A 113,164-nucleotide genomic window follows, 5' to 3' on the forward strand; every position below is an offset into this window, starting at 1 on the left:
AACGTTATCCACAAAAACCACAGTGGACTGTCCTAAAGACCCTTCTAATATCGGTAGGGTAGGTCACCTGCCACCCCCGCCCGGTCTACGTGCGAAGCCAGACGCCCAGCAACGTCTGCTGCACTGATCGGCCTGGCAAGTTATTCAGTTGTCATTAACCACCAGAACAGACGCTCAAACAGGCAGCTCCACGGCCACCTTCGAGGGGGACATTAAACGCCGGTTCAACTAGCAAAGCCCAGGTACCTTGACTTGGCTCTTAAAAATGCCACTGTCCCTTTGCCTTTTCTGAGTGTCCGTCAGCCACCGCTTTCCTACTCGACCTACCACGTTCTTGACTCAGCACGTCAACCGTCCCAATTCCTACCACGGACACCGCTCGACCTGCTAAGTCCCCAAAGTCCACATGGAGGGCTTGACCCAAAACGTTGGGTGTCCATTTCTCTCCGTGGACGCTGCCCGACCCGGCGAATCCTTCTGGAAGTTTCGCCTGCGCTCCAGATCTCAACGTCCGGGGCCCCTGCCCGAAGGCAGTGTCCTTGGCAATTCCCCTTTGGCATCAATTCTTGCTCTTGGAGCCAAACCTGCCCACCCTCCCGTGTAGCTTCCTGGACCAGCAGCTGTTGGCGTGGGCAACCATGTCCTTCTTGAGCCGGAACTTCTGGCCACAGACGCCGCAGGAGTACAGGTGGCTTTCCAGGTGTTGCTGCAGGTCGCCCTTGCTGCCCACGATCTCGAAGCAGACCTGGCAGACGGCCTGGCCCGGCAACAGGTGCGAGGCCAGGTGCCGCAGGTGTGCGTGCTTGCGTCGGCTGCGGTACCCGCATATGGTGCACCCGAAGCGGGCGCCCCCCACCACGCCCTCCGCACGGCCGGCCAGCTGCATCCGCAGCTCCCAGGGGAAGGCCCGCGCGTAGGCCGGGCAGGCCAGCCGCTCGCTCAGGCCGCGAGCCGCCGCCAGCTCCCCCGGGCCCTGCACCAGCTTGGGCGCCGGCTGTGGCCTCTCGGCCTCCTGCAGCAGGGCGGAAGGGGCGGCCGCTGGCTCCTCGCCTTCCTTGCTCCTCCTCTTAAGCCGTTTCTTCTTGCAGCTCCGACCCCAGCTCCGCTCCTCGGCCAGGCAGCACCCCTCACAGGCCTGGCACGACCAGGCCTTGCCCCTGCGCCGGGCCGCTTGACAGGGGCTGCGGCCGAGCCCCAGGGACGAGAGGGAGGCCTCGCTAGGCCCGCCGCCTCCTGCTTCTTCCTCGCTTGGTTCTGACCGGCCTGAGCCCTCGCCGTCACCCTCTAGGCTGCTCTCAGTGCTGCTGAAGGAGTCGTCGGTGGCATTCTCCAGGACCAGGTCATCATCGCCAGGGAAGCGCACCTCACCCTCCTCCAGTTCATAGTCCTCACCCTCGGGGGCCCAGGGCCTGCAGCCTCCCTCCTCGGCCTCCGCGTGCCCTCCCTCACGAGGCCTGCCATCCAGGCTGGGCCTCTCGGCCTCCTCCTCCTCCCGCTTGATGGCAGGCTCGTGCTGGAATGGGCCACTGCAGCAGCTGCTGAGATGATCCTGCAGCCTCTGGGCCCGCTCGAAGGCCAGGCCGCAGAGCGGGCAGAAGAAAGGACACTCGGCCTGCGGCCGCGGGTGTTCCTTGTCAGCGTGCGGCTGCTCCTCCTCCACAGATCCCAGGCCGGCCCGTTGGTCCGACGCCTCTTCGGGGTTTTCCGCCTTGACCGCCACCGGGACCTGGGAGCACGTGGCTGTCCCCAAGCTCACGCTGGCAGGCCCCAGGCTCTCGTTGGTAGGCCCCAGGCTCTCGTTGGCAGGCCCCAGGCTCTCGTTGGCAGGCCCCAGGCTCTCGCTGGCTGCCCGCTCCGGGTATAGCTGCACACCAAAGACCAGCGGCTTGGTCGAGGCCAGGAGCGAGGCCTCCTCAGCATTCCGATCCCCTGGCGGCAGGAAGCGGCCCGCGTTGTAGAGCTTGAGGAACCTGAGGGAGGCGTGGAAGCGCTCGGGGTCGGCCGGCGGCGACCCCAGGCGGCCGGTGTACATCAGCTGCAGGATCAGGTCGAAGTGGTCGGGGCTGACGGCCTGAGGGCTGAGGGCCACCAGCGAAGACTCCGCCGGCTGGTTGACGAAGAGCTTGTGGAAGTACGAGCTGCAGGCCGCCAGCACCACCCGGTGAGCCCGGAACCGCACGTCACCCACCGCGATGGAGCAGTCACAGAGGAAGCCGTACTCGAGCTGTGAGCAGAGCTGCTGGAGGACGTGCTCACTGTGGCTGCTCATTCCCTGCAACAGAGCAGAGGGCCGGGGTTAGTGAGGGGGCGGGTGGCCTGGCCTGGCCCCGGCCGGAGGGGTCCCAGGCCTTGTGGGCCTTTCACTCCCAACCCTTCAACCCCTCCTACTTCATCAACCTCAAACACTCCTCCCACACTGCCACCACTCCCTCAATACTCCAACTCCCACCCCTCAAACGCTCCCCAATCCACCCACCCCTCACCCTATCCCTCCCTCGACAACTCCCACCCCTCAAACCCTCCCCAATCCACCCACCCCTCACCCTATCCCTCCCTCGACAACTCCCACCCCTCAAACCCTCCCCAATCCACCCACCCCTCACCCTATCCCTCCCTCGACAACTCCCACCCCTCAAACCCTCCCCAATCCACCCACCCCTCACCCTATCCCTCCCTCGACAACTCCCACCCCTCACCCTCCCTATGAACCGCACCATCCAGCAACCCACTATTTAAACCTAGTCCAGTCACAGGGCAATTTACAATGACCAATTAACCTCCAACCGGTACGTCTTCAGACTGTGGGAGGAAACCAGAGCACCCGGAGGAAACCCACGCGGTCACAGGGAGAACGTACAAACTCTTCACAGAGGACGCTGGAATTGAGCTGCCAGACTCCAAAATGCCCCTCACGTAAACCGCAACGCCGCTAATAGTGAGCAGAATTCTATTTATTTACTGAGATACAGGCCCGATGGGCCTCACTGCCCAGCAACCTACCGATTTAACCCTAGCCTGCCCACGGGACAATTTACAATGACCACTTAACTGAGCACCGGTACATCTTCGGCCTGTGGGAGGAAACCCATGTGGTCACCGGGAGAACACACAAACTCCTTATGGAGGATGCTGGAATTCAACTTCCAAACTCCAATGCCCCTTACATGAACCACTATGCTACACTGGCACTCAGCTTTATTGGTGTACCTGCATATCCCAACAGCCCTGGGCCCTGGTGTCTTCAATAGGATCCCAGTATCCATGGGCCCCTGGTGTCTTCAATAGGATCCCAACAGCCCTGGGCCCTGGTGTCTTCAATAGGATCCCAGTATCCATGGGCCCCTGGTGTCTTCAATAGGATCCCAACAGCCCTGGGCCCTGGTGTCTTCAATAGGATCCCAGTATCCATGGGCCCCTGGTGTCGTCAATAGGATCCCAACAGCCCAGGGCCCCTCGTGTCTTCAATAGGATCCCAACACCCCTGGGCCCTGGTGTCTTCAATAGGATCCCAACACCCCTGGGCCCTGGTGTCTTCAATAGGATCCCAACACCCCTGGGCCCTGGTGTCTTCAATAGCATCCCAACACCCCTGGGCCCTGGTGTCTTCAATAGGATCCCAACACCCCTGGGCCCTACTGTCTTCAACAGGATCCCACCTCCCCAAGCCCCTAGTGTCTTCAATAGGATCCCAGTATCCATGGGCCCCTGGTGTCTTCAATAGGATCCCAACACCCCTGGGCCCTACTGTCTTCAACAGGATCCCACCTCCCCAAGCCCCTAGTGTCTTCAATAGGATCCCAGTATCCATGGGCCCCTGGTGTCTTCAATAGGATCCCAACAGCCCGGGGCCCCTAATATCTTCAATAAAATCTCAACATCCCCCGGCCCCTACTGTTTTCAATAGGATCCCGACATTCCCAATCCCCTAATGTCTTAAATAGGATCCCAACATCTTCGGGCCCCTAATATCTTCAATAGGATCCCAACATCCCCAGGCCCCTCGTGTCTTCAATAGGATCCCAACATGCCTGGGCCCTACTGTCTTCAACAGGATCCCACCTCCCCAAGCCCCTAGTGTCTTCAATAAGATCCCAGCATCCATGGGCCCCTGGTGTCTTCAATAGGATCCCAACACCCCCCGGCCCTGGTGACTTCAAAAGGTTCCTAACTCACCCATATTGATGACATTAACAAACAAAAGGCTTTGGTGGTTACGGCCGCACAGTGGCGTAGCCGTACGTGTGACGATCTGCAGAGACAACCGTTAGGCTTTATTTCTGCTGGAGGGTCTCAGCCAGTCAGGCAGCAGTTATGGGACTGAACAAACCATCAACGTTTCGGGACCCGACCATTCCTTGAACTAGTAAACGTACTTTGAACTTCGTCAGGACTGGAAAGGAAGGGGGAAGACAACAGAATAAACCGCCGCACTCTGTAAGGAGTTCGTACATTGTCCCCGTGACTGTGCTGGTTTCCTCCGGGTGCTCTGGTTTCCTCCCACAGTCCAGAAAGCTGCCGGTTAAGGTTAGCGAGTTGTGGTGACACATGCCGGCTGCCCTCCCAGCACCTCCTCGGATTGTGTTGGTTGTTGACACAAGCGACTCATTTCTCTGTGTGTTTCGATGGGCGTGATAAAGCAAATCTGTTTTTAAAAATGCTGAATGCACAGCAGGTCAGATAAGACTGTGCAAAGTGAAACAGAGTAAACTTCGATTCAGTTCACTTTGTTTCAACGTGCACTCGAAAGATAAATTTCAGCCTTGAAACATTGACTCTGCTTCTCTGTGCCCACAGGATTCTAACCTGCCGGGTGTTTCTCCCACTTTCCGTTTTTCATTTCAGAGCTCCAGCGCCCAGATTTAATTTCTCTTCTGATCAAAATTCACCACATTAAGCAGCCCCAGTTGCAGATCTCCTCCAAGGGGAGCACAACCTTGTCGTAGGGTTTGGAAGCTTGTGTGCCTCAGTGACCCGGAGAGCTGTGTTGGCTGGGGTCAGGACTTCATGCTTTGGCTCTTGGTGGGGTCTCCCATGACAAACAGGTCAAAGGGTAGAGGCCAGACTGAGAGTGTCCACCGGTCCTCCAGGTTCGGGGGTTCAGCGCAAGACTAACTACACTGACTGGTCAAACAAAACTGTTTTTGGAAACAGCAATGAAGAATCTTTCTACATCTGAGTGTGACGGTATTCCTGAGTCTCCACCCGGGACTTGCACGTCTGACAGGAGTGAAAACTGAGAGGTGCTACTGACACGATGAAGGAAGCCCCGAACACCGCCAGAGATGGAGGACATTCATTTCTGCCCGAAACGCCAGCGGTGTAACGGGCAGGTTGCAATTCTGAGAGGAAAGACAGAGGATAACTAACTGCGATCTGGAATCTACTCTTAATTGAGTGCAGGAATCAGACTCACAAAAGCAAGAGTCAGATCAAAACGCTGGGCTGGGAACTTGGAACTTGCACAGGAAAACTGCACGTCTTGGAACTAACTGGACCACATTCTTGATACAATAAACTGAAAGGCCAATTACTGATCTGCATCACACTGCAACTCTTTGCAAGTGGTGACACAGAGTCATACAGCCAGAAACTGGCCCTTCGGCCCATCAGATCGGTGTGGGCCATCGCCGACCCGGGTTCAATTCCTGCCGCTGTCTGTAAGGAGTATGTCTGTTCTCTCGGTAGTTTCATTCCACAGCCCAAAGGCGTACCGGTTGGTAGGTTAATTGGTCACTGTAAGTTGTCCCGTGGTTAGGCTGGGATTAAATCGGGGGGGGGGGGGAGTTGCTGGGTGGTGTGGTTCAAAGGGCTGGAAGGGCTTGTTCTGTGCTGTATTGCAATAAAAAATAAAAGACGTAGGTGAAATGGTCAATATAAATTGCCCGGTGATTAGGCTAGGGTGAAATCAGGGTCAGTGCAGCTCATTAATTCCAGATTTACAATTCCTCTCGCATCACACTCTGATCAATTCCACCAACAACCCCACCCGCCCCCCACATTCTACGCTTCACCCAGGGACAATTTACAACAGTTAACTAGCCCGCCTCTGGGACGAGCAAGAAAAAGCAGAGAACCCGCTGGAAACCACACAGTCAAAGGGGGGGAACGTGCAAACTCTGCACAGACAGCATGAGGTGAGCAGGGAAGCCGGGTCCCTGACGCTGCCGAGGGGACAGACGATGTTCATAGCAGGAAACAGGCCCTTCGGCCCCACTGGACCATCCTAACCAAAATGTTTATCTCCCACGTCCTCCCACGATTTCCCATCCACTTTCTAAATGACTTTTGAACAGTGTAATCGCACACACCCTCTACCCCTTCCTCTGGCAGTCCAATCAAAATGGCCACCACCCTCAGTGTGGAAAAAGCTGCCTCTCATGCCCAATTTAAATCCTTCCCCTCTAATCTTCAACCTCAGGTTGAATTATCATTCATGAATGCAGCCAAATGGGACAGTGTTACCCCGGGGCCAAGGTGCAAAACACAGTACCGACAGTCGCACACAGCACAAGGCGCACGTACGAAGGCAGTAAACATACTGACCGACAGGAAAAAGATGTCAGTCCAAGTCCCTGAGTTCATGAAGGTTGCAGCAGTCTGCCATCACAGTACAGCTTGCCTTCTGCCGAGCGAACACTGGGGGGCAGCACCAGCTCCAACGCCTGTCCCCTGGACAGGCGACACCACAGCCCAAGGCCCAGCCATGGAGGCCACACAACTCCCCCGCTGTCCGCACAGCGCGGGCAAGACAGCGGTTAAAATCGTCACACGGGAAAAGAACACAGTCTGAGTCCCTCACCACCCCCCCCCCCTGGACGGCTGCAAACAGGCAACATCATGGCTCAAGGCCTTGTTCTCACTACGACCAACGCCTCCCAGCCCCTCCGCAGTCCGCCGATCAGCCAGGTGACCGGACTTGCAGCACCGCACATTGCCAGCGCCCAACCCTGGGACAGTGACTACGACAATCACTTGCTTAAACCTTTGCCTTCCAGTTTCGGGGTGGGGGGGGGAATACCTCGACTATCTACCCTGTCTATGCCACAAGCGTTCTGCAGATGCTGGAAATTTTGAGCAGCACACAGACAAAAATGCTGGAGGAACTCAACAGGTCAGGCAGCATCCGAGGAGGGGAATAAACCGTCAACATTTTGGGCATCGGCCTGAAACGCTGCCTGTTCATTTCCCTCCGCGGACGCTGCCTGACCTGCTGAGCTCCTCCGGGATAGGGGAGGGGGCGGGGGAGAAGGGTGGGTGGGGGTGTGTGTGTGTGTGTGTGTGTGTGTGTGTGTGTGTGTGTGTGTGTGTTGCGCGATCTATGCCCCACGTGGTTTTATAAACCTCACAGGGGTTCCGAGCTTGGGGTCCACAGACCCCTCAAATAACGGTGGACGGTGGGGTCTTCAGCATAAAAAAGGTCGGGAACCCCTGCAGGTCACCCCTCAGCCTCCTTCACTCCAGGGAAATAAAAGTTCCAGCCTACCCTACCTTTCCTCATAACCAGAATCCTCAGATCCCACCAAGGTGCCCGCAGATCCTGTCTGCACTCTCTCCAGCGTAATCGCATCCTTCCTATCGCCCGGCGGCAGGAACCGCACTCGGTATTCCAAATACTTCCGAAGTATTTCTTCGGGTATATGGCAATACACAGCAGGATCCCATGAAGCCAGTTACCGCGGGAGGGAGGCAAGCAGCCGTTCAAGACGCAGACCGTTTTCGCAATCGGGCGTGGGCTCCGAGCAGGCCTTGGCTGGAGGGCACGGCTCAAAGCAGATTTATTATCCACATACACTCGGGCGGCTCGGCAGCACAGCGGTTCAATTCCCACCTCTGTCTGTCAGGAGTCTGTACGTTCTCCCCGTGACCGCGTGGGTTTCCTCCCACAGTCCAAAGACACACCAGCTGGTAGGTTAATTGCCCTGTGATTAGGCTAGGATTCAATCAGGGGTTGCTTGGCTCAAAAGCTATACTCTGTGCTGTATCTCAGAAACTAAGTTAAATAATTATGTCAACCCCGAGATTTATTTTCTTGCGGGCATACTCAACAAGTCCAATGGAGTATGATTGAGTATTATTATTATGATTGCTACTGTGTGGTAACCGGAATCTCTGGAGCAGAAGGCCCCGAAATCCTCGGCTTTGCGTGTTTCAGCGGCCGGGGAGAGGTCGATGGCTCTCGGAAGTCTGTATCGGAGAGGCTGGTCGGAAGCTCGGAGTTTTCGGACGGATGGACTCAGGGTCAGCTGTGGTCGGCTGCTTCCAAGGTATCGGCAAGTTGACGGTGCCTGGAGGTTTATGGCAGGGAGTTTCTCCCTTTTGCTGCCTGCTATCGGGGACTCGGGAGTCAATCGACTCGGGGACTTTTGAGACTTTTTTTACTGTGCCCATGGTTTGTTCTTCATCAAATTATGGTATTGCTTTGCACTGTTGTAACTATATGTTATAATTATGTGGTTCTGTCAGTGTTAGTCTTTGGTCTGTCCTGTTTTCTGTGATATCACTCTGGAGAAACATTGTATCATTTCTTAATGCATGTATGCATTTCTAAATGACAATAAAAGAGGACTGAGTGTTCTCATAATCTAAATAATACAATCAATGAGAGACCGCACCAACAGGGCAGACAACCGGTGTGCAAATACAAAAAGAAAAAAACAGAAATAATAATAAATAAATTAGCAATAAATATCGAGAACATGAGACAAAGAGATCTTACATTGTGGGAACAATTCGATGATGAAGTTATCCCCTCTGGTTCAAAATGCTGGTGGGAAAAGGACGAGGGAGTGGGCAGACACTCTGGAACTTGCATTGTTAGGGTGGGGGGGGGTGAGAATAAAGGGAAAGGAGGAAACGAGAGGATTGAATAAAGGAGCAGATTAGGTTACCACCCCTGATGGCATAGAGTCACAGAAAAGTACAGTGTAGAAAGGGGCCCTTCAGCCCATCTAGTCTGTGCCAAACCACTTAAGCTGCCTATTCCCGTCAACCTGCACAGGGCCCATACCCTCCATAACCCTCCCATCCATCCACACAGCAGTGCTAGAAAATTTGTGAACCCAGTAGAACTTCCTCTACTTCTGCATAAATATTACTTAAAATGTGATCGGATCTTCACGTAAAATTCCTCCAAGCCCATGTGCAGGACTGATCAACAGTTACCGGAAATGTCTCGCTGCTGTACAAGGGGGTCACGCCAGTTACTGAAAGCAAAGGTTCACAGACTTTTTCCAACAAATACATGTAATATTGGATCATTTTTCTCAATAAATAAATGAACAAGTATAATGTTTTTGTGTTACTTATTTAATTGTGTTCTCTTTATTTAGTTTTAGGACATATGTGAAGATCTGATCACATTTTAGGTCATATTTATACAGAAAAAAAGAGAAAATTCTACAGGGTTCACAAACTTTCTTGCGCCACTGTCCCTGTCCAAACTTCTCTTAAACGGTGAAATCGACCCCGAAACCACCACTCGTGCTGGCAGCTCGTTCCACACTCTTCACCACCCTCAGAGTGAAGAAGTTTCCCCTCATCTTCCCCTTGAACATTTCACCTTTCACCACTAAACCACAACCTCTGGTTGTAGTTCCACCCAACCTCAGTGTTAAAAGCCTGCTTGCATTTACCCTGTCTATACCCCACATAATTTTGTACACCTCTATCAAACCTCCCCTCAATCTTCTATATTCTGAGCAATAAAGTCCTAACCTATCCAGTCTTTCCTTATAACTCAGGTCCTGCAGTTCCAGCAACATCCTTGTAAATTTTCTCTGCACTCTTTCAATCTTATTTACACTGTCCCTGTAGGTAGGTAACCAAAACTGCACACAGTACTCCAAATTAGGCCTCACCAACATGTTATACAACTTCAACATAACATCCCATCTCCTGTACTCAATACTTTGATTTATGCAGGCCAATGTGCCAAAAGCTTTCTTTACAACCCTATCTACCTGTGATGCGATTTTCAAAAAATGATGTACTTGTGTTCCCAGATCCCTTTGTTCTACCACATTCCTCAGTGTCTCGCTGTTCACTGTGTAAGACCCACCCTGGCTGGTCCCTCCAAAGTTCAACACCTCGCACTTGCCTGCATTAAATTCCACCTGCCAGTTTTCAGCCCATTTTTCCAGCTGGTCCAGATCTCTCCGCAAGCCATGACAGCCTTCTACACCCAGAAACTTGGTGTCATCTAGTTAACCACGTTATCAACCAGATCACTGATATAGATGACAAACAACAACAGGCCCAGCACCGATCCCCGTGGCACCCCACTAGTCAGAGAGGCTTCTCCCACAAAGCCAATCTCTAATCCAATTTACTACTTCACCCCGAAGGCTCAGCCTCCCATGTGTCACCTTGTGAAATGCCTTGCTAAAGTCCATGTAGACAACATCCACTGCCTGGCCTCCATCCACCTCCCCGAGAAAGCTCGCCAAGACGAGCCGAAGCATTCAACCACATCACCCAACTTCCGCATAACATCCCACCTCCCTGTATTCGGTACCTTTAATCCAGGAAGAGCATTGGGCCAGAAGCCTCCCGTCGACCCGGTCTCAACCCACCCAACCTCACGGTCAACCTACGCGCGGGTCGTCCACCCCCTCCGGCCTACAGGCCCATGTCGTGGGTCCGGCTGCTGCATTGGGAGAGGAGCATTCGCGGAGTTCAGCTCAGTCCCAACACGGGGCAGGACTCGGGACTCGGGACTCGGGACACGGGACACGGGACTCGGGACCCTTCGCAGACGGGGCGGCAACGCTGCCCACCGTGCACAGGGGGGTCTAACCCCCGGGCGGTTCGGCCCATCCACCCGATGCCCTCCCCCACCCCCAAACCCTCTGCAGCCTGCAGGCTGGCCCTCCCGACACCAATCTCCCCCCGCCCCGGCTCACCTCTCTCGGTATAAAGTCTCCCCCCTGTTGCAAACGGGGCGCAGCGACTTGCGACACTTTGAGTGACAGCCGCGGCGGCGCGTGCACCCGTTGCCAGGGCCTCGGGCTCCTCGCGGCTCCCCGCCGGCCGGGGGGGGGCGGGGATTCCCCCGTCCACATCCGGTCCGCAGCCGCCGCGGCGCACTCTGGTCATTGTAGTTTCACCGGTGCTCTCCTAGTGCAATCCAGAGTAAATTTCAGAATCTGAACAGGGTCTCATATCAACGGCGTGTGTCGTGGAATTTATTGACGCTGGATCAGCAGTACAATACGATACCTAATAACAGAGAGAAGAAGAAAACTGTGAATTACAGCGTGTGTGTATGTATATATATATAAAATGATGTAGCCAGTTACAATGCTCTCCACGGTAGAAATTTGTGTGTTTTTCGTGACATACCAAATCTCCTCATGTGCTAATGATATATAATTAAAATTAATTATCAAAATACATATATAGATAGATAGATATACTTTATTAATCCCGAGGGAAATTTGGTTTCGTTACAGCCGCACCAACCAAGAATAGAGCGTAAATATAGCAATACAAAAACCACAAACAATCAAATAACAAAATGCAAACTACACCAGATGGAAAATGTCCAGGACCAGTCTATTGGCTCAGGGTGTCTGACCCTCCACGGGAGGAGCTGCACGTTCGATGGCCACAGGCAGGAACGACCTCCCTTGCCACCCAGTGTTGTATCTCGGTGGAATGTGGCCGAAGTCCAACAGTAAAAAGTTCAATATCCAGTCTACAAACACGTTCCTCAGTCGTAATATGACCCGGATTGCACCATCTGTTGTTAACCAGATCAGTAAGCACCCAACTCCTTTACGCTTACCACTCTCAGTGCACTTCCGGTCAGCAGGAACGGTATTACCCACTGAACTCCTCTTCTCCAAAAGTCTCTGTTGTCTCGACCCGGTCCTCTTTCCTCGGCTTTGTGATTCCCCCTCTGCATCCTGTGTGTGTTTTCCTCCGGATTTCAGCAGGGGTGTCCGCCGCTCTGTTAGCTAAGCCGGCCGGGATTTGCTGGTCCCTGGAATACACAATGCGACCTTGCTTCTGTCCCGCGTGTCGGGATGTAACCATTTCCAGTGCTAAAAAAAACCAAATAAAACTCTCTCTACCAGCATGTTAGAGAGGGTGCAGCTTCGACGTGTTACCGCGAGAAAAAAAATACAAAAAATAACGTAAATTAAAAAGTAAGAATAGATCGGAACGGCTGTACCAGGCTGCATGCACGACCGGCGCATGCGCACTAATTTGTCACCATATACAACCATAAGATACATTTTCTAGTGGGCATACTCAGCAAATCTATAGAACAGTAACTATAAAAGCCTTAACAACAGGAATTCTGCAGATGCTGGAAATTCAAGCAACACACATCAAAGTTGCTGGTGAACGCAGCAGGCCAGGCAGCATCTGTAGGAAGAGGTGCAGTCGATGTTTCAGGCCGAGACCCTTCGTCAGGACTAAATCCTTCGTTAGTCCTGACGAAGGGTCTCGGCCTGAAACATCAACTGCACCTCTTCCTACAGATGCTGCCTGGCCTGCTGCGTTCACCAGCAACTTTGATGTGTGTTACTATAAAAGCCTTGCCTGCTTTTGGCGACTGAGAAGGAGGTCAAATCGTTTGGACAGAGATGGCGCTCAGTACTCGGTGTCGGAGAGCTGATCAGAGTTCAAAGTTTTCGGATGACTCAGAGTCGGATTGTGGTCGGCATGGCAGGGAGAGTTTTTCTTCCTTCTTCCGTCTGTGTGAGATGTGGGACATTTGAGAAACTTTGAACTTTACTGTGCTCATAGACTTCTTCATCAAGTTAGGGTGTTGTGCACTATTGTAACTATATGTCATAATTATGTGGTTTTGTCAGTTTTTTTCAGTCTTGGTCTGTCCTGTGTTTTTGTGATATCACACCGGAAGAAATATTGTATCATTTCTTAATGCATGCATTACTAAATGACAATAAAAGAGGACTGCGTGTTTTCATAATCATAACAGGATCAATGAAAGATCAACCAGAGTGCAGAAGATAACAAACTGTGCAAATGCAAATGTAAATAAATAGCAATAAATAATGAGAACATGAGATAAAGAGTCCTTAAAGTGGGATCATTGGTTGTGGGAACGTCTCAATGGATGGGATTTACCCGTGATGTACTGGGCTGAATCCACCACCTTTTGTAGGACTTTCCGTTCAAAGGCATTGGTGTTTCCATACCAGGCTCTGATGCAGCCAGTCAACACACTCTCCACTACACGTCCGCAGAAGTTTGTCGAAGTTTGTGACATTGTGCTGAATCTTTGCAAACTCCTAAGGGAGTAGAAGCGACAGAACATGCTGTGAACACTCAGCAAGTGAGACAGCGTCTGTGGAGAGAGAAGCAGTTAATATTTTAGACTCTTTCATTTCCACAACCTCTGCCTTGGGTCCACTCACTTTTTTTGTCAACCTTCAGGCAAGGCCACGCACGGACTGGTGCTGATATTATTTTGTGACTGTACGTGTTGGATTGCAGTGACTAGTGGGGTACCGCAAGGCTCAGTGCTGGGACCCCAGTTGTTTACAATATATATTAATGACTTGGATGCGGGAATTAAATGCAGCATCTCCAAGTTTGCGGATGACACGAAGCTGGGCGGCAGTGTTAGCTGTGAGGAGGATGCTAAGAGGATGCAGGGTGACTTGGATAAGTTAGGTGAGTGGGCAAATTCATGGCAGATGCAATTTAATGTGGATAAATGTGAGGTGATCCACTTTGGTGGCAAAAACAGGAAAACAGATTATTATCTGAATGGTGGCCGATTAGGAAAAGGGGAGGTGCAACGAGACCTGGGTGTCATTATACACCAGTCATTGAAAGTGGGCATGCAGGTACAGCAGGCGGTGAAAAAGGTGAATGGTATGCTGGCATTCATAGCAAGAGGATTCGAGTACAGGAGCAGGGAGGTTCTTCTGCAGTTGTACAAAGCCTTGGTGAGACCACACCTGGAGTATGCAGTTTTGTGTGCAGTTTTGGTCCCCTAATCTGAGGAAAGACATTCTTGCCATAGAGGGAGTACAAAGAAGGTTCACCAGATTGATTCCTGGAATGGCAGGACTTTCATATGATGAAAGACTGGATCGACTAGGCTTATACTCTCTGGAATTTAGAAGATTGAGGGGGATCTTATTGAAACGTATAAAATTCTAAAGGGATTGGACAGGCTAGATGCAGGAGGATTGTTCCCAATGTTGGGGAAGTCCAGAACGAGGGGTCACAGTTTAAGGATAAAGGGGAAGCCTTTTAGGACCGAGATGAGGAAAAACTTCTTCACACAGAGAGTGGTGAATCTGTGGAATTCTCTGCCTCAGGAAACAGTTGAGGCCAGTTCATTGGCTATATTTAAGAGGGAGTTAGATACGGCCCTTGTGGCTAAAGGGATCAGGGGGTATGGAGAGAAGGCAGGTAGAGGGTTCTGAGTTGGAAGATCAGCCATGATCATACTGAATGGTGGTGCAGGTTCAAAGGGCCAAATGGCCTACTCCTGCACCTATTTTCTATGTTTCTATGTAACTATTGTACATGTGCGTGTGTGACCATATGTACTGTGTTCTGTAATTGGCCCCAAAGGAACGATCTTCGTTTGGCTGCATACATGAGAACGGTCGAAAGACAATTGAACTTGAATCAGAATCGGGTTTGTTTTCACGGACGTATGTGAAGTTTGTGAGATCGTGGTAGCAGTACAGTTCAAGACATAGAAATTACTTGAGGCCCGCTGCCGGTCGGCGTCAATCATGGATCTTGTCGTCCAGCTGTCGATGTGATATTCAAGCCAGGTCAGTACGGTGTGGAGAGCAAGCTGTTTCCCATGGAAAAATTGCTATAAATTACAGTAAGAATGTGGAATGAATAGATGTATAGATAGATGGGGGGTGTGTGAGGTGTCCAGGGAGGGGTAGCACCTCTGGTGAAGGGGCTTAGATTAGATTATGAGGACATGTAGTCCCCTTTTTTTGTCATTTAGTAGTGCATGCATTAAGAAGTGATACGTTGTTGCCTCCAGTGTGATATCACAAAACACAGGACAAACCAAGACTGAAAAAACTGACAAAACCACATAATTATAACATATAGTTACAACACTGCACAATACCATAACTTGATGAAGAAGTCCGTGAGCACAGTAAAGTTCAAAGTTTCTCAAATGTCCCACATCTCACGCAGACGGGAGAGGGAAGAAAAACTCTCCCTGCCATGCCGACCACAATCTGACTCTGAGTCATCGGAAAACTTTGAGCTCTGATCAGCTCTCCGACACCGAGTACAGAGCGCCATCTCTGTCCGAGCGATTCCACCTCCTTCTCGGCTGCCAAAAGCAGGCAAGGCCGGGGATTTGAGGCCTACCCTCCGAAAGATTCCCCACCACACAGTAACGACAGCAGCGGACAGGCGTTTCAGAAATTTCTCCAGATGTTCCTTGTCCATTCTCCATCAAATCAGAATTGTCCTCCGTTCTTGTCGTGTCCATTCTGGGGCAGCTCACTCACCTTTGGTCCCCACCGGACCCTCAGCTCTCACCTGTGGCTCTAAGTAGCTGTTTGCGTGCAACAGCGGCCACAACCCGGTACACCACTCCTTCAGGTGGGCTAAGCCAGGTGAGAGTAGCCAGCAGCCTCGTACCCCGGTGAGGTAGGGACATGCCTGTCCTGACGTGTGAAGTCATCTCCGGAGGACTGGGCAAATGAGATCTACAGTGAGATTCAAGAAAATCTGCAGATTTTGCTATATTTACGCTCTATTCTTGGTTGGTGCGGCTGTAACGAAACCAAATTTCCCCCGGGATTAATAAAGTATATCTATCTATCTATCTAGATGCTGGAAATCCAGAGCAACACACACACAAAATGCTGGGCGGAACTCAGCAGGCCGGGCAGCATGGATGGAAATGGACAGACACTCCATGTTTCAGCCGAAACCCTCCTTCAGGACAGTACTGCGACGCCCTGTGGAGAGCGAAGGGCGTGACAAGACACAGAAGACGTCACGGTCCTCCGCTGTAACCAGGGAAAAACCCCAGTTTGTGACGCTTACTCGTACCACTGGACCTGGACTTCTGAGGTCAGAAGAGTGGAACTGCGCCAGGGCAATGACTTTCCACTTTAAAAACTCTCCCGCGCAGGTATCCTGTCATCGTCGGACACGATGGACAACCGCCATAGAGAGATGCATTGATCTACAGACAGATAATGCAAAAAGAGAACTAAATACTGAGGAAGCATTCACAAACCGCTCAGAAATCCGATGGTGGAGGGGAAGAGGCTGTTCCTAAAGTGCTGAGAGTGTGTGTTCAGGCTCCTGTACCTCCTCCCTGATGGTATCTCTGAGAAGAGGGCATGTCCCAGATGCTGACAGCCTTTAATGACTCCTCAGATTCCTTTCATTCCCTACCCTCTCACCTTAAACTTACACCCTCTAACTCTATGACTTGACCTCACATCCCTGTGCTCTCTGCCCCATTTTACACACGTCTATGAATTCACCCCTCGTTCTTCTACGCTCCAGTTAAGAGAATTCCCAACCTGCTCAACCTCTCTCCACAACTCAGGCCGCCAAGTCCTGGGAACAAGTCCGGCGTAGCGACATCTTCCCGACAGCAAGGTTCCCGGAACACAATCTTCCAAACGTGGCCTCACCAATATCGTATTCAAGCGCAACGTAACATCCCTTCGTCTGAGCTCCGTGCCCTGACTGATGACGGCCGGGGGGTGGGGAGGTAGCGTGGTGGTGAGCACAGTACCGGGGACCCCGGGTTCAACTCCCGCCACTGCTTGTAAGGAGTTTGTACGTTCTCCTCATGACCGCATGGGTTTCCCCCGAGTGCTCCAGTTTCCTCCCACAGACTTACCAGTCGGTAGATTAACTGGTTGTTGTAAATTGTCCCGTGATTAGCCTCGGGTTCAATTGAGGGATTTGTGGGAGACATAGCTCGTAGGGCAGGAAGGGCCAACTCCATGAACAAAACTAAATCAAAAGTAAATAAATAAAAAACCTTCTTCACCACCGCGTCTACACCCACAACCCCACTTGTGCTCGTATTCCCAGGTCCCTCCATTCTGCCTGACTCCTCGGAGCCCTACCATTTACTGTGAAAACCCTACCTTGATGTGACCTTCCAAAAGGCAACACCTTGCACGAGGCTGCATTAAACTGCATTTGCCATTCCCTGGCCCACTTACCCAGCGGATAAAGATGCCTCTGTAACTCCTGATAGCCTTGTCCACTGTCAATGGTGCGACCTAGTTTACTTACCAGCCATCCTTGTGCATTCTCATCCAAATCAGTGACATACAGCACTGTGCAACTTAGGCACAGATATATAGAATATATAAAACTATATATACATATAGCTAGAGTGCCTAAGGCTTTTGCATAGGACTGTATTTGTCAACGTGGAGCGGAGAGCAAGTTTGTAAGTCTGGCGGGAGTAAAGGATGTTGGGGATAGCGAGGGTGGGGCGCCGTGGGAGGGGTGCAGGACAGGTGGCAGAGAAGGAGTGCCAGGGGGCAGGGGGTGACGTGGGTGCAGACACACCCAGCACTGAGGCACCAGGCAATTGATTCCAAACAATTGGTTTATTGATCATTGCAGAATGTATCTCTGGTGCTTCCTGCTCCCTCCCCTCTCCCTTCCCCTTTTCCCAACCATGATTCCCCTCTCCCTGCCCCCTTCCCACTCTCAGTCCACAATAGAGACCCAGATCAGAATCAGGTTTATCATCACTCACACGTCATGAAATTTGTTTCTTTTGTGGCAGCAGTACAGTGTAATACATAAAACTACTACAGTACTGAGCAAAAGTCTTAGGCACCCCAGCTATACACTGTATATAGATGTGCCTAAGAACGTTTCACAGTACCATATGTCTACAATGTGTCCGCTCATTCTCCTACGCTCCAGGAAATAAAATCCTAAACTATTCAGCCTTTCCGTATAACTCAGATCCTGCAACCCCGGCAACATCTTTGTGAAGTTTCTCTGAGCTGCTTTGTGTATTGAGTGTTTGATACTCCTTGCATTGAAATATCTGCCTCTCAGAAACATCCGCCCCACCGTGTTCATCAACCATTCATCCTCCGCCTTAGCTTATGGGCTGAACATTTACTCTTCCCCCGAGTCCCGCTGGCCTCTACCCCTCTGCAACTCTAGGTTAAACCCCCTGGAGCAGCTCTAGCAAACCTTCCCAACGGATATCGGTCACCCACCCGTTCGGGTGCAAGCCGTCCCACTTGTACAAGGTCCCCCAATGATCCAAAAATCCGAAGCCCTTCCTCCTGCACCATCTCCTTAGCCTCGTATTAAACTGTGTGATCTCCCTGCTTCTGGCCTTGCTAGCAAGTGACGTGGGTAGCGTTCCTGAGATCACAACCCTGAAGGTCCTGTCTTTCAACTTGGGACCAAACTCCATGAACTCACTTTGTGGAACCTCACACCTTTCCTGCTTGTGTCATTGGTACCGACGTGGGCTCTGACTTGCTACTGCTCACCCTTAAAAACTTCTGCGAACTTGACCCGAGGCATCTCTGATCCTGGCACCTGGGAGTCAACGTACCATCAGAGACTCACGCTCTCATCTGCAGAATCTCCTGTCTGTTCCCCTAGCCAATGAACTCCCCTCATCCCCGATTTCTTTTCCCCTCTTCCCTTTGGAACTGCGGAGCCAGGGTCAGACCAAGGGGTGTGATCCTTGCAGCTTTCCCCTTGCCGACTTCTTACCCACCAAAGCTATCCAGTCTGGTATTGAGTTCAATTGACTTTATTTCTTACATCCTTCACATACATGAGGAGTAAAAATCATTACGTTATGTCTCCGTCTAAATGTGCAATGTGCAATTTATAGTAATTTGTAATAAATAGTATGTACAACAGAACAGTCAATATAACATAGAAATACAATTGTATCAGCGTGAGTTAATCAGTCTGATGGTCTGGTGGAAGAAGCTGTCCCGGAGCCTGTTGGTCCTGGCTTTTATGCTGCGGTACCGTTTCCTGGATGGTAGCAGCTGGAACCGTTTGTGGTTGGGGTGACTCAGGTCCCCAATGATCCTTCGGGCCCTTTTCACACACCTGTCCTTGTAAATGTCCTGAATCGTGGGAAGTTCACAACTACAGATGTGCTGGGCTGTCCGCACCACTCTCTGCAGTGTCCTGCGATTAAGGGAGGTACAGTTCCCATACCAGGCAGTGATGCAGCCAGTCAGGATGCTCTCAATTGTGCCCCTGTAGAAAGTTCTTAGGATTTGGGGACCCATACCAAACTTCCTCAACCGCCTGAGGTGAAAGAGGCATTGTTGTGCTTTTTCACCACACCGCTGGTACGTACAGACCACATGAGGTCCTCGATGATGTTTATGTCGACGAAGTTAAAGCTGTTCACCCTCTCAACCCCAGATCCATTGATGTCAATAAGGGCTAGCCTGTCTCCATTCCTCCTGTAGTCCACAAACAACTCCTTTGTTTTTGTAACATTGAGAGAGACACACCACAGCGTAAGGGTGATGACTTCCCTGTCGGCTGCCTCATTATTATTTGACATTAGGCCAATCAGTGTAGTGTCATCAGCAAATTTAATTAGCAGATTGGAGCTGTGGGTGGCGACACAGTCGTGGGTGTACAGAGAGTAAAGCGGGGGGTGCTTAGTACGCAGCCCTGAGGGGCTCCTGTGTTGAGGGTCAGAGGGGCAGAGGTGAGGGAGCCCACTCTTGCAACCTGCCAGCAAATTGACATGAAGTCTAGGATCCAGCTACACAAGGCAGGGTCAAGGCCAAGGTCTCTGAGCTTCTTGTTGAGCCAGCAGGGAATTATGGCGTTGAATGCTGAACTGTAGTCCAAGGGCAGCATTGTAAGCTTGTTACGGAGGGAAACATCAAAAGGAATGTGGAAAATTCGAACAACAGGTTTTCCATTCCTCTCGCCACCAATGCTGCCCTTCCCTACATCTCGTCCATTTCCTACATGTTCGCGCTCCCCCATCGTCACAGGGATAGGGCTCCCCTTCTCCTGATGTCACCACTGTCTCAGGCCAGCTCAAAGGTGGTGCCAGGAGGGAAACGGAAAATCTGACGGCAACATCCTACTCAGAGTCAGCAAAACCAAGGAGCTGATTATAGACTTCGGGAGAGGTCCATGAGCCAGTCCTCATTGGGGGACCAGAGGTGGAGAGAGTCAGCAGCTTCACATTCCTGGGCGTTATCATTTCAGAGGACGTGCCCTGTACGTGCCACTGTGAAGAAAACACGGCAACACCTCCACTCCTCAGGAGATTGCGGACACTCGGCGTGACATCGAAAACTTTGACAAAATTCTGTAAATGAGTGAGTGAGGCCTCCGTTGGTCAGGGTCGACCATGGATGTTGTGTCCTGGCAGTTCGATATGGAGAGCAAGCTGTTGCCCATGTAGCAAGCTCCCCCTCTCCAAACGCATCTGATGAAACCAAAGTAACGGTAGGGACCAATAGTTTGGTCCCAGAACTATCACAGGAGTTGCCAGTCAGTGTTGAACTCAACGTAGGACTGCCTTAGGGACTCCAGCTCCAGATTTTTCCCTCAGGGTTTACTCCCAAAGCCTTCCCCGTGAGTGGGTCCAGCCGCAAGACACTGGAGATTTGAGATCAGAGTTTTCCTTCTCCTAGAGGAGCTGCCAACCACGGCTGACAAACTCCATCTTCCTGAAGCGACTGGTTTTAAGGCACCAGTAACCCACCTTTGCCCCTTCTCCTGTCAGTAGAAACTGTTCCGCGGGGCTTCGTAGCTAAGCTACACATGAAGGCCAGGAGCTGGACTTGGTTGTCAGAGGCTATTTGAGACGCACGCCATTAGGAGCATTTAATAGGTACTGGGAGTATGTCCCCATTACCAGCCCCGGCTATGACAACTTTATGGAATCTATAGATGTGTAGTAGAGAGTGTATTGACCAGCTGCATCACAGCCTGGTATGGAAACACCAACACCCCTGAATGGAAAACCCTGCAAAAGGTCTTGGGTACAGCCCAGTCCATAACCGTTCCCACCGCTGAGCACATCTACATGAAACGCTGTCGCAGGAAAGCAGCATCCATCGTCAGGGTCCCTCACCCAGGACATGCTCCCGTCTTGCTGCTGCCATCCGGCAGGAGGTACAGGAGCATAAACACGAGAGATTTGGCAGATGCTGGAAATGCAGAGCAAAGCACACACAACGCTGGAGGAACTCGGCAGGTCAGGCAGCGTCGATGGAAATGAATAAACAGTCGATGGTTCAGGCTGACACTCTCCTTCAGGACTGGAAAGGAAGGGGGGAAGATGCCAGAATTAAAAAGGAGGGGCGAGGGGAAGCGGGAGAGCTGGAAGGTGATGGGTAGGAAAGTTTCAGGGCTGGAGAGGAAGGAATCTGATAGGGGAGGAGTGTGGACCAGAGCGGAAAGGGAGGGAGGAGGGGACCTGGAGGGAGGTGATAGGCAGGTGAGAAGAGGTAAGAGGCCCGAGTGGGGAATTGAAGAGGGGAGGGGGAGGGGGAGGGAAATATTTTGACCCAAAGGAGAAATCAATATTCGTGCAATCAGGTTGGAGGCCACTCAGATGGAATATGAGGTGTTGGTCCTGCACCCTGAAGGTAGCCTCGTCTTAGCACAAGAGGAGGCCGTGAACCGACATATTGGAACGAGAATGGGAATTGGGATTAAAATGTCTGGCCATCCAGAAGGGTATGGAGCGGGTGGGCTGGATGAAGGGGTCCAACTTACGGCATGTCTCACCAAAGTAAAGGAGGCCGCAGGGGGAGCACCAGACACAATAGACGACCCCAGCAGACACTCAGGTGAAGTGTTGCCTCACCTGGAGGGACTGTTCAGGGCTCTGAATGGGGGTGAATGGGCAGGTGTGGCACTTACAGAGATTAATCACGGGACGGACGTCGGGGGGGGGGAGGGGAGGAAATAAGGATATGTTTGGTGGTACGATCCCAGAAGCTGAGGGGAACGATGTGTCGGATGCATAGGCTCATGGGGTGGGAGGTGAAGACAAGGAGAACTTTACTACTGTTGGAGTGAGCTTGGATGTTCGGGAAATGGAGGAGATGCGGGAGAGAACAGCATCAACAGTGCGGGAGGAGGGAAACCCCGTTCTCCTGGAATGGAACGCTGCATGTTGGGAACAGATCCAGCAGAGGAGAAGAAACTGAAAACTGGGGGGGGGGGAGCATTTTTACAGGAGTGAGGGCGGGAAGAGGATACAGGACCTGCACCACCAGGTTCAGGAACAGTTATCACCCCTCAGCCATCAGGCTTTCAACCAGAGGGGACAACTTCACTGAACTGTTCCCGTAACCTATGGACTCACTTTCGAAGACTCTTCATCTCATGTTCTCAGTTTTTATTGCTTATTTATTTATTTATTATTATTCTTTCTCTCCATTTGGAAATGCAGGGTTTGTTTTCCTCTGCACGCGGGTCATTCTGCTGCTCTTACTGAGGATGGACCCTGCGTCTCAGGGCTGTGGAGGGTGACATGTATGTTGTTCAATAAAATTTACTTTGAACATTGAACCAATCACTCCATAAACCTCCACATCCAGCCCACTCCCCCACTGACACAGCCCCCCCCACTCCCCCACTGACACAAACCCCCACTCCCCCACTCACAGCCCCCCCACTCCCCCACTGACACAGCCCCCACTCCCCCACTGACACAGCCCCCCACTCCCCCACTCACAGCCCCCCCACTCCCTCACTGACACAGCCCCCACTCCCCCACTGACACAGCCCCCACTCCCCCACTGACACAAACCCCCACTCCCCCACTGACACAGCCCCCACTCCCCCACTGACACAAACCCCCACTCCCCCACTCACAGCCCCCCACTCCCCCACTGACACAAACCCCCACTCCCCCACTCACACAAACCCCCACTCACACAGACCCCCACTCCCCCACTGACACAGACCCCCACTCCCCCACTCACACAAACCCCCACTCCCCCACTCACACAGACCCCCACTCCCCCACTGACACAGCCTCCCCACTCCCTCACTCACACAGACCCCCACTCCCCCACTGACACAAACCCCCATCCCCCACTCACAGCCCACTCCCCCCACTCACACAAACCCCCACTCCCCCACTGACACAAACCCCCACTGCCCCACTCACAGCCCACTCCCCCACTGACACAAACCCCCACTCCCCCACTCACACAGCCTCCCCACTCCCCCACTGACAGAGCCACCCCACTCCCCCACTGACACAAACCCCCACTCCCCCACTCACACAGCCTCCCCACTCCCCCACTGACACAGCCCCCCCCACTCCCCCAGTGACACAAACCCCCACTCCCCCACTGACACAGACCCGCCACTCCCCCACTGACACAAACCCCCACTCCCCCACTGACACAGCCCTCCCTCACTCCCCCAGTGACACAAACCCCCACTCCCCCACTCACACAGACCCCCCACTCCCTCACTCACAGCCCACTCCCCCACTCACACAGACCCCCAGTCCCCCACTGACACAGCCCCCCCACTCCCCCAGTGACACAAACCCCCACTCCCCCACTGACACAAACCCCCCCTCCCCCACTCACAGCCCACTCCCCCACTGACACAGCCCCCCCACTCCCCCAGCTGCCCACTCACACAGCCCCCCACTCCACTCACAGACCCCCACTCCCCCACTCACACAGCCGCCCACTCACACAGACCCCCTCCCACTGACACAGCCCCCCCACTGTTCCCATCGGCCCCTCCCCACCTTCCTCTCCCCTTGGATTCCATCATTTGCGGCTCCACCCATCACTCCCATCATCTGTCACAATCCTCACTGCCCCCTACCTCCACATCTGTCACCGCCCTCACCTGGACCCACCCATCACCCCCAGTCTCTGTCACTATTCCCTCACTCCCCTCCTCCGTCTGCCCATCACTCTCCCTCACCTGGATCCACCCCTCACCTCCCAGTCTCTGTAGCTCTTTCCACACTCCCTCCTCCATCTGCCTATGCACCCGCTCATCCAAACCAGCCATCACCTCCCAGACACTGTCACATTTCCCACTTCCCCTCCTCCATCTGCCTATCATCCCCTCACCTGGATCCGCCCATCACCTCCCAGACCCTCCTTCCCTCCAACTTCCTATCACCCCCCCACCTGGATCCACCCATCACCTCCCAGACCCTCCTTCCCTCCAACTTCCTATCACCCCCCCACCTGGATCCACCCATCACCTCCCAGACCCTCCTCCCCTCTGACTGGTTATCACCCCCCTCACCTGGATCTACCCCTCACCTCCCAGACCCTCCTTCCCTCCAACTGCCCATCATCCCCCTCACCTGGATCCGCCCATCACCTCCCAGACCCTCCTCCCCTCTGACTGCTTATCACCCCCCTCACCTGGATCTACCCCTCACCTCCCAGACCCTCCTTCCCTCCAACTGCCCATCATCCCCCTCACCTGGATCCGCCCATCACCTCCCAGACCCTCCTTCCCTCCAACTCCCTATCACCCCCTCATCGGGATCCACCCATCACCTCCCAGACCCTCCTTCCCTCCAACTCCCTATTACCCCCTCACCTGGATCCACCCATCACCTCCCAGACCCTCCTCCCCTCCAACTCCCTATCACCCCCTCACCTGGATCCGCCCATCACCTCCCAGAACCTCCTCCCCTCCAACTCCCTATCACCCCCTCATCTGGATCTGCCCATCACCTCCCAGACCCTCCTTCCCTCCAACTCCCTATCACCCCCTCACCTGGATCCGCACATCACCTCCCAGACCCTCCTTCCCTCCAACTCCCTATCACCCCCTCACCTGGATCCGCACATCACCTCCCAGACCTTCCTTCCCTCCAACTCCCTATCACCCCCTCACCTGGATCCGCACATCACCTCCCAGACCTTCCTTCCCTCCAACTCCCTATCACCCCCTCACCTGGATCCGCACATCACCTCCCAGACCTTCCTTCCCTCCAACTCCCTATCACCCCCTCACCTGGATCCGCACATCACCTCCCAGACCTTCCTTCCCTCTGACTGCTTATCACCCCCCTCACCTGGATCTACCCCTCACCTCCCAGACCCTCCTCCCCTCTGACTGGTTATCACCCCCCTCACCTGGATCTACCCCTCACCTCCCAGACCCTCCTTCCCTCCAACTGCCCATCATCCCCCTCATCTGGATCCGCCCATCACCTCCCAGACCCTCCTTCCCTCCAACTCCCTATCATCCCCTCACCTGGATTCGCCCCTCACCTCCCAGTCTCTGTAGCTCTTTCCACACTCCCTCCTCCATCTGCCTATGCGCCCGCTCATCCAAACCAGCCATCACCTCCCAGACACTGTCATATTTCCCACTTCCCCTCCTCCATCTGCCTATCATCCCCTCACCTGGATCCGCCCATCACCTCCCAGACCCTCCTCCCCTCCAACTCCCTATTACCCCCTCACCTGGATCCGCCCATCACCTCCCAGACCCTCCTCCCCTCCAACTATCACCCCGTCACCTGGATCCGCCCATCACCTCCCAGACCCTCCTTCCCTCCAACTCCCTATCACCCCCTCACCTGGATCCGCCCCTCACCTCCCAGACCCTCCTCCCCTCCAACTCCCTATCACCCCCCCCACCTGGATCCACCCATCACCTCCCAGACCCTCCTTCCCTCCAACTCCCTATCACCCCCCCACCTGGATCCACCCATCACCTCCCAGACCCTCCTCCCCTCCAACTCCCTATCACCCCCTCACCTGGATCCGCCCCTCACCTCCCAGACCCTCCTTCCCTCCAACTCCCTATCACCCCCTCACCTGGATCCGCCCATCACCTCCCAGACTCTCCTTCCCTCTGACTGCTTATCATCCCCTCACCTGGATCCACCCATCACCTCCCAGACCTTCCTTCCCTCCAACTCCCTATCACCCCCCCACCTGGATCCACCCATCACCTCCCAGACTCTCCTTCCCTCCAACTCCCTATCACCCCCCCCCACCTGGATCCACCCATCACCTCCCAGACTCTCCTTCCCTCTGACTGCTTATCACCCCCTCACCTGCCTCATTCCCTCCCCTCACTTCTTTCAGCTGGCCGCTTCCCCTCTGTACCTCCCAGCCCGGCTGAAATAAACAGCGGTGACCCGTTTTCCGGACCCGAAACACGAACCGTCCATTTCCCTGCTGATCTCCCGCGGCAAGCCGCTTGCGATACCTCGGGACCCCGGGACGGACACCCCACCGCCCGCAGAGATTTCCGCCCAGCTCCGAACAAGCGGAGGAGACAGCGTTCAAATAAAAAACGAAACGCGCTTTATTGTACAGTGTCTCCAGACGAAATATAAAGATTTCTCACAACTTCTATAAAGTTTAAAACAAAGACTTTAGCAGTCCGGCATCATAAATATAAATGAACCTTAAAAACAACTTTTTTCTGATAGAACTTTTGAAAGGGGGTGTCTGTTTCGCTCGGCGCTAGCGGCCGGGTCAGCGCCTGGACCTCTTGCCCACCGAGTTGCGACCGCTGTTGCGGTATAGCGAACGCCGGTCGGGGTTCAAGACGCAGTACTTGAGGGTGTGCGCCGAGTCGCCGGTGGCGCGGCAGAGCGGGCACACATAGTTCCGCAGGATGGGGCACAGCACCCGCCCCCCGTCCGCCTTCAGCACATGCGAGGAGTAGACCTTGCGCGACTCGCCGTTGTGCCGACAGAAGGCGCAGATGCCGTCGCCGTCCTTCCTCGCCGCCTCCGGGGAGAGCGGCCGCTCGCCCACCGCCAGCGGCCGGAAGGCGCCCCGCGGCGGCGGGCTGGGCGCGGCGGGCGCGGCTCCGTCTCCGACGCCGGACCGCCGGATCCCCTCGACCTCAGTGGCCAGGTTCAGGTAATCCTTCCACATGTCGAACTCCGGGGTTCCTGGGGCGCTCCTGTCCATTACTCTCTCCGCTTCAATGCCGGCCGCTGCTGTGTAGCACATCTACTGTCTCCAGCGCGCTGAAGGGAGAAGGCGGGTGGGCGCCCTCCTGGAGTTGCAAAGGCATTTAAAATTTTAAAAGTCCGGCGTGTGATCTTCTCCGCTCCTGGGTTGACAGACAGATTTACAAGCTGGACGGGCCTGACCCCATCCCGCCGCTAATGCATTCAGACAACTACCCAACTCTTCAAAGAGCTGGCCGTGTGTGCTTTTTTCTCTCCTGCGTCTCCTGCATGCAGGCTCCAGGAAAAGTTGCATTTGTCCGCTTTCACCTGTGCATGCACGCTGGCCTCGTGTGCAGACTCGACTCCCGACCTCAATCGAGGCGAGGGAGGGATAGAGAGCGAACCTGTGCCGTTCGTTATGTATCCATCGCTAGCGCTCTCCATAGGAGGTTACTGACACACTCACACAGACACACTCACAGGCATCCATTAGTTTTATGAGACCATGGATTTGCACCTTGGAAGGTTTCCAGGGCGCAGGCCTGGGCAAGGTTGTATGGAAGACCAGCAGTTGCCCATGCTACAAGTCTCCCCTCTCCACACCACCGATGTTGTCCAAGGGAAGGGCATTAGGACCCATACAGCTTGGCACCAGTGTCGTCGCAGAGCAATGTGTGGTTAAGTGCCTTGCTCAAGGACACAACACGTTGCCTCAGTTGAGGTTCGAATTAGCAACCTTCAGATCACTAGACGAACACCTTAACCACTTGGCAATGCACCAACACAACACACACATACACACACACACACACACACACACACACACACACTCACACTCACACACACACACACACACATACACACACACACACACTCACTCACTCACACACTCACTCACACACTCACTCTCACACACACAGACACACACTCACACTCTCTCACACACACAAACACACACAGATATACACACATATACACACACTCACATAGACTCACACACACTCACATAGACTCACACACACAGACACACACTCACATAGACTCACACACACACACACACACACAGACACACACTCACACTCACTCACACACACAAACGCACACAGATATACACACGCACACACAAAATACTGGAGGAACTCAGCAGGTCAGACAGCATCTGTGCAAATGAACTAACAGTTGATGTTTCAGGCCGAGACCCTTCTTTGGGACTGGAAAGTAAGGAGCAAGACATCGGAATAAGAAGGTGGGGAGGGGGGAGAAGCCAGGACAAAAAGGTGTGGGGGTGAAGGGATGAGGAATTTTTTTTAGCTAGAGAGTGAATCTGTGGAATTCGTTGCTGTCACGACCACGGATTCAGTAGATACTGGAATTGCGCTTGTGAATAAGCACGTGTCAGCGAATTATTATTTAATTGTGATAGTATTTAACTCCGTTCATTCCGTCATAGTGCTTGTCGAGACTTGGACACAGCAACGCTTCACTACCTGCTTGCATTCGGCGTTTCCTGAGAAATTGGACTGTCGAGTCAACTGCCTTTGAAGACTAGCGGTGTTCGTTTAATTTTTAGACGTTCTTTTCAGCCGCACTGTCGGCTTCGTTTTCCTTTTCAGAGTTTTAGTTAACGGCCCTGTCTGACCTAGCGTTTATTGTTTTCTTTTCCCTTTAACACTGTTCTCATTAAAGTCTGTGAGCTATCGACCTGCTTCAGTGTCTCTTACTCCGAACTTGGGCTATGTCCGAACTGGGTAACTGTTGCCGCAGGCGTCATTGGGATACTTAAAGCCGAGCTTGATAGGTTCTTGTTTAGTCAGGGCGTCAAAAGTTACGGGGAGAGGGCAGAGGAATGGGGTTGAGAGGGAAAATAAATCAGCCCTGATGGAATGGTGGAGCAGGCTCTGACGGGCTGAATGGCCTCATTCTGTGCCTATACCTTCAGGAAGGAGTACGAGCTGGCAGGTGATCACCTCCTCCTTCATCAGCTGCCCCAAAGTCTGCTCGTGACTTCAATTGGTAGGAATGAGGGAGAGACTCAGTGGTCAGCACTTGTACATAGCAATATTCACCCCTCTGGAGCACTGTCAAAATGAGCGGATTAACTGGATTTCCCTTAGTTAGAAAGCCCAAATCAAGTCCAAACTGCTGGAGGGATGCCTCCTGCCCAACTTCAGAGTGCGAACGGAGCCTGGTACACCCTCACCAGTTTTTTAGAAAACATCCTATCACAGGGGTTCCCAACCCTGGGGGCTCACTACTGACATCAGGGAGGAGGTACAAAAACCTGAAGACCGATGCTCCAAACTTTACAAACAGCTCCGTCTTCGCTGCCGTCGGGTTTCCCAGCAGTCCATAAACTCGACCTCACTATTCCTCTCTCGCACTTTCGTAACAAGAGCACGAAGAATCCTGCAGACGCTGGAAATCCAAAGCAGCACACACACAAAATGCTGGAGGAACTCGGCAGGTCAAGCAGCACCCGTGGAAAAAAGTGCAGTCAGCGTTTCGGGCCGAAACATGAAGAAGGGTCTCGGCCCGAAACATCGACTGTTTACTCTTTTCCATAGATGCTGCCTGGCCTGCTGAGTTCCTCCAGCACTTTGTGTGAGTTGCTTATTTTTTATTAATATTGTATCTTGCGGTAATTTGTACAGAGGCCGCAAAACAAATTTTACTACTTACAATATGTCAGTGATCATAGGCGTGATAATATACTGATTCTGAATGACATGGGAATGCTTTAATTTTTAATTCAGATACAGCAAAGAACAGGCCCTCCCGGCCTTCGAGCTGCACCACCCAGCAGCCCCAGATTTAATCCCAGCCTAATCACAGGACAATCTACAACGATCGATTAGCCTACCAAACGGTATGTTTTTGGACCGTGGGAGGAAACCAGAGCACCCGGCGGAAACCCACACAGTCACGGGGACAATGCACAGGCAGAAGCTGGAATTGAACCTGGGTCACCTGTGTTGAATTGAATTGACTTTATTACTTACATCCTTCACATACACAAGGAGTAAAAATCTTTACGTTACGTATCCATCTAGATGTGCAATGTGCAATTTATAGTCATTTGTAATAAGTAGTATATACAACAGGATAGTCAATATAACATAGAAATACAACTGTATCAGCATGAGTTAATCAGTCTGATGGCCTGGTGGAAGAAGCTGTCCCGGAGCCTGTTGGTCCTGGCTTTTATGCTGCGGTACCGTTTCCCGGATGGTAGCAGCTGGAACAGTTTGTGGTTGGGGTGACTCAGGTCTCCAAAGACCATGGTCACCCATGTCATATGATAATGGTGAGAGATATGACTCATGTTTAAATTGGTGCTTGATGGTCAGTATGGATTAGATGGGCTGAATCATCTGTGATAGAACATAGACAGTACAGCACAGGACAGGCCCTTCGGCCCGCAATGTGATGCTGAACCAGCTGTAAGTAAAAAAGCAAATCTAATCCCTCCTATCTACACCATGTCCATATCCCTCCATCTTCTTCACATCCATGTGCCTATCTTTTATATAGGCATCCGTTAGTCTCGTGAGACCATGGATTGGAAGGTTTCCAGGGCGCAGGCCTGGGCAAGGTGGCATGGAAGACCGGCAGTTGCCCATGCTGCAAGTCTCCCCTCTCCACGCCACCAATATCATCCAAGGGAAGGGCACTAGGGCCCATACAGCTTGGCACCGGTGTCGTCGCAGAGCAATGTGTGGTTAAGTGCCTTGCTCAAGGACACAACACGCTGCCTCAGCCAAGGCTCGAACTCGTGACCTTCAGATCACTAGACCGACGCCTCAACCACTTGGCCACATGCCAACAGTGCCTATCTAAATGTTTCTTAAAAGCCTCTAATGTATTTGCCTCTACCACCAAACCAGGCAGCATTCCGGGCACCTACCCCTCTCTGACTGTTGTATGACTATAATTGAAAGTAGATTTAAAAGATAAGATTTGTTTTATTTGCCAGATGTACATCGAAACAGTGAAATGCCTTATTTTGAGTCAACGACCGATACAGTGTGCAGATTGTGCTGGACGTAGCCAGCAAATATTGGCACACTTCCAGCAGCAACACCGCACACCCCCAACCCGTACATCATTTGACCCCAAATGATGCTTCAACATTGTGATGTGCATCTGACAAAGAAAGCTCGCCTTAACCTCCTTTAATATGGCAGCAGCGGGAATCAAACCCTGATCTGTGATTGTGTCACTGTTACACCGCTATATTGAGTTAACATTTAAATCAAAGGCCCTTCGATCTCCAATTTCAAACTCGCTCTGATGGGACTAAGCCCTGGATGAAAATGGTTAAACAAGTTAGATCTGTACACTATAGAGTTTAAATGCAGGATGATTTGCAAATCTTAAAATACTAAGAGGGCATAACAAAATGGGCATTCGGATGCTACCACTGGTGGGAGTTGGAAGTTCAAAGTAAATTTTATTATCAGAGTACATATATGTCAGCACATGCAACCCCGAGGTTAATTTTCCTGTGGGCATACAGAGCGAATCTATAGAATAGTAACTATAACAGGATCAATGAAAGATCAACCAGAGTGCAGAAGACAACAAACTGTGCAAATGCAAATATAAATAAATGGCAATAAATAACAAGAACATGAGATAAAGAGTCCTTAAAGTGAGATCATTGGTTGTGGGATCATTTCAATAGATGGGCAAGTGAGTGTAGTTTTCCCCTTTTGTTCAAGAGCCTGATGGTTGAGGGGTAGTAACTGTTCCTGAACCTGGTGGTGCGAGTCCTGAGGCTCCTGTACCTTCTTCCTGACGGCAGCAGCGAGAAAAGAGCACAGCTTCCGGGGTGGGGGTCCCTGATGGTGCATGCTGCTTTCCTAAGACAGCATTTCATGTAGATGTGCTCAATGGTTGGGAGTGCTTTACCTGTGATATTCTGGGACAAATCCACGGCCTTTAGTAGGATTATCCATTCAGGGGCATTGGTGTTTCCATACCAGCCAGTCAGCGCACTCTCCGTGGAAGTTTGTCAAAGTTTTTGGTGCCATGCCGTATCTCTGCAAACTCCCAAGGAAGAATCTCAAACGATGAAATTGGGTTACGTGTCTAAATGTAACCATCTCTAGAGGTCAGGCTAAAGAAATTTGGAATGACCACATTGAGCCTCACATTAATGCACCATAGAAAACATCCTGTCTGGACCCATCACAGCTCGGGACGGTAACTGCTCTGCCCGTGAACATGAGAAACCGCAGAGAGTTGTGGACACAGCTCAACCCACGACAGAAACCAGCCTCCCTGCACGGACTCGGTCCGCACGTCCTACTGCCACAAAAGAGCAGCCAGCATTAGCGAGGACATCACACACTCTGGACGTTCTCTCTTCTACCCCCTGCCGTCGGGCAGAAAGTGGGGAAAAAAACATTAAACACAAGAAATTCTGCAGATGCTGGAAACCTGAAGCAACACACACACACACACACACACACACACACACACACACAGACACACACACACACACAGACACACACACACACACACGCACACACACACACACACACACACACACACACACACACACACACAACGCTGGGGGAATTCAGCAGGCCAGGCAGCATCCGTGGAGATGAATAAACAGTCGACGTTTCAGGCCGAGACCCGGAACGGAAGGGGGAAGACGTCGGAATAAAAGGGTGGGGGGAGGGAAAGGAGGAGAGCTGGAAGGTGACAGGTAAAGCCAGGTGGGTGGGAAGGGTAACGGGCTGGAGAGGAAGGAATCTGAAGGGGGCGGAGAGTGGACCATAGGGGAACGGGAAGGAGTAGCAGGTACCCAGGGGAGGTGACAGGCAAGTGCAAAGAGGTAAGAGGTCAGAATGGGACACTGAAGAAGAGAGGAGGGGGAGGGAACATTTTTTTACTGGAAGGAAAAATCGATGTTAATGCCAACAGGTCGTAGGATACCGATACAGAATGTAAGGTGTTACTCGGCCACCCTGATTGACCACCAGGTTCCTATCCCGCTGTTAGAGGGTGATTGAACGTCCCTCTTGGTTATAAGGTTGACTATTGACCTCACAGTATAACTCATTATAGCTTTGCGCCTCGTTGTCTGCCTGAGCTCCACTTTTCCTGCAAGCCTAACACTATTCTGAATTCTGTCACCACTTTTTCTTTGTGCTACCTCAGTCTCCTGATATGACGAAATGATCTGTGCGGTCGGTGTGTGAAAAACAGAACATTAATAAACCAAAAAGGGATCCAGTGCTCTCCCAGCGTATACGGTGAGCAAACACTTCTCGGGCTTTGCGGCCAGATGGGACGCAGGGTGGAAACCCGCGTCAAGGTCCACAGGAGGTGTATCTGTTTGGGAAATCAGCGCCAGCAGAACACTGCGTTCACAATGGCCAGAGGATTGACTTTGATGGCACAGAACTAGTGCGCCGTGCCAGTGGCTTTTGGAATCGCCTGGTGAAGGAAGCCTTTGAAATAAAACTAGAGAAAAAGAATTTTAACAAAGACTGAGGTCTGGCTCGAAGTAAGAGCTGGAATTTGATTGTAAACAAGATGGAAGAGCAGAAATCTGATTGGATGAGGACTAACCAATCAGGAGGGACGGACGACAGGGGTTTAAGTACCACCGGACTAGTCATGCCAGGGCATCATCCCTGATGAAGATGGCAAAGTTGGTCACCGAAACGTCTGTTATAATTGATATCTGTACCCCGCTGGATGCCCAAGAAGAGTTTATTAATAATAAACCGATCTACCAATTTAAATAAACACAACAGTTTCTGCAGATGCTCGAAATTTTGAGCAACAAACACAAAGTGTTAGAAAAAGCACAAAAGCAGAACTTCCCAGTGGCCACCCATTTCAATTCTACTTCCTATTCCCATTCCGACACATCAGACCACGGCCTCCTCTACAGTTGTAATGAGTAACACCTTATATTCCGTCTGGGCAGCCTCCAACCTGATGGCATGAACATCGATTTCTGGATGTTCCCACCCCTCCTCTCCTTCAGCATTCTTCATTCCTGTTTCCCTCTCTCACATTATCTCCTTCCCATCACCTCCATCTGGTGTGCCTCCACCTTCCCTTTCTTCCATGGTCTTCCGTCCTCTCCTATCAGATTCCCCCTTCTCCAGCCTTTTATCTCTTTCACCAATCGTCCTCCCAGCTCTTTACTTCACCCCCCCCCACCCCACCCGGTTTCACCCGTCACCTGCCACCTCGTACGTCTTTCTCCCCTCCCCCCACCCCCTTACTCTGACCTCTCCTCTCTCTTTCCAGCCCTGATAAAGGGCCTCAGCCCGAGACGTTGACTGTCCAGTCTTTTCCGTCGATGCTGCCTGGCCTGCTGAGTTCCTCCAGTGTTTTGTGTGTGGGTTACAAAGTGTTGGAGCAGGCATTCTTAACCTGGGGCCCATGGATAGATTCCAAGGGGGTCCGTCCGTAAACTTGGATGGGAAAAAATTGACATCTTTTATTTCCACTGACCTCCGCCTGAAGTTTAGCGATCTGGCACATTGCTGTCTCTGAGAGTGTTCCACGGGGTGACAAACCACGGTAATATTAGCAGTAGCTGTGACTTTGTCACCAGTGGAAATCTCAGATATTTTCATATCACATTACAGTTGGTACAAGCACCTCAAAGTGTCCTTTGTCGTTCACCGCTACTTGGAATTCGCGGTAGTTACTGGACCCGCGGCTAGGTCAAACGCGGTCGCAGTCTTCCTGTCTGCAGACGGTCGTGCAACGTAGATGGCCAACTATCGAGCAGATTGGATATCCAACTTGACATGCGTCTGGCTTTGTCGAAGATTCCCCCCCCCCGCCCACAGCTTAATGTTCCTACTCAAGCGAAACAACAGCCTTCACACTGATATGTCTTGATAAAATAAAGTTTAATTTTAATTTGCCTGTATTTTAAACGTACAGTTGTTATTTAATCCATCAATAAAGTCAAGTTTATTGTGATTTAACTATATACGTGTATACTGTCAAACGAGACAATGTTTCCCCAGACCAGGGTGTAAAGCACAGTAGTATACATTAACAAACATATAACAGACAGCCACTTAGGAAAGTGAGAATTAAATCTAAAAATGAATTACTCATAGATAAAAAAAGGTAAAGTGCATAAGTTAAATATTGGAGGGTACAGTACAAATTATCTGGTGTGCATCCGCGAGTTCAGAAGCCTGATGGCCTGAGGGAAGAAACCATTTCCCATCCTGACTGTTCTTGTCTTTATGCATCGGAGTCTCCTGCCTGATGGTAGAAAGTCAAAGAGGATGCTGGATGGATGGGTGGGGTCCTTGATAATACTAAGGACCCTGCATACGCAGCGCTCCTGATAAATGTCCCCAGTGGGTGGTGGGGAGACCCCTATGATCCTCTCAGCCATTCTCACAGTCCCTGGTAGGGACTTCCGGTCCGATGCTCGACTGCTCCCAGACCAGATGGAGATGCAGCTCGTCAGGACGCTCTCAATAGTGCTCCGGTAAAACTCAGTGAAGATGGGGGGGAGGGTGAGCCCCACTTACCTCAGTCTCCTCAGGAAGTGGAGGGGCTGCTGGGCCTTTTTGTTCAGGGAGGAGATACTGAGGGACCAGGAAGCACATATATATCACTATATCTCAAATTTGTTTTTTTATATATTTTGATAACTGTATTTCAATATAACAGGTTTCTTTTGTAATCCTATGTATTTTAGTTTATGGTTTAAATACATTATTCTGAGAAGGGGTCCATAGACTTCAGCGGACTGCCAAGGGGGTCGCGGCATCGAAAGGGTTAAGAAGCGGCAGAGCGTATCGACGCATCTGAACATGATGTTCGGACAGTGGTTTACAGGCTGAACCGAGGCGGCGGAGTCCGGCGTGTCCAAGCAGCAGAACCCCTTGCTCGGACAGAGAGTTAAGCGCCGGGGCCAGATCGAAAAGGTCAGGGTGGGGGGAGGACGAGTCGGTTCAGATCGAAAAGCTCAGGGTGGGGAGGACAAGTCGGTTCAGATCGAAAAGCTCAGGGTGGGGAGGACAAGTCGGTTCAGATCGAAAAGCTCAGGGTGGGGGAAGGACGAGTCGGTTCAGATCGCTGCCCGAGCGGCAGAATCTGATGCTTGGAGAGTTGAGTGCTGGGCCAGATCGAAGAGGTCAGGGTGGGGAGGACAAGTCGGTTCAGATTGAAAAGGCCAGGGTGGGGCAAGGACCAATCGGTTCAGATCGAAGAGGTCAGGGTGGGGAGGACAAGTCGGTTCAGATCGAAGAGGTCAGGGTGGGGAGGACAAGTCGGTTCAGATTGAAAAGGCCAGGGTGGGGCAAGGACCAATCGGTTCAGATCGAAAAGCTCAGGGTGGGGGGAGGACAAGTCGGTTCAGATTGAAAAGCTCAGGTTGGGGGAAGAACGAGTCAGTTCAGATCGCTGCCCGAGCGGCAGAATCTGATGCTTGGAGAGTTGAGTGCTGGGCCAGATCGAAGAGGTCAGGGTGGGGAGGACAAGTCGGTTCAGATTGAAAAGGCCAGGGTGGGGCAAGGACCAATCGGTTCAGATCGAAAAGCTCAGGGTGGGGGGAGGACAAGTCGGTTCAGATTGAAAAGCTCAGGTTGGGGGAAGAACGAGTCAGTTCAGATCGCTGCCCGAGCAGCAGAATCTGATGCTTGGAGAGTTGAGCGCTGGGCCACATAATGTGGATTTTTATTCTCTGCACATTGGATGTTAGACAGTCTTTTTTCTCATAAACATGGGCTTGTTTTTTGGGGGTTTCTTTGTTTCATGGCTGCCTGTTAGGAGACAAATCTCAAGGTTGAAGAATGCATATATACTTTGATAATGAATGTACTTTGAACTTTGAACCTCTGAGTTAGAGGAACTCAGCAAGCTGGCAGTATTGGAAGGAGTTTGTACGTTCTTCCCGTGATTGTGTGGGTTTCCTCCTGGTGCTCTGGTTTCCTCCCACAGTCCAAAGACGTGCTGGTTGGTAGGTTAATGGTTCATTGTAAATTGTCCCCTGATTGGGCTGGGGTTAAATTGGGGGTTACTGGGTAGCACAGCTTGAAGGACCAGAACGCTGTAATTCAATAAATAAATCTGTGTAGAGGAATAAACAAATGAAGAAAGGATTCAGGTGGTAGGTATAAATCAACATTTTGGGCCGAGACCCTTCATCAAGACCAATTTACATGATAAAGGGACCATCGTTTAAAATTGGGGTGCATTGTTATTGTGTATTTAATATTTCAGTAATACCTGAGTAATATTGTAAATGTATTGTTTGATTTGACATTTTTTCTTGTTTAAATATTCATTACTTGTTAATGTAAAACTACGTAAATGGCATACGTCATCGCGTCATTCGTGCGCACCTTGTCTCAGGTAAAAACGAATGTGGACAAGTTATCTCCTGGTCCCATGTTTTTCTTTATTTCCATGTAGTTTTGGCGTTACAAAACTTAATAATTCTCACAGAACCTTAGGGATTCTCGATCCCGGAGTGCTGCGGAGGCTGGGTCAATGGGGCATTTACAGACGAGTATGATTATTTTTTTGACGGATTGGGAAATAGAGTACTTTGGGAAACTGGCACAGAGCTGGGCAGATCAACTGTAATGGGTTGGGATCAGAGTCAGAATCAGGTCTATTAGCAGTAGCATTGTTGTTCTGTGGCAAAAATGCAAATCAAGATTCCTTGATTTTTAATCTCTTACTAGCTCTTCTTTCAGTTAGTCCTGACGAAGGGTCTCAGCCTGAAACGTCGACTGTACCTCTTCCTAGAGATGTTGCCTGGCCTGCTGCGTTCACCAGCAACTTTGATGTGTGTTGTAAACGTGAGGAATTCTGCAGATGCTGAAAATTCAAGCAACGCACATCAAAGTTGCTGGTGAACGCAGCAGGGTCTCGGCCCGAAACGTGGACTGTACCTCTTCCTAGAGATGCTGCCTAGCCTGCTGCGTTCACCAGCAACTTTTATGTCTGTTGCTTGATGTGTGTTGCTTAAGATTCCTTGAGGTTGTTTTAGCGGGGGGTGGTAGTGGGGATAAGCTCCCACTACCTATTAGATGCCCCCAGTGGCGTGCGGAGAGAAGGGATGAGCAACAGACACAAAATGCTGGAGGAACTCAGCAGGTCAGGCAGCATCTATGGAGGGGAATAAACAGACAATGTTTCGGGCGGAGACCCCTCATAGTAACCCTCCAGTACTTTGTGGGTGTTGCTTTGGGTTTGCAGTACTGTATCTGCGGATTTTCTCGTGTTTGTGCCCTAGCCTTCCCGTCCTGACCCGTGGCGACGGCCAGTCCCCCCGGAGAGGACAGGGGATTGAGTGGGTGCGGGTGCAGGTCACTTTAAGGCTGCAAGAAGCGCATCAGCTCGGCGGAAGGTTCACTGCCTGCAGAGTGGGACCTCTGTCCTTCGGCTGGAAAAGATCAGTTAAAACTCGCAGACTTCGTGTCTCCACACCACCTGGCGCCCGGGGAGGCTTCTCAAACATTGTTTCCTTACGTTGACCACTCAAGTACTTTCACACTAACAATCTACAAGAGATCTCAACGATTAAAAGACGCAAACTTCTGCGCCATTTCATGCCAGTAGCTCTTCAGATTAGACGAATCACCAGAATTTATTATTAATTACCCGTTTAACGCCCTGCATTGGTTTTTTTTATATAATTTCACGTTTAAATTCAATATGGATTAGACAGGGTGGTCAGAGAGTTTGTGTTTCCCAGGGTTGAAATGTCTAACCGGGGGTAGGTTCAAAGGGCCTGGCCTGGTGGTAGAGGGAAATATATGAGAGGCTTTGAAGCGACGTTTGGACGGGCGCACGGAGGGATATTTACGTGGTGTGTGTAAGGGTTAGCGTTTGGCCGTTTCTGATTTTGCTTTTTGCTGGCTCAGCACAGCATTGTGGGCCGAACGGCCTGTGCTTGCGCTGTACAGGGTGTACGAGTAGCTGACATACCGTAGGCTGAGTGTACGCATGCAGAGTGACCGTACGCTAGGTGAAGCGTGTGTACTGGTGGTGGGTCGGTTCATGCGGGGGGAGGGGTGATCACACTGACAGCTCCCGGGGGGGGGGGGAAGTAACAATAACTATCCTTAACCAATTGTTAAATTGCAACAGTTATCTGTCTCACAGGCTTGAAAGTATTTCTTCGTCTTCTCAAAGACTGACTGACTTAAAGTAAACCGAATTATTTCTACAGTGGACTCTGCTTCCTGAGGGTTGTAATAGCGGGAGGGGGGGGTAATTGGATAAGCCCCCCCCAGTATCTATTACAGACATCCCACCCCGCAAAAACTCATGTCAGGGAGGTAGCACCCCCACAACCCCATATCACAACCCCCCCAACCTCCAAGGGATGTATGTAATACATTGTTTAGTGATTTTGTCTAATCTGTAAACCAAGCTGAGTATATGCAGCAAATGTGACATTAAAATATGTGCTTGTATTATATTATATTATCATGGAGTCTTTTATTATTCTATTACAACTTTAAGCAAGTCTACAGGGAGTTTGGCCTCATCACATAGGACATCAATAGAGTAGCTCCTTAGCAGCCAGCCAGCTAGTTTAAATCAGGGTCCCCAACCTTTTTCGCACTGTGGACTGGTTTAATATTGACAATATTCTTGCGGACCGGCCGACCCCGGGGGGGTGGGGGGTTGGGTGTTAAATGCGACCGGAATATAGGTGATAAGTCACTATAAGTCACTTGTAAGTGGCTAATACACTCAATTTCGTTTCTAAAGGGGTTTATTTAATGAATTTAATATTAAACACACAGCGCATATTTTCCTGGCATGAATGTAGTGATAAGTCAATTGTAACCGTGGTCCCAAACCTCCAGGCCGCGAAGAATGCAGCGGTACAGCGGTGGCCGGAACGCACCCAGCACATCTTTAAGCCCTGGGCTTGTTTTCCTGCAGCAACATGATCCCATCGAGGGGTGATGGGAGACAGCGATACTCGAAGGGGGTTCCTTATGTCCAGTCTATTCCGCAATTTATTAATTGCAGAAAATCCTGCTTCGCAGCGATATGATGTTGGAAATGGAAGCAACGTTTTCAGTGCCTCCATGGCTATCTCAGGATATTCAGCCTTGACTTTGATCCAGAATGCCGGCAGAGATGTTATGTCAAACATACTTTTCAGTCCACTGTCATTTGCAAGCTCGAGGAGTTGATCTTTTTCCTGCGCTGACATGAATGATTCACCAGGGACATTGACAGACGGGTCACGGACCCATTCCTTTGCACGTCTTGGGTCACTGATAACCTCGCGTGTGTTAAAATTCAGCAGTGCATGACAGGGAATGAGGAAAGGTGCAGCTGACCCATATCGTTTCATATCGCCAAATCATACTGTTTCCTCGCGGCCCGGTGGTTGGGGACCACTCTTAGCACGAAGAGAGACCAATCAGGATGCTTGCTCTCCCTCTCAAAAAAATCTGTTTCCGGGATATTGTATATAATTTCCAGGCGTCAGGGAGCCACTATCGATATGCAGGAGACTCCCGGAACTTCCGGGAGAGGTGGGATGTCTGCTATGAAATGCTCCCAATGACGTGCATCTCATATAGCCTCTGATAACCAAGTCTTTCACGGGTGGCTTCGCTACTAAGCCCAGTAGAACCATTTGAAGGGGCAAAGACGGGTTATTGGTCCCTTAAAACCAGTCGCTTCAGGCAGTTGGGGCTTGTCAGCCGTGGTTGGCATCTCATTTAGGAGAAGGAAAACTGTGATCTCACACCTCTGTTGTCTTGTGGCTCTACCCACTCACAGGGAAGGCTTTGGGAGTAAACCCCGAGGGAAAAATCTGGAACTGGAGTCCCTAACTGGATTCTAAATCCTAGCTGGATTCAGAATTGGCTTGCCTGCAGAAGGCAGAGGGTGGTGGTGGAGGGAGTACATTCAGATTGGAGGATTGTGACTAGTGGTGTCCCACAAGGATCTGTTCTGGGACCTCTACTTTTCGTGATTTTTATTAACAACCTGGATGTGGGGGTAGAAGGGTGGGTTGGCAAGTTTGCAGACGACACAAAGGTTGGTGGTGTTGTAGATAGTGTGGAGAATTGTCAAAGATTGCAGAGAGACATTGATAGGATGCAGAAGTGGGCTGAGAAGTGGCAGATGGAGTTCAACCCGGAGAAGTGTGAGGTGGTTCATTTTGGAAGGACAAACTCCAAGGCAGAGTACAAAGTAAATGGCAGGATACTTGGTAGTGTGGAGGAGCAGGGGGATCTGGGGGTACATCTCCGCAGATCCCTGAAAGTTGCCTCACAGGTGGATAGGTTAGTTAAGAAAGCTTATGGGGTGTTAGCTTTCATAAGTCGAGGGACAGAGTTTAAGAGTCGCAATGTAATGATGCAGCTCTATAAAACTCTGGTTAGGCCACACTTGGAGTATTGTGCCCAGTTCTGGTCGCCTCACTATAGGAAGGATGTGGAAGCATTGGAAAGGGTACAGAGGAGATTTACCAGGATGCTGCCTGGTTTAGAAAGTATGCATTATGATCAGAGATTAAGGGAGCTAGGGCTTTACTCTTTGGAGAGAAGGAGGATGAGAGGAGACATGATAGAGGTGTACAAGATAATAAGAGGAATAGATAGAGTGGATAGCCAGCGCCTCTTCCCCAGGGCACCACTGCTCAATACAAGAGGACATGGCTTTAAGGTAAGGGTTGGGAAGTTCAAGGGGGATATTAGAGGAAGGTTTTTTTACTCAGAGACTGGTTGGTGTGTTGAATGCACTGCCTGAGTCAGTGGAGGAGGCAGATACACTAGTGAAGTTTAAGAGACTACTAGACAGGTATATGGAGGAATCTAAGGTGGGGGGTTATATGGGAGGCAGGGTTTGAGGGTCGGCACAACATTGTGGGCCGAAGGGCCTGTACTGTGCTGTACTATTCTATGTTCTATGTTCTAATGTTGAATTCAACGCTGACTGGCAACTCCTGTAACGCCACTGGTGCCAAATTGTATCGGTCTCTGCCGTTCCTTTGGGTTCATCAGAAGTCGGGTTGCCAACTTTCTCACTCCCAAATAAGGGACAAAAGTAGCAATCAAGTACGGGACACTTGTGTTTACCCCGAGAAAGACTACCATGACCATGAAGCCTTGCGTGGGCACCTGTGTGCGCATACGTGTACGTGACGATTTTTTTCTACAAATTGGTTTTGTATCTTCCCGATTCCGTTGTGAAACTACACCATACATACATTATTTCTACCTTGTATAGGCTGTGTATTTATCATATCATTCCTGCTTTTACTATATGTTAGTGTTATTTTAGGTTTTATGTGTTATTTGGTATGATTTGGTAGGTTATTTTTTTGGGTCTGGGAACGCTCTACCTTAGCGGGGAAAATACGGGACAACGGAGGTCCCGTATGGGACAAACCAATTTAGCCCAATATACAGGATGTCCCGGCTAATACGGGACAGTTGGCAACCCTAACCTGAAGTGTGGAGAGTGGGGAGCTTGCTACATGGGCAACAGCTCACTCTCCATATTGTACTGCCCAGGCATATCATGTAGACAGCTGGGATGTCTACATGTAGACATCAGCTGTGTGGAGAGGGGGAGTCTACTACATGGGCAACAGCTCACTCTCCGTATCGTACTGCCCCCGACCTGTGTATCATGTATACTAGCTGGGATACAACATCAGTGGATGACCCTGGCTGACGGAGGCCCCAGGGTTCCGGTTAATCGGGGGCAGTCACTTATTTGGGAAAACAGTTAAAGAACAAAACCTAATCGAGAAAAAGAGCCAGGATTTCTGTCATTTATTCAGGATACCGTGCTGCTCAGTTGGGACAGCAGACTTGCCGGAAGTTTCTAACCAGCTTCAGTCGCATACCCCTGTGTGGCTGTTAAGACACCACATCGTGCTTAGGGGGAACAGTTTTTAAAAAGCAACACACACAAAATGCTGGAGGAACTCAACAGGTCAGGCAGCGTCTATAGAGATGTTTAAACAGTTGACGCTTTGGTCAGAGACCCGTCGTCAGGACTGAGGAGAAAGGGGAAGGTAGGAGAATAAAAGGATTGGGAGAGTGAGGAATGAGGCTGGCTAGAAGGTGATGGGAGAAGCCAGATGGGTGGGAAAAGTCGAGGGCTGGAGAGGAGGGAATCCGATAGGAGAGGAGAGTGGACCAGAGGAGAAAGGGAAGGAGGAGGGACACCAGGGGGAGGTGACAGGCAGGTGAGAAGAGGTAAGGGACCAGAGTGGGGAATAGAAAGAAAAGGAAGGGGAAGAACTTTTTTTACTAGAAGGAGGAATCGATGTTCATGCCATCCGGTTGGAGGCTACCCAGATGGAATATCAGGTGTTGTTCCTCCACCCTGTGAATGGCTTCATTGTGGCTAAAGCGGAGGCCTTGCACGGACGTGTCAGATCAAAGACAGATGGAGCACCATGATCGCCCATGTCATGGACTGACATCATAAAAGGTCCCCACCATCTGGGCCATGTCACCTCCTCACAGCTCCCGTTGGGCAGGAGGTGCAGAAATCTGAAGTCCCCCACCACCAGGTTCAGGAACAGCTATTTCCCCTCAACCATTTGGTTCTCAAACCGACCAGCACAAACCGAATCACTAGCTCAGTTTAACAACACCATCACCACTTCGATCACTTTGCACTGAACTGGACTTTGCTTATTCTTGATATAATTGTGTTCTTTCGTCTAAAAAAATTGTTTAATTTCTGTTTTTCTTGTGAATGCTGCTTATATCATGCCTGTGATGCTGCTGTGAGTAAGATTTTCATTGTGCCTGTGCACACATGGACCTGTGCAGGTGACAATAAACTTCAAAGTTCAAAGTAAATTTATTATCAAAGTACATACAGTATATGTCACTGTATACGACCCTGAGATTCGTTTTCTTGCGGGCATACTCAGTAAATCCAAGAACCATAACAGAATCAATGAAAGACCACAACAACAGGACAGACAAACAACCAGCGTTCAAGACAACAAACTGAGCAAATGCAAAAGAGAAAAAAAAATTTAGGGAACATCGACTCAGACCATGAGAGGCCTGCGTCGGGCATTTTCATGCCTCACAAGGCGCAGATTGGAAGTCTGTGTAGGGCACCACTCCTCGCACAGACTAGAGCAATGTGTGGTTAAGTGCCTTGCTCAAGGGCACAAACCTGCTGCCACAGCTGAGGCTCGAACTAGCGACCTTGAGGTAACTAGACAAACGCCTTAACCACTTGGCCATGTGCCCAACACGCGGGAAAAAAATTAATAAGCATTAAATACCGAGAACATGAGATGAAGAATTCTTGAAAGTGAGAGCATAGGTTGTGGAGACAGTTTAGTGATGGGGCGAGTGAAGTTGAGTGAAGTTATCCCAACTGCTTCATGAGCCTGATGGTTGAGGGGTAGTAATTGTTCCTGAACCTGGTGGTGTGGCTCCTGAGGTTCCTGTACTGTCTTCCTGAAGGCAACATAGAGAAGACAGCTTGTCCTGGGTGGTGAGAATCTTTGATGATGGATGTTGCCTTCCTGCTCCAAGACAGGTAAGTCACATCGAGCTCCAGAAAATGAGCCGTGGTCAGATGGTCATCATTACCAAGTAAACAGATGTCCCAGTTGAGACTATCTCTTTTCTAGAAGGTCCCAGGAAAGGTAGCTAGAAGGGTGGATGGATTTCAGATCCAGGGTTAGACTGGAGGAGCTAGGCCAGTTCTCCTTGGGGCAAAAAAAGTTGAGAGGACATTTGATGGTGATGGACAGAATGATGATGGGTTTAGAGAGGATTTATTGCAACTCCTTCCCAGTCGGTATTGTTTGTGTACCCAAACCTCAAGGACTTCAGTATTTCAAGATGGCATCTCAGGAGGACAACTACGGGTGGGTTTATTAGCATTGGTATTGGTATTGATAGTGGTATTAATATTGCTGGCAGTATTTGTGTTGATATTGGTATTGACATTAGTATTGATATTGGCATTCATGTTCATAGTGGTATTGGTATTGGTATTGATAATGGTGTTAATATTTGTGTCATTATTGGTATTGATATTGGTATTGGTACTGATAGTGGTATTGGAATTGGAATTGGAATTGATATTGGTATTGGTATTGATACTGATACTGATATTGGTTTATTATCATCACATGTACTAAGATGCAGTGAAAAACATGTCTCTCACACTGTTCTTGGTGGCTGTCCATCATTTCCGCCGATGTCAGGAAACCTGTGCAGTAGAGTTAACCCCAGCCTAATCACAGGACAATTTAGATAGATAGATAGATAGACATACTTTATTGATCCCGAGGGAAATTAGGTTTCATTACAGTTGCACCAACCAAGAACAGAGTACAAACATAGCAATACAAAACCACAAACAATCAAATAAAAATATGTAAACTATGCCAGACGGAAATAAGTCCAGGACCAGCCCATTGTCCCAGGGTGTCTGACCCTCCAAGGGAGGAGTTGTAAAGTTTGATGGCCACAGGCAGGAATGACTTCCTATGACGCTCTGTGTTGCATCTCGGTGGAATGAGTCTCTGGCTGAATGTACTCCTGTGCAAATGATGTTACACGCCGACGTCGGGTTGGCAGAGGGAGGGATGTACACAACAACCACAACTGCATGCGAGATTTCCCTTGGCAAATAATATGGCCGGAGTCCAACAGCAAAAAGTTCAATATCCGGGCTACAAACACGTTCCTTGATCGCAATATGACCAGGATTGCACCATCTGTTGTTAACCAGAACAGCAAGCCCCCCTCCTTTATGCTTACTGCTCTCAGTGCACTTCTGGTCTGCCCGAACGGTCTGGAACCACCTTCCTGATGGTTGAGGGGTAGTAACTGTTCCTGAACCCGGTGGTGCGAGTCCTGAGGCTCCTGTACCTTCTACCTGATGGCGACTCAGAGAAAGAGCGTCACACTGCAAAAGCACCAGCTTCCTCTGCAGGTCACAAAATTGTCACCTTTGTGCAGAATAGTCCAACTTGTGGCAGATATGGCAGCCGGTGCATCAGTGCAGTTGGAGATGTGAGCTTAATGACCAATGCATCTGCCCTCTCTGGAGGAGAGAACCAGCCTCCAAAGGAGAGGAACCGTTACCTCCATGGTGGTCTGCCATTATTTATCCATCAGCAACGCCGCTGACTGTAAATTATCAACACAAGAGATTCTGTAGGTGCTGGAAATCTTGAGGAACACTCACAGAGTTCTGGAGGGACTCAGAAGTTCAGGTCTCATCTCTGGAGAGAAAGGGGTGGCCTGGTAGCGTATGGTTAGCGCAATACTTCATTGTACCAGTGACCTGGGTTCAATTGGCGTCGCTGTCTGTAGGGACTTTGTACGTGACCGCGTGGGTTTCCTGCGGGTGCTCCAGTTTCCTCCCACAGTCCAACGTTGGGTCTCACCGATATATAGGAGGCCGCATCGGGAGCACCGGGCACAGCCTCACAGGTGAGGTGACATTTCACCTGTGAGTCTGCTGGGGTCATCGATTGTGTCTGGTGCTCCTGGTGTGGCCTCTTGTATATCAGTGAGACCGACGTAGATTGGGAAACCATTTTGCCGAGCACAGTCCACCTGAAGAAGTGGGTCACCCAGTGGCCATTTTAATTCCACTTCCCATTCTCATTCCGACATGTCAATCCACGGCCTCCTCTACTGTCACGATGAAGCTACACTCAGTTTGGGGGAACAACACCTTATATTCCATCTGGGTAGCCTCCAACCTGATGGTGTGAACATCGATTTCTGAACTTCCGGTAATGCCCCCCCTTTCACCATTCCCCATCCCCATTTCCTCTCTCACCGTATCTCCTTACCTGCCCATTGCCTCCCTCTGGTGCTCTTCCCCCCTTTTTCTTTCTTCCAGGGTCTTCTATCCTCTCCAAGTAGACTCCCCCTTCTCCTGCCCTGTATCTCCTCCATCAATCAACTTCCCAGCTCTTTACTTCACCCCTCCCCACTCCCGGTTTCACCTATCACCTTGTGTTTTTCTCTCTCCTCCTCTAGCTTTTAAATGTAACCCTTTGCATTTTTTCTCCGGCTCTGTTGAAGGGTTTTGGCCCCAAACGTCGACCGTTTATTCTTTTCCATACATGCCGCCTGACCTGCTGAGTTCCTCCAGCATTTTGTGTGTGTGTTGCTCTGGATTTCCAGCATCTGCAGATTTTCTCGTTTATGATTGCAGCCAAATAAGGCAGTGTTCCTCTGGGGCCAAGGAGCAAAAACATGCAGGCGCATTCAAAATAACAAGAAAGGTAAAAAAAAAGACCATAGTCACGTAAGAAAACAAATTTTTAGACGAAGTTCCTGAGTGACAAGTCCCGCAAATTGATGGTTCCCGACAGACCAGCCTGTAATTCTGCAGATCCACCACTGGAGGGCAGCAGCACCGGCAGGCGAGGACCCCCCTCCCACCCCCAGCCGAGCCAGGACGCCACGCGACAACACATGCCGGAAGACTGAGGTCTAGTCCTAGCTACAACCGAGGCGACACTGCTGCCTCACCGCCTGTCTCCCCACAAAACAAGGGCAGCAGACCTGGGGCAATCAATGTCCACCAGGGTCTTGCGATGGCAAAAGAAAGATCCAGGATGGCCGTGGTTTCACTGCTACCTTTGCGCCAACTCCAGTGCCTCCAAGTAGCGGGCAGCAGCATGGGCCGCACCCAGGTCAGATCTCCTCCAATGACGGCTCGACTCGAGTCCCCAGGCCTGACGGGCTGACTGGCCTTCTTTGAACTACCGGCCGACTACTCCAAACAATGAGCGGCTCACTGATGCGATGGACCTGCTGTATACGTACTCGTTGGAGTAACGAATAGTCTTACTAGGTAGAAAAGCACATTTAACAAGGAAAGTAGCACCTTCGGGTGGCCCCCTACAGGCCACTGCGTGTATACGCACCGCTATCTGACCAGAATTAACATAGAACATAGAATAGTACAGCACAGTACAGGCCCTTTGGCCCACAATGTGCCCACCCTCAGACCCTGCATCTCATATAACCACCCCCCCACCTTAAATTCCTCCATATATCTGTCTAGTAGTCTCTAGACCCGGCAACATCCTAGTAAATCTTCTCTGCACTCTTTCAATCTTACTGATATTCTTCCTATTGTTAGGTGACCAGAACTGTACACAATACCCCAAATGTGCCGTCACCAGTGTCTTATACAACCTCATTGTAACATCGCAACCCCTATACTCAATACTTTGATTTATGAATGCCAGGATGCCAAAAACCTCCTTTACAACCCTGTCTACCTGTGACGCCACTTTCAGGAATTATGTATCTGAACTCCCAGATCCCTTTGTTCCTCCACACTCCTCAGTGCCCTGCCATTTACTGTGTATGTCCTACCTTGATTTGTCCTTCCAAAATGCAACACCTCACACTTGTCTGCATTAAATTCCATCTGCCATTTTCTGGCCCATTTTTCCAGTTGGTCCAGATCCCTCTGCAAACTTTGAAAGCCCTCCTCGCTGTCCACAAAGCCTCCAATCTTAGTGTCATCAGCAAACTTGCTGATCCAATTTCCCACATTATCATCTAGATCATTGATTTAGACAACAAACAACAATGGTCCCAGCACAGATCCCAGAGGCACACCACTAATCACAGGCCTCCAGTCTGAGAAGCAATCATCCACTACCACTCTCTGTCTTCTCCCACACAGCCAATTTCGAATCCAGTTTACAATCTCTCCATGGATACCTAATGTCTGAACCTTCTGAACTAACCTCCCATGTGGGACCTTGTCAAAGGCCTTACTAAAGTCCATGTAGACAACATCCACAGTCTTTCCTTCATCTACTTTCTTGGTAACCTCCTCGAAAAACAAGATTTGTTAAACACGTTCTAGCATGCACAGAGCCATGCTGACTATCCTTAATCAGCCCTTGGCTGTCCAAATACTTGTATATCCGATCTCTCAGAACACTGTCCAATAATTTACCTACTACTGGTGTCAGGTTCACTGGTCTGTAATTACCTGGTTTACTTTTGGAGCCTTTTTTAAACAACAGAACAACATGAGCTACCCTCCGATGCTCTGGCACCACACCCCTGGCTAAGGACATTTTAAATATTTCTGCCAGGGCCCCTGCAATTTCTACACTAGTCTCCCTCAAGGTCCGAGGAAATATCCTGCCAGGCCCGGGGGATTTATCTACCTTTATTCGCTGTACGGCAGCAAGCACTTCCTCCTCTTTAATCTCCATATGTTCCATGACACTACTGCTCGTTTCCCTTCCTTCCATATACACTATGGCAGTTTCCTGAGTAAATGCTGATGCAAAAAAACTGTTTAAGATCTCCCCCATCTCGTGAGGCTCCACACATAGACGCCCACTCTGATCTTCTAGGGGACCAATTTTGTCCCTTACTATCCTTTTACTCTTAATATACTTGTAGAAACCCTTTGGGTTTACCTTCACATTATCTGCCAAAGCAACCTCATGTCTTCTTTTTGCCTTCCTGATTTCCTTCTTTAGTATTTTCTTACATTTTCTATACTCTTCAAGTACCTCATTTGTTCCTTGTTGCCTACACCTCTCTCTTTTTCTTAATCAGATTGCCAATATCGCTTGAAAACCAAGGTTCCCTATGCCTGCTAATTTTGCCTTTAATCCTGGCAGGAACATGCAAACTCTGCACTCTTAATATTTCACCTTTGAAGGCCTTCCACATACTGAACACATCCTTGCCAGAAAACAACTTATCCCAATCCACTCTTCCTAGATCCTTTCTCATTTCCACAAAATTGGCCCTTCTCCAATTTAGAACCTCAACTCGAGGACCAGACCTATCCTTATCCATAATTAACTTGAAACTACCTTAGCTTTTAGTCATAGTCATACTTTATTGATCCCGGGGGAAACTGGTTTTCATTACGGTTGCACCATAAATAATAAATAGTAATAAAACCATAAATAGTTAAACAGTAATATGTAAATTATGCCAGGAAATAAGTCCAGGACCAGCCTATTGGCTCAGGGTGTCTGACCCTCCAAGGGAGGAGTTGTAAAGTTTGATGGCCACAGGCAGGAATGACTTCCTATGACGCTCTGTGCTGCATCTCGGTGGAATGAGTCTCTGGCTGAATGTACTCCTGTGCCCAACCAGTACATTATGTAGTGGATGGGAGACATTGTCCAAGATGGCATGCAACTTGGACAGCATCCTCTTTTCAGACACCACCGTGAGAGAGTCCAGTTCCATCCCCACAACATCACTAGCCTTACGAATGAGTTTGTTGATTCTGTTGGTGTCTGCCACCCTCAGCCTGCTGCCCCAGCACACAACAGCAAACATGATAGCACTGGCCACCACAGACTCGTAGAACATCCTCTGCATTGTCTGGCAGATGTTAAAGGACCTCAGTCTCCTCAGGAAATAGAGACGGCTCTGACCCTTCTTGTAGACAGCCTCAGTGTTCTTTGACCAGTCCAGTTTATTGTCAATTCATATCCCCAGGTATTTGTAATTCTCCACCATGTCCACACTGACCCCCCTGGGTGGAAACAGGGGTCACCGGTACCTTAGCTCTCCTCAGGTCTACCACCAGCTCCTTAGTCTTTTTCACATTAAGCTGCAGATAATTCTGCTCACACTATGTGACAAAGTTTCCCACCGTAGCCCTGTACTCAGCCTCATCTCCCTTGCTGATGCATCCAACTATGGCAGAGTCATCAGAAAACTTCTGAAGATGACACGACTCTGTGCAGTACTTGAAATCTGAGGTGTAAATGGTGAAGAGAAAGGGAGACAGGACAGTCCCCTGTGGAGCCCCAGTGCTGCCTTAGTATTACCTTACCTTTTTAAAAAAAAACATTATCTTTGTATTTTCTTCAGAAGGACGTGAGTGAGAAATGTGTGAAGTTGGATTAAGCAGGGGAATGCGACCTAGGACTCAGATTTACGGACTGGGCTGCTGTACAGTACATTAACCAGAAGTTAAAAATTGGAACTACGTTTCCCAGAGGACATTGCAAGCTGAACGCCTGGGACCCGCCTCTCCCTTACGTCATGACGCATTAGCGTCTCCGTGCTACGTACGTCTCCCGGAAATGGGTTTAAAGGGCCGGAATGGAGTGAACAGGTAACAGATCACCTGTGCGCATGTGCAGTAGGTGACACAGTGCAAATGCTGAGAAATATTACATTTATTTCGATAGGCATTGAATGTAGACCACAAGGCAAATGAGGCCATTCAGCCTTTTGATGATGGCTTATTTATTATCCTCAACCCCATTCTCCTGCCTGTTTGTAATCTTTGATGCCCTGTCTAATCAGGACACTATCAACCTCAGCTGTAACTATACCCAAAGTCTTGGCCTCCAGATTCATTTGTGGTAATGAATTCCACAGATTCACCACACACTCTGGCCAAAGACATTCCTCCTCATCACCGTTCAAAAGGGACGTCCAGTCTGTGACTGTGTCCTCGGTTCCGAGACTCTCCCACTGAGAGAAACATCCACTCTATCAAGTCCTTTCAATATTTGACAGGTTTCAATGAGTTCCCCCACCCCCCAGCTCCTCTAAACTCCAGCAATTACAGGTCCAGAGCCGTCAAACGCTCCTCGGACGTTAACCCTTTCGTTCCCGGAATCATTCTCGTGAACAACTTCTGGACCCTCTCCAATATCAGCACATTTTTTTCTTAGAAAAGGGGCCCGAAACTGCTCACAATATTCCAAGTATCTTCCATGTACCAATGCCTTATAAAGGCTCAGCATTATATCCTTGCATTTGTATTCTCGTCCTCTCGAAATGACTGCATTGCATTCGCCTTCCTTGGCGTGTTATGCAAATAACGTCGGGACCTGTGTGATTTAGCATTTTAAAATGTTTGCTTCGGTTGACTCATGGCTGCTGAGATGAAGATGAGAGCCGAACGCAATCTGACGCGGGGATCGCCTTGCAGTGTAGGATCTGCTTTTGGGTAAAGCGTCAAGGTAACTCAGCTCCTCCAGCAAGATCTCATAGATGGTCGGGTCATTTTGCTTTGCCGGTGTTTGGCTGTGTTTTAACTGAAAGGTGAGTTGACGAGCATGTTGCTGGGTCCAGAGGACCTGAGTTATAAGGAAAGATTGAATAGAAGTTCATTCCTTGGAATGTAGAAACATAGAAACATAGAAAATAGGTGCAGGAGTAGGCCATTCGGCCCTTCGAGCCTGCACCGCCATTTATTATGATCATGGCTGATCATCCAACTCAGAACCCCACCCCAGCCTTCCCTCCATACCCCCTGACCCCCGTAGCCACAAGGGCCATATCTAACTCCCTCTTAAATATAGCCAATGAACTGGCCTCAACTGTTTCCTGTGGCAGAGAATTCCACAGATTCACCACTCTCTGTGTGAAGAAGTTTTTCCTAATCTCGGTCCTAAAAGGCTTCCCCTCTATCCTCAAACTGTGGCCCCTCGTTCTGGACTTCCCCAACATCGGGAACAATCTTCCTGCATCTAGCCTGTCCAATCCCTTTAGGATCTTATACGTTTCAATCAGATCCCCCCTCAATCTTCTAAATTCCAACGAGTACAAGCCCAGTTCATCCAGTCTTTCTTCATATGAAAGTCCTGCCATCCCAGGAATCAATCTGGTGAACCTTCTTTGTACTCCCTCTATGGCAAGGATGTCTTTCCTCAGATTAGGGGACCAAAACTGCACACAATACTCCAGGTGTGGTCTCACCAAGGCCTTGTACAACTGCAGTAGTACCTCCCTGCTCCTGTACTCGAATCCTCTCGCTATAAATGCCAGCATACCATTCGCCTTTTTCACCGCCTGCTGTACCTGCATGCCCACTTTCAATGACTGGTGTATAATGACACCCAGGTCTCGTTGCACCTCCCCTTTTCCTAATCGGCCACCATTCAGATAATAATCTGTTTTCCTATTTTTGCCACCACAGTGGATAACTTCACATTTATCCACATTAAATTGCATCTGCCATGAATTTGCCCACTCACCCAACCTATCCAAGTCACCCTGCATCCTCTTAGCATCCTCTTCACAGCTAACACTGCCACCCAGCTTCGTGTCATCCGCAAACTTGGAGATGCTGCATTTAATTCCCTCATCCAAGTCATTAATATATATTGTAAACAACTGGGGTCCCAGCACTGAGCCTTGCGGTACCCCACTAGTCACTGCCTGCCATTCTGAAAAGGTCCTGTTTATTCCCACTCTTTGCTTCCTGTCTGCTAACCAATTCTCCATCCACACCAATACCTTACCCCCAATACCGTGTGCTTTAAGTTTGCACACTAATCTCCTGTGTGGGACCTTGTCAAAAGCCTTTCGAAAATCCAAATATACCACATCCACTGGTTCTCCCCTATCCACTCTACTATTTACACCCTCAAAAAATTCTATGAGATTCGTCAGACATGATTTTCCTTTCACAAATCCATGCTGACTTTGTCCGATCATTTCACCGCTTTCCAAATGTGCTGTTATCACATCCTTGATAACTGACTCCAGCAGTTTCCCCACCACCGACGTTAGGCTAACCGGTCTATAATTCCCCGGTTTCTCTCTCCCTCCTTTTTTAAAAAGTGGAGTTACATTAGCCACCCTCCAATCCTCAGGAACTAGTCCAGAATCTAACGAGTTTTGAAAAATTATCACTAATGCATCCACTATTTCTTGAAGCTTGAGGGGAGATTTGATAGAGATATCCAAAATTATGAGGGGGATAGATAGGGTAAATACAAGCAGGCTTTTTCCACAGCCTTCAACTAGAGGTCATGGGTTAAGGGTGAAAGGTGAAAGGTTTAAGGGGAGGATGAGGGGAAACTTCTTCTCTCAGAGGGTGGTGAGAGTGTGGAACGAGCTGCCAGCACAAGTGGTGCATGCGAGCTTGGTTTCGATGTTTAAGCGAAGCTTGGTTAAGTACCTGGATGGGAGGGGTATGGAGGGCTATGGTCCCGGTGCAGGTCGATGGGAGTAGGCGGTTTGGCATGGCCTAGATGGGCCAAAGGGCTTTACTTTTCTCTGACTCTATGGCCCATGGTTAAATAGCCAATAGTTCAGGCTAACACCCTTTGTCAGGTCTTGGCCCGAAATGTCGACTGTTCCATAGGTTCCTCTGCCCGACCTGCTGAGCTCCTCCAGCACTTTCTGTGTGTTACTCAAGTAGAAAGGGAAAATAATTCAGCTGTGATAGAATGATGGAGCAGACGTCATGGGCCGAATGGCCTAATTCTGCTCCATTAATGCTCACTCTGACTGACCGAACACGGACGCACTGTCACGGGCTCCCAGAGCCCCCGACGCTGTTGTGACGCCCTGAGGCCGACCTTCAGGAGGGGCAACCCACGGAAAGCATCTGGCCGAGTACTGACGACTCTGGCTGGAGTGTTCACTGAGATCCTTAACCTCTCCCTTCGGCAGTCTGAGGTCCCCACGGGCTTCAAGCAGCCTCCAATCATACCAGTGGCCACGAAGAGGGCAGTGACTATCGTTCAGTAACACTTACATCCGCAGCGATGAAAGGTACCAACTCCTGCCTCGGAGGTGAATTGGATCCACCCCATCACAGCAGGCCCCTGCACTACTCGCTTTACACGTATACTTTATACTTTATTGTCGCCAAACAATTGATACCAGAACGTACAATCATCACAGTGATATTTGATTCTGCGCTTCCCACTCCCTGGATTACAAATCGAGATTAAAAATTTAAATTATAAATCATAAATAGAAAATAGAAAAATGGAAAGTAAGGTAGTGCCTTACCTTACTTTAAAAAAACCGAGAGACAGGTCTGGATATTTGGAGGGTACGGCCCAGATCCGGGTCAGGATCCGTTCAGCAGTCTTATCACAGTTGGAAAGAAGCTGTTCCCAGATGACTGCCAGGCTAAGCACAGCTCCAATGCCATATTTAAATTTGCTGACCACACTACTGTCGTTGGCCGAATCAAAACGTATCAGAGGGAGATTGAAAATCTGGCCGAGTGGTGCCACAGCACCCTCTCACTTAGTGTCAGCAGGACCACGGAGCTGATTATTGACGTAAACACGAGGAAATCTGCAGATGCTGGAAATTCAAGCAACACACATCAAAGTTGCTGGTGAACGCAGCAGGCCAGGCAGCATTTCTAGGAAGAGGTACAGTCGACGTTTCGGGCCGAGACCCTTCGTCAGGACTAACTGAAAGAAGAGGTAGTAAGAGATTTGAAAGTGAGAGGGGGAGATCCAAAATGATAGGAGAAGACAGGAGGGGGAGGGATGGAGCCAAGAGCTGGACAGGTGATTGGCAAAAGGGATAGGAGAGGATCATGGATAATCAAGCTGATTATTGACTTCAGGAGGCGGGAACTGGAGCTGTATGAATCACACACAAAATGCTGGAGTTGCTCAGTAGGGCGGCCAGCATCGATGGGAAGGAGCACAGTCAGACTTCCAGGCCGAGGCCCTTCATCAGGTCTGGAGAGAAAAGGGTGAGGAGTCAGCATTAGAAGGTGGGGAGAGGGGAGGCAGAAGCACAAGGTGATCAGTGAAACTGGGAGGGGGAAGGGTGTAGTAAAGAGCTGGGAAGTTGGTTGGTGAAAGAGATACAGGGCTGGAGAAGGGGGAGTCTGATAGGAGAGGACAGAAGGCCTTGGGAGAAAGGAAAGGGGGGAGGTGCACCAGAGGGAGGTGTTGGGCGGGCAAAGAGATAAGGTGAGAGAGGGAAATGGGGATGGGGTGGTGAAGGGGGGGCATTATCAGAAGTTGGAGAAATTGATGTTCACGCTATCAGGTTCTACCCAGAAAGGATATAAGATGTACAGGAGCCAGTCCTCATCAGGGGAACAGAGGCGGAGAGGGTCAGAAACGTTAAATCTCTCGGTGTTATCATTTCAGATGACCTGTCGTGCGAACAGCATGTACGCACCATCACAAAGAAGGCGCATCTCTGCTTTCTTGGAAGCTTGCAAAGGTTTGGCATGACGTCCCAAACTTCGCCAAACTTCTGCAGGTGCACAGTGGAGCAGATACGGACCGGTTGCGTCTCGGCCCAGTACGGACCCACCAACGCCCTTGAATGGAAAAGCCAACGAAAAGTGGCCGCTACGGCTCAGTGCGCCACGGGTAAAGCCCTCCCCACCATTGAGCAGATCTACGTGGAGTGCAGTCGCAGGAAAGCGGCGTCCGTCATCAAAGTCACCCTCCATTTGGGTCACGCTCTCTTCTCACTGCTGCCATCAGGAAGGAGGTGCAGGAGCCTCAGGTCCCACATCACCAGGTTCAGGAACAGTTACTACCCCTAACCATCAGGCTCCTGAGCCAGAGGGGATAACTTCACTCAGCCCATTAAGGTCCCGACTAATTCCACAACCTATGACTCACTTTCAAGGGCTCTACAACTCCCGTTCTCAATATTATTTATTACTTAGTTATCTATTATTATTATTTTTCCATATTTGCACAAAATGTTGTCTTTGGCACATTGGTTGCTTGTCTGTCTTGTTTGTGTGTGTAGTTCTAGTATGTTTCTTGTATTTACTGTGAATCCCTACAAGCCTCAGTCTCAGGGTTGTATATGGTGGGAGGTACGTATCTACTTGCTGCCCGTTACGCCACCATCATTTAGGGCAGCAATGGCGGCCTTCACGGCTTCCTTCATCATTTCGGTAGCTTCCTCTCGGTTTTCACGACTGTCAGTCGTGCAAGTCCCGGGTGGAGACTCAGGAGTACCTCAGGTGTAGAAGGATTCTTCATTGCTGTGTCCATGAGCTGAATCCCCCCAACCTGGAGGACCCGTGACCACTCTTAGTCTGGCCTCTGCCCTTTGAACTGTTTGGAATGGGTGACCCCACCAGAAGCCAAAGCATGAAGCCCTGGACTCCAGCCAACATCAAGCCTCCAAACCCTGCGACAAGGTTGTTATTTTCTTGGAGGGCCATGTATGTACTTCGATAATAATTTACTTTGAACTTTGAACTTTGAACTATGTCTTCGCGGCGTCCCTGCCAGGACCACCAGACTCAAAGGCAGTAACTTTCCTCAAGCCGTCAGGCTGGTCAGCCCCACCACTGTGACTGTCAGAGTCACAGATCTTCCCGTCCCTAGTGTCGCTTTACAACCAGTCCATGTATATAGATTAATCTCTCGTATTTATATTTATTGTGTTTCTCATTGTGTTCTTTGTGCTTATCGTGATTTTTTTGTGCTGCGTCGGATCTGGAGTAACAATTGTCTCATTGACACTCGTGTACTGACCAATGAGAATTAACAGTCTTGGACCTTGAGTCTTATCTCCCAGCTCAGGGCACCGAATCAAGTCACACGTTTCTTACCGTGATGCTGACTGCGGAATCTTGCTGTGCACACGGACCGGCTACCGAAAGCGGAAGTTCCCGGTGGCCCAGCATTTTAATTCGGATTCCCAATCCCGTTCCGACATACTGGCCCATGAGGCACACCCTCAGAGCGACACTTTATGTTCAGTCTGGCATGAATATCAATTTCTCCTTCAGGTTAAAAGAAATCCCTCCCCTCCCCCTCTTATTCTTTCCTCCCCCACCCCCGGCCTCTTACCTGTCCTCACCTGCCTATCACCTCCCCCTGGTGACCCTCTTCCTTCCCTTTCTCCCGTGGTCCACTCTCCTTTTCAATCAGATCCCTTCCTCTCCAGCCCTTTGCCTGTCCCACCCACCTGGCTTCGCTCATCACCTTCCAGCTATCAGAGAGTCATAGAAAAGTACAGCAGAGAAATAGGCCCTTTGGTCCATCTAGTCTGTGCCAAACTATTTAAGCTGCCTACTCCCATCGCCCTCTGTACCCTTCAAATCCACGTACACGTCCGTACTTCTCTTAAGCACTGACATTAAGCTCCCAATAGAGTCATGGAAGGAGAAGTCTCCTTCTCCTTCCCCACCTTTTCATTATGGTGTCTTCCCTCTTCCTTCTCAGTCCTGAAGAAGGGTCTCAGCCCCTAAACATCGACTGTTTATTCATTTCCACGGATGCTGCCTGACCTGCTGAGTTCCCCCAGCATCTTGTGTGTGTTGCGCTGTATTTCCAGTTGGGATTGAAGCTGAATTATAAACCATAACACTACAGGAGTAGGATTAGGTTTTGTGGCCCATCAAGTCTGCTCCGCCATTTCACCATGGCTGATCCAATTCCCCCTCAACCCCAATCTCCTGCCTTCTCCCCATATCCCTTAATGGTCTGACCAATCAAGAATCTATCAACCTCTGCCTTAAATACACCCAATGACCTGGCCTCCACAGCCACCCGTGGCAATGAATTCCACAGATTCACACCCTCTAGTTAAGGAAATTCCTCCTCATCGCTGCTCTTGGGTCATTGGGCAGTAGCTCGGTGTAATTTCTGTGCATAAAACTACCCAGAGGGAGAAGATATGGCACGCAGTGGGTTAAACATTGCCTGGGCTCACCCCAGGATCAGAATCAGGTGTAATATCACTGGCATATGTGGTGAAACTTGATGACTTTGTGGCAGCAGGATAAAGCAATACATAATAATATAGAGAGAAACTGTTATTTCAGTATATATGTTAAATAGTTACATTAAATAAATAGTGCAAAAATAGGATAAAAAAGTGAGGTAGTGTTCATGGGTTCAACGTTCATTCAGAAATCAGATGGCAGAGGGGAAGAAGCTGTTCCTGAATAAAACTACCCAGAAGGAAATGTGGCATGCAGAGGGTTAACATTGCCTGTGCTCACCCCAGCAGAAAACTATCCAGAGGGAGAAGATGTGGTTTGCAGAGGGTTAACATTGGCAGGGCTCACTCCAGCATTAAACTACCCAGAGGGAGATATGGCATGCAGAGGGTTAAGTGCCTGCTCTCACTCCAGTAGAAAACTGCCCAGAGGGAGATGTGGCATGTGGAGGGTTAAGTACCCAGAGGAAGATGTGGCATGCGGAGGGTTAAGTACCCAAAGGGAGATGTGGTTTGGAGAGGGTTAAGTACCCAGAAGAAGATGTGGTTTAAATACCCAGAGGAAGATGTGGCTCATAGAGGGTTAAGCACCCAGCGGTGTTGCGGCACACAGCGGGTTAAGCGCCAGCGGGGTCGCGGCACACAGCGGGTTAAGCGCCCAGCGGGGGTGCGGCACCCAGCGGGTTAAGCGCCCAGCGGGTGTGCGGCACACAGCGGGTTAAGCGCCCAGCGGGGGTGCGGCACCCAGCGGGTTAAGCGCCCAGCGGGTGTGCGGCACACAGCGGGTTAAGCGCCCAGCGGGTGTGCGGCACACAGCGGGTTAAGCGCCCAGCGGGTGTGCGGCACACAGCGGGTTAAGCGCCCAGCGGGTGTGCGGCACCCAGCGGGTTAAGCGCCCAGCGGGTGTGCGGCACACAGCGGGTTAAGCGCCCAGCGGGGTCGCGGCACCCAGCGGGTTAAGCGCCCAGCGGGGTCGCGGCACACAGCGGGTTAAGCGCCCAGCGGGGGTGCGGCACACAGCGGGTTAAGCGCCCAGCGGGGGGCGCGGCACCCAGCGGGTTAAGCGCCCAGCGGGGGGCGCGGCACACAGCGGGTTAAGCGCCCAGCGGGGGGCGCGGCACACAGCGGGTTGAGCGCCCAGCGGGGGCGCGGCACACAGCGGGTTAAGCGCCCAGCGGGGGGCGCGGCACACAGCGGGTTGAGCGCCCAGCGGGGGCGCGGCACACAGCGGGTTAAGCGCCCAGCGGGGGGCGCGGCACACAGCGGGTTGAGCGCCCAGCGGGGGGCGCGGCACACAGCGGGTTAAGCGCCCAGCGGGGGGCGCGGCACACAGCGGGTTGAGCGCCCAGCGGGGTCGCGGCACACAGCGGGTTAAGCGCCCAGCGGGGGGCGCGGCACCCAGCGGGTTGAGCGCCCAGCGGGGTCGCGGCACACAGCGGGTTAAGCGCCCAGCGGGGGGCGCGGCACCCAGCGGGTTGAGCGCCCAGCGGGGTCGCGGCACACAGCGGGTTAAGCGCCCAGCGGGGGCGCGGCACCCAGCGGGTTGAGCGCCCAGCGGGGTCGCGGCACACAGCGGGTTAAGCGCCCAGCGGGGGCGCGGCACACAGCGGGTTAAGCGCCCAGCGGGGTCGCGGCACACAGCGGGTTAAGCGCCCAGCGGGGGTGCGGCACACAGCGGGTTAAGCGCTCCCGACCGGCGAGTCACTGGCGGATCGGAGTGATCCTCCGTCCATATATGGAGATGCCGTGAATTCTCCGCCCTGATAGGCTGGCGGCGCCTCGCAAGTGTCTGTCAACAAATGGCCTCCCTCCTCCGGCGCTGCAGATGCTAGCGACAGGCGGACTCCGGCCCTGCGAGACCCTCGACACGCAGCTTCACCGCGATCCGGACTCGGGGCCGCAGAGGACCGGAGCGGTTCGGGATGCATCACGCCGCAAGATCTGAACTCATCGCGTCTCTCCACACCAGCCCGCAGCTGATCGGTGTGTGCGAGTGAGCGAGACCGTGTGTCTGCGTGTGCGTGTGCGTGTATGTAGTACGCGTGTCTCTCCCGAAGACCATCCCACTCGAGGCCCGGATTGCATGGCAGAGCAGGGGACTCGATTGCTGTCAACACTGGCCAGAAGACGCCACGCTGGGGCATCTACTTCTTTGTGATGAAGGTGAGCTGTTAATCCGGGGAAGGGCTGCGGTGGTTTTTAGGATTAGCGGAGCGTCCGTTTCGGCCGCGATCCGTTCCGTTTCCTGCGCCCCGCGTTTGCACTTGTGGAGTTAAAATCCCCCTCCGGGTCGGTCCGGCTCGGGAAGGGAACGCCGCCGCTTTCGCTGCGTCTCCTTCGCCGGCCAGCCGTTGGCTCGCCTCGGCTCGGGTGACATTCTGCGATCCGCGAGTCCGGCGCGGCTCTTGTGTTGACATCTCCTGCCAGACACGCGTTCCCCCCCCCCCTCCTCCCCGTCACCCGTCACCCGTCACTGGGGCCTCCGTCCTGCCGGGGTGTGTGCTCGTGATTCACAGAAACCAGCTTCACGATCACCGGCGAGAGATCTGTTAACTTTGCGGCAGGGAACAATGCACTGCGTGATAGTGTAGAGACGAAACTGAATTACAGTGGATATTTAATTAAATCAGGAGTGCAGGAAACAGAAAATTTAAAAAAAAGTAGCGAGGCAGTGCCCATGGGTTCATTCAGAAATCGGATGGCAGAGGGGAAGAAGTTGTTCCTGAATCATTGAGTGTTTGTCTTCAGGCTCCTGTACCTCCTCCCTGATGGTACCGATGAGAAGAGGGCATGTCCTGGGTGGTGGGGGTCCTTAATAATGGATGCTGCCCTTTTTCTTTTGACGCATCGCTCCTTGAAGATGTCCTGGATGCTGGTGATGATGTTTAAACTCTGCAGCTTATTTCGATCCTGTGCAGTAGCCTGCCCACCAAACCGGCCGGTGATGCAGCCAGCTAGAATGCTCTCCACGGTATAGCTGTAGGAATTTGCAGGGGGCCCGTGATTTTCCAGAGCTTTTCCCCCAAAACACACACACACACACACACACACACACACACACACACACACACACACACACACACACACACACACACACACACACACACACACACACACACACACACACACACACACACACACACACACACACAGAGTCTAGGGATAAACACCCCAACACCTAAGAAACTGGGTTAAACTGATCACTTTTCTAAAAAAAAAACTCCCGCTGTTATTGTGGAACTCAACAGTGGGAAGTCCGAAGTTTAATTCAGCCCCGCGCGTCGGCCCGGTGAGGAATTGACCGGGCTGGGGACGGGCTGATGCCGAGATTGGGCCGCTGGTTGAGAGAGCTGCGGACTTGGCCGCGGTTCAGCGCCGGGGACTTGCGGCACTGAGCGACTGGTATCGATCGCCTCCGGGGCTGTGCTGCGGGCTGCCCTTTCCAATCCGGGCCAGCCTGTGGATCAATAACTGATACCGAAAACATCGCGTGGTGGAGTGGGGGGGGGTAGTTTTATTTAAAAGGCGCTTGCAGGAAATTAACTTGTACTGACGCCTCTCTCACCGAGGTAGGCAGTGTTGTTGATGTGTCTGGTCAGAGGTTGCAGGTGAAGGCTGAGGGAGATTCCATCACCACTCACTGTCTCTTCACCCTCCCCATTGTAGAGGGCACAAGGCTCAGCAAGGTAACTAGCCCAACTCTCAGATTCCCATTCCCCCCCCCAGTCTAAGTTGGGGTGCTGTGGGGCTTCTTACTGACCCATACAGATTCCTGCCCCCTCCTAGAAGGTCAGTTTGCCCCATTCCCTAACTCTTTGTGGGGGTCATTTCCCCAAGTCCCTGACTGCTGGGGCAGGGGGCAAGGAGGCATTTGCCTGATGGCCAACTCTGTGTGGGTGTTTGTGTTTGTGTTTGGAGGGCGTCACTTGCCCAATTCCTTGACTCTTACGGGTCCATTCCCTAAATCACTGACTCTTTTCGGGGAGGAAATGGGAGGGGTCAGTTTCTTGAACCCTAACCCCTCAGGGAAGTCCGTTGCCCAATTCCCTGACTCATCCTGGGGTGGGGGAGGTAGGGTGTTTTGTTATCTTGAGCATCAGGAGACCAGACAAAGCTGATCTATTTGAGTTTGTATTAGATTCAGTTTTTACTGAGATTACCGGTAAAACTGCATTTTGATGACACAATGGTGGCCACAGAAAGGCTTAATTAAGTAAATAGACCAGGTACTGATTTACAGAATAACCTGATTATGCACAGGTCTAACAGTAAATCCAATTTTCTGTTACAATGGGTACACACCATAGCCTAATCAGTGAAGTTCCTGAAACATGGGCATTGTTGCTGCCATATTCTGTGCCTCTGTGGTTCACCTGTTAGCACGTCAGCACAACCCTGCTCGATGAAGTCCTGCTGAAGGGTTTCGGCCCGAAATGTCCACTGTTTATTCCCCCTCCATGGATGCTGCCCAACCTGCTGAGTTCCTCTAGCATTTTCTGTGTGTGTTGGTCTGGGTTTCCAGCATCTGCAGAATCTCGTGTCCACATCCACATTTACTACTGTGTGCCGTGTCGTATGACGTGGGAGATCACGGTCTTCCTTGGCGAATTTTTCTACGGAAGCGATTAGCCATTGCCGTCTTCTGAGCAGTGCCTTTACAAGACGGGTGACCCCAGCCATTAAAGTCAAAGCCGATTTTATTATCAGAGTATACGTATGTCACCATCCAGATGGCCTACTCCTGCTCCTATTTCTTATGTATGTACACCTGTGAGACTCTTTGTCCTGTGGGCATACTCAGCAAATCTATAGAATAGTAACTATAACAGGATCAATGAAAGATCAACCAGAGCGCAGAAAACAACAAACTGTGCAAATGCAAATATAGATAATGAGAACATGAGATAAAGAGTCCTTAAAGTGAGATCATTGGTTGTGGGAACATCTCAATGGATGGGCAAGTGAGTGTAGTTATCCCCTTTTGCTCAAGAGCCTGATGGTTGAGGGGTAATAACTGTTCCTGAACCTGGTGGTGCGAGTCCTGAGGCTCCTGTAATTTCTACATGATGGCAACAGCGAGAAAAGCGCGTGTCCTGGGTGGTGGGGATCTCTGATGATGGATGCTGCTTTCCTATGACGACGTTTCATGTAGATATGCTCAGTGGTTGGGAGGGCTTTACCCGTGATAGACTACTTTTTGTAGGATTTTCCATTATCAATACTTGTTATCAATACTCTACAGAGATTGTCTGCCTGGTGTCAGTGGTCACATAACCAGGACTTGTGATCTGCACCGGCTGCTCGTACGACCGTCCACCACCTGCTCCCATGGCTTCACCTGACCCTGATCGGGGGCTAAAGGCTGATTTATACTTGTACGTCAAATCGACACTGTAGGTAGGGCGTTGCCACGCACCCTACACAGAGCCTACGCGGATCCCTACGCCGTAGCCTGACGCGCACCTCTCCCAAAATGTAACTACGCATCGCGGCAACGCAGACTGCAACAGCTGTGATTGGTCCGCTTGGTAGCATCGCATTTCCTCCTACGCTGCAATAGCTTCCCATTGGGTGACTGAAGGGCAGGGAAGGAACTCTGGCTGCAATGCTTTCCATAAAGCTTTACAGACCTCCGAAATTATGGAGGACGCATTTCGCTTTTACGAAAAAAGATGCTCGCTTTAAACTTGTTTACCCCGAGAAAGACTACCATGACCATGGAGCCTTGCGCGGGCAGGTGTGTGCGCATGCACGATGTGTATGAATTGCAGAGCGACGCAGACACACCAACACATAATTATAAATGCTCGCAACGGCGTAGCCCACTTGCGTAGGTTACAGCGTAAGCTGCTACGCACAAATATAAATCACCCTTAAGCAGGTGCTGCACCTTGCAGATCTGCAGGCTAGCGGAGGGAAGGAGCATCTTACACCTCCTTTGGTAGAGACATATCTCCACCCTGTGCCCATATTAGTTATTTGCCCTCTCTATTCTTTCCTCTACAACACAATAGCAATGTGAACAGGTTGAGGCTGGCTGTTTTGAATCAAGATCAGGCTTGTTATCTTCCCAGACATACAGGCCCTTCCGGCCTGAACCCCCCCCCCCCATTACACTCATGTGACCAATTCACTTACTAATCTATAGGTCTTTTGAAGGTGGGAGGAAACGGGAGACTCCGGAGGAAACCCACGTGATCATGGAAAGAATGTTACGAACTCCTTACAGAGAGTTCAGGGCCGCTGGTGGTTCAAAGCGTTAGGCTGACATTACCGCTACGTTACAGTGATAACTGTCGTTATCATTGGCATCCGGCGTGAAGTTTGTTGTTTTGTGGCAGCAGTACTGTAGAAGGCAAAGCTGCAATGAATAGGGAAATGGTGCGAAAGAGGCAAACTGAGGTAGTGGTCATGGGTTCAGTGTCCATTCAGGAATCAGATGGCAGAGGGGAAGAAGCTGTTCCTGAATCGTTGAGTGTGTGTCTTCAGGCTTCTGTACCTCCTCCCTGATGGTAGCGATGAGAAGAGGGCATGCCCTGGGTGGTGGGGGTCTTTAATGATGGATGCTGCCTTCATTAGGCATCACCGTTTGAAAATGTCCCAGATGTGGGGGGGGAGGGGGAGGGTGGCTTTTGGCCATGTTGGTGCTCGGTGATTCTGCAACCCTCTAAAGGCTCTTGTGATCTTGTATATTAGACTTCTAATAAATGATATATTGGGTGGTGGAGTGGAGATGCATCTCCACCAAAGGAGGTGTAAGGTGCTCCTTTCGTCCGCTAGCCTGCAGGTCACCCTTGGGCAAGGTGTAGCACCTGCTTAGCCCCCTCACCCCTCCCCACACCCCCCCGATCAGGGTCACATGAAGCCATGGGGGCAGGTGGTGGATGGTCGTACGAGCAGCCGGTGCAGATCACAAGTCCTGGTTACGTGACCACTGACACCAGGCAGACAACCTCTGAAGAGTATTGATAATGGCTGGAGTCACCTGTCTTGTAAAGACACTGCCCAGAAGAAGACGATGGCAAACCACTTCTATAGAAAAATTTGCGAAGAACAATCACAGTCGTGGAAAGACCACGATCACCCACTTCATACGACACGGAATATAATGAACGGACTGACCTCCATACCGGGTGGCGATGGAACCAGTTAGAATGCTCTCCGTCATACATCCGTAGAAATTTTTGGGCATCTTTGGTGACAATCCTAATCTCCACTAATTCTTAATGAAGTCTATCCACTGTGATTGCATCAATCTGCTGAGCTCAGGAAAGATCCTCTGAGATGCTGGTGTGAGGAGTTTGAAACTGCTTACTTTTTCCACTGCTGACGCCCCGACGAGGGCCGTGTGTTCTCCCGACTTCTCCTTCCTGAAGTCCACAGTCAGTTCATTGGTTTTGCTGAAGTTGAGTCCGAGGTTGTTATTGCGACAACGATTTGCCTCCTCATACTACGGAACCAATCCCTCCACTTTCTTCAGGGGGTGTCAGGAGTGTCATGGAAGCCTCACTGCTTGTACTGGCTCGTAAAGGATTGTCCGAGAGTGCGTGCCCGGCTCCAGCAACACTCTTGGAGCCAACTGGTATAAAACGACTCATTTCTGTCTTGTGTAGCTCTGACCCTAAACGCAGCCAATAAGGTCCTTGAATGAGTGCTCTCATCAACAGTGACTTGACCTGTAAAAATGGCTGGAAAGCACATTGGGATGTTCTGAAGTGTTCGCGTGAAGTGCTGTGGCTAAGTCCGCTGGACCTGACCCAGTGAATCCTGAGGCACTGAGGTTGGTACGGTGGCGTAGTGGTGAGCACGACGCTTCATGGTACCAGTGACCCGGGTTCAATTCCTGCCGCTGCCCGTAAGGAGTTTGTACGTTCTGCCCGTGACCGCGTGGGTTTCCTCCGGGTGCTCCGGTTTCCTCCCACAGTCTGAAGACGTACTGGTCATTGTAAATTGTCCTGTGATTTGGCTAGGGTTAAATTGCGGGGTTGCTGGTCACTGCGGCTCAAAGGGCCGGAAGGGCCGACGCTGTGCTGTATTTCAATCAATGAGCATCAAATAGCTAGGGAAGAATTTCTGGGATCCTGGCGTGGATAATTGTTTCAGTTTTAGATTTGGGGCCCAGCGAGTCCATGCCACCCATGTGATCTACCAACCGGTACATCTTTGGACTGTGGGAGGAAACCGGAGCACCCGGAGGAAACCCACGCGGTCACGGGCAGAACGTACAAACTCCTGACAGGCGGCGGCTGGAATGGTGTTACCGTTAGTCAGGGGTGAGGTACTGGAAGATTGGAGGGTGGTTAATGTTGTGCGTTTATTTAAAGAAGGCTGCAAGATCAAGCACGGGGAACGTGAGGGTGCGGAACCTGACATCAGGGGTAGGAATGTTACTGGAGGTACAGAGTGTACCTGCATTTGGATGGGCAAGCACTGATTAAAACCGCGAGACTCTGCGGATTCTGGAAATCCAGAGCGACACACACACACACACACACACAAAACGCTGGAGGAACTCGGCAGCCAAGTTCCCTCTAAGGCGAGCGCGTGTGTGTGTGCTCAAAGGAATTTTAAACAGCGTACAAAAGGTTGTCGCCCTCCACCTAGTCGGCATGTTTCGTATATTTCACAATTGTACAGAATCTCATTTCCTTTTCTGGTTCCTGACGCAGATGATTTTCTTTTAGAACTGGCTTATTTATACTGTTTTTTTTAATCGAAGAAATTAATTCAGTGTTCACATGTTGCTGTCGCTGGGTAAGAAGTTGCAGGGCACAAGATTTCTGTGCACACTGGCCGTGACCGATTAGAGGGAACATCGCTCAGCAGGTCAGGCAGCATCTATCGAGAGGGACAAGAGTTGACGTTTCGGGCCGAGTGTTATGTGAAGGGTTAGTTTACATTTCGGACAAGAGCCGCTTCTACCACGCCGGTCGCCGATTGGGATGCAGCAGCTGTTTCCTATTGGTTGCCTTGAGTGCCACGGTACCGGTGTCCGGTGGGTGCCTGGGGCTTTGCTTTGTCAGCTTCACACTGCGACCGGTGCTGAAGGGCCATTGGGAAAGTGTGCTGTGATACGCGAAGGCCCACATGCTCACTTAGCTAAATAACTGTTTGTTGAATGTTTATAGTTTATAGTTCTATAACTTCGGGAGACTTAATTGGGCACCGTTGAGTTTGAAGTGTTACTGAACGTTCAGTGTCATAGCTTCTGTAACTAATGGTGGCTTAGATGTTTGATCGAATATTTGACTGTCTGTAACTGAATGGCGAATGTGCTTATTTGTAGTCAGTGTCCTCTGTCTCAGTTACCAAACCGGTAAACCTGCTTCCTTGTAACACCGAGACCCTTCAGCAGGAATAATGACATCAGTCCAGTTGAAGGGATTGGCCAAAGACGCCCTCTGCTTATTCCTCTCCATGGATGCTGCCTGAAGGGCGGACTAGAATAGCCAGCGTGGATCTGTGCGTGGGAGATCATGTCTCACAAATTTGATTGAGTTTTTTTTGAAGAAGTGACCAAGAGTGTTGGCGAGGGCAGGGAGGTGAGATGTGAACGTGGTCTTTAGCAATCCCTTTGAGAAGGTTCTGCATGGTGGCCTGATCCAGCTGAGCTGGCTAATTGGGTACAAAACTGGCTTGGTGATGGGAGTGAGTCAAAAGACAAAGTCGGGTCTAACGTCATGCACAAGTGTATGTGTGCTCTGAAAACTCTTCCAGCAGCATCACAGGCTCGGAGTGTCAAGTATTGGAATTGGCTTATTATTGTCTCATAGCAGTCAAAAGCTTGTCTTGTGTGCTGTTCATACAGCTCAACGTTCTCCCTCCCTCCTGCCATCTGGCAAAAGGTACCGAAGCATTCGGGCTCTTACGACCAGACTGTGCAACAGTTTCTTCCCCCAAGCCATCAGACTCCTCAATACTCAGAGTCTGGACTGACATCCACGTTATTTATTATTATATTGTGGCGGCTCGCCCACGCAGCAAGCGAACCGGCTCCCACAGTCGCCGGTTAGCCCGCAGCCAGCGGCGGCCAAGCGGGCTCTGACTGCGGGGCAGACCTCGGCCCGGAAGCCGACGTCGCTCCCGCCCCACAAAGGGCGGGGGTTGCTGGGAGTGGGTTACTTAAGCGCGCGCCGATTCAAACCGTAAATATTTTCAACCAGACCCTGGTCGACTCAGTGTGTTGTTTTTGCTCATCGCCTATCATCGCGACTACGTTGGTGACCCCGACATGATATGAGCATGCAACCTTCCCATGGAACGAGCATGGCGGTCGGCAGTGGCGGGGCCCGGAACCCCACCTTTGATGATAAAAGCACCAAGACTCGGAAGTGGTGCCATTCCTTGGTGTGGGTGTTCGGTGCTCCACTGCTGGGACGCGGGAGGGCTGGGCTTTCGGCCGTGCCGCAGCACCAATTTCGATGGTGGTTCCGCCGTTTTGTTTGGCGCACCAAAGCACGTCCACGCGGGCAGCCACCCTGCGCGGGTCTCTGAAGCCTTCATCTGCTAGCAGGAGGCGGATGTCTTCTGGCATTTGCTCCAAGAAGGTCTGTTCAAACAGCAGGCAAGGCTTGTGGCCGTCTGCCAGTGCTAGCATGTCGCTCATCAGGGCTGATGGCGCACAGTCACCCAGGCCGTCCACATGCAGTAACTGCACGGCCCGTTCACAGCGGGCGAGGCCAAACGTGCGGATTAACAGGGCCTTGAGTGCCTCGTACCTGTCTGTTGCCGGGCTCTGATGCAGAAAGTCGATAACGCGACCCGCTGTCTTCTGGTCGAGGGTGCCAACCACGTAGTAGTACCTGGTGGCGTCTGTGACGGTTTGCCTGACCTGGAACTGGGCCTCTGCTTGCTCAAACCAGACCAGGGGTTGGGTGGTCCAGAAGGTTGGCAGTTTAAGGGACACTGCATTCTGTCCAAATGCCGATGGACCGTCGGGGTCACCGATGTCGCTGCACTGATATGCAACAAGTGAAAACAACACACTGAGTCGAGCAGGGTCTGGTCGTAAACATTTACTGTTTGAATCAGCGCGCGCTTAAGCAACCCCCGCCATTTGCGACGTCGGCTTCCGGGCCGAGGTCTGCCCGCAGTCAGAGTCCCCTCGGTTGCCGCCGGCTGCGGACTCGCCAGCGACTGCTGGAGCCGGTTCGCTTGCCGCGTGGGTGAGCCGCCACAATATTGTAATTTGTCCCCTACTGTGCCTGTTGTCTTGTTTATTAATTATTGCACTGCCCTGCACTGTTTTGTGCACTTTATGTAGTCCTGTGCAGGTCTGTAGTCTAGTGTAGTTTTAATGTTGTTTTACGTGGTCTAGTGTAGCCTTGTGCTGTCTCACATAGTCTAGTGTAGTTTTGTGTTGTTTCATGTAGCACCAGGGTCCTGGAGGAACGTTGTTTCATTTTTACTGTGTACTGTACCAGCAGCTTATGGTCGAAATGACAAGAAACTTGACTTGGCAAAGATTGGGCAGACTAATCTCAGGGTTGTATAGCGCGTACGTACTTTTCAAAGCTCAAAGTAAGTTCTGTCAACAAAGTACATATATGTTACCAGATACAACCCTGAGATTCATCTTCTTGAGGGCATGATCAACAAATCCACAATAGAATAACGATCGTAATGAATCAATTACGGACCACGCCACTTGAGTGTTCGACCAGAGTGCAGAAGATGGCCAACTGTGCAACACAAAAGAATAATAATAGTAAATATCAAGAACATGAGACGAAGAGTCCTTGAAAGTGAGTCTATAGGTTGTGGGAACAGTTCAATGTTGGGGCAAGTGAAGTTGAGTGAAGTTATCCCCTCTGGTTCAAGGGCCTGATGGTTGAGGGGTAATAGCGATGCCTGAAGCTGGTGGTGTGAGTTCTGAGGCTCCTGTGCCTTCTTCCTGATGGCGGCAGTGAGGAGAGAGCATGTGCTGGGTGTTGGGGTAGTCCCTGGTGATGGATGCTCCTTTCCTGCAAGAACGCTTCATGTAGATGTGCTCGATGTTGGGGAGGACTTTCCCCCATGGTGGACTGGGCCGTATCCATTACTTCTTGTAGGATTTTGCGTTCAAGGGCGTTGGTGTTTCCATACCAGCCAGTCAATATACTCTCCTCTACACATCTATAGAATTTCGACAAAGTTTTTGGATGTCATGCCGAATATTCCCAAATGCCTGAAGAAGTAGAGGCACTGCCATGCTTTCTTTATAATTGCATTTGTGTGCTGGGCCCAGGACTTGGTCTGAAATAACACCCAGGAATTTAAAGTTGCTGACTCTTTCCACCTCTGATCGTCCAATGAGGACTGGCTCGTGGACCTCTGCTTTCCCTCTCCTGACGTCAATAATCAGCCCTTTGGTCTTGTCGACATTGAGCTGTAGTTATGACATCACTCGGCCAGTTTTCAGTCTCCCTGCTACTCATCACCACCTTTGATTTGGCTGACGACAGTGGTGCGGGTACTTTGATAATCAATGTACTTTGAATCCTTGAAATCATTTCACAGTGCATTGAGCTGGAAGAGGGTAAAATAATAACATAATGGGTTTATACAACATAAACCAGGAGATTATGGACCAATGAGTCTGACATCAGTTATTGGAAGGTTTTCTAAGGGACCGGATATATAAGTATTTGGTTAGACATGGACTGATTAAGGATTAAGGATAGTCAGCATGGCTTCATGCATGTAGGTCATGTCTAACCAATCTTAAAGAGTTTTTTGAGAAAGTTACCGGGAAAGTGGATGAAGGCTGGGCAGTGAATGTTGTCTACAACTCTACATGAACTTAAGCAAGGCATTTGACAAGGTCCCGCGTGGGAGGCTGGTCAGGAAGGTTCAGTCGCTGAGCATTCAGGGTGAGGTAGTAAACTGGATTAGACACTGGCTTTGTGGGAGAAACCAGAGAGTGGTTGTAGATGGTTGTCTCTCTGACTGGAGGCCTGGGACTAGTGGTGTGCCACAGGGATCGGTGCTGGGTCCTTCGTCTATATCAATGATCTGGATAATAATGTGGTTAACTAGATCGGCAAATTTGCGGAAGACACCAAGACTGGGGGTGTAGTGGACAGTGAGGAAGGCCATCATGGCTTGTGGAGGGGTCTGCATCAGCTGGAAAAATGGGCTGAAAAATGGCAGATGGAATTTAATGAAGACAAGTGTGAGGTAGGTTTCGTACAGTGAACAGTCGGGCATTGAGGAGTGCGGCAGAACAAAGGGATCCGGGAATACCGGGCCATAATTCATTGACAGCGGCTTCACTGGTAGATAGGGTCATAAAGAAAGCTTTTGGCATGTTGGCCTTCGTAAATCAATGTATTGAGTACAGGAAATGGGATGTTACGTTGAAGTTGTATAAGACGTTGGTGAGGCCTAATTTGGAGGATTGTGTGCAGTTTTGGTCACCTACCTACAGGAAAGATGTAAATAAGGTTAAAAGAGTGCAGGGGAAATTTACAAGGATGTTGCCGGGACTGGAGGACCTGAGTTATAAGGAAAGATTGAATAGGTTAGGACTTTATTCCTTGGAACGTAGAGGATTGAGGTGAGGTTTGATAGAGGCATACAAAATTGTGAGGGGTATAGACAGGGTAAACGCAAACAGGTTTTTTCCATTGAGGCTGGGTGGAACTACAACCAGAGGTCATGGGTTAAGGGTGAAAGGTGAAAAGTTTGAGGGGAACGTGAGGGGAAACTTCACTCTGAGGGTGGTGAGAGTGTGGAACGAGCTGGCAGCACAAGTGATGCATGCGAGCTCGATTTCAATGTTCAAGTGAAGTTTGGATAGGTACATGGATGACAGGGGTATGGAGGGCTACGGACACGGTGCAGGTCGACGGGAGTAGACAGGTTAAGTGGTTCAGCACGGACTAAATGGGCCGAAGGGCCTGTTTCAGTGCTGTACTTTTGTGCGAATCTGTGATTCTGATAACAATACAGAACACGGCGCAGCACATCACACAAACCAATCTTCCGTCCGTGGACTCACTTTACACCGCACGCTGTCGGAGCAGTGCTGCCAGGATAATCAAGGATACGACCCACCCAGCCAACACACTTTTCCTCCCTCTTCCCTCCGGGAGAAGGCTCAGGAGCTTGAAGACTCGTACGGCCAGATTTGGGAACAGCTTCTTTCCAACAGTGATAAGACTGCTGAACAGAACCTGACCCGGATCCGGGCCGTACCCTCCAAATATCCGGACCTGCCTCTCGGTTTTTTTGGACTACCTTACTTTCCATTTTTCTATTTTCTATTTATGATTTATAATTTAAATTTTTAATATTTACTATCGATTTGTACTCCAGGGAGCGGGAAGCGCAGAATCAAATATCGCTGTGATGATTGTACGTTCTAGTATCAATTGTTTGGCGAAAATAGAGTATAAAATGTAAAGGACACCAAAAGAGCACAGTGCAGGTAAACGACACAATGCAAGTGCCCGGTCTGCAATGTTCACAAGGTAAAACACAAATTAAACGTGGATCGTACAAGCTCATCACAGGCAAGGCCCTCCTTTCCACTGAGCACATCAACAAGGAGTGCTGTCGCAGTAGGGCAGCGTCCGTGATGAAGGGGACCCAGGTCTTGCTCACGTCTTGATGCTGCCGTCAGTCAGGAGGTTCGGCAGCACCTGGATCTGCACCACAACGTTCAGGAACAGTCACAATCCGTCACCCATCAGTCTCCTGAACAGAGTTGCAGTGAACTCTGAACTGATTTCCACAACCTATGTACTCGCTGTCTAGGACTCTGCATCCCATGTTCTCAGTATTATTGATTTATTGATTTTTTTTGTGTTAGCTTCTTTTGCACATTGTGTTTGTACTTTTCCATTGATTTTACTGTATCTCTTTGTTCTGTGAGTGCTGCAAGAAAACGAACCTCAGGGTTGTATGTGGTGACTTTGATAATAAACTTACTTTGAACTTTGAGAAAGAACACAATCAGGACGAACGGAAATCTCTGGTAGGGCAGGGTGGTGAATGTGGTCACAGTGTTTTGCGGGTTGGTTGAAGGACTGACTGATTGGAGGAAGGTAGCTGTCCCTAGTGTGGGACTTCAGGCTTCTGTACCTCCTGCCCGATGGTAGCCTTGAGGAGATGGTGTAACCACGACGATGGGGTTCTTCGATGTCTCCTGGAGGCAGCACCTGAGTCAGAATTGGGTTTAATATCAGCCGCATATGTTATGAAATCTGTTATGTGGCATCAGTACGTTGCAATGCATAATAAAGACAATAAGTAAATAAGTAAACACGAAGAAATCTGCAGATGCATTCACCAGCAACTTTTATGTGTGTTGGTTGAAGTAAGTAAGTAGTGACATACATCAAAGTTGCTGGTGAATGCAGCAGGCCAAGCAGCATTTATAGGAAGAGGCGCAGTCGACGTTTCAGGCCGAGACCCTTCGTCCTGACTTGTTGCTTGAATTTCCAGCATCTGCAGAATTCCTGTTGTTTAAGTAAGTAGTGAGGTAGTGTTCATGGGTTCAATGTCCATTCCAAAATCAGATAGAAACCATAGAAACTACAGCACAGAAACAGGCCTTTCGGCCCTTCTTGGCTGTGCCGAACCATTTTCTGCCTAGTCCCACTGACCTGCACACGGACCATATCCCTCCATACACCTCCCATCCATGTATCTGTCCAATTTATTCTTAAATGTTAAAAAAGAACCCGCATTTACCACCTCATCTGGCAGCTCATTCCAGACTCCCACCACTCTCTGTGTGAAGAAGCCCCCCCAATGTTCCCTTTAAACTTTTCCCCCCTCACCCTAAACCCATGTCCTCTGGTTTTTTTCTCCCCTTGCCTCAGTGGAAAAAGCCTGCTTGCATTCACTCTATCTATACCCATCATAATTTTATATACCTCTATCAAATCTCCCCTCATTCTTCTACGCTCCACGGAATAAAGTCCCAACCTATTCAACCTTTCTCTGTAACTGAGTTTCTCAAGTCCCGGCAACATCCTTGTAAACCTTCTCTGCACTCTTTCAACCTTATTTATATCCTTCCTGTAATTTGGTGACCAAAACTGAACACAATACTCCAGATTCAGCCTCACCAATGCCTTATACAACCTCAACATAACCCCCCAGCTCTTATACTCAATACTTCGATTAATAAAGGCCAATGTACCAAAAGCTCTCTTTACGACCCTATCTACCTGTGACGCCACTTTTAGGGAATTTTGTATCTGTATTCCCAGATCCCTCTGTTCTACTGCACTCCTCAGTGCCTTACCATTAACCCTGTATGTTCTACCTTGGTTTGTCCTTCCAAAGTGCAATACCTCACACTTGTCTGTATTAAATTCCATCTGCCATTTTTCAGCCCATTTTTCCAGCTGGTTCAAATCCCTCTGCAAGCTTTGAAAACCTTCCTTACTGTCCACTACACCTCCAATCTTTGTATCATCAGCAAATTTGCTGATCCAATTTACCACATTATCATCCAGATCATTGATATAGATGACAAATAACAATGGACCCAGCACTGATCCCTGTGGCACACTGCTAGTCACAGGCCTCCACTCTGAGAAGCAATTCTCTACTACCACTCTTTGGCTTCTTCCATTGAGCCAATGTCTAATCCAATTTACCACCTCTCCGTGTATACCTAGCGACTGAATTTTCCTAACTAACCTCCCATGCGGAACCTTGTCAAAGGCCTTACTGAAGTCCATGTAGACAATATCCACTTTCCTGGTAACATCCTCGAAAAACTCCAATAGCTTGGTCAAACATGACCTACCATGCACAAAGCCATGTTGACTCTCCCTAATAAGTCCCTGTCTATCCAAATACTTGTAGATTCTGTCTCTTAGTACTCCCTCCAATAACTTACCCACTACCGACGTCAAACTTACCGGCCTATAATTTCCCGGATTACTTTTCGTTTCTTTTTTAAACAACGGAACAACATGAGCCACTCTCCAATCCTCCGGCACCTCGCCTGTAGACACCGACATTTTAAATATATCTGCCAGGGTCCCTGCAATTTCAACACTAGTCTCCTTCAAGGTCTGAGGGAATACCCTGTCAGGTCCTGGGGGTTTATCCACTTTAATTTGCCTCAAGGTAGCAAGCACCTCCTCCTTTTCAATCTATACAGTTTCCATGATCTCGCTACTTGTTTCCCTCAATTCCATAGACTTCATGCCAGTTTCCTTAGTAAATCCAGATGGAAAAAAACCCATTTAAGATCTCCCCCATTTCTTTTGGTTCCGCACATAGCCGACCACTCTGATCTTCAAGAGGACCAATTTTATCCCTTACCATCCTTTTGCTCTTAATATACCTGTAAAAGCTCTTTGGATTATCCTTCACTTTGACTGCCAAGGCAACCTCATGTCTTCTTTTAGCCCTCCTGATTTCTTTCTTAAGTATTTTCTTGCACTTCTTATACTCCTCAAGCACCTTATTTACTCCGTTTCCTATACATTTCATACAACTCCCTCTTCTTCTTTATCAGAGTTGCAATATCCCTTGAGAACAAAGGTTCCTTATTCCTATTCACTTTGCCTTTAATCCTGACAAGAACATATAAGTTCTGCACTCTCAAAATTTCTCCTTTGAAGGCTTCCCACTTACCGATCACATCCTTGCCAGAGAACAACCTGTCCCAATCCACGCTTTTTCGATCCTTTCTCATTTCTTCAAATTTGGCCTTCTTCCAGTTTAGAACCTCAACCCTAGGACCAGATCTATGTTTATCCCTGATCAAGTTGAAACTAATGGTGTTATGATCACTGGAACCAAAGTGCTCCCCTACACAGACTTCCGTCATTTGTCCTAACTCGTTTCCTAACAGGAGATCCAATATTGCATCCCCTCTAGTTGGTACCTCTATATATTGATTTAGAAAACTTTCCTGAACACATTTTACAAACTAACCCATCTAGACCCCTAACAGTATGGGAGTCCCAATGAATATGTGGAAAATTAAAATTAAAATCCCCTACCACCACAACTTTATGTTTCCTGCAGTTGTCTGCTATCTCTCTGCAGATTTGCTCCTCCAATTCTTGCTGGCTATTGGGTGGTCTATAATACAACCCCACTAATGTGGCCATACCTTTCCTGTTTCTCAGCTCCACCCATAAGAAGTTGTTCCTGAATCATTGAGTGTGTGTCTTCGGGCTCCTGTACCTCCTCCCTGATGGAAGTAATGAGAACAGGGCATGTCCTGGGTGGTGGGGGTCCTTAATGATGGATGCTGCCTTTTTGAGGTATCGCTCCCTGAGGGTGTCCTGGATGCTGGGTAGGCTGGCTGAGTTTAGAACTTTCTGCAGCTTCTTTCGATCCCCTCCGATACCAGACAGTGTTGCAGCCAGTTAGAATGCTTGCCACAGTACATCTGTAGAAATGTGTGGGTGTCTGATGACGTAGAAGCTTCCATTATTGGAGAGAGATGTGCCATTGGGTCAGTCTGTCGCTCTCTGCACCCGAGCGTAAAGCCCTGACTCCAGCCAACATAGCTCTCTGGGTCATGTGGGACACAAATCTCCAAACCTTACGACAAGGTCATGGTCCTCAGAAGTTAGTGCCAAGGTATCACCTGCATTGACTTTGCATTCATTATATTTAGTGTAACAGAGTGGAATAGGCCCTTCCGCCCAACAAGCCACAACAGCCAGCAACCGGCCTACTGAACCCCAGCCTCATCGCAGGACAATTCACAATGACCAGTTAACCTACCAAGTGGTACGTCTTTGGACTGCGGGAGGAAAAACACCCAAATTAAATCCGTGCTGTCACGGGGAAACGTACAAACTCCTTTATAGGTGTTGCCGGCACCCGAATTGAACTCTGAACTCTCCAAACTCCCTACCCTGTCCAATTCTGGCCTCCTACATTGGAGACACGGGCATCTGTGGGCGCTGGGATCTGGAGCAGAAAACGGTCTGCTGGAGGAACCGGGCAGGTCAGGACTGACGCAGGGATTTGACTCAAAACATCAGCAGTTCCTTCTACCAATGCAGCTCATCCCACTGTGTTCCTCCGGCAGATTGTTCCTGGCCTCCATGATGTTCCCTTAGTTCATTCCCTCTCTCACTGGTAACAGTGCCTAATTCTACTGGAGCCGGCACCCTTCCCTGAATTCTCCATTCCATGCATTTCAGTTCCAAATTCTGACTGAAACCATTGGTGAGAAGTCATTTGTGACATTTTACCACGACGACTGAATTATTACAGTACAGAGATAGGTTATTTGGCCCGTCGAGTCCATGCCATCTCATGGTTAAGCATGTTGTTAGCACGTCCCCGTCAGGGATTCCCAACCTCATTTTGTACATGCCATGGACCCCCTACTCCCGAGAGATGGTCTCTGTGCTCGAGTGGTCTCTCTGTCTCCCTCAGTGCTGCTGGAGGTTGGTGCTGAAGTTCCCGGTCTGCGGTTTATGGTTTGGACTCTTCTGATTTTATATTTTTATATTTGGTGTTTTCACTAGTTCTTTCTTGTTGCCATTGGCGCAATTTGGCTTTTTTTTTGCATGTGTGTGTTGGGGGGGGTTGATATTCTTCTTGCCATTGGCATGATTTGTTTTTTTTTGCGTGTGGTTGATATTGTTGCCATTTGCACGATTTGTCTTTTTTTTGCGTGTAGGGGCTTGATGTTCTTGTTGCTGTCTGCGGGATTTGTTTTGTTTTGCTTTGCACCGGGGTGGGGGGGGGGCGCGGTTGGTGTTTTTCTTTGAACAGCTTCCCTGGTTTTCTTTGTTTCCTGACTATCTGGAGAAGACGAATCTCAGGGAGTTGTATACTGCACACACACTTTGATAATAAACATACTGTGAACCTGTCATTAAACGAGGGGTACATGGACCCCAGGTTAGGAACCCCTACAGTGCAAGTTATCCTCTCTCAAATGTCAGTCTCATAGAACACCTCCGTACAGAAACAGGCCATTCGGCCCTTCTAGCCCATGCTGAATGGTTACTCTGCTTACTCCCATCGACCCACACCTGGACCATATCTCTCCATACCCCTCCCACCCATGTACTTGCCCAAACTTAAATGTTGAAATCGAGCAACACTTCCAGCGGCAGCTCGTTCCACACACTCACCACCCTCTGAGTGAAGAAGCTCCCCCCTCAGCTTCCCCTTAAACATCTCACCGTTGGGTAGATATTACTTTGTCACTTCATCACTTTCTGCCTATCACCTCCCCCTGTGTCCCCTCCTCCTTCCCTTTCTCCTGTGGTCCATTAAGAAATGATACAATATTATCACAGAAACACAGGACAGACCAAGACTGAAAAACTGACAAAAACCACATAAACCACATAACTATAGCATATAATTACAACAGTGCAAAGCAATACCGTAATTTGATGAAGAACAGGCCATGGGCACAGTAAAAAAAAGTTCAAAGTCTCTCGAAAGTCCCACATCTCACGCAGACGGGAGAAGGAAGAAAACGCTCCCTGCCGTGCCCGACCACAGTCCGACTCTGAGTCGTCCGAAAACTTCGAGCCTCCGACACCGAGCACCGAGCACCATCTCTGCCAAGCGCTTCGACCCCAGCTCCGGCCGCCAGCAGCAGGCAAAGCCGAGGATTTGGGGCCTTCCCTCCGGAGATTCTCGATCGCACAGTAGCAGCGGCAGCGAACCGGGCATTTCAGAAGTTTCTCCAGATGTTCCTCTGCTTCTCACGGCTGTTTCCATCAAATCAGGATTGTGCACAGTACCCTATTTAACAAATATGATATCATTTCACCGGAGAGGCTGCACGTGCTGCGTCGCGTCATCATCTTCTCCTCGCGCCAAATATCGAAATCCTGATGCAACATCAAATGCTGAATACGTAAAAGTGTGTATGGTGAATGAAATTGATTCCTGGGGTGCCATGGGTAGCGTATTATTTGGTTTCTGCCAGACTTTGTGCACAGTTTGTTCCATTGATTTTATTTTTATTTCTTTGTTCTACTGTGAGTACCTGCAAGAATTTGAATCTCAGGGTAGTATATGGTGATGCGTACGCGCTTCGATGATAGGTTTACTTTGAACTTTGAACTTCTGAAATGCATCACTTGCGTCAAATCAGATCAGCGGGGATTATGCTTGGGGGCGGGGCCTGACACCAATTCTGGCACCAACATGGCGTCCCTACAATTTACTAACCCCGATCTGCACTTTGGAACGAGGGAGGAAAACAGAGCACCTGAAGGAATTCCGTATGGTCACGGGAAGAGCGTTCACACTCCTAACAGACAGTGGAAGTGGGGGGGGGGGGCGGGAATCAAATTCCGATCGGGGATCCCTAGCACTGTAAAGTGAACGGGCTAGCTACTCTGCTAATGTGCTGACTACCAACTGATGCCTTGGCATCTTATCTTGTTTCTGTGCTACAGGCTGTTACAACTATAATTCTGCGAATTTCTTGGCTTTCGCGGGATTAGACGTGGAGAGAGTGAGCAATTTCAAGTTCATGGGTGTCAGCATCTCTACTTTACTTTATAGTCGCCAAACAATTGATACTAGAACGTACAATCATCATAGCGATATTTGATTCTGTACTTCCCGCTCCCTGGATTACAAATCGATAGTAAATATTAAAATTTAAATTATTTAAATTATAAATCATAAATAGAAAATAGAAAAGGGAAAGTAAGATAGTGCAAAAAATACCGAGAGGCAGGTCCGGATATTTGGAGGGTACGGCCCAGATCTGGGTCAGGATCCATTCAGCAGTCTTATCACAGTTGGAAAGAAGCTGTTCCCAAATCTGGCCGTACGAGTCTTCAAGCTCCTGAACCTTCTCCCAGAGGGAAGAGAGACGAAAAGTCTGTTGGCTGGGTGGGTTGTGTCCTTGATTATCCTGGCAGCACTGCTCCGACAGCGTGCGGTGTAAAGTGAGTCCAAGGACGGAAGATTGGTTTGTGTGATGTGCTGCGCCGTGTTCACGATCTTCCGCGGCTTCTCCCGGTCTTGGACAGGACAACTTCCATACCAGGTTGTGATGCACCCTAGAAGAATGCTTTCTACGGTGCATCTATAAAAATTAGTGAGGGTTTTAGGGGACAGGCCAAATTTCTTTAGCTTTCTCAGGATCTATCCTGGGCCCAACGTATTGATGCAGTTACAAAGAAAGCATGACAGACTATGTTTTTACAGTGCAGTGCTTATAAAAAGTATTCACCTCCTTCCCTGGAGGTTTTCATGTTTAATTTGGCTTTTTTGACACTGATCAACAGAAAAAAAGACCCTTTCTTGTCAAAGTGAAAACAGATCTCTACAAAGTGATCTAAAGTAATTACAATTATAAAACACAAAATAATTGATTGTGTAAGTATTCAGCCCCTTTAATATGACACAGCAAATCAGCACTGGTGCAGATCACCGTGTGCAGTCATTGATTGCAAAAAATACTCCCGTATCTGGAAGGTCCAACTGCTGGTGAGTCAGTATCCTGGCAAAAACTACACCATGAAGACAAAGGAACACTCCAAGCAACTCCGCGAAAAGGTTATTAAAAAGTGCAAGTCAGGAGATGAATACAAGGATATTTCCATGTCACTGAATATCCCCTGGAGTACAGTTCAGTCAATCATTAAGAAATGGGAAGAATATGGCACAACTGTAAATCTGCCGAGAGCTGGCTGTCCTCAAAAATCGTGAGTGACCGTGCAAGAAGGGGATTGGTGAGAGAGGCCATCAAGAAACCTATGACAACTCTGGAGGAGTTACCAGCTTCAGTGGCTGAGACGGGAGAGACTGTGAATACAACTGTTGCCCAGATGCTTCACCAGTCACAGCTTTATGTGAGAGTGGCAAAGAGAAAACCACTGTTGGGGAAAAAAAAACACACACATGAAATCTCGGCTAGAGTTTGCCGGAAGGCATATGGGAGACTCTTAAGTCAGCTGGATGAAGGTTCTGTGGTCTGATGAAACCAAAATAGAGCTTTCTGGTCATCAGACTAAACATAAGCCAAACACTGCACAACATCAAAAATATACCATCCCTGTTGTGGAGCACGGTGGTGGCTGCATCATGCTGTGGGGATGCTTCACTGCAGCAGGCCCTGGAAGGCTTGTGAAGGTAGAGGGTAAAATACAGGGAAATCCTGGAGGAAAACCTGATGCAGTCTGCAAGAGAACTGTGACTTGGGAGAAGATTTGTTTTCCTTCAAGACAGTAAGCCCAAGCGTAAAGCCAAAGCTACACAGGAATGGATTAAAAGTAACAAAGTTAATGTCCTGGAGTGGCCAAGTCAGAGTCCAGACCTCAATCTAATTGAGAATTTGTGGCTGGACTTGAAAAGGGCTGTTCACTCATGATCCCCATGAAATCTGACAGAGCTTGAGCAGTTTTGTAAAGAAGAATGGGGAAATGTTTGTGTGCAGATGTGCAAAGCTGATTCAGACCTATCCACACAGACTCAAGGCTGTAATTGCTACCAAAGGGGCATCTACGAAATACTGACTTGAAGGAGGTGAGTAATTATGCAATCAATTATTTTGTTTTATATTTGTAATTAATTTAGATCACTTTGTAGAGATCTGTTTTCACTTTGACATGAAAGAGTTTTTTCCTATTGATGAGTGTCAAAAAAGCCAAATTAAATCCACCGTGATTCAATGTTATAAAACAAAAAAACATGAAAAATTTCGGGGGGGGGGAGAATATTTTATAAAAGCAACTGAGAGTAGAGAGGTAGTGTTCATGAGTTCATTGTCCATTCAGAAATCCGATGACAGAAGGGAAGAAGCTGGCATATGATGGTGATATTAAATCTGATTCTTATTCTTGCATCTGCCTTTGTCATTTTTTGCTGGGCAAAAGGTTTAAAAATAGGTATATTCCTTGGTCTTTGCTGATGGGAACAGCTTCCCTCTGTGTCCCCTTGGTAAACACATGTCCTTCCAAGATTCTTGAGGTCTTTTCCCCAAGAGTCAAAACTGGAGATTCCCCAGTTGAACAATACAGCTGTCAAAGATACAAGAGCAGTGAAATACTTACTGTTACAATCTGCCAACAAAACATGTCCTCTTTCCAATAGGATGAGGTCTGATTGGCCCTCGTATCTCTCAGAGGGCTGTGGCCAAATGGCCTAATTCTGCTCCTGTGACTTGTGGTCTTCCTCCCAGAGGACCATGACCTTGTTGTAGGGTTTGGAGGCTTGCGTGCCTCAGTGACCCAGAGAGCTAAGTTGGCTATATGATTTGGCTCTTGGTAGGGTCACCCCTTGCCAAACAGGTCAAAGGGCAGAGGCCAGACTAAGAGTGGTCCACCGGTCCTCCAGGTTCGGGGGTTCAGCTCAGGGCTGACAACCCTGACTGGTAAAAAATCAATGGGTTATATTGCAACTTTATAAAGCTCTGGTTAGGCCACAACTGGAGTATTGCATACAGTTCTGGTCGCCTCACTATAGGAAGGATGTTGAGGCTTTGGAGAAGAGGTTTACCAGGATGCTGCCTGGTTTAGAGAGCGTGTGCTATCACGAGAGGCTGGGTAAACTTGGGTTGTTTTCTCTGGAGCTTCGGAGGCCGAGGGGCGATCTGACAGAGGTTTACAAGATTATGAAAGGCAGAGATAGAGTGGACAGGGGTATCTGTTTCCCAGGGTTGAAATGTCTAACACCAGAGGGCATGCATTGAAGGTGAGGGGGGGTAGGTTCAAAGGGGGATGTGAGGGGTAAGTTTTTTACTCAGAGAATGGTGGATGTCTGGAATGTGCTGCCTGGTGTGGTGATAGAGGTAAATACGTTAGAGGCTTTTAAGAGATGTTTGGATAGGCACATGGATGTGAGGAAGATGGAGGGATATGGACATGGTGTACGTAGGAGGGATTAGTGTTTGGCTATTTTTGATTTGCTTTTTACCTGGGTTCAGCACAACATTGTAGGCCGAATGGCCTGTTCCTGTGCTGTACTCTCCTATGTTCTGAAACAAAACTGTTACAGAAACAGCGGTGAAGAACCCTTCTGATTGCAATGAGATCTCCGATTCTGCACCTGGAACTTGCATGACTGGCAGCGTGAAAACTGCGCTACTCTGGTCCTGTAGGTTCCGGGAGAAGACAGGAGAATGGGGTTAGGACGGATATGGATCCGCCATGATGAAATGGTGGAGAAGATTTGTTGGGCCAAAAAGCCGAATCCTGCTCCTTTGTCTCGGCGTTGAACAGTACGGTTCAGTACCAGCACGACCCTTTGTCTCGGTGTTGAACAGTACGGTTCAGTACCAGTATGATCCTTTGGCCCACGATGTGTGCCGAGCCTTTAGTCTCTGAGATCAGCACACCACCTTTAAGCCTGCACTGTATTCAGTCTGCTTTGTGGAGTCTGAGTATCCAGCTTGTGGAAAAAGATCAGCTTTGTTTGTCACACGTACGTCAAGGTATCGAAGCAGGCCGTTGAAGTGCTTGGTTTTGTGTCGACGACCAGCCGTCAGAGATGTGCTGGAGGCAGTCCTCGAGTGTTACCACACTTCTGGCGCCAACTTAGCATTCCTCCATTGCACTTGCTCTATCCCACAATTCTTTTGGACTGTGGGAGGAAACCGGAGTATCCGGGGGAAACCCACGCGGTCACGGTGGGGAGAACGTACAAATTCCGCACAGGCAGAGGTGGGAATCGAACTGGGGTCGCTGGTACTGTAAAGCGTCGTGCCAACCACGATGCTACTGTGCTGCCCTACGTTGTTAACTGTTTACTTTTCTGTTCGAGGAGTGTGGTAGCTAACCGTCCCGTCGGTTTGTAGGTTAATTGGTCATTGTAAGTCATCCCGTGATTAGCCTAGGGTTAAATCGGGGGACGGCTGGGTGTCACGGCTCGAAGGGCCGGACTGGTGTTCTCCGTGCTGTCTCTGAATAAATACAGTCTGAACCGTGTGTGAAGGAAGGAGTTAATGTTGCAATTGGATCTTCCTGGGCACTTTAGATAGACCCCAGCGTTGGAAAGGCCAGTCAGTCCTCAAACCAGCGGGAGAGACAGTATCTTCAACATTGTGGCATTATTTGCCTCTAGCTGGGGATTAGGACCAACAGCCAACTGCAGGTGCTACCCCCTGTGCTACGTTGACACAGAATCGCAGACGATGTGAAGGTGGGTGGAGGGTCAGATAGTTTTGAGGAAGTAGAGAGGCTACAGAAGGACTGAGACAGATTAGGAGAATGGGCAAAGAAATGGCAGATGGAATACAGTGTCGGGAATTGTCAAAGATCAATTTTCAGGTTGAGTTGGTGGTGAGGAAGGCAAATGCAATATTAGCATTCATTTCAAGAGGACAAGAATATAAAAGCAATGATGTAATGTTGAGACTTTATAAAGTACAGGTGGGGCCCATTTGGAGTATTGTGGGCCCTTTATCTTAGAAAGAATTTTGGGTCCTTTATCTTAGAAAGGATTTGTTGAATCTGAAGAGAGTTCAAAGGAGGTGCAAGAAAATGTTTCTGGGATTGAATGGCTTGTCATGTGAGGAAGGTTTGATGGCTCTGGGCCTGTATTCACTGGAATTCAGAAGAATGAGGGGTGATCTCATTGAAACCTATCGAACGGTGAAAGGCCTTGATTGAGTGGATGTGGGGAGGATGTTCCCTGTGGTGGGGGAGTCTAAGACCAGAGGACACAGCCTCAGGATAGAGGGGCGTCCTTTTAGAACGGAGATGAGGAGGAATTTCTTTAGCCAGAGAGTGGGGAATTTGTGGAATTCTTTGCCACAAGCAGCTGTGGAGGCCAAGTCTTTATGTATATTTAAGGTAGAAGTTGTTAGATTCCTGATTGGTCAGGCATGAAGGGATATGAGGAGAAGGCAGGAGATTGGGGCTGAGAGGGAAGTTGGAGTAGGCATGATAAAATGGTGGAGCAGACTCGATGGGCCAAATGGCCTAATTCTGCTCCTATACCTTATGGTCTTGTGATCTTAAAATGTGTGGGCGTTGAACATGATTAGCTTCCTGAACATAAGTTGATATGTAAGTTGATAGGGTGGTTCAGAAGGCATATGGTGTACTTTATACTTTATTAGTACTTGCCTTTATTAGTTGAGGCATTGAGTTTAAAAAGTCAGCAAGTTGTGATGCAGTTCTATAAATCTCTAGTTAGGCCACATCTGGAGTATTACATATAGTTCTGGTCGCTCCATTATAGGACCATTATAGGAAGGATGTTGAGGCTTTGGAGAGGGTGCAGAAGAGGTTTACCAGGATGTTGCCTGGATTAGAGGGCATGCACTAGAACGAGAGTTCGGGCAAACTTGGCTTGCTTTCTCTGGAGTGGCGAAAGCTGAGAGGAGATCCGATAGAGGTTTACAGGTTGGGTGGTTGGTGGTTGGGTTGAGCTGCTGCTCTCTGATCTTGGCAATTTACTTGCAAACGTTTCGTCACCACACGAGGAGACATTGTCAGTGCGCTGTTGGTTGTGATGTGTCCTCTGAATGCTTGGCCTTTGTATACTTATCAATCAATAGGCATCCGTTAGTCTCGAGAGACCATGGATTTGCGCCTTGGAAGGTTTCCAATGCGCAGGCCTGGGCAAGGTTGTATGTTTGGTGAACTTTTTGTGTGTCGTGATCTGGAAAATTGCCTGTGTTGGCTCATAACTAGGATCAAGGTCGGCCATTTTTGTTTACAGAATTGCTCATGGAAAGCCACGCTTACAGGAATTCTTTTGCGTGCCGCGTATTCGCCTGCGCCATGACTTTCACTGACGCCCAATCGGATTTGTTCCCTTCTCGATCTTCGTGTGCAGAGACGTGTAAGAGGTTTAAAAGATTATCAGAGGCATGGATGGAGAAGAGAGGCAGTATCTTTTTCGCAGGGTTTTAACTGTCTGCTACCAGAGGATATGTGTTTAAAATGAGGGGGGAAAGTTTTGTACAGAGAGTTGCGGGTGTCTGAGGTGGCGGAGGCAGATACATTAGAGACCTCTGAAGGCACTTTGGTCAGCATATAAATGTGAGGGAAATGGAAGGGAATGGACATTGTGTGGTAATGAGAGATTAGTTGGCCATTTGATGACTACTTGGTCTAACACAGCACTGTGGGCTGAATGGCCTGTTCTTGCCCTGTACTGCTGTATGTTCCATGTGAACAGCTAATGCCGGCTTCCCGGGTTAGATTTCCTTGGGATTCTATCATCGTCATGGATAGCGGCTCCTTTTATAATTCAGGAGCTGGGCCAGCAAGAAAGCAGAAGGAACCCACTGTCTCTGGCACTGTAGTTCCGTGCAGGCTGCTCGAACGTTCTAATGGGCCCGGTGTATCCACTCACGCAGGCTAATCTGTTGCCACAGAAACAGCTCCATCGACCCCATTGATCTGTGCTGCACATGAGCCTGTGTCAGCCCCCACCCCACCATCCAACCTCTTGTCACTGGGACTTGAGCATCTGAGCTATAGGGAAAGATTAAAAATATATTTATTGTCAAAGTACCCAACCCTGAGATTCGTTGACTGGTTTAGGACTGAGCTTGGGCGATTGAGGGGAGATTTGACAGAGGAGTGTAGATAGGGTAAATGCAAGCACAGACATCCCACCTTTCCCGGAAGTTCCAGGAGTCTCCCGCATATTGATAGTGGCTCCCTGATGCCCGCAAATTATATACAATATCCCGGAAATCAATTTTTTTGAGAGGGAGAGGGAGCATCCTGATTGGTCTCTTTTTGTGCTCAGTAGACCTATCAGTTTTCTCTGTGGGCGGGCTTTACAGTCGATCTCAAAAATAATGACAGTGTTGCTCGCTGCACTGTTTGCAACAGTGACTTTTCTATTGCCCATGGTGGGTTAAAATGTAAAAGACATGTTGAGGTGAGTTTAACAGGTGTCATTCGTTCATTAGCATAGCTAACGTTATTTAAACTAGCTGGCTAGCTGCTAAGGAGCTACTCTTTTGATGTCCTACGTGATGAGACCAAACTCCCTGTAGACTTGCTTAAAGTTGTAATAGAATATTATAATGTAAGTACATATTTTAATGTCACATTTTTAGCATATACTCAACTTAGTTTACAGATTAGACAAAATCACTAAACAAAGTATTCCATACACCCTTGGAGGTCGACCGGGGGGTGGGGGCAGTGAGGATATGGGGTTGCAGGGGGTGGGGGTGCTACCTCCCTGAAATGAGTTTTTGCAGGGCGGCATGTCTGCAAGCAAGCTTTTTCCAGTGAGGCTGGAACTAGAGGTCGAGGGTTAAGGGTGAAAGGTGAACTATTTAAGGGGGATCTTCGCTCGGAGAACGGCGAGAGTGTGGGACGAGCTGCCGGAGGGAGTAGTGGATATGGGTTCGGTTTCAACGTTGAAGGGAAATTTGGGTAGGTACATGGACGAGAGGGGTATGGAGGGCTATGGTCCCAAACTGGGGTCCGTGGACCTCTTGCTTAATGGCGTCAAAAAGGTTGGGAACCCCTGGTCTCAGTGCAGGTTGACCGAACTAGGTAGAATAATGGTTTGGCATGATCTAGATGGGCCGAAGGGCCTGTTTTTGTACTGTAGCACTCTATGACTAGGGTGACACTTTTTTTCTTGTATTTATTGTCCATCCTTCCCCACCCCCCCCCAATTAGCCCTCGAAGGTGGTGGTGCGGTGCCCTCTTTAACCGCCACAGTCCCGGAGCAGGTGCTCCATCAGCGCTGTGACCCAGCGGCAGTGAAGGGTGACAGGTCCGTCCTACTGCCAGGTTTCGACCCAAATCACCGACGTTTCCTCCCCCCCCCCACCCCCCCCCACCTACAGACTGCACAACCCATTGTGTTCCTGCAGCAGGGTATGTGTTCCTTCAGTTCTGGCATTCTGCCATCTCCCCGTGTCTCTGCCTACAAATATTTGTGAGACCTGGAGGGAAACTAGCTGGCTGGATCTTATCAGCTCATAAGTGTTTGTTTGGTGAATTTAGTTCCTGTAAGGTCCCTTTTGGATATTGGAGGTATTGGTTTATCATCGTCAGATGCACTGGGATACGGTGACAAAATTGTAGAAAGCATTTCGAGGTCCCCACTTTGAGTATTGTGAGCAGTTTTGTCCCTTATTCACGAAAGGGTGTGTTGACACTGGGGAGGGTTCGGAGAAGGTTCACAAAAACTATTCCGGGATTGATAGGCTTGTGATACGAGGAGCGTTTGATGGCTCTGGGCCTGTACTCACTGGAATTCAGAAGAACGAGGGGCGGCCTCATTGAAACCTGTCGAACGGTGAAAGGCTTAGATAGGGTGGATGTGGAGAGGATGTTTCCTATGGTGGGGGAGTCTCAAGACCAGAGAACACAGCCTCAGAATAGAGGGGTGATCAAAGTACGAAGGGAATTGGGGAAAAGTCAGAAGACTGGGGCTGAGAGGGAAATCGATCAGCCAGGACGAGATGGCACAGCAGACTCAATGGGTCAAATTGTCTAATTCTGCTCCTGTATCTTATGATTATCTTTCATAGTGATTATCATCATCATCGTGCGCCACGTTGTATGACATCATCATTACGTGCCGTGTCGTATGACGTGGGTGATCGGGGTCTTTCCATCACCATGATTGTTCTTGGCAAATTTTCCTACCGAAGTGGTTTGCCATTGCCACCTTCTGGGCAATGTCTTTACAAGATGGGTGACCCCAGCCATTATCAATCCCCTTCAGAGATTGTCTGCCTGGTGTCAGTGGTCACATAACCAGGACTTGTGATCTGTACCGGCTGCTTATACGACCATCCACCATCTGCCCCCATGGCTCCACGTGACCCTGATCAGGGGGCTAAACAGGTGCTACACCTTGCCCAAGGGTGACCTGCAGGCTTGCGGAGTGAAGGAGCACCTTACACCTCCTTTGGTGGAGACGTACCTCAGGGCTGGGTATGTCTGCGCTCGCACCACATCCCTGCCCCCCGTCCCTGGCACGCCTTCTCTGCCACCAGTCCCACACGCCTCCCATGGTGCTCCCTCCTCGCCATTCCCAGCATCCTTTGCTGCTGCCAGATTTACCAACTCGCTGTCCGCTCCACGTCGACAAATACAGTCCTGTGCTAAAGCCTTAGCCACCCTAGATATATATCTACATGTGCATAAGTCTTTTCCACAGAACTGTATATGCTGATTCGGCGGTGTCATCAGTGAACTTAGATACAGCATCGGTGCTGAGCTTAGCCTCACAGACATAAGTGTAAAGCGAGACGAGCAGGGGGCTAAGCACACAGCCCTGTGGTGTACCCGTACTGATGGAGACTGTGGGGCAGGTGTTGCTGGACTGACCGGGGTCTGCAAGTGAGGAGATGGAGGATCCACTTGTGTACGGATGTATTGAGCCCCTCTGAGGGGATGATGGTATCGAATGGCAGTGTGTAGTCGATGAGGAGCATCCCGGTGTGTGCATCGTCGCTGTCTGGAGATGTTCCAGGGTTGAATGAAGAGCCAGTGGAGTGGCATCTGCTGTGGACTTGTTGTGATGGTAGTCTCACGATACAAGATTGTATTGATAATCTTCAGTTATTCAGTACACAAGTCTAAAGGAGAACAAAATGGTTTTAACTCTGGGTCTGGTGTTGCCTAAAAAACAACAGTAAGAACACCATAATTAAAAAAAAACACATGAAATATAACTATAAACACGCAAGCCACACACATCAAAGTTGCTGGTGAACGCAGCAGGCCAGGCAGCATCTCTAGGAAGAGGTACAGTCGACGTTTCAGGCCGAGACCCTTCATCAGGACTAACTGAAGGAAGAGTGAGTAAGGGATTTGAGATCTCTTACTAACTCTTCCTTCAGTTAGTCCTGATGAAGGGTCTCGGCCTGAAACGTCGACTGATTGTTTCCACAGATGCTGCCCGACCTGCTGAGTTCCTCCAGCGCGTTGTGAGTGTTGAATTGCATTGAACTGCTGCTGACAAGTTAACAAATTTCGCGTCGCATGCTGGCGATAACAAACCCAATTCTGATTCCTTCGTGGTATCGCTGGCCCTCTCTGTTTACCTGTCCTGGACGACGGGTGGCTGGGTGCTGGTGATGCATTGGGCAGTTCTAACTGCGTGTTGCAGAGTCGTCCTATCCGCTGCAGGGCAGTTTCTGTACCGCGCAATGACACCGCGCGTCAGGATGCTCGTAACTGCATACCTTGTTGAAGGTCGTGAAACCTGCTGTGCATCCTGACCTTGGTCTTGGTGTTCCACTTCAGTTCCTCAGGGGTGTGACAACCCCCCCCACCACCGCCCCCCCAGCTCCAAGGAGCAGAGTTCAACCCTGCCCTGTCAGCATGCAGTTCGCTACACTCTGTCTGACTCTGTGTGTGTGTGTGTGTGTGTGTGTGTGATTCTCTCCCAGCTGCTCTAGGTTTCCTCCCACACCCGACAGTAGGTTTGCTGGGCTAATTAGCCACAGTATTAGCCCCTAACGTGTAGGTGGCTGGTAGATTCTCAGGCAAAGGGTCGGGGGCAGGGGAGGGAAGCGGAGAATGTAGGAATAATAAGAAGTGGCCCACTCAGGTTGGAGGAACAACACCTTATATTCCGTCTGGGTAGCCTCCAACCTGATGGCATGAACATCGACTTCTCTAACTTCCGCTAATGCCCCACCTCCCCCTCGTACCCCATCCGTTATTTATTTTTATACACACATTCTTTCTCTCTCTCTCTTTTTTCTCCCTCTGTTCCTTGCCCATCCTCTGGGTCCTCCCCCGCCCCCTTTTCCTTCTCCCTGGGCCTCCTGTCCCGTGATCCTCTCATTTCCCTTTTGCCAATCACCTGTCCAGCTGTTGGCTCCATCCCTCCCCCTCCTGTCTTCTCCTATCATTTCGGATCTCCCCTTCCCCCTCCAACTTTCAAATCCCTTACTCACTCTTCCTTCAGTTAGTCCTGACGAAGGGTCTCGGCCTGAAACGTCGACTGTACCTCTTCCTACAGATGCTGCCTGGCCTGCTGTGTTCACCAGCAACTTTGATGTGTGTTGCTTGAATTTCCAGCATCTGCAGATTTCGTCATGTTTAAATTTGTGCTTGATGGTTTAAACTATGGCTAACAGCAATCTATGTACGAGGGGTGATTGATAAGTTTGTGGCCTAAGGTAGAAGGAGTCAATTTTAGAAAACCTAGCACATTTATTTTTCAACATAGTCCCCTCCTACATTTACACACTTAGTCCAGCAGTCATGAAGCATACGGATCTTGGACCTCCAGAAAGTGTCCACAGCAGGGGTGATTGATAAGTTCGTGCTCTAAGGTAGAAGGAGATGAGTTATTAACTTCAAACTTTCTGCATTATCACTCAAAGAGTTGAACTGCACGTGCATGTAACGAGAGCTGTATAACTCATCTCCTTCTACCTTAGGCCACGAACTTATCAATTACCCCTGCTGTGGACCACTTTCTGGAGGTCCAAGATCCGTATGCTCCACGACCGCTGGATTAAGTGTGTAAATGTAGGAGGGGACTATGTTGAAAAATAAATGTGCTAGGCTTTCTAAAATTGACTCCTTCTACCCTAGGCCACAAACTTATCAATCACCCCTTGGAAAATAGGACCATTCTGGCACCAGTTAAGGATCAGCTGTACCTCTGGGAACAGGAGGAAACTGGCGACCCCACGGAATCCGGGGCATTTCATAAACTGCTGGAAGAACTGGCTGGGTCAGGCAGCATCTGCGGAGGCAGAGAGGTTGTCGATGTTCGAGTTAAATGGTGCACAACCCCTGCTGAGTTCCTCGAGCAGTTTGTTCTCTGCCGTCCTTCTGTGTAGAAATCCGGTTGCTGTTCTGGTGTACTTGGTTTGAAAACTCATCCAAGATCCTGTCAAACCTCTTGATAGGACACAAGCTACCTCAGGTGCCTCGTAAAGACGAGCAACTTGGACCTCCTTGTGCTTTGGTTGACTCATAAAGAAACTGGCTATTTATCACATTGATATCCATGGGATAGTTTTAATAAACTTCTTCTTCGGCTGTCCATCGGTTTCGATGTTGACTGAGGCCTGAGGAAGGTTGTATGGAAGACCGGCAGTTGCCCATGCTGCAAGTCTCCCCTCTCCACGCCACCGATGTTGTCCAAGGGAAAGGCATTAGGACCCATACAGCTTGGCACCAGTGTCGTCGCAGAGCAATGTGTGGTTAAGTGCCTTGCTCAAAGACACAACACATTGCCTCAGCTGGGGCTCGAACTCACGACCTTCAGATCACTAGTCCAATGCCTTAACCACTTGGCCACAAGTTATTATTACCTGCACTGTATCAAGTATTTTCTGGACAGCAAGTCAGCTGGGAATGCCCAAAGGTGTAATAATTGCAAGTTTTTCTCTGTGGGATTTGTAATTTCTGACCAACAGTAGCTCCCACCTGGATTTTAACGTAGATTTTAGATTTTTTTTATTATTCAGAGAAACAGTGTGGAACAGACCCTTCTGGTCCTGTCAGCTGCCCAGCAACCAGCTACTTTAACCGTAGCCCAATCACAGGATGTCCCACATGGGAGGTTGGTCAAGGAGGGTCAGTCGCTCGGCATTCAGGATGAGGTAGTAAACTGGTTTAGATATTCGCTTTGCGGGAGAAGCCACAGAGTGGTTGTAGATGGTTGCCTCTCTGTGACTGGTGGAGTGCCACAGGGATCGGTGCTGGGTCCGTTGCTGTTTGTCATCTGTATCAATGACCTGGATGACAATGTGGCTAACTGGATCAGCAAATTTGTGGACGACACCAAGACTGAGGGTGTAGGGGATGGCGAGGTAGGCCATCGTGGCTTGCAGAGGTATCTGGACCAGCTGGAAAAATGGGCTGAGAAATGGCAGGTGGAATCTAATGGAGACAAGTGCAGAGTTTTGCAGTCTGGTAGGACCAGCCAGGGTTGGCCTTACACGGTGAACGGTGGAGCAAAGGGACCTGGGAATACAGCTCAATAATTCGTTGAAAGTGGCGTCACAGGTAGATAGGTTTGAACATAGAACATAGAATAGTACAGCACAGTACAGGCCCTTGGGCCCACAATGTTGTGCTGACCCTCAAACCCTGCCTCCCATATAACCCCCCATTTTAAATTCCACCATACCTGTCTAGTAGTCTCTTAAACTTCACTAGTGTATCTGCCTCCACCACTGACTCAGGCAGTGCATTCCACACACCAACCACTCTCTGAGTAAAAAACCTTCCTCTAATATCCCCCTTGAACTTCCCACCCCTTACCTTAAAGTCATGTCCTCTTGTATTGAGCAGTGGTGCCCTGGGGAAGAGGCGCTGGCTATCCACTCTATCTATTCCTCTTATTATCTTGTACACCTCTATCACGTCTCCTCTCATCCTCCTTCTCTCCAAAGAGTAAAGCCCTAGCTCCCTTAATCTCTGATCATAATCCATACTCTCTAAACCAGGCAGCACCCTGGTAAATCTCCTCTGTACCCTTTCCAATGCTTCCACATCCTTCCTATAGTGAGGCGACCAGAACTGGACACAGTAAAGAAAACTCTTGGCACGTTGGCTTTCGTGAGTCAAAGTATTGAGAACAGAAGATGGGATGATATGTTGAAGTTGTATAAGACGTTGATGAGGCCTAATTTGGAGTACTGTGTGCAGTTTTGGTCACCTACCTACAGGAAAGATGTAAACAAGATTGAAAGAGTACAGAGAAAATTTACGAGGATGTTGCTGGGTCTGGAGGACCTGAGTTATAAAGAAAGATTGAATAAGTTCAGACTTCACTCCTTAGAACGTCGAAGACAGAGGAGATTTGGTAGAGATATGCAGAATTATGAGGGGTATACATAGGGTGAATGCAAGCAGGCTTTTTGCCTACAACCAGAGGTCATGGGTTAAGGGTGAAAGGTGAGAAGCTTAAGGGGAACATGAGGGGAAACTTCTTCACTCATGAGAGTGTGGAACGAGCTGCAGGTGGTGCATGTGAGCTCGATTTCAATGTTTAAGAGAGGTTTGGACAGGTACATGGATGGTAGGGGTATGGAGGGCTATGGTGCCGGTGCAGGAGGATGGGAGTAGGCAGTTTAAATGGTTAGGCAAGGACCAGATGGGCTGAAGGGCCTTTTCTATTACTCTGTGCCGAACATAGGGGTGTGTGTTCAGGCTTCTGAACCTCCTTCCTTTCGGTAACAAAGAGAAGAGGGCATGTCCTGGGTGGTGGGGGTCCCAAATGACAGACGCTGCCTTTTCGAGGCATCACCTTTTGAAGGTGTCCTGGATGCCGCAGAGGCAAGAGCCCGTGATGGAACTGGCTGAGTTTACAAACCTCTGCAGCTTCATCGGATACTGTGCCATGGCCTCTCCGTGCCAAACTTACAGAGACCTTCCTTGTTTTGTTGTTGCACTCTTTCCCAGATCTGAGGAAAGGTCTTCGATCTGAAGTCTTGACTGTTTCTTTTACCGCAGATTAGATTTTTTTAGATTATGAGAACACTCAGTCCTCTTTCATTGTCATTTAGAAATGCACATGCATTAAGAAATGATACAATGTTTCTCCAGCGTGATATCACAGAAAATAGGACAAACCAAAGACTAACGCTGACAAAACCACATAATTATAACATATAGTTACAGCAGTGCAAAACAATACCATAATTTGATAATGAACAGACCATAGGCACAGTAAAAATAGTCTCAAGGTCCCTGAATCGATCGACTCCCGAGTCCCCGATAGCAGGCAGCAAAAGGGAGAAACTCCCTGCCATAAACCTCCAGGCACCGTCAACTTGCTGATACCTTGGAAGCAGCCGACCACAGCCGATACTGAGTCCGTCCACCCGAAAACTTCGAGACTCCGACCAGCCTGTCCGATACAGCCTCCCGAGCGCCTTCGACCTCGCCCTGGCCGCTGAAACACGCAAAGCCGAGGATTTCAGGGCCTTCTGCTCCGGAGATTCCGGTTACCACACAGTAGCAGCAGCAGCGAAGCGGGCATTTCAGAAGTTTTCCAGATGTTCCTCCATAATCTCACGTCCATCTCCATCAAATCAGAATTGTACACGGCCCCCTACTTGACAGATTACAGATATCATTCACCGGAGAGGCCGCGTGCACTGCCATCTTCTCCTCCCTGCTGCCTGACCCGCATTTAAGAAACCATGAGCTACAGCATGTGTAACAGGCCCTTCTGGCCCGATAAGCCCTGCTGCCCCATTACAGTGACCACTTCACCTGTGGGTCTTTGGGATGCGGGAGGAAACCCACATGGGGAGAATGTATCATTGCAGTCAGCGGCAGGAATTGAACGCGGGTCTCCGCCGCTGTCGTAACGTTAGGGTAACTGGTACACTGCCTTGCTGCTCCCTGTGGTAGTAAACCTTCGGGTGAGGGTGGGGGGGTGGGAAGTTGGGAGAAGGTACCCCAGCCCTCATTGAGGGGGAATCAGCATTGGAAAGGGTGAACAGTTTCATGATCCTGGGTTTCGGCGTCTCTGAAGAACTGCGTGAGGTGCTGGAGGAGCTCAGCAGGCCAGGCAGCATCTGTGGAGGAGAGTAGATACCGCCTGACATGCTGAGTGTGTTGCTTTGGATCTCCAGCATCTGCAGATCTCTCTCGTGTCTCTGAGGATCTGTCCTGGGCTGTTGTCACTGTAATATCTGCCCCTGTTGTACCACCTAATTTATTCTTTCTTGGTTTTCGTTCTGTCCCGGTTGAGCGAGCTACCCGAGAACTGATGCCTGCCCTTCTGTTCTCTTGCCTTATCCAGGGGAAGTCGGAACTGGGAGCGCCTCTCGTACGCTGAATGAACCCTGAGAGGGAGCGCGGAGGCCCGTGAGTGCCGGGAGCCGGTCGGAGCCATGGAGCAGAACACCTTCTCCCGCATCAGGCTGTGGTGTCCGCGGCCCTTCGGCACCTATCTGCAGAACAAGCCCTGCTGTATCGGCCTGAAGAAAAGCCCGGGCGACCCCAAGGTGAAGGAGGGCACGCCGGCCTGCTCGGAGAACACGCCGCCCGTCGTTCCCGGTGCCGGTGGGGGCAATGGCCAGAGTGAGGGGCAGGGCGAGGAGGGCAGGGTCTTGCTGGACACCTGGTACGTCATCAAGCCGGGCAACACCAAGGAAAAGATCGCCTTCTTCGTGGCTCACCAGTGCGGAGGTGGTGGCAACAACGGCCGGAGCAACGCGGTCAAGGTGAAGGGAAGCTGGACAATGGACGGGACGAAACCCAAGAGGAGGAGGAAGTCGCACGACTCCCCCAGGGAGGGGCCGAGGGAGCCTCCGGGCGAGGCGGAGCTGGTCTCGGTGGCCGAGATGGTGGCCTTGGTAGAGCAGCGTTCCACTGCCACCACGTTGGCGGGACAGGAAGCCGAGGGCCCCTTGCCCCGGCAGGAGGAGGAGGGGGAGGAAGAGGAGGGGGAGGAGGAGGAGGAGGGGGAGGAGGAGGTGGAGGAAGCTGAGGGCGGGGGCGGGGGCAGCAGCCGGGTGGCGGAGGCGATCGCCAGGATTGAGTCAGCCCAGCGGGGGGCTGGGGCACGGAGACGCAACGGGCTGGCCCGAAGCGAGGAGCAGGGGGCCGCCAGGGCCGGAGGCGGGGACTTCAGCCCCCCCTGCCCCGCCGGGGAGGTCCGCATCGCCTTTCGGGTGGCGGGCAGAGCCGGGGGAGGGGGTGGGCCCCGGCGCTCCGACGTGCCGGCCGGCAGTGTTTTCATGAGCTGCAACCGGTCGGTGTGCGGCGGGGCGCTGGAGAAGATCACCTGTGACCTCTACCAAATCGTGGGGCCCTCCGCCTCCTCCTCCTCGTCCCCCACCTCGCCCCCCTCCACCACCTCGGCTCCTGCCGCCTTCCCACCTGCCCCGGCCCCACCCCTGCCGGACGTAGAAATGGCAACGCCTTACCCGGTCGGGGACTCGGGCCGTGACGCCTCCCCGGACGCTGCCGCCGCCCCCTTCCCATCCTCCCTGGAGAAAGGGGCGTCCCGAGACTGCCGCGCAGGCTTCCGGGTGGAGGTGGTGGTCACCGGCGGCGTGGACCAGTGCGTCGTCTTCGGCCGCGAGGGCCCCCCGGGCGACCGGGAGGACTCCCTGTGCGTGACGGTGGGACAGGACGCCAAGTGCCCAGGCTGCGAGGAGCCTCCCCCCGGGCAGCTCTTCTTCCTGCACTCCCTGGCCCAGGGCCCCGACTCCGAGCAGGGCCGGGCAGGCCAACCCCAGGAGGCCAAGGCCGGACCCCTCCGGATCTGCGGCACCCAGGAGCCCGAGGACAAGAGCCCCTCGCAGCCAGACGAGTCGGAGGCCCCCCTCTACTGCCTGTACCGCCACGTCTCGCACGACTTCCTGGAGATCCGCTTCAAGATCCAGCGCCTCCTGGAACCCCGCCAGTACCTCCTCCTGCTGCCCGACCACGTGACGGTCAAGATCCTCGGCTACCTGCCCACCCGCTCACTGGCCGCCCTAAAGTGCGCCTGCCACCACTTCAAGGGGGTCATCGAAGCCTACGGGATCCGTGCCGTCGACTCGCGCTGGAACCGGGACCCCCTCTACCGCGACGACCCCTGCAAGCAGTGCAAGAAGCACTACGAGAGGGGCGATGTCTCCCTCTGCCGCTGGCACCCCAAACCTTACCACCATGACTTGCCTTACGGACGATCCTACTGGATGTGCTGCCGCAGGAAAGACAGGGACACTCCCGGCTGCCGGGTCGGACTTCATGACAATAACTGGGTGCAGACCAGTGACACAGCAAAGAGGGAGGAGGGGAGGTAAAACGACAAAAAGAAAAGGAACTGGAGGGAACTTTTTTTTAAAAAAAACTTGCCCTCCCTCACCGTGCAGTCCTGTGATTGAATCTTCTGGCTTCTTGTGTCTGCTAGAGCTATTTAATTTTTGATTTGTTTTGAATTGGGGAAGGGTTGTCAAAAAAAAAGAAAACTCTGTTGGAAGCATGATAAAGTTTGTGTGCGTGTGTGTGTGTGTGAGAGAGAGAAAGAGAGTGTGTGTTTTCTCTCCCTGTTTTATGAAGTATATTACCATAATTTAATTTTGATCAAACTAGAGCAGATTTCACCCCACAAGCTGGCCAGATCTACGGAGGGGGTCTTGCTAACCATCTACCTTGCGTGGGGCAGAGGAGGGCGTTAGCAGTTGAGATTTGCAAGTTCAGAGGCAAAATTAGTGGGACCCCCCCCCCCCGACGTTGAAGACAGTCCCTACCTCTCATCACCTCTCCCTGTCTTAAGGCTCAGAGACAGACCATCTCGAATAGATTTGGCTCGACAATAAAGGCAGAAGGAGACGCCAAATACGGCTCCGCACGGCCGAGAGGATGGGGTTCGGGGGTGTGAATTTCACTGTCACTCAGACAAGGCTCCCCCCCTCCAGATCATTAACCACTCACCCACTGATGAAAGTGGGCAGTATTGATGTTCCTGCCCTCTCACCAACTGGCACTCAGTGACCAGAGGGAACTACGTCCATTGTTGGAAGTTTGTCCTAATGGGAATGGGAGATGGGTGGGGGTACCTACTCTTCCAGTGGTCCACTAGCAGTTGTGGCCAAGGACAGGTAGGAAATAAAATGGCGGCAACTTTCCATAAGACCATAAGATATAGGAGCAGAATTAGGCCATTTGACCAATTGAACCTGCTCTGCCATTTCATTTTCCCTCTCTGCCCCACTCTCCTGCCTTCTCCCTGTATCCCTTCATGCCTTGACCAACCAAGAATCTATCAACCTCTTAAGTACACGTAAAGACTTGGCCTCCCCAGCTGCCTGTAGCAAAGAATCCCACAATTTTTCCACTCTGGCTAAAGAAATTCCTCCTCATCTCCATCCTAAATAGACGTCCCTCCCTTCCGAGGCTGTATCCTCTGGTCTTAGATTCTCCCACAATAGGAAACATCCTGTCCACGTCCACTCTATCGAGGCCCTTCAACATTAGATAGGTTTCAATGAGGTCACCCCTCATTCTTCTGATTTGCTATGAGCAGAGGCCCAGAGCCATCAAATGCACCTCATATGACGAGCCTTTCAATCCCAGAATCATTTCCGCCAACATCCCTTGAACCCTCTCCAGTGTCAGCATGTCCTTCCTAGGGGGCCCAGGGAGCTGCACAGACCAACGGTTGCTCCGAGCAAGAAATTTTTACACGGCCTGAAATCTGTGCAGCGTATGATTGAAACATTACTTAGAAGAAAGTTGCGGCTGCATGGCAACGACGGCTATGTGCGTGGGAGCATTTCAGTTACTGCTCACCCGTGCAGCTTCGAGGGAACAGGGAATGGTGGGCAGCATAAAATGTGCCACACTCGAGCCACAAGGTTCAAATGCCTGCCCAGTTCGATTTCAGCTCGACCAAGGGACCCACGAAGGTAGGGAGATAGTCCGTCCAGAGTCACTTGTGCTACAAGCTCAATACAATCACATCAAAGCTTTGTATTCTAGTTCCAAAATCCACCGATTTTAATAAAAGCAAGCTTTGGAATTGGGTTGGCATTGGTGACCGAGGATGAACTTTAACCCCACACCTCACTCATCTTGGTGAGAGGCAGTTGACAAGAAAATAGACACCACCTGCTGTCTGGGGTATTGGTTAACAAAATACTTCCTCTGTCCCCTCCTGAATTATTTTTTGTTTTACAAATATACAGAAGTTTATTCACTGACAATAATCAAAGGATCACAAAATCATTAACAAGTACAAGTTGAAATATTGATTTTTGTCTGCAATTCCCTGGAGAGGGGGGTGCTGACCGTTCCCTGATCTCTTCTTCCCCACCCCCTCCCCTCAAATAGAGATTGCATGCTCTGGCAAGGACACCCGGGCATGGATGTAACCCTGGGAGAGGGGCAGGCTGTTGCCCTTTGACTGCCCACTGCCTAGACCCGTGAATGGACAGCTTGGCCAGCCTTGGGTAGATTTGCCCCCCCCCACCATGCGTCTCATACCCCCGCCATACCGGATGACCGTAGATCAGGAGAGCGGGGTTGAAGTGCAGTCAGAACTTGAGGAGCAGGCCAGTCAAAATGGCTGCCACAGCTTACACTCCGTATGTACGTGATATACCGTCCCTTGAAAGGACAGGTGGGCCTGTTGCACAGAAGCACTCCACCCCAGCTCCCCAGCGTACGGGGGGGAAAAGACCCCTGCGTAAAGCGGCCTCCACTGGGCCGCCACAGTGTTACAATTCCACAAGGGGAAGGAGTGGGTGGGAGCGGTTGTTGGTGTCAGCTTTTGCATTCTCACCTCGTCAGCTCCCTCCTCTGAAGGTGCGGCAGCCAAGCCCCATCATTGGGAACATCTGACTGATGCCAAGTTTTACTCCTCCCTCCAAAGTAAGTATTAACCCGTGGGTTTGCTTGGCTTCAGTACCCCCCCGCCCCCGCCCCCCAGAACGTCAGAAAATGTACCTGTATACCTCACCATCAGCAAAAAAAAAACATCTCACTGAACCACATCTGGGCAGCTGGGTGCTAATGTCCAAACCAAGATGCTCAAATGGAAGCTGGTTGATGTAAAAAAACTTTTCTGGCTTAAAGTATCAAATGGGTTTGGCTCAGTGTCCTGTTACTGGGAGGTTCAAAGCCCCTCCCAGTTCTCTTGTTTGTTTTTGTTTTACCCGGTAATAAACTTGTTTCAAACAGTGACATAAATGTATTTTTTTAAAAACCAGGATTCGAAAACCAGCAGCTGGTCAGACCGGTTTCTCTACGCAGGGGTGGCGAACATGTGGTACGTGTGTCCAAAGTGGTAGACACAGGAGAGTTTTGTTGGCACATGGTATGCAGTGCTGCCCCTCAAACCCCAGGCGTAATAAAAAGATTCCTAATGATTATTGCCAAATGAGGCTGTGATGGTTTCACAGGAAACATCTCACGCCAGTGAGAATGTGTGACGTTGAATGATAGGTTTTGAAATCCTCGCTGACCTGGTGTATGCATTAGTATTTGGATCATAATTAGTTGTAATAACCATTCATTCATTTGTTATGTGCTGTGTCATATGATGTTGCCGATCATGGTCTTCCCACGACCATGATTGTTCATGGCAAATTTTTCCACAGAAGTGGTTTGCCATTGCCTTCTTCTGGGCAGTGTCTTTCCAAGACGGGTGACCCCAGCCATTATCAATACTCTTCAGAGATTTTGTTTGCCTGGTGTCAGTGGTCACATAACCAGGACTTGTAACACACATCAAAGTTGCTGGTGAACGCAGCAGGCCAGGCAGCATGTCTAGGAAGAGGTACAGTCGACGTTTCAGGCTGAGTCCCTTCGTCAGGACTAACTGAAGGAGGAGTTAGTACTATACCCCCTGCCCATCCTCTGGGTTTCCCCCCCCTCCCCCTTTTCCTTCTCCCTGGGCCTCCTGTCCCATGATACTCTCATATCCCTTTTGCCAATCACCTGTCCAGCTCTTGGCTCCATCCCTCCCCCTCCCACTTTCAAATCTCTTACTAGCTCTTCCTTCAGTTAGTCCTGACGAAGGGTCTCGGCCCAAAACGTCGACTGTACCTCTTCCTAGAGATGCTGCCTGGCCTGCTGCGTTGCTTGAATTTCCAGCATCTGCAGAATTCCTCTTGTTTGCGTTTTTAACCAGGACTTGTGAGGTGCACCAGCTGCTCCCATGGCTTCACATGACTCTGATCGGGGGCTAAGCGGGTGCTACACCTTACCGGAGGGTGACCTGCAGGCTAGCAGAGGGAAGGAGCATCTTGCACCTCCTGGGGAAAGAGATCTATCTCCACCCCGCCACCCAACAAATACAATATTGTTTAGAAAGAATTTTTTTCGATTGTCTTTTCTACTATTTTAACAGGTTTTCTAAGGAACTTAACCCTTTCCTTAAACTGTTTGTCATTATTGTCACTAATTCATGAAACTCAATTGAAAATCTCTGCTCAAAATTGCTATGGCATGTGGAAGATTTTTTTTTTGATTATTGCCAATTTGGGCACACGCTCTCAAAAAAGTTCGTCACCCCTGCTGTAATATCGGGCAGGACGATCATCCCCTGGGTCCGATAGAGGATTCGAGCCTCATTCAAAGCCAAAGGTGACTAAGGGGTTTGTCTGTTCTCCCTGTGACTGTGTGGGTTTCCTTTGGGTGCTTGGATTTCCTCCAGGTGCTCAGATTTCCTCTGGGTGCTTGGGTTTCCTCCGGATGCTGGGGTTTCCTCCGGGTGCTGGGGTTTCCTCCGGGTGCTGGGATTTCCTCCCACTCTCCCAAAGACGTACTGGTCGGTAGGTAAATTGTCCCATGATTAGGCTAAGAGTAAGTTGGTGGATTGCTGGGCGGCATTGTTCAAAGGGCATATTCCGCGCTGTATCTCAATGAATAAATAGAGCTCAGTTTATGGTCATCAGCACAAGTGCAGTGAATGCGAGGATGAGCACTTGCATATAGGTGCATAGCATCAGATGACAAGCACGAAAAAGTCTCGGGTGCTGGAAATCCGGAGCAACTCTCACAAAATTCTGGAGGAAGGCAGCCAGCATCTTTGGAAATGAACAAACAGCCGACGTTTAAGGAAGAGACCTTTCTTGAGTCCTGAAGGCACAGCCTTGATGATGGATGTTGCCTTTTGCGGCGACACCTCTTGGAGGTACTCCTGATTGTGAGGACGGGCATGTCCATGATGTACCGGGCTGAGTCCACGACTGCAGTTTCTTGCGGACCTGAAGGACCCGGAAGCCCAGATAGGCTGGCTGTTTATTTATTTCCATAGATGCTGCCCGACCTGCTGGGTTCCTGATGCATTTTACGTGTGTAGTGTCAGTTAATAGTCATAGTCATACTTTATTGATCCCAGGGGAAATTAGTTTTCGTTACAGTGGCACCATAAATAATAAATAGTAATAGTAATAGTCATAGAAATAATAACTAGTAATAGAATAGTAATAGAAAATAGTAATAAATAGTTAAATAGTAATATGTAAATTATGAAATAAGTCCAGGACCAGCCTATTGGCTCAGGGTGTCTGACCCTCCAAGGGAGGAGTTGTAAAGTTTGATGGCCACAGGCAGGAATGACTTCCTCTGACGCTCTGTGTTGCATCTCGGAGCAACATTTGCAAGATAAATTCAATCAAAAGTTGGGCAGTTTCTTTTCCCGCAAGAAAATGAATTTAGCACAAAAGATCCATGATAGTGCAGAGTGGTTGGTGTTGCTGGACTGTGGTAGTGATTGGGGTTGTGCAGGTCTGTTCAGGAACTGAGTGGTTGAAGTGAGTTAGCAGTTCTTGAAGCTGGTGGTGTGGGACTCCAGGCTTCTGTACCCACTGCCTGCTGGTAGCTGAGAGAAATCAGTATAGCCTGGACGACAGATGTTGCCTTTTTAAGGCAACGCTTCCTGGAGGTACTTATGATTGTGGGATGGGACAAGCCTGTGATATCATCCACAAATATCTGTTGGGGTGGGAGGAGGTGAGGTTGGAGCCTCCTCAGGAAGTGGGGGCACTGGTCGTTGGTGTGCTTTCATGGCCATGGTTGGACCAAGAGACGCAATATTTGATGTTTGCACTTTTGGAACATGAAATTTTCCACCATCTCAACCTCAGCCCCTTTACGTATACAGAAATCCACAGCACATTACAGGCCCTTCGGCCCACAATGTTGTGCCGACCATGTAACCTACTCTAGAAACTGCCTAGAATCTCCCTACCGCATAGCCCTCTATTTTTCTAAGCTCCATATACCTATCTAAGAAACTCATAAAAGACCCTGTGATATAAACAGGAGTAACACTCCCCTTCCTGAAGTCAGTAACTAGCTCTTCAGCTGATACTGAGGGAAATGTCACCATGTCACACAGCTCTCCTTCCCATACTCTGAATTATCGTTATCTGAGATTCAGCCCATTGTGGTGGTGCCATTTGCTAATGTGTAGACTAGGGGTTCCCATCCTTTTTCAGGCCAGAGTCCAATACCGTTAAGCCAGGGGTGATGGACTCCAGGTTGGGAGCTCCAATGCAGATGGAGGTAGAAGAATCTGGGCACACAGTCAAGAGTGTCGAGGGCCGAGGACGCAGCCTTGTGACGCACCAGTGTTGAGGATAATGCTGGTAGAGGTGGCACTGCCTATCTTTACTGATGGCGTTCCGGAGGTGGACAAAGGGTGGGCAGTTTGTGAGAGGAAGTCTTCGTTTTGGTTAACGACGGTGGGGGAGAAACTGTTTTCTTAGTCTGGGCTTTCAATTTAATTTAATATTATAGGAGCTTGGTCTGATGTTGGGGTGCCCAATCATTGGGCTTTGGTACCCCAGGGATAGCATGTGAACTTGATGGCTAAATGTCTTGCGTTCTAAATTCTCCCAGTGACTCACTGTGAGAGTTACACAGCTTCTGAAGTTTGTAGCTGCTGTTTTGGATGAGGGGCCAGTCCAAGGGCCCCTCATCTTTATTGATACCTAGGGGTGTGTCTATGTCGGGTGTTTGTAATGGTGATGGGTGAGATGGGGAGGAGGTGGAAAGAGTCTGTGTGGAGCAATAATGGATCAGGCAGGCTAAGTAATGTGTTCCAGGACTGTTGACTTCTTTACAATCACATGCAATCCGTCCGGGGCAGTTGTACTTTATCCGTGTTGTTGTCTGTAATGGTGCAGCATCAAACCTGTGCACGCCCACATCGGTGATGGAACGTATGTCTTTTGTTTTGGAACACCCAGAGTAACCAAACACTCCTGAGATACTGAAACGTTAATTACTACCCTGCACGAGAGTGTCAGGTGCCAGATTACACCTGCCAGGAGATTTGTAAATGCAGCTGAGTAGATCTGGTTAGCACAGCTAGGAGCTTTCCAATAACTCCTGAAAATTACCAGGTTTCAGCACAGTTAGACATCAGATTTATGTCCTAAACAGTAAAGTGCAATTCACGTGCAGTCAAAAATCGAAGGAAATGTATTATCCAAGTACTTCTACACTCAGCAGCCACTTCATTAGGTAACCTGTACACCTGCTCATTAATGCAACTATCCGATCAGCTGATCATGTGACTGCAACTCAACACATGCAGACATGGTCAAGAGGTTCAGACCAGCATCAGAATGGGAACAACATGGATAAAGTACAACTGCCCCGGACGGATTGCATGGGATCGTAAAGAAGTCAACAGTCCTGGAACACGTTGCTTAGCCTGCCTGATCCATTATTGCTCCACACAGACTCTCCACCTCCACCCCATCTCACCCATCCCCAATACAAACACCTGACATAGAGACACCCCGACGTATCAATAAAGATGAGGAGCCCTTGGACTAGCCCCTCATCTAAGTGACTGACCGTGGAGTGATTGCTGGTGCCAGATAGGGTGGTTTGAGTATTTCAGAAACTGCTGTCTCCTGGCATTTTCACACGGAACAGTCCCTAGAGTTTACAGAGAATGGTGTGAAACAGAAAGTGAGCAGCAGATCTTTGGGCAAAAACGCCCTGTTAGGGGTGGGAGAAGCAAAGGACATGCAGTGAGCGAAAATGCCTTGTTAATTGAGAGAGATTAGATGAGAATGGCCAGACTGGTTCAAGTAAACGTGTTATAACAGTGGTGTGCGGAGGAGCATCTCTGAATGTACATCGTGTCCAACCTTGAAGTGGATGGGCTACAGCAGCAGAGGGCCATGAACACACAATCTGTGCGCACTTTATTAGATACACAAAGTGGCCACTAATTGTATGTTACCAAAGACTACCTTGAGCTTCCTTCTGTTGCAGGCATTTCCAGGAAAATAAAGAAATCCACTAAAACTTATGAAAAATTCTGAGAAACAGCCAATGTGAAAAAAGGACTAAGTATGCAATTTTAAAAAACAATACTGAGGACAGGAGTTGTAGAGTTTTTGAGTCTGCCGGTTGTGCAATCAGTTCAAGGTAGTGGGGAATGAAATTACCCACACTGGTCCCGGGGTCGAGGGTAGCAACTTTCTGAAGCTGGTGGTGTGGGACCTAAGGATCCTGTACTCGATCCCAATGGGGACAAAAGCATAGCCTGGATGGGTGGGGGGCTTTTCCCTGTGATGGACTGGACTGTGTCCACTGCTGTCTGTAGCACGCAGTGTAAACACTGTAGATGGTAGTACTAGATACAGCAGAATTGTGTTAGATACAACAGTACAGCGGTGAACTGATGCAGAGCAAATAGAAATAGTAATATTGCAGTAATGGAAGAGGTAGATTTCAGAGCTCAAGAGCATGGGACGGCACGGTAGCGTCATATCACAAACAAGAGGAAATCCAAAAGCAACGCACAAGAAATGCTGGAGGAACTCAGCAGGTCGGGCAGCGTCTATAAACAGTCGATGTTTTGGGGTGAGACCCTTCTCCAGTCCTGGGGCGGCACGGTAGTGTAGTGGTTGGCACAACGCTTTACAGTACAGGTGACCCAGGTTCAATTCCCGCCGCTGCCTGTATATTCTCCCTGTGACCGCGTGGGTTTCCTCCGGGTGCTCCGGTCTCCTGCCACAATCCAAAGATGTACTGGTTGGTAGGTTAACTGGTCATTGTAAATTGTCCCGTGATTAGGCCGGGGTTAAATCAGGGGAAAGCTGGGCAGCGCGGCTCGGAGGGCCAGAGGGTTTTTTTCCACGCTGCATCTCTGAATTTTATAAATAAATACTGCGTGAGTTAAATTGGGGGTTGCTGGGCGGTGTGGCTCGAAAGGTCTATACCCCACCGTATCAGAATAAATAAACGTGCAGCACCACTGGGAAGGGGAGGAGGAGGACGTGATTAGCTTGGAAGGTTCCCACAAACCCATTTACAATCATCCCCGTTTGTTCTCCCCCATCAGGCCTCCCCAGACTCTATCCGTCACTCACACACCGGCTACCAATTAACCTACCAAGCCGCACCTATTTGGGGAAACGTTCTGGCCACAGGGGGAGAACTTGCAAACTCCACACAGTCAGCACCGGTGGTCGGGATTGCGCCTGGGTCGCTGCTACAGCTGCAGCGCCGCGCTAAGTCCCGCCTCCCGCGCACCAAGCCCCACCCCTGCGCTGTCCCTCCTCCTCCGCTAAACCCCGCCCCTGCGCTGTCCCGCCCCCGCACCAAGCCCCACCCCCTGCCGAGAGCTCGTTAACATTGACACAAGAGGTTCTGCAGATGCCGGAAATCTTGAGCAACGCGCCATTCAATTTCTGGCTTCTGGCCGGCTTCCCTCCCGGTCCCGGCGAAGGGTCGTCAGCCCGAGGGGTCGGCTGTTCATTGCCCTTCGTGGATCCGAGGAGTTGCTCGAGCAGGTCGTGTGAGTTGCTAATTTGGCTGAGTGGTGCCACAACAGCCCAGGCCATCACGGGTAAAGCCCTCCCCACCATCGAGTGCATCTGCACGAAACACTGTCACGGGAAAAGCAGCATCCATCATCATGGACCGCCACCGCCTACGCAACGCTGTCTTCTCACCGCTGCCATCAGGAAGAAGGTACAAGAACCTCAGGACTCATGCCACCAGGATCAGGGACAGTTACTACCCCTCAACCACCAAGCTCTTGAACCAGAGGGGATAACTTCACCTGCCCCATCATTGAAATGTTCTCACAACCAATGGACTCAGTTTCAAGGACTCTTCATTTCACGTTCTCGATATTTATTGCTTATTCATTTGTTATTTCTGTCTTTTAATATCTGCAAAGTTTGTTGTCTTTTGCACACTGGTAGAACGCCCAAGTTGGAATGGACTTTCATTGATTCTATTGTGGTTATTATTCTATAGATTTATTGTGCATGCCTGCAAATTGAATCTCGGGGGTGTATATGGTGACATACATGAACTTTGGGGGCACGTGGCCCAGTGGTTAAGGCATAGGACTAGCGACCTGAAGGTCGTGAGTTCGAGCCCCAGCCGAGGGAACGTGTTGTGTCCTTGAGCAAGGCACTTAACCACACATTGCTCTGCGACAACACCGGTGCCAAGCTGTATGGGTCCTAATGCCCTTCCCTTGGACAACATCGGTGTCGTGGAGAGGGGAGACTTGCAGCATGGGCAACTGCTGGTCTTCCATGCCACCTTGCCCAGGCCTGCGCCCTGGAGAGTGAAGACTTTCCAGGCGCAGATCCATGGTCTCGCAAGACTAACGGATGCCTTAACATGAACTTTGATAAGAAATTTACTTTGAACTTGGAACATTAACCAGTACATACCCACTGAGGCTGTTATCGGTGTGGGTGCATCTTACGTTATGGGCCCGGGGATGGGGACCATCAGATGCCCGAAATATCTGAGAGGAAACTCACCCAAAACACCTCCAGGTGGTCTGGTAGGTTAAGATCTGTACGAATGATGTTCACATCTGGGCAACTATAGAGCGTGCAGCTTACCTTCGTGACAGTAATACCGAAACAAAAAGGGTCAAATCGGGAGAAGTTGCCTAGACTCAGTCCATCCGTGCGCACCGTGACAACTGGCGTGCTGGAGATCCGGGGATACAGTACCACCTCTGACCCGTCCCCGTTGGATGTAGTGACAGGGAACCAGCAGTCTGCGTAGCCTCCGGCCTGATGGCATGAACATTGACTTCTCTAACTTCCGCTAATGCCCCACCTCCCCCTCGTACCCCATCCGTTATTTATTTATATACACACATTCTTTCTGTCTCTCTCCTTTTTCTCCCTCTGTCTCTCTCACTATACCCCTTGCCCATCCTCTGGGTTCCCCCCCTCCCCCTTTTCCTTCTCCCTGGGCCTCCTGTCCCATGATCCTCTCATATCCCCTTTTGCCAATCACCTGTCCAGCTCTTGGCTCCATCCCTCCCCCTCCTGTCTTCTCCTATCATTTTAGATCTCCTCCTTCCCCTCCCACTTTCAAATCTCTTACTAGCTCTTCCTTCAGTTAGTCCTGACGAAGGGTCTCGGCCTGAAACGTCGACTGTACCTCTTCCTAGAAATGCTGCCTGGCCTGCTGCGTTCACCAGCAACTTTGATGTGTGTTGCTGACCTTTACAATCTGTCCGACTCCGGCGGACTGAGCGGACGAGACCAATGGAAGGTCCAACGGTCAAGAAGGCGGTCTCTGCAAGCGTCGTGGAACGTGTAGAGCAGGACAAGACACAGAAGACGTCCTGGTCTTCCACTGCACCTAGTCCCATCTCCAGCCGTCTCGACTCTGTCTTGCCGTTGGATCCAGATGGGAATTGGGAAGAGAGAGTGAGGCTGACACTGCGCAACTCTCCCTCACTTAAATCCAAATCACGCGCTAGTCTCGACACCATCCTAATGGTGTCGAGCTCCTCATCGACGTCAATGATGGACGAACGCTCTGTCCTGGCGCTTAAATAATTGTCCAAACATTGGGTTCAGCCGCTTCGATCTGTCCTGGGGCTAGGACCCCGCCACCTTGACCGGCCTGCACTCGACCTTTCTGATTCGGTCTTGCGCCTATACACTTCGGGTTCCGTTGCTTCTTTTCCAATATTTTTATTAATTTCTATACAGAAGAATACAGAGTCCAAGGGAATACATATTATAAAACAAAAGAAAAAATATAATACCAGATACAGTATATTGAACCACGTTAACGAACTCCTTACTCTATATTCATATAGATTAAATTCGTATATTAGAATATAAACAACTTTATTTAAAAAAAGATCTACACCCACTACCAAAGTCGAAGCTGTTTGGGGGAAAAAAAGAGAAAAAAAAACTTATCAGATAATAAAATATGCTATTAACCAACTTCTGTACTTTAACCAGAAGTTAAAGATTATGAAAATAATTTAAAAACGGCCCCCACGAGTTTTGAAAACCTTGGTTAGATTCAGAAATTGAAAAGCGGATCTTTTCTAAATTTAGGCATGCCATCACATCCCGTAACCACTGACCGTGATTAGGCGGAACAGCACCCTTCCATTTAAGCAAAAGCGCCCTCCGAGCCACAGGAGAGATAAAAGCCAAAATGTGCAGATCAGGTGTCTTCAAACCGATATCTTTCCTTCCAACAATACCAAATAGGGCAGTCGAAGGATTAGGCTTAAAATTTTACTTTAAAGAGTGGGGTCAGTTGTTTCGCTAGGCTCCGGGGCCTGGACCCCGCCGCCTTGATTTAGGGACGTCGGAACACAGAAACCACCCGGGCTTCGCTTCCCTGGGTGGTGCAGCCACTGACTCGCAGGCCGTGTGACCGGGGTTCGATCCTGACCTCGGGCGCTGTCCACAGGTTTCCCCGGAGCGCTCGCAGCTCCCTCCCTCGTCCCAGCGGCGTGAGGTTAACTCGCAGCTGCAAACCACTCCGAAGTGAACGGTAGGGCCTGGGGGAGCTGACGGGAACTGGAGGAGAGAGGGTCAGGAGTGGTGGAAAGCAGGGGTTCCCAAGCTGGGGCCCACGGACCCCTTGGTGAATGGTGGGGGTCCGTGGCATGTAACAGGTTGGGACCTCTGGTGTAAAGTGTCGATGCAATCCCATTAATCAGAGCTTTCAGAATCAGGTTTAGTATCACCGGCCCGACATACGTCATGAAATTTGTTATCTTTGCAGCAGCAGTACAATGCAATACATAATAATAGAGAAAAAAACTGTGAATTACAGTAAATATATATATATATATAACAAAATATAAAGCATTAAATTAAATAAGATCACAAGACAAAGGAGCAGAAGTAGGCCATTCGGCCCATCGAGTCTGCTCCGCAGCTCCCCCCCCCCCCCATGAGCTAAACTATTCACCCATCTAGTTCCAATTTCCGGCTTTTTCCCCATATTCCTTGATACCCTGACTAATTAGATACCTGTCAATCTCCTCCTTAAACACCCTCAATGATCGGGCCTCCACAGCTGTATGTGGCAACGAATTCCACAAATCCACGACCCTCTGGCTAAAAAAATTTCTCCTCATCTCTGTTTTAAATAAGTAGTGCAAAAACAGAAATAAAAAAGTAGTGAGGCAGTGTTCATCGGTTCAATGTCCATTCAGAAATTGGATGGCAGAGGGGAAAAAGCTGTTCCTGAATCGTTGAGTGTGTGTCTTCCGGCTCCTGTACCTCCTCCCGGATGGTTTCAATGAGAAGAGGGCATGACCTGGGTGATGGGGGTCCTTTTTGAGCCATCGCTCTTTGAAGATGTTCTGGATGCTGGGGAGGCTGGTGCCCATGATGGAGCTGACTGAGTTTACAACTTTCTGCAGCTTATTTCGATCCTGTGCAGTAGCCCCCCCCCCCCCCACCGCCCCAGCATTCCCGACGGTAATGCAGCCAGTTAGAACGCTCTTCACAGTACATCTGTAGAAACTTGCGAGTGTTTTTGGTAACTTCTCAAAGCTTCTCAAGTTCCTAATGAAATATGCCACACTGTTGGAATTTTCTATTATATAATGTTAATATAATTTTGAAATTAAGCTAACAGAATTGTGAAATCTGTGACAATATAATTCTGAAATACCCTGTATTTAAATATGTGATAATGAACATAATCCACACTACCATCATCATGTGCCATCTAGTATTGACACGTTGGGAACGGACCCAGATGCAAGACACAGACATTGAAGTACAAGGAACAGGACTTGACTAGAGTAGGGATGTGGCAGGATACAGACAAGGAGCAGGGACAAGAACACAGACTTGGCTTGGACCCTGAGCCAGAGACTGGACAAGGATCCAGAACCTGGGTCTTGCCTCAGGCTTGGGCCCCAGAACCAGGCATGGACATGACATGACTGCAGGACTGGAGACTGGGGTCTTGAGGCTTGAGGCTTGAGGCTTGGAGACAGGCTTGGGGTCTTGGTCTTGAGGCTTGCAGACAGGCTTGAGGTCTTGGTCTTGAGGCTTGAGGTTGGAGACAGGCTTGGGGTCTTGAGGCTGGGGTCTTGGTCTTGGGTCTAGGGGTCTAGGGTGCTTCGAGGCTTGGGTATGGACTCAGAACCAGAGACTGGGCAAGGACCCAGAACCTGGGACTTGACTCGGGCTCGGACCCCAGAACTAGGTGAGGACAAGACGAGGCTACAGGACTGGACATGGCTTGGGTGAGGAACTCCTGGGTAGGGCGAGACACAAGGACAGGTAAAGGCACATGGACAGGACTCAGATAGGACTGGACTAGGCACGGACTGGACGAGGGCCTTCAGGAGCATGGAGTCTAGGACTAGAAGAGACAGGAGCACGGAGCCTTGGACTAGGAAGACGGGAGCATGGAACACAGTGCCCGGACCCCTCCTTGGGAACAGGACGTAGGGCCGGGACTCATACACAGAACGCTGAACATGAAGAGACAGATCCCAACACAAGGTGGCGGCAAACAGCCGGACCCACCTAGCGAAGGTGAGGACACAGAGACAGTTCCCAACACTAGGTAGCGGCAAATGGCCAGACCTACCTAGCAAAGGCGTGGACACAAAGAGACAGTTCACACAACGAAAGACAGTTCCTTATCTTGACCTAACAAGGCTCCAGTCTTGCTCCGGCGTTAAAACTTCAGCAATACAGGCAGGGTATCCAGGCTAGGTGAGCAGGCAGAGAGTCAGGCGAGGTATCCAGGCAGAGAGTCAGGCGAGGGGGGGAAAGACAAAGAGGGGAACAGAACAGTCCAGCAGGGAATCCCTGGTTTGCAGAGGTATTTATGCCTCAGCCCCAAAACGAGAATCATGTTCCCACAACAGAAACTGGGGAAAACCAGAAACCCCGGAACAAGGAACCATGGACTGGACCATGAACTGGAACACGGACTTCATGGACTGGACCATGACAAGTATGACATGAGTGATCATGGTCTTTCATCTGTCTTTAATCTGGGATGTTGTAATAAACTCTTCAAAACTTTTGCCTGTCCATCTCTTGACATAACTCATGAAAGTCATGCCCTGTTGATCATGACTTTTTCTTCCGTATGTTTTTCCCGACACTGCAGGATGTTCGAGCTTCTCTTTCCTTGGCACGTGTCCCAGAAATTCCAGCTGCTGTTTCTTGGTTGATGATATCAGCTCTCTTTTTGTCCTGGCTTTCCACAAAAATAATATAATAATATATTCATATTATCCATAAATTTTCTAAATAATAAACATACCACTACTTTGAAACATTTTAGGCCTTCAATGTATTTACATTGTCAGTGTTTCAAGTTACGTCATTGCTACAAATTGTAACAATAAACACAGAATGGAAGTCAATAGCTCATTG

At 50.0% G+C, this 113,164-nt stretch overlaps 3 protein-coding genes across 6 annotated transcripts in view; 1 reads left to right on the forward strand and 2 right to left on the reverse strand.

Moving 5' to 3' along the window:
- The window catches only part of LOC134352614 (zinc finger and BTB domain-containing protein 1-like), a 13,984-nt gene extending 2,947 nt beyond the window's left edge, over nucleotides 1–11,037 (reverse strand). The window contains exons 1-3 of one of the 4 annotated variants that reach the window (XM_063059917.1): nucleotides 10,902–11,037; nucleotides 8,717–8,805; nucleotides 1–2,272 (exon numbers count right to left, since the gene is read on the reverse strand). The exon at nucleotides 1–2,272 is cut by the window's left edge and continues 1,110 nt beyond it. In XM_063059917.1, the coding sequence (XP_062915987.1) occupies nucleotides 560–2,269 (1,710 nt within the window). In that variant the 5' untranslated portion in view covers nucleotides 2,270–2,272; nucleotides 8,717–8,805; nucleotides 10,902–11,037 and the 3' untranslated portion in view covers nucleotides 1–559. Of the gene's footprint in view, nucleotides 2,273–8,716; nucleotides 8,806–10,513; nucleotides 10,646–10,901 lie in introns of all 4 variants that reach the window. The other 3 variants (XM_063059916.1, XR_010019423.1, XM_063059915.1) reach the window with 3 other exon arrangements.
- Nucleotides 11,038–26,441: 15,404 nt separating this feature from the next.
- On the reverse strand, nucleotides 26,442–26,991 carry LOC134353220 (nanos homolog 2-like). Its single transcript, XM_063061243.1, has 2 exons — nucleotides 26,926–26,991; nucleotides 26,442–26,891 (listed from the first exon to the last, which is right to left on the reverse strand). The coding sequence occupies exons 1-2, from the start codon at nucleotides 26,989–26,991 to the stop codon at nucleotides 26,442–26,444; spliced, it is 516 nt and encodes a 171-aa protein (XP_062917313.1).
- A 33,295-nt stretch (nucleotides 26,992–60,286) lies between these two features.
- Nucleotides 60,287–101,406, forward strand: fbxo46 (F-box protein 46). The gene is made up of 2 exons (XM_063059918.1): nucleotides 60,287–60,426; nucleotides 95,839–101,406. The coding sequence occupies exon 2, from the start codon at nucleotides 95,930–95,932 to the stop codon at nucleotides 97,832–97,834; it is 1,905 nt and encodes a 634-aa protein (XP_062915988.1). The 5' UTR covers nucleotides 60,287–60,426; nucleotides 95,839–95,929; the 3' UTR covers nucleotides 97,835–101,406.
- The last annotated feature ends 11,758 nt before the right edge of the window (nucleotides 101,407–113,164 follow it).

This window comes from Mobula hypostoma, chromosome 10 (genome assembly GCF_963921235.1).
Source record: "Mobula hypostoma chromosome 10, sMobHyp1.1, whole genome shotgun sequence".
Lineage (NCBI taxonomy): Eukaryota > Metazoa > Chordata > Chondrichthyes > Myliobatiformes > Myliobatidae > Mobula > Mobula hypostoma.

Bases quoted from the DNA above. Each gene is read 5' to 3' on its own strand.
- LOC134353220 (XM_063061243.1), bottom strand. From the start codon at position 26,991: ATGCCTTTGCAACTCCAGGAGGGCGCCCACCCGCCTTCTCCCTTCAGC. The intron at 26,892-26,925 runs GTGCTACACAGC...ATTGAAGCGGAG, and splicing joins GCGCGCTGGAGACAGTAGAT to AGAGTAATGGACAGGAGCGC.
- fbxo46 (XM_063059918.1), top strand. From the start codon at position 95,930: ATGGAGCAGAACACCTTCTCCCGCATCAGGCTGTGGTGTCCGCGGCCC.